The following is a 138,159-nucleotide window of genomic DNA, read 5'->3' as shown; positions in this document are numbered from 1 at the left end:
CTCGTGATCCGCCCGCCTCGGCCTCCTAAAGTGCAGGGATTACAGGCGTGAGCCACCGCGCCCGGCCAAAAAAATTTTTTTTTTGAGACAGAGTCTTGCTGTGTTGCCCAGGCTGGAGTGCAGTGGTGCAATGTTGGCTCACTGCAACCTCTGCCTCCCAGGTTCAAGCAATTCTCCTGCCTCAGCCTCCCAAGTAGCTGGGATTACAGGTGCCCACCACCATGCCCTGTTAATTTTTTTGTATTTTTAGTAGAGACGGGGTTTCACCATGTTGGCCAGGCTGTTTTCGATCTCCTGACCTAAAGTGATCTGCCCACCTTGGCCTCCCAAAGTGCTAGGATTACATGCATGGGCCACCACGCCCAGCCTAAAACAATTTTTTTTTTTTTAATTAGCTGGGTATGGTGGCATGCACCTGTAGTCTCTGCTACTCAGGAGGCTGAGGTAGAAGGATCACTTGAGTCCCAGAAGTCAAGGGTGCAGTGAGCCGTGATCACACCACTGCACTCCAGGCTGTGTGACAGAGCAAGACTTGGAAAAGGCCCCATAAACCCCAAGATCTGGATCCATACTTTGGTTACCCCACCTGTCTCCCTTGAGCCCTAGAGGGAGAGCCCTGACGCTGTGACTGCAAAAACTTGACAGTGGAAAAGGCCACAGCATCCAGAGACACCGGGAGTACTGGCCAGGTCAGAAAAGGCACATCCCACGACTACAGAATCCTTCAGTCTCAGGATAATGGCCATGAGAAGAGAACAGCCCAGAGAGTATATGAGAATCCATAAAGTCTGTAAATTATTTGCTGACAGTGAGCTTGCTACAAATAACAGGTCTGCAATTGCTGAGTTCTGGTGCCCTCACTCCATGAAACCTCAGTTGCTGGAACATTTGTGGATGCGTCTTTAGAACTGGCACAAGCCCTCTTGTTTACCAGACACTTCACTCCATACTGCTTCACTATTTCTATGCCCACTTACTATACTCAGATTACTCTACCCAGCAGGCCCCTAAGGGTTTTACAGTCAGTCTAGAACTTACCTCCATGTTCCAGATTTTGGAGAATATGGCTTCTGAGCTGAAAATGGAAATAGCTCCTTCTGACTAATGCTGGACGTTCTGGAACATTCCCTGGGAACAAAGAACGCAACTTTTTCTGTCCATAAACATACAGAAGATCTCTCACCAACTATTCCCTTCCTCAAGGTGAGCTCTGGACCCACAAAAAAAAGCCTGACATCCAGGCTACAAGTCTTTCCCTGGAGGACTCAGGGGCCAAAACAAATTAGGCCAACCTTGATTAGAGCTATTTTCTGTCATCCTGCCATCCCCACTGAGGCAGAAAAAACTCAAGAGACCACCCCCACAAAAGCCATTCCCTCAACTTATGGTGATAGTGCCTGATTCTATTCTCAACAATCTCTCCAAGTACAGGGATCAGAATCTCAATTTTTTTTTTTTTTTTTTGAGATGGAGTCTTGCTCTGTTGCCCAGGCTGGGGTGCAGTGGTGTGATCTTGGCTCACTGCAAGCTCCGCCTCCCGGGTTCACACCATTCTTCTGCCTTAGCCTCCCAAGTAGCTGGGACTACAGGCATCCGCCACCACACCCGGCTAATTTTGTTTGTATTTTTAGTAGAGACGGGGTTTCACCATGTTAGCCAGGATGGTCTTGATCTCCTGACCTCGTGATCTGCCCGCCTCAGCCTCCCAAAGTACTGGGATTACAGGTGTGAACCACTGGCGCCCAGCCCCAGAACCTCAATATTAAAAGTGACTTGGCAAGGCACAGTGGCTCACAACTATAGTATCAGCACTTTGGAAGGCTGAGGCAAGAGAACTGCTTGAGGCAAGGAGTTCGTGACCAGCCTGGGCAATGTAGCAAGATCCTGTCTCTGTAAAAAATTTTTTAAATTAGCCAGGCATAGTGCCACACAAGTACAATCCTAGCTATTCAAGATGCTGAAACAAGAGGATCACTTGAGTCCAGTAGTTCAAGTCTGCAATGAGCTAGGATCACACCACTGCACTCCAGCCTGGGCAAGAGCGTGAGACCCTGTCTCTAAAAAAACTAGGCCAGGCACAGTGGCTCCCCGCACTTTGGGAGGCCAAAGCAGGAGAATAGCTTGAGGCTCAGAGTTCGAGACCAGCTTGGGCAATGTAGCGAGACCGTGTCTACGAAAAAAAAAAAAAAAAAAAATTAGCCAGGTGTGATGGCACACACCTGTAGTGCCAGCTACTCAGGAGGCTGAAGCAGGAAGATCCCTTGAGATCAGGAGTTCAAGGTTGCGGTGAGCTATGATGGCACCATTGCACTCCAGCCTGGGCAACAGAATAAGACCATCTCAAAAATATTTAAAAAAAAAATTTAAGCGGCTAAAACCATAAAGCCTTTATTGCCACACAGTCCAGAGCAGTATGAGACAGTCCATGCTAGAGCATGACAAATACCACGTATGATGTCAACCATGTCCATGAAAGTGGTAAACCTTCCCAGGAAGCCCCCAGCAGATACCAGCTCAGCTCCTCTGGCCAGAGGTGGGTCATGTCCACAGCTAAACCAGTCAGGGGTAGGGAATGAGGTCTGTTTTGGGCTCTACCATTAATGATTCTCTACTGTTTAGAGCAAGGAGCACAAGGTCTCCTGTCCCACTTGCTGTAGGGACCTTACGGGGTGGACAGAGGAGGATGGCGGTGGATAAACTGACAGTGATGTGACACTCCCAACAGCCACAGGCAATTCAGAGTGCAGTGTGGCTCCTGAAAGCTTCCCACACGCCAGGCACACATGGGAACTCTCCCCGGGGTGGATGTTGGGATGTACAAGGTTTAGCTTCTTTCACATGGCACTCTCATGGCCACTCTCCTCAATCTCCTTTCTGGAAAAAGACTCTTCCTGATGAACATGGTGCTAGCAGCTAATGACTTTCCCATGTGAGCTGTCCCCCTGGGGCCTTTCTGAAGTATGGACTTTCTTGTGCTGAAGGAGGGTGGAACTATGTTTGAAGGCTTTCCCACACTCTGTACATTCATAAGACCTCTCTTCAGTGTGGAACTGCTGGTGCCGATTGCGGTAGGATCTGGTAGTGAAGGTTTTCCCACACAGGCTACATTCATAGGGCCGTTCCCCAGTGTGGACTTTCCAGTGCTGATAGAGGCCTGAACGGGTCACATAGGCTTTCCCACATTGCTTGCATTCAAAAGGCCTTTCTCCAGTGTGAACTCTCTGGTGAAGAATGAAGCTATTACTGTATTTAAAGAACTTCCCACATTTTGTACACTCATAGGGCCTTTCTCCAATGTGCACTTTCCGGTGCCGAATGAGGGTAGACAGAACACTGAAGGTTTTCCCACATTTGCTGCACTCATAAGGCCTTTCTCCAGTGTGAATCCTCTGGTGTAGAACCAGGGCGTCTTTGCGGTTGAAGGTTTTCCCACAGTCACTACACTTAAAAGGTTTTATGCCTGTGTGAACCTTCTGGTGTTTCCTCAACTTGGACGGGTAACAGAAGGCCTTCCCACACTCATTACACACATGGGCTGTTTCTCCAGGTCGAATTTTTCGGGGATTAATGTGAGTTGACTTCTCCTTGGAAGCACTTCTGCCTGCTGGGCATCTGAAGGGTCTGTCTTCAGCATGTGTTATCAGATGGTCAAGGAGGGCGAAGGCCTTTGAGAACACCTTCCCACAGTCACTGCATTTGAACAGCTTCTCTGCCACATGGACTTCTTGCTGTTGCTCACAACTGGAACCAGGTGGGAAGGCTGCCCCATGCTCAGTGTGCCTTCTTGGTTTCCCCTCACCATGAGTGTCCTGGGGCTGGATGACTCTGTAGCTCTTTAGATGCTTAGGACGGGCTCTCTCATCCTCCACTCTACATAGACCATCTGAAAGCAGAGATGAAGCTGTTACTAAGAGTTGAACTAGAGAGAGGAGGTACCTTCATCACCAGTGCATGTCAGACACACCCAAAGGGACTCCATAGAATTGCTGAAAGGCTCAGGCGCGGTGGCTCACGCCTGTAATCCCAGTGCTTTGGGAGGCCAAGCTGGGCAGATCACCTGAGGTCAGGAGTTCAAGACCAGCCTGACCAACATGACGAAACCCCGTCTCCTCTAAAAATACAAAATTAGCCAGGCATGGTGGCGTATGCCTGGAATCCCAGCTACTCAGGAGGCTGAGGCAGGAGCATCACTTGAATCCGGAGGCGGACGTTGCGGTGAGCTGAGATCGCGCCACTGCCCTCCAGCCTAGGCAATAAGAGCAAAACTCCGTCTCAAAAAAAAAAAAAAAAGAATTGCTGAAAGGTTGCTAGGAAAGGTCTGGACTGGGAAAGCCTGGCCCAACTGAACATGGCTCCACCAGACTACAGAATAAGGAAAACCTCAACTGAGGTGAAGGCACAAGATAGGATGCAGTGTAGGGAAGAGAAGTGGGGTCTCCAAGTCACCCCTCTGCAAACGGTTTCAGCAGGGCCTTGGCTGCTGGGGACAGTCAAGCATTATGAGGAGGCATGCATCTAGACCCAGCAAAATGTGATTCCAAAGTAGTAGCTAGTGTTTAAGTAAAAATTAAGGATGGGCTGAAGTTCAAATACCTGTTTAAGGATATGAGCACATCTCAAGACACGCACTAAGTCGCCAATAATAGACAGCTCTGCACAGATACAGAGAAGGGCAATGAGGAGACACAGGCCAGACAGGCAGGAACATGCGGGGCCCGAAAGTCATGGTAGAGATGGCAGACTGCACAGTGTCCAGATAAGACAGGAAAGGTGGAAGAAAATAAGGTATGGTCACTGCCCTCAACACCAAGGTAACAGTGTATGCAGATACTCAGCATTCTGTGAGCCCACTGTTGAAACCAAGGTATTCCCCTCCATGCCACTTACCAAGACCAAAACCTCTCCTGGCTTCTGCTCTGCTGACTGGAGTCACATCCACCCAGCTGGGCACCCACAACTGTTCATCCTTCTCCAGTTGGGAAAACACAGGGGATCTCGAAGGTGCAAGTCCTGCGGGCGACAGGTAGTAAAAGAAACAGGCTGGGCATGGTGGCTCATGCCTGCGATCCTAGCACTCTGGAAAGTGAGGTAGGAGATCGTTAAGCCCAGATGTTCGCAACCAGCCTGGGCAACACAGTAAGACCCCAACTCTACAAAAAATATATTATTTTAATTAGCTAGGCATGATGGCATGCACCACCTGCAGTCCCAGTTACTAGGGAGGCCATAGTGAGAGGATTGCTTGAGCCTAGGAGGTCAAAGCATCAGTGAGTCATGATTACACCATTGCACTCCAGCCTGGGCAACAGAGTGAGACCCTGTCTCAAAAACAAACAAACAGGCCAGGGACTGTGGTTCACGCCTGTAATCCCATCACTCTGGGAGGCCAAGGCGGGTGGATCACGAGGTCAGGAGATCAAGACTATCCTGGCTAACACGATGAAACCCCATCTCTACTAAAAATACAAAACATTAGCCGGGTGTGGTGACAGGCAACTGTAGTCCCAGCTACTCAGAAGGCTGAGGCAGGAGAATGGCATGAACCTGGGAGGCGGAGCTTGCAGTGAGCTGAGATCACACCACTGCACTCCAGCCTGGGGGACAGTGTGAGACTCCGTCTCAAAAACACAAACAAACAAACAAAAGGAAAAAAAAAAAAGCCTTTCTGTGAACCAAAACTGACATAACTGAAGAAACAGACAGTTCAGCAATAGTAAAGATTGTAATTTCCTACCATCAATAATGAATAGAACCACTAAGAAGAAAATGAACGAGGACATAGCAGACTTGAACAACAATGAAAACCAACTAGCCCTAACAGACACCTACAGAGCATGCCATCTAACAACAGCAGGATATACATTGTCACGTGCACATGGAACGGTCTTCAGAACATACCATTTGTTAGGATATAAAATAAGGCTCGGCTGGGTGCAGTGGCTCATGCCTGTAATCCCAGCACTTTGGGAGGCTGAGGCGGGTGGATCATAAGGTCAGAAGATCGAGACAATCCTTGCTAACACAGTGAAACCCTGTCTCTACTAAAAATACAAAAAAAAATTACCCAGGCGTGGTGGCGGGCGCCTGTAGTCCCAGCTACTCGGCAGGCTGAGGCAGGAGAATGATATGAACCCAGGAGGCAGAGTTTGCAGTGAGCCGAGATCGTGCCACTGCACTCCAGCCTGGGCGACAGAGTGAGACTCTGTCTCAAAACAAACAAACAAACAAATAAATAAATAAGTCTCAACAGATTTCAAAGGACTGAAATAACATCAAGTACGTTCTCTGTCCACAAATGAATTAAAACAGAAATCAACAACAGAAAGAAATTTGGGAAACTCACAAATTTAAGGAATTTAAACAAAACATTCCTAAAAATCCAGAGTCAAAGAACAAATAAATCATATGAAAATTACAAAGTACTTTGAGAGGAATGAAAATAAAAACACAACAGGCCGGGCGGTGGCTCACACCTGTAATCCCAGCACTTTGGGAGGCCGAGGCAGGTGGATCATGTAAGGTCGGGAGTTCAAGACCAGCCTGACCAACATGGAGAAACCCCGTCTCCACTAAAAATACAAAATTAGGCCAGGCGCGGTGGCTCACGCCTGTAATCCCAGCACTTTGGTAGGCCGAGGTGGGCAGATCACCTGTGGTCAGGAGTTCGAGACCAGCCTGGCTAACATGGCAAAACCCCGTCTATACAAAAAAAAAAAAAAACAAAAATTAGGCGTAGTGGCACATGCCTGTAATTCCAGCCATTTGGGAGACTAAGGCAGAAGAATCGCTTGAACCTGGGGGGCGGAGGTTGCAGTGAGCCAAGATTGCACCACTGCACTCCAGCCTGGGCGGCATAAGACTCCATCTCAAAAAACAAAAACAAAAACAAAAACAAAAACAAAAATATTAGCCGGGCATGGCAGCACATGCCTGTAATCCCAGCGACTTGGGAGGCTGAGGCAGGAGAATCACTTGAACCCAGGAGGTGGAGATTGCAGTGAGCCAAGATTGCGCCATTGCAGTCCAGCCTGGGCAACAAGACTCCATCTCAAAAAGAAAAAGTAAAAAAAGAAAACAGAAAAAGAAAAAAAAACACAACAAAAAATTATGGGATGCAGAAAATGCCGTGCTTAGTGGGAACATTATAGCTATAAATACCCATATTTTAAAAGATCTCAAACCAATAACCTAACTTTACATCTCAAGGAACAAGAAAAAGAAAAACAGCTAAACCCAAAGATAGCAAAAGGAGGAAAATAATAAATATTAGAGCAGAAACAAATGAAACAGAGATTAAAAAAAGAGAATCAACAAACCAAAATTTGGTTATTTGAAAAAATCAACAAAATTGGCAAACATTTACCTAGAGTGACAAGAAACAGAGAGAAGACTCAATACAACTTCAAACAGGAATGGAAAAATTAAAAAATAATGAAATACTATGTAAAAATGTATGCCAACAAATTAGACAACTTAGATGAAATGGACAAATTCCCGAGTAGACACAAACTATCAAAACTAACTGATTCAAGAAGAAATAAAAAAGTCTAAATAAAAGTGTAACAAAGAGGTTTTTCTTGTTGTTATTAAAAAACCTTCCCCCCAACAGGCACATAACCCCAAGCCCCGATGGCTTCAATGGTGAATACTAACAACACTGAAATAAGAATCAACACCAATACTTAACAAACTCTTCCAGAAAACAGAAGAGAAGGAAACATTCCCAACTCATCCACTGACGCCAAAATTACCCTCATACTCAATACAGAGACATTATAAGAAAACTACACCACTGGTCGGGGATGGTGGCTCACACCTGTCATCTCAGCACTTTGGAGGCCGAGGCGGGTGGATCACCTGAGGTTGGGAGTTCAAGACCACCCTGGCCAATATGGTGAAACCCCCGTCTCTACTAAAAATAAAAAAATTAGCCGGGCATAGTGGTGCATGCCTGTAATCCCAGCTACTCGGGAGGCTGAGGCAGGAGAATCACTTGAACCCAGGAGGTGGAGGTTACAATGAGCCGAGATTGTGCCACTGAACTGCAGCCTGGGTGACAAAGTAAGACTCTGTCTAAAAAAAAACAAAAAACAAAAAACAAAAAAACAAGTATCGGCCGGGCGCGGTGGCTCACGCCTGTAATCCCAGCACTTTGGGAGGCCGAGGCGGGCAGATCACAAGGTCAGGAGATCGAGACCACGGTGAAACCCCGTCTCTACTAAAAATACAAAAAATTAGCCGGGCACGGTTGTGGGCGCCTGTAGTCCCAGCTACTCGGGAGGCTGAGGCAGGAGAATGGCGTGAACCCGGGAGGCGGAGCTTGCAGTGAGCCGAGATCGCACCACTGCACTCCAGCCTGGGCGACAGAGCGAGACTCCGTCTCAAAAAAAAAAAAAAAAAAAAAAAAAAAGAATTAAAAAAAAAAAAACAAGTATTATAAGCCATGACAGGGAATTTATCCCAGTAATGCAAGGTTGAACATTTGAAAATCAGTTACTGTTGGGAGGCCGAGACGGGTAGATCACAAGGTCAAGAGATTGAGACCATCCTTGCCAACATGGTGAAACCCCATCTCTATGAAAAATACAAAAATTAGCTGGGTATGGTGGTGTGCACCTATAGTCCCAGCTACTCGGGAGGCTGAGGCAGGAAAATCACTTGAACCCTGGAGGTGGAGGTTGCAGTGAGCCGAGATCGCACCACTGCACTCCAGCCTGGAGACAGAACAAGACTCTGTCTCAAAAAAAACAAGACAATTATTGTAATACACCACGTTAACAGAAGAAAGGACAAAAATCACACAATTATTTCATTAGACATTGGAAAAGCATTTGACAAAATCTAGGGACCTTTCTTTTCTTGTTTCTTTTTTTTGAGACAGAGTTTGCTCTTCTGCCCAGGCTGGAGTGCAATGGCACAATCTTAGCTCACTGCAACCTCCACCTACCAGGTTCAAGCGATTCTCCTGCCTCAGCTTCCCAAGTAGCTGGGATTACAGGCATGTGCCCCCTTTCACAGCTAATTTTTTATTTTTAGTAGAGATGGGGTTTCACCATGTTGACCACGTTGGTCTTGAACTCCTGACCTCACCTCAGGTAATCCACCCGCCTTGGCCTTCCAAAGTGCTGAAATTACAGGCATGAGCTACTGCACCTGACCGTGACTTTTCTTAGTAAACACATTAAATGAACTAGAAAGAGCAGGGAACTTCCTCACCTGAAATGGGCATCTGCAAAAAACCAACAGCTAACACTATACTTAATAGTGAAAGACTGAACACCCTCAAGATAGGGAACAAGGATGTCTTCTCTCCCCATTTCTACTGAATAAAGTACTGGAGGGTCTAGCTAGGTCAGTGAGGCAAAGGAAGAAGTAAAACTATTTCTATTCATAGATGGCATGATCTTATATATGGAAATAGGAAGGAATCCACTAAAAAACTATTTGAACTAATAAACAGACTTAGTAATGCTACAGGATACAAGATTAGTATACAAAAACCAATTACATTTCTACAACTAGCAACAAACAGTCCAAAGTTAAATTAAAAAAACAATTCCATTTAAAATAGCATCAAGCCAGGTATGGTGGCTCATGCCTGTAATCCCAGCACTTTGGGAGGCCAAGGTGGGCAGATCATGAGGTCAGGAGTTCGAGACCAGCCTGGCCAACATAGTGAAACCCCATCTCTACTAAGAATACAAAAATTAGCCGGGCATGGTGGCACAAGCCTGTAGTCCCAGCTACTCGGGAGGCTCAGGCAGGAGAATCGCTTGAACCCTGAAGGCGGAGGTAGTGGTGAGCCAAGATTGCACCACTGCACTCCAGCCTGGGGAACAGAGCGAGACTCTTGTCGCAAAAAAGGAAAAAAAAAAAAAAGGTAATATTCCTCAAACTGTTCTGATTAAAATTCATGGGTCAAGGCTGGCCCAGGGAGGTCCCTGCAAAATTTATTTTGTAGGAAGTCAAAACCCGGAGCACAGAGAAGCCATGTCTTCAAGAGTCACTGGCCAGGAAGAGGCAGAGCTTGGTGGGATTTGGTGGGCAAACTATGAAACATCTGACCCCCAAAACCTGCTCCACTGGCTCCTGGGGCAAGAGGTGTTGAGACTGCCAACAGCATTGCTCAGAGAAACGCAGAGAAAGAGCACACAGCCGAGTCCCACCACCCACAACACCTACAACAGGGAATCTGGGAAGAAACAGCTCCTGTGGTTTGGCTTCGTTACGGACAGAACTTCGCATGGGGAAAATGCGGGGGTAGTCAGTGTGCTGAGGGACAGTGTGAGAGACTTACCCAGTGAGCTAACGAGTGCAAAGTTCTCCAGCATCACATCCCGGTATAGGCCCTTCTGGGTCACATTAAGGAGCCCCCACTCCTCCCTGGAGAAATATACCGCCACATCCTCAAACATCACCAAGCCCTGCAATGATGGGTCCAACTGAACCTTGGGGTCAATGATGGGCAGAAAAAAACAACCAAAATATGGACAGATGGACATATTCAGGCCCTTGACCTGTATCTCAGGGTCCTATCACATCTCCCCGACATTATCCTTCCCTATGAGACCCAAACCCCTCCTCACTATACTCCCTACACATACCCTTATACCTTCCTTCTCCTATCCCAGAGGAATATCAGAGCTGCTGGTGTTATTGATGTCTCTGGTGTTACTACTGGAAACTGTGTCCAGCCCAAAGCGACAACAGGCTGGTGACCAGACTGATGCCATCTATGTGCAGGGCCAAGCACACAGGTTCCACTCTATCTCCTGCCTGCCAATTCCAGTCCCAGAAATCACCTCTCTCAGACGCAACCAAACCTATGCTCATCCTTCTCCCTTAGGTCCCAAGTACCTGGTCCCAGGGTCCAGTCTGCCTCCTGCTCGACAGGCACAAAAATGGACAGCAGAATGCCTAAAACTCTACACCCTCAGCACAACCTCCCCAGTTTACCCTATAGGCAATCGCCTGGCCTTCCACACGCCGTTCTGCACATGCGGCTCCAGAGTGCCTGGCACAGCAACTACGACCCCATCCTGTCCCAGTCCTGCGGCACATCTCCAATGGCTCCCACTGCCAAGGGCATGCCCCAGCCCTGCATCAAAGACCTCCCCCGAGAACCATACGCAGACCTCCTGCCCTCCTCCAACTGCCCTGGCACACGCCGCCCCCCACTTGGCGGCCCCCCTCATTCCTCGGAGGCACCCTCTGCTCACCTCCGCCTCCCCGGCCATCGGACAGTGCGGGCGGAATCCGTGGCCTGGACCCACGGCCTCAGCCGAAACGCGTCCCAGGGGCTGAAACCCTCGGCCGCCGTGGAATCTTCTCAGGAAGCTCTCCCCGCGCGGTTGAAATGCGTCCGAAGACAGGGAGCCGCTTCCCGGAGCCGCGAGGAAGGAGGACGGTACGGAGGCCCGGAGACCCACGGCGCCCGTCCGCGAGCGACAAGTCTGAGGAAGATGGAGCCACTCGCCGGTGGGGCACGGAGCGTGGAAGGCGCGGCAAGGGTCCTTGCCCTTCACCTCGCCCAGGGGATCGCGAGAAAGTCACTCCGGCCCACGCAGAGCTGCCTGGGGCGCCGGGACAGATTTCCCGCCGAGGACTGCGGACTGCCGGGCAACGCCGGAACTCCCGGAACTCCCGTGGCCTCCGCCTCCCGTAGCTCCGCGCCCCTCACGCCACGACCTCCATTCCCGGCTCTCCTCGCGGCGCGGCTGGGTCGTTGCCAAGGCGATAAGGAGGGCGCCGCTAGCTCCTGAAGCGGGGCGTGAACTACATTTCCCATAAGGCGCCTCGACGTGCGACCGTTCAGACTTGGCCAATGGAGGCCCAGGAAGGGGAAACGTTCGGGCGGGCCCTGCGCGGGGCGGGGCTTTCGGATTCGACTTTGGGCGCTGGCTTGGGGCGGTTTGCGGCAGTGGGATCGTTGGGCCGTGGGCGGTTTCGAGGAGGGTCCGCTGGTTTTATTGATGCCTCTGGTGTTACTACTGGAAACTATGTCCAGCCCAAAGCTACAAGAGGTTGGTGACCAGACTGATGCCATCTATGTGCAGGGCCAACGAGCGAAGGCGCGAGAGTCCGAAAGTTCTGCTTCGATGACCTGTACGCGTCCTGGCCGCAGTGAACGTTGCTGAGCTCCGGTGACCTCACAGTGGAGGGGCGGCCCCGTGGGCCATCGGACCGCGCCGCGCGGGGGCGTTCGCCAGGGCCTCCGCAGAAGCCCGCCTGTGCCCGCAACCGCCCCGAAACCCTCTCCCTGGCACCGTGTCCGCTTTATGGAGCCCGGAGCAAGACTCAGAAAAACGTCCCAGCCAGAAACATGGTACATGCCTGTCATCAGGCAAGTCTTCGAAGAGCGTCTGGGACCGGGGGCCGGGGGACCTCGTTAAGAGGCGGTGTCGGGGGAAGGTCAGCGGTTGTGTTTCAGATGTGTTGGGCTTTCCGCGCCCCACAGTGCGGGCGACGTGTGGGCCACAGGTGTGAATGTCAGGGACACGTCGCCCTGCACATGGCCGAGGCACGGTAGACTCGTAGTCTACCCCATATCAGGCCATGGTGATCTCAGGTATGGGGGCCTGGGACAGGAGGGTGGGTACATGACTGAGTACGTCAGGGCACGGCGTCTGGGACACATCAGGGGAGGACGCTGACAGGAGAGTAAACGGGCTCCTGGGTGTCTTGCGCTGAAGTTAGACGCGTTCATGTTAGAGCATGTGGGCCTGTGTCCCCCCGGACGAACGGAGTTCTTAGGCAAGGTCCAGAGGAACTTCTACCTCAGGGTGATGCAGGAGAACTTCGCACTAGGTGCTGGGTCAGATCACTGGCATCATCACTCTCCCCAGCCAAAACTCTAGTTTTTTTCCTCTGCTCTTTCCATGTTCCCCTTGGAAGTCGCTGTTGGTCGTGGCACTGAGGCCCAGATCATGCCACCTCCTCTAACAAGTGACTGAGTGGACACTCCAGTCTACCCAAGGGCCACGAGTGGCCAAGATCGGGGCTCAGAAGTCTCTGAATCTTTGCAGCAGGTCATGTCCAGCTCGGTCACTTCCTGTAAGATTCCAGGCACTGCATGCACTGATATGGGTGCGTGTGGGGCCACCGGGTCCTGCCTGGGAGCCTTCCCTGGATGTTCATTTTGTGCAGTTCTGTGTTTGTCTTGGAGTAAGGATTATTCTCACTTGCTGGGGCATGGTGTTTTGGCCTCTCCTGGGCTGGACTCCGAAAAACTCATCCTCCATAGGTCTGATGGCTTCTACATTCCCACCAGCAGGTGGACCACATGAACTCAAAACTAGTTGTGGCAGGGGGACCCTGAAGAGATCTACCCCTGGTGAATGCCCCCAGGTGTGGGCTGTTCTCACCTGGTGCCCAGCCTGTGCCCTCGCAGGTCTTGGTGCCTCCTGTCAGCTCCCCAGTTCCAGTTTTCTGGCCATGCCCCCACTCTGTTCCCTTCTCTCAGTGTCTAGCTGTGCAATGTTTGCCTCTCCTTAACATGTCCTCAGCTGACCCCATACATATCCTCAGATAGTCCTTGCAACCCTGTTCCTCAATGACTCCTGTGTATTCTCTCCAGTGGAGACGCAGGTGGGACACCCCCAAGCTCATGGTACCTGCCTGTCATCAGTACCCCTGGACTGCCATGGTGGGTCAGTCTGCCCTAGGCTGGACTGACCAACCTGTTCATTCCCCCACAGGATTGCCCTTTACAGTTCATGAGTTCCCCCAACTGGAGTGCAGACAAGAGCACTGATTGATGGACCAGGTAGACTTGAAACCAGGAATAACACAAAAGTTATCAGAGGCTCAGCCATGGAGATTGCAGGCTGGGGATGGAAGTATCCCTGGAGTTGAGCTGTTCTCACACCTAGTACCTGAGTTATACCCCTGGTGTCTGGGTACCAAGGTCACTAGCCTTGCCACTTTTCTATGTTCCTGATCCCCTACTAAACAGTCCACCTTTTTGCCTACTTCCCCTGACGCGTGTACCCTGTCCCCCACTTGTCCCCTCTTTCTGCCTAATTTGAAGACATTGGTCATCCCATAACCTGTCCTGGGCTAATATATATCCTCGAATTGTTCTTGAAAATCTGTTCCTGGCCGGGCACGGCCCAGCACTTTGGGAGGCTGAAGCAGGTGGATCATGAGGTCAGGAGATCGAGACCATCCTGGCTAACGTGGTGAAACGTCTCTACTAAAAATACAAAAAATTAGCCAGGCATGGTAGCGGGCGCCTGTAGTCCCAGCTACTTGGGAGGCTGAGGCAGAAGAATGGCGTGAACCTGGGAGGCGGAGCTTGCAGTGAGCCGAGATGGCTCCACTGCACTCCAGCCTGGGCAACAGAGTGATACTCCATCTCCAAGAAAGGAAAATCTGTTCTCTGTGAGATGGGCCTGATCTCTCCCATGGGTGGAGCAGAGGAGTAGAGGGTCCAGGGGGCCTGAGTCTCCCATAGGCTGTTTGCCCTGAGTCATAAAGCCAGTGGGAGGCAGTGCTACAGTTTGATTCCAGGAAGTCTCAGGCCCAAGCTCTTACTCTTTTTTTTTTTTTTTTTTTTTTTTTTTTGAGACGGAGTCTCGCTCTGTCGCCCAGGCTGGAGTGCAGTGGCGCAATCTCGGCTCACTGCAAGCTCCGCCTCCCGGGTTCACGCCATTCTCCTGCCTCAGCCTCCCGAGTAGCTGGGACTACAGGCGCCCGCCCCTGCGCCCGGCTAATTTTTTCTATTTTTTTAGTAGAGACGGGGTTTCACCATGGTCTCGATCTCCTGACCTTGTGATCCGCCCACCTTGGCCTCCCAAAGTGCTGGGATTACAGGCGTGAGCCACCACGCCCGGCCCCCCAAGCTCTTGCTCTTAACCAGTTACCTTTCCTGGGCTTAACAACTCATTATGTTTTTCCTGGCACTGCTTCATTGGACCTCACTTTAGTTTCACTTTTTTTTTTGAGATGGAGTCTGGCTCTGTCACCCAGGCTGGAGTGCAGTGGCGCGATCTCACTGCAACCTCCACCTCCCGGGTTCAAGGGATTCTTCTGCTTCAGCCTCACAAGTAGCTGGGACGACAAGCACATGCCACCACACCCGGCTAATTTTTGTATTTTTAGTACAGTCAGGGTTTCACCATTTTGGCCAGGATGGTCTCTATCTCCTGACCTCATGATCCGCCTGCCTCAGCCTCCCAAAGTGCTGGGATTACAGGCGTGAGCTACCACATCTGGCCTATTTGTTAACATTTTAAAATGAATATTAGTACATTATTAACTAAACCCGTATGTATTGTACATTATGTGGGTTTTCACAAATGCATAAACTCATGTATCCACGATTACAATATGGCACAAAATACTTTTACTGCCCAAAAAAAAAATTACTTGTGCTACTATTCATTCCTCCCTTCCTCCCTCCCACTGAACCCCCCCGGCAGTCACTGCTTTACTGTCTCTATAGCTTTACTTTTTCCAGAATGTCATAAACTTGTAATCATACAGTATGTAGCTTTTTCAGTCTGGTTTCTGTCACTTACCAATATGCATTTCAGACTTCTCCATGCCTTTTCATAGCTTGGTAGCCAAGTTTATTTTATTGCTGAATGATATTCTATTGTGCGGATGTAACAGAGATTAGCCATTTATCTATTGAAGGACATCTGGGTTGATTCAAGTTTTGAGCAATTATGAATAAAGCTGCTATAATAATTTGTGTGATTTTTGCATGGATGTAAGTTCTCATTTGTGCAAATACCCAGGAGTGTGACTGCCGTATCATATGGTAAGACTACATTTAACTTTTTGTAAGAAACTGCCAAAGTGGCTATACACCATTTTGCCTTTCTACCAGCAGTAAATGAGAGTTCCCATTGCCTCACAACCTTGCTAGCATATGGTGCTGTCAGTGTTTTGCATTGTAGCCATTCTAATAGGTGTATAGTAGTATCTCATTATTGTTTCAACTTGCAATTCCCTAATGGCTTATGATGTGGAGCATATTTTCATATGCCTATTTGCCATCTATGTATTTTTCTTAGGTGAGGGGTCTATTCAGATCTATTGGTTTTTTTGTTTTTTTGAGACACAGTTTCCTCCTTGTTGCCCAGGCTGGAGTGCAATGGTACAATCTTGGCTCGCTGCAACCTCTGCCTCCCGAGTTCAAGCGATTCTCCTGCCTCAGCCTCCCGAGGAGCTGGGATTACAGGCATGTGCCACCACACCGGCTAATTTTGTATTTTTAGTACAGATGGGGTTTCTCCATGTTGGTCAGGCTGGTCTCGAACTCCTGACCTCAGGTGATCCGCCCACCTCAGCCTCCCAAAGTGGTGGGATTACAGGCGAGAGCCACCACGCCCGGCCTTAAATTGTACACTCTAAATGGGCAAATGATATGGTATGTAAATTATTTTTCAAAAAAGCTGTAATTTTTTGAAAGCACAAGTAGATATCTGGGAGATTCTTTGAAGAAGTCCAATACTTAATGTGAAGTTTTCCACAATGATAAAAATGAAAGCATCTATCCCCCTGGTGGGAGGCCACAGGCCACAGGTAGCTTGTGGCCCCTCTTAGGCACTTCTCCTATCACCCTCTGCTCCTTCTGCAGCGGCTGACAGAACAGAGTAAACCCCAACCTAGGGCGAGACTCCCAGCTTTGCCACGCCAAGCCGGGCCCCAGGGGAGTCAGTGCGAACCCTAGTCTCCCTGGGATGAGAAGACCTCAGCACTAACCAGGTTTGCGGGTGGCTGTGGGGTTAGGGTGGGTCAGCTATGTGATCCAATCAACCTATGTTCGAATTTGAGTGCACTAAAAAAACAAAACAAAACACCTTTTTTTTTTTTTTTTTTTTTTTTTGAGACAGAGTCTCACTCTGTCGCCCAGGCTGGAGTGCAGTGGCCGGATCTCAGCTCACTGCAAGCTCCGCGTCCCGGGTTCCCGCCATTCTCCTGCCTCAGCCTCCCGAGTAGCTGGGACTACAGGCGCCCGCCACCTCGCCCGGCTAGTTTTTTGTATTTTTTTAGTAGAGACAGGGTTTCACCGTGTTAGCCAGGATGCTCTCTATCTCCTGACCTCGTGATCCGCCCGTCTCGGCCTCCCAAAGTGCTGGGATTACAGGCTTGAGCTACCGCGCCCGGCCAAAAAAAGCTTTTTTTTTCCCCACGCCTCAAACGGAGTCTCTCGCTCTGTTGCCCAGGCTGGAGTGCAGTGGCGCCATTTCGGCTCACTGAAGCCTCCGCCTCCCGGGTTCAAGCGATTCTCCTGCCTCAGCCTCCCGAGTAGTTGGGACTACAGGCGCAGGCCACCACGTCCGGCTAAAAAGAAAAAAAAAAATTTTTTTTTTGAGGAGTCTCACTATATAGGATCCTCACGTTATCCTGTTTGGATCTGCGTTAAAATATATTCATAACTATATGATCTGTACTCACAGCCACCGCCCCCCAACAACTTAAGCCCGCGAGACTGTGCCACAGACCCGCCCCGGCGTGGCATGGGGACAAAACACGTGAGGGCGCTCGAGGGGCCTGGCTCTCTCGCTTGCTGCTCACCTAAAACCCCGCAGCCTCCTGTCCCCCATCTTGGGGTCCCGCAACCTCGAGTCTCACAACCTTGGGCGCCACAGCCCCGCTCTGCGCGCCGCAGCCTTTCCTCTCGCCAACGCCATCCGAGTGTTGGTGCTGACTGTTCTCACCGCTAGCTCCCAGAGTTCCCCGCGGCCCCGGCACCTGTCGCATTCTCCGGCGCAACGTGGTCGTCATGGCAACGCCGGCCTCGGGTCCCTGATTGGCCGTCGAGTCTGGCGCGCCTTCCCTGCCTCACCTAACCGGGCTGCGGTGCGGAGGCGACGATGGAGGCGCAGCGCAGGCGGGATGAGTTGTTATGGCGACCAGTGTCCCGCCTCTTCAACCCTACATAGGGCCTCCGATTGGTTCGCGCTTCCCCGAAGGCCTCTCCGCGTTCTGGGCGGGGCCAGCCCGGGGCATGACTAGGGAGAAGGCAGGGTGGTGACTCTAAGGGCGAAGGAGAGAACTGCAGCTGTGATCTTGGGAAGGAGGGAAACCCAAAGATGCCAGCACGTGCGGTTGAGGTGAGAAGGGATCTTGCAGAACGCTTCCAGGACCCAGGTTCGAATGCACGCCCTGCCCAGCTGGTCAGCCTCAGTTTCCCCATCTGTCAGTCTGGACAGTGATCCTCCCAGCGTCCGGCGAAGCCCCCCTCTTGGCCCTTGGTCCCTCGGCCTGATCACAAGAGGGTGTCGCGACGGCCGGGGATGGGTCTGGCGTGGGCAGGGACCTCTCCGACCCTCATTGAGGAAAGAGTGGCGGAACCCGAAAACCGGGCCCTGGGGTCCCTCCTGCAGGGTGGGTAGGAGAGCTGGATGGCAGGATTTGGGAAGGGCTTGGGGAGCAGGGGACCCCTGAGCGTGGCGGGGGAGGCAATGCTACCGGAACCATGACTCGGTTGGCTTAGCCCCCTGGACCTCGTCTGCTCCCTGAGGTTGGTCCTTGCTCCGCACACTGGTGCGGCCTGGTACACAGAAGGCGCTTAGTAAACACTTGTGGATGAGAGAAAAAGAGGATTTATTGTTCTTCATTTACAGAAAAGAGAATCAAATGCTGTCCCGTGCTGGGCCCTCTGGCACCGGGCTTCACAAGCACCCAGGCCTGCCAGGAAGAGCAAGTCTGGGGCCGAAGTGCTAAGGGGCAGGGTGTACATTAGTGATGGAGTGGTCAGAGAGAGGCTAGAAGGGCACAACTCCAGCTCTGAAGAAGAGAAAGAGGAGATTGGCTGAGGCTGGGCAAGGGTGGGAGGCATCCCCCTGGGTGGTTTCAGGCAGCCCCTTTGTTTGAAGGCAGTGGGTAGGCAGGCAGACACCGGGCACTAAGGTAGTAATCAGCAGACCAGATGCTCGACAACCCCTAGGCTCAGTTATCAGCCTCAATTTACTGCAAGAGAGAATGAGGCCCCTGGCTCCAAGCTGATAGAGTGCAGAAGCCACAAAAGCCCCTGGGAGCGAGCTGGTTAAGACAGAGAGTGGGGCCAGCCCCACCCAATACCCTCAGCCCCACCCCTGGCCTCCCCAGGTCCTCCTGTATTTGTGCAGGCTATGCCACTGGCCTCAATGCCAACTCCTGAGCATCCTTTAGGACATAGCTGCCTCCTCTAGACAGCCTTCCTGGACCACCCTCAGGCAGAGAGCATCCTCTCTCCCTCTTCTGTGCAACACCAGGCAAGAGCCCCTTTCTGACCCCCTGCTTGGCCCGTCTGGGTCAGATCTACTATTGCACACCCCCACTTTCCTAGGTTGGGTGGGAGAGGGAAGCAATGAGGAGGATCTCTGAGACCCTATGGTAGGCAGAATAATGGCCTCCAAAGATATCCCAGTCCGAATCCCTGGAACTTGTGAATCTTTTACCTGACACCACAGAATGGACTTTGCAGGTGTGATTAAATTAATGATCATGAGATGGGGAGACTATCTTGGATTATCGGGGTAGGTGCCATGTGCTCATAGTGTCCTTTATAAGTGAAAGAGGGAGGCAGGAGGGTCAGAGAGATTTGAAGATGCTGCACTGCTGGCTTTGAAGGAGCCAGGAGCTAAGGAATGCAGCCCTAGAAGCTGGAAAAACTAATGAAATGGATTATCTCTTAGAGCCTCCAGAAAGAACTAGCCCTCCACTTTAGCCCAGGGAAACTGATTGTGGACTTCTGGACTGCAGAACTGCAAGATAGTAAGTGTGTGTTTAGCCAGGCATGGTGGCCCGTGCCTGTAATCCCAGCACTTTGGGAGGCGAGGTGGGTAGATTACTTGAGACCAGGAGTTCAAGACCAGCCTGGCCAACATGGTGAAACCCCGTCTCTATTACAAATACAAAAAGTCGGGCATGGTGGCAGGCGCCTGTAATATCAGCTAATTGGGAGACTGAGGCAGGGGAATCGTTTGAACCCAGGAGGCAGAGGTTGCAGTGAACCGAGGTTGCGCCACTGCACTCCAGCCTGGGCTACAGAGCGAGACTCTGTCTCAGAAAAAAATTAATTAATTAATTAATTAATTAAGGCTGGCCGCGGTGGCTCAGACCTGTAATCCCAGCACTTTGGGAGGGCGAGGTGGGCAAATCACAAGGTCGGGAGTTTGAGACCAGCCTGACCAACATGGTGAAACACTGTCTCTACTAAAAATACAAAAATTAGCCCAGCATGGTGGCGGGCGCCTCTAATCCCAGCTACTTGGGAGGCTAAGGCAGAAGAATTGCTTGAACCCGGGAGGCAGAGGTTGCAGTGAGCCGAGATCACACTGCACTCCAGCTCAGGCGACAGAGCGAGACTCCGTTTCAAAAATAAATAAATAAATAAACGCATGTCCTAAATAATTAAGTTGGGGGTATTTTGTCACAGCAGCCAGAGAAAATGAATAGACCACCAACTCTGCTGCTGTCTGACCAGGTTTCTTCCCTATGAGGCTGGGCTGTGGCTGCCCAGTGACTCAGTACACTAGTCCCAGCCCCTGTGGGTGACATCGGCATGTGGGTGTGGGCAAGAACTGGTCTGGGAAGACACACTATGGACTCCCTAGTATTCCTCCTCTGGTTCCCACCTGGAAGCAGCAGCTTACACCAGAGCTAGCTCTAGACAGTCCTGGGCCCAGGGTGCATTCCCAGGTTGCCTGGGTCACCTGCAATTCTGACACTCCCTTGTTTGGCACCTACTGTATGCTGGTATACTGATGCTGAGAACACACGTAAACAAATCAAACAGGAGCCTCCAGCTACGTAGAAGTCATATTTCTCTTTGGAACATGCTGGGTGCCCATTCCCAAAACACAGCACTCCATCCCAGAGTGAGGTGAGGCAGGATGCCGGGGTGCAGGGCCTGGGAGGAAACAGAAGCCCCAGGTTCAGTCTGCACAGAGGATAGCTGCCATCTTCCCCCATAACTAACCCAGGAAGGCTTCTGGGAGGAAGAGGACCGGAGCCCATACACCACCTTCCCTGCAGGCTGCTGTCTATCGGGAAGGCTCAGGGTTCACCTTGAGGCACAAGAAGGGAGGCTGAGCAGGACAGATGGAGCCCTGGAGGAAGAACTGCAGTAACTGGCACCAAGATATTAATCGGGGGTGATGGGGACTCTGGTGGCCAGGGAAAGGGACTAGGATGCCTCTGGCTAACCAAGGAGGTCCAGGACTCCCACCCCCACCATTGTCTGCCTCTGTGTGACCCCTGGGGTGACCTTGGCCTCTCTGAGCCATGATGAGCTCAGCTGCACCACAGCATATTGGGAGGAACCTAGAAGCCACGACCCAGGGGGAAGCGGAGGCTCCCAGAGCAGTTTGGGACTTAGGATTGCGGCGGGTGCCAGTCTTTAAGACTCAAGTTCCTCCCCAGCCCTGGCCAGAACACCCTGCTCTTTCAAGTCTGAGCCCCAGCCCCAACCAGGTGTGCAGGATGGCAACTCTACACCCAGGATCAGCATGTAGACAGCTGGAGCCCACCCAGGCCCAGCCTGCAGGCAGTAGAAAACAAACTCCACAGATGGACGGAGAGGTGGGACATCCCCTGCAATGGGCCAGTTGGGGAGGCGCTGTAACCAGGGAATAATAGCCGCAACAGCTCTGCCCTCCAAAGATGGCTGCCACCTGTGGCCAGTCCGAAGGATGAGTGCTTCGGCCTCCGGTGCTGGTAAGGACGCTCCCCCGGCACTCTGTGGTGAGGATGAATGGGGGTACTCCCAGCAGGACCCGTTCAGGGATCCGTGTGGGGCTGCCCCTGGCTGGGCACCTGCATGGATGTCAGTCGGGGGTGTCCACAGCTGGACTCCTACAAGGGATGAGGATCAGGGATGCTTCCACCTGCACCCCCACGGAGTAGGGGTTCCGGAGCAGGAGCAAGCCCTAGCAGGACCCTTATGGAGGTCACGGTCAGGGCACCCTCCGCTGTACAGCCACAAGAATGGGGGTCAGGGGTGTTCCCAGAGGATCCTTGTGGGATAACTGCGGTGTCTGCTCCTTGAGAGGATCCAGCCCCACGATGACAATGCCAACGATGCTTGCCCCAGGCCCCAGCCTGGAGAAACAGGTAAGTGCTGTGTGCCCTGCTAAAGGCCCCAGATAACACGGGGGTGCCAGGCCTGGCGGCAGGACTGCAGTGCTGGCGCCCTTACTGTGGGCCCCACGGCCTCCTCGCACCCCGTGGCCACGGGGCCCAGCCGGGGTCAGCCTCTGTGCCCCACGTGCCGTCCGATCGCCTGTCCAGCGTCCCCTCGTTCTCCGCCGGGTCCTCGGGGCCCGCCTGGGGCTCCAGCGCATCTTCTGCAGTTCCTGGCAGTGTCGTGTCTAGGTCAGGGCCCGTGGGGCGCGGCGTCCAGGCGGGGGTCCAGGGCACCCCCGGCGTGGGCCTCGGCGGGAACCAAGAGAAGCCTGGCGCTGGGGCGAGCGCCACGAGCTGGGGCCGCGCGGGGCCGGAGGAGGTGGCGTGCGGGATGAGGAAGAAGATGTAGACGCCCGAGACCACGAGGCCCGCGGCCACCAGCACGGCCAGCGCCACGGCCGCGTTGAAGACCCAGGCCGGGCTGGCCAGCGACAGGCGGCGCGACAGCGGGCGGCCCAGGCGCAGAGGCGGCGGGGGCGGCGGGGCGCGGGCCTTGCGCGGCCCGGGCGGGGGCGGCGGCGGCCGCAGGTAGAGGAGGCCGCGGCGCCGGTCGAAGCGCACGGAGCCCTGGCGAGAGGGCGGCGCGCGCGCGTCGCGGGGCAGGAGACCGGACTGCGTGGGCAACGCGGGGAGTCCGCGGCGGGGGGCCAGGCGCGTGGGTGCGCGGCACACTGGACAGGCCACCGCGTTGCCGCCGCCCGCCGTGGCCAACGACAGGCGCGCCAGGCACTCGAGACAGAAGACGTGGCCGCAGTCCAGGCGCTTGGGCAGCTTGAACACGCCGTCGAAAGACGACACGCAGATGAGGCACTCCACCGGGGAGGCGGGGGACAGGATGGGGCTGGAGCCTGGGCTGCCGTCCCCCTCCTCCTCCTCCTCCTGGTCCTCCCCTCTGCTTGGGGAGCTGGGACCCGAGCCCTGGGGGGCCCGGGAATGGCGGAGCCAGAACGGCCGAGGGCAGGGCATCGGGACGGACCTGCGAGGAGAGGAGGTCAGGCAGGGAAGAAGGCGATGGAGCATGGAGCGGGTTCTGAGACCACCAGGGAATCCAGGGAAGACTGAAGACTGTACTTTAGAGAGGATCCCCCAGTACAGAGCAGGACCATCCCGAGAAGGGTATAGTTAGGTCCAGGAGCAGGGAAGATGGGGAGGCCCGAGGCAGAGACTGGGGATAGGAATGGACCCACGGGGGACCAGTTCCTGCATTGGAAATGTAGACAAGTTGAACACGGAGATGGTGAGGACTCCAGACAGGGATGGAAAAGACCTAACCCAGAGAGGAGCAGAGATATGCAGCCCTCAGGAGCTCGGCGGAGGGAACCTGGAGGACCATACAACACCCCAGTGGAAGAGACATTGACACCTAGGCTGGGAAAGGAACTCTGCTGAGAGAGGAGCCAAGCACAGGAGCCAGGGGGCACCCACAGAGCAATGACAGACCCCAGCCGGCCTGCGGGACCCTTCCTACCTGTGGACGCCTCCTCCCTCTGGCCAGTGGCGTGTCCCTGCCTGTTCTGACCGTTTCCGGCCTACCTGCAGCTGGGCTCAAAAGTACCCTCCCAGGGGGAGGGTGCTCATCTGGGGCCACCCCTCCAGGTCCCAGGTACCCGCTGGACCCGTTTGACTGCCTGCCCCGCCCCCTGGGCCAGCGCCACGAGGATGAACACCAAGCCTGCTTTGGCCAGATGATGGGGGCTGTGGAAGGGTGGGCTTGGGCCCACCCCACCCCACCCTTCAGAACCTGATGAGTCTTCTACCAGAGTCACCAGCCTGTGGCCCTGGGTGGGTCCCGACCTGTCCCCAGCAGCCTGATGACGCTGCATGGACACTGGCGGAAGGGAACCCGTACAGCCCACGGAAACCGGGCGTACAGGCCTGGGCTGCAGCCACAACCAGTGTGGCCGGGGAGGTAACCAGGAGTGCAACCTAGCCAGGGTGAAACCAGCCCACACTCCAAGAGGGCGGCAAAGCTAGAGATCTGAAATCAAGTGGCCCCAACAGCTGAACTTTCCTGCTCTCCCCAGGGCTACTTCAAGGTGACAAGCCTCTCAGGATGGTCTTGTGACTACCCAGACCTCACAGGCACCCAAGCCACCCACCCACCCAGACCACAGCAACATCTCACACGCCACACCCTCAGAAGTTATGGACAACCCCATCTCATTTCCAGTACCTGCTGGGACACTCCAGGCAGCCTGGCCTGCTTCCGATGCCCCACCTGCTAGCCCTGGGGTGCCACGGTTCTGAGTCAGCAATGCTTCCAGGTCCCCACAGGCAAACGGGTCAGGAAGGTGAGCAGCTCCCAAGGCCACCAGGACTATGCCACCCACACCACCCCCAATGAAGACAGACAACGGCAGAGGTGGGTGGGGCTGCCCCAAAGGGCAGACAGGTTTATTGGACAGCAGCCGGGAAAATCAGCGGTTGGACTTGGCCACACGCTCCAGCTCGTCCTTCTTCTTAATGGCATAGGAGTTGGAGGAGCCCTGCAAGGAGACAGATAGTCAGCTCTGAATTCTGAAGGACCCCCACAAACGCCGAACTTAAGACCCCCCAACCAGAGTGCCCTCACCCACCTTGGCAGCATTGATGAGCTCATCTGCCAGGCACTCAGCAATGGTCTTAATGTTCCTGAAGGCAGCCTCACGAGCGCCTGTGCAGAGCAGCCAGATGGCCTAGAGAGAGAGCAGGGGTCAGGCTAAAAGCACAGACTGCGGTCCTCCCAGCACCGTGGGCCCACCCCCAAGAGATGCTGTCAGCCATGTCACCCATAGGTCCACTGAGACAAGAGGTAAGGGGAGGTGACATCATGCCAGATTTGCAATCAGACAGAGGGTCACAAGAGCAAGTGTCCAGACACACACACACAGGCTAAAGTTGCATCCCCAACGACAGGAGATTGAGACCCGTCTCAACAGCAAACTGCTAGATGGCCAGGCGCGGTGGCTTGCGCCTGTAACACTTTGGGATGCTGAGGCAGGAAGATCACTTTGGCAGGGAGTTTGAGACCAGCCTGAGCAACGTGGTGAAAGCCCACCTCTACAAACAACAAGAAACCCAACGACAACAAAAAATGCGGCCAGGTGTGGTGGCTCATGCCTGTAATCCTACCACTTTGGGAGGCTGAGGGGACAGGATAATTTGAGACCAGCAGTTCAAGAACACCCTGAGCAACACAGACTCGATCTCAATTATTTCTTAAAAAAAAAAAAAAAAAAAAAAAAAGAGGCAATATATTTGCTTTTAACTTGGACCCGACTGACAATGAGCCACTATAAAGGGCATTCTGGGCACAGATGCTAAATGCAACAATGACTGATTTGACTACTCTATTACTGTTAAATTCGTTCCTGGGAGTGACGATGCGAGTAGGTCATCTTTGTTAGGACACCTGCTGTGTTCAGGGGAAACACAATAGGAATATCTGCAACTGATTCTCAAACTATCCAAGAAAAAAAAAGAAAAAAGTACACATACACACACAGTGTAAAAATATACACCCAAAGGAAAGACCTCTGCGAAATGTGGTCCAGAAGAGGACCCAGAGCCTGGATCTGCCCCTATGCAGGGTGGGAATCCAGGAAGGCTTCCTAGAGGAAGTGATGCTGCAGGTAAAACATGTAGGCAGAGACAAGCCTTCCTGCCCCAGGCAAGACCCCACCCACTCCCATGGCTGTGTCCACCCTGCCACGTGCGTAAGCCCCAGGCTCACCTGATTCACACGGCGCAGTGGGGACACGTCCACAGCCTGTCGTCTCACAGTCCCGGCACGTCCAATGCGGGTGGAGTCCTCCCGGGGACCACTATTGATGATGGCGTTCACCAGGACCTGCAGAGGGTTCTAGAGAGAAGGGGGCTATGAGCCTGACATCCAGCCCCATGCATTCCTCCCCCTTCCTCACCCCTAAAACAAGAGTGACCACACCACACAGGGGATACGCCTGGCATACACACTGTGGGGCTTTGGGATGTACTGAGGGCACAGCCTGCCCTCACCAGGCCACAGAGCCCTACCTCGCCTGTGAGCAGGTGTATGATCTCGAAGGCATGCTTGACGATGCGCACAGTCATCAGCTTCTTGCCGTTGTTGCGGCCGTGCATCATCATGGAGTTCGTGAGGCGCTCCACAATGGGACACTGAGCTTTGCGGAAGCGTTTGGCGGCATACCGCCCTGCACTGTGAGGCAGGTACTTGGCATACTTCTCCTTCACTGCTATGTAATCCTGGGGCAGCAGGGAGCAGGAAATGAAGGGAAAATGGTCAGGAGCAGCATGGGTGTTGGCCAGACACCAGAGGAGAAATCGAGTACCCATTTGGGGGTAGTCCAACAGCTGTCTGGGACCCTGGTATGCCTCCCTAGGGGACTTGGATATAAGCCCCATCCACCATGAGGAAAAAAACCCTGAACAGGTGACTTTACCAAGTCGCTAAAAAGTACACTTCCTTTATAATCAAAGAGTGGGAATCTAAGGAGACTAGATTTTGGACCAGATAATTGTTTGGGGGGCTATCCAACACACTATAGGATGTTTAACAGCCATCTGGTATGCCACTGGCAACCCCCCGTCTTTTTTTTTTTTTTTTGAGACGGAGTCTCACACTATTGCCCGGGCTGGTGTGCAGTGGCGCCATCTCAGCTTGCTGCCACCTCTGACTCCGAGATTCAAGCAATTCTCCTGCCTCAACCTCCAGAGTAGCTAGGATTACAGGCGCCTGCCACCATGCCCAGTTAGGTTTTTTTTTGTGTATTTTTAGTAGAGACAGGGTTTCACTACATTGGCCAGGCTGGTCTTGAACTCCTGAATTCGCGATCCACCCGTCTCGGCCTCCCAAAGTGTTGGGATTACAGGCGTGAGCCACTGCTCCTGGCCTGTTCTTTCTTTTTTTTTCCCCCTCGACTGAGTCTTGCTGTTGCCCAGGCTGGAGTGCAGTGGCGCGATCTTGGCTCACTGCAACTTCTGCCTCCTGGGTTCAAGTGATTCTCCTGCCTCAGTCTCCTGAGTAGCTGGGATTACAGGCACATGCCACCAAGCCCAGCTAAATTTTTTGTTCTTTTAATAGAGAAGGGGTTTCACCATTTCGAGCAGGCTGTTCTTGAACTCTTGACCTCAAGCGACCTGCCCGCCTTGGGCTCCCAAAGTGTTGAAATTACAGGCATGAGCCACGGTGCCTGGCACCCTACCGGTCAGTTTTCACACCTAAAAATGTATCCAGACATTGCTAAGTGTCCCCTAAGACAGGGGACCATAAGAGCTACAGTTTTTTGTTTTTCATTTGTTTTTTGAGATGGAGTCTGTCTCCCAGGCTGGAGTGTAGTGGTGCAATATTGGCTTACTGAAACCTCCGCCTCCCAGGTTCAAGCGATTCTCCTGCCTCACCTTCCCAAGTAGCTGGGACTATAGGTGCATGCCACCATGCCAGGCTAATTTTTGTATTTTTAGTAGAGATGGGGTTTCGACACATTGGCCAGGCTGGTCTTGAACTCTTGACCCCTGGTGATCTGCCTGCCTCAGCCTCCCAAACTGATGGGATTACAGGCATGAGCCACCGCACCTGGCTGACAACTTTTCTGTTTTTTTGGGTTTTTTTTTTTTTTTGAGACAGAGTCTCACTCTATCACCCAGGTTGGAGTGCAATGTCGCCATCTCAGCTCACTGCAACCTCCGCCTCCTGGGTTCAAGCAATTCTCCTGCCTCAGCCTCCCAAATTGCTGGGATTACAGACAGGCGTCACCATGCCCGGCCCAGTTTTTTTTGAGATGGAGTTTCATTCTTGTTGGCCAGAATGGAGTGCAATGGCATGATTTCAGCTCACCCCAACCTCCACCTCCCAGGTTCAAGCGATTCACCTGCATCAGCCTTCCAAGTAGCTGGGACAACAAGTGTGCACCACCATGCACGGCTAATTTTTATATTTTTAGTAGAGACAGGGTTTCACCATGTTGACCAGGCTGATCTCAAACTCCTGACCTCAGATGATCTGCCCACCTCGGCCTCCCGAAGTGCTGGGATTACTGCACCTGGCCCAGAACCACAGTTTTAAAACAATCATTTAACAAGCCTTCTTATACTTACATAGCCATCCCCCCATAAAAATCTAGAAAAATGCCAAAAAATTAACCCTGTGTATGTACAGGGGAAGAGAGGAGCTATGTGTATTCAAAGAAGACTGCTGTTGATAGCTCCATTACAAAATGTACCCAAGGCCATTCTATCACTTGCCTCTTAGAATATATACAAACTACCTGTTTCTACAAATACAAGGAATGATGGGAAAAGAACACAAGACACCGAAACTCTCAGTACTATTTCATAGTCTGGCTGCAAGAAAAAAAAACTCACAGTCTGGTGAAGGGCATTCAGGCAGGGCTTTCATTATACAGCAAAAAATTGCACACACCAAATTCCCCAGCAAGGGTTTGGCCCAACAGTGGAGCCTTGCACAGGTGTTTAAAATACAGTGAACTCCTGTTGATGTTTATTTCCCTAGTGGAACAGGCACCTAACAAATGTTTAGTAGATCAAGGAGTTTGAGGCCAGCCTGGCCAACATGGTGAAACCCTGTCTCTACTAAAAATACAAAAATTAGCTGGGTGTGGTGGCATGCACCTGTAGTTCCAGCTACTAGGGAGGCTGAGGCAGGAAAATCACCTGAACCTAGGAGGCAGAGGTTGCAGTGAGCCGAGATCATGCCACTGCACTCCAGCCTGGGTGAGAGAGCAAGACTCCATCTCAAAAAAAAAAAAAAAAAAAAGTAACAGAGACCCAATGTGGCCCACGAAGTCTAAAACACTTACTATCTGGGCCTATAATGAAAATGTTTGTGGGCTGGGTGCGGTGGCTCATGCCTATAACCCCAGTATGTTGGGAGGCTGAGGCAGGAAAGTCACTTGACCTCTGGGAGGCAGAGGTTGCTGTGAGCAGAGATCGCACCACTGCACTCCAGCCTGGGAGACAGAGTGAGACTCTTATCTCACAAATAAATAAATAAGGCCAGGCGTGGCGGCTCATGCCTATAATCCCAGCACTTTGGGAGGCTGAGGCGGGTCGATCACCTGAGGTCAGGAGTTCAAGACCAGCCTGGCTAACAGAAACACCTCTCTAATAAAAATACAAAAATTAGGCCGGGCGCAGTGGCTCATGCCTGTAATCCCAGCACTTTGGGAGGCTGAGGCGGGCAGATCACCTGAGGTCAGGAGTTAAGAGATCAGCCTGACCAGTATGATGAAACCCCGTCTCTACTAAAAATACAAAAATTAGCTGGGCATGGTGGCATGTGCCTGTAATCCCAGCTACTCGGGACAGCAGAATTTTGTATTAAGTTTTGCAACCGGGAAGTGTGAGCTGTCTTACTTTGTTCCTACTCCATACAGTTTTACACATACCCTTTTTCTCCCCTCCCCACCAAGGCAGGAGAATCGCATGAACCCAGGAGGCAGAGGTTGCAGTGAGCCAAGACTGCACCACTGCACTCCAGCCTGGGCAACAAGAGTGAAACTGTCTCAAAAAAACAAAAAGCTGGACATGGTGGCAGGCACCTGTAATCACAGCTACTCGGGAGGCTGAGGCAGGAGAATCACTTGAACCTGGGAGCCGGAGGCTGCAGTGGGCCGAGATTGTGCCACTGCACTCCAGACTGGGAGACAAGAACGAACTTCTGTCTCAATAAATAAATAAATAGGGGCCGGGCGTGGTGGCTCAAGCCTGTAATCCCAGCACTTTGGGAGACCGAGACGGGCGGATCATGAGGTCAGGAGATCGAGACCATCCTGGCTAACACGGTGAAACCCTGTCTCTACTAAAAATACAAGAAAATTAGCCGGGCGAGGTGGCGGGCGCCTGTAGTCCCAGCTACTCGGGAGGCTGAGGCAGGAGAATGGCGTGAACCCGGGGGGGGGGGGGGGGGGGGGGGCGGAGCTTGCAGTGAGCCGAGATGGCGCCACTGCACTCCAGCCTGGGGCACAGAGCAAGACTCCGTCTCAAAAAAAAAAAAATTAAAATAAATAAATAAATAAATAAATAAATAAATAAATGTTTGTGGACCCCCTGAAATAACCCATGAAGGAAAGATCTACAAGATATTCAGAGTGAAAAACAAGGCTGAATTATCCATTAGGTAAGGTGTCTAAGTCCCCTGACATCTTTACAGACAACAAAAAAGTTTTCATTCTTTCTAAAACAAAAGGTAGCAGATTTGGTGGCATGCACCTGTGGTCCCAGCTAGTTGGAGTCTAAGACAGGAGGATCCCCTGAGCCCAGGTGTATCGAGGCTGCAGTGAACTGTGATCATACCACTGCAGTCCAGCCTGGGTGACAAGAGAGCAATCCTATCTCGAAGATAAAACTTTAATGATTAAAAAAAGAAAAAGAGGAGGAAAGTGAATAAAGTACAACCCAAATTATATTCATCTTTATACCAATGTAGTCACAAAATTTAATTTCAAATACTTTCTTTTCATGGAGGAAGGGCTCACAAAAGTGAAAGTTCCTAAGGCCCACAAAATTCTTAATGATGCCTTGGTGGGGAGGGGAGAAAAAGGGTATGTGTAAAACCGTATGGAGTAGGAACAAAGTAGGACAACTCACACTTCCCAATTGCAAAATGGGGGGGAAAAAAAATCTCTTTAAGAGATGGTATTGGATAACCGGATATTCACATGCAGAAGAATGACACTGGATATTATGTATTTTACTACAAAAACAGTAACAAAAATACCATATGTGAGAAGGACAGACATATAGACCAATGGAATACAACTGAGAGTCCATAATGAAACCCATACATCTACAGCCAGCTGATTTTTGACAAGTGGCCAAGGCCATTCAATTGGGGGGGAAAAAAAATCTCTTTAAGAGATGGTATTGGATAACCGGATATTCACATGCAGAAGAATGATACTGGATATTATGTATTTTACTACAAAAACAGTAACAAAAATACCATATGTGAGATGTGATGCTCCTTCTGGTGAAGGAGTCCTCTCCTGACAAAAGTTGTAGTCATCTCTGAACAGGATGTAAGAGCGGATATGGTAGATGTGGTGGTCAAGGAATCCCTTCTTTACCTGTTATGACCTCTATTCTTGACTTAGTGGCACATCAACAAGTTTGATGTGTTCCTTCCTGGAATAATCTCCGCCCCCAGCCGGGAAGGCCAATCACAAGTTCCCCTCACCTGTAGGGAAATGTCATTGATCTGCACATCATCGGTGCTCCACTTCCCAAAGAGCTTGATGTCTGGGGTCTCTGCCACAGCTGGTGCCGCTGTCTCCCACTCGGTCATCCTGGGACAGGGTGATGACAAGAAAAAAACGTCAGAGCCCAGCTAGCATGGAGCAGAGGCGCAGCCATCCCCAACTCTGAGGCTACCCCAGAGCTGATGAACTGGGGAGTCGCAAAGGACCAAGACAGGCTGTGAACGTGTTTTCAAGCACTAGAAAAATTACTCAGCTCTCAGCAAGAAGCATCTGTCTTTCACCTAGAACCCCTGGGCTCAAGACCTGGCAGCCCACCAGTCAACAGCTGCTGCATTGGGACCAAGGTATAACGGCTCAGCAGATGCCAAATGTCCTTACATTGCATCGGCTGTAAATCAAACCACAACCTCGCCATTCACATGGTCTTTGACCCAAGTTAACATTCTGCCTCGGACTGTTTCCTTGGCTGTGAGGTGGGACCGCTATATGACATCAAGGACCACGGTAGGTACTGTGTGGCACAATCAACCCAAAGGTTTCGATTCTTGACCGACAGTATGAAGGTTCTAGGGGCTGCTATTAAGGAGGGAAAGTTACACAGAGCAGAAGAGTGCACTGTGTGCCTAAGAAATAGAAATTTCCTCTCAGAGTACAACTGCATAGTCCAAACCAAGATCCCCAAGCCCCGCTATGGGGAAAAGCTAGAAGCAGCGAAGCACCAGGAAGAAGTCAAGAGTAACTGGTACCGCGCCCGTTTCTTCTCCATTTTTTTTTCCAGAGACAGAAGTAAGACCTAATGAGAAAGGCCTACGTCGCGGCGTACTATCCTGGAAAGACCATGAACCGTCCCTAGGATCCCCGGCCCCGCGGCGGTCTCACCTCAGAACACAGCCTGAGCGTCTCTGTCGCTCACGGAAGACCACGCGCCGCCCTGACACGGACAGGAAGAGGCCGCGCGCAGCGGGCCAACGCTTTTAACTGGGAAGAAAACTTCCGGGTCAGCAGGGGCGACGCTTGCGTAAAAGGCCATCATGTCCCTAAGGACCAATCCGGAGGAAGGATGTAGAGGAACCTTTTGGACTAGAGGGAACGGGTGCAGCCCAAGCGCATGCGCAGTTGCAAAATCGGCCCTAGAAGCGGGTCTGGCGGATGTTGGCTACCCCGTACTTGCCCTGTCTTGTGGGCGCCTGCAGAAGCGCAGAGATTTCCGTGAGGCCAACGCCGCCATGTCTAATAAGTAAAAAAATCCGGCCCGCGCTCGCTTCTTTGTTCAGCTGCTGACCTTAAATCCCACCTGTCGCGGGAGTAGCCAGTTCAGTTCCCTCTGGCTCCTCTCCGCGGCGACAGCCGCCTCACAGGCACGCGCGTGCTGCGGCCCTGGGTTGGCGGAGTGGGGCCCAGTGGTCACCGCCACTCCACAGGTCCGGGTTGCTGCGCGCATGCGCCTGCCCACACGCGGCCCCTCCCCCACCTCCCGACCTGGGAACACCACGCTCGCGAGTCCTGGGTCCCAAGCCTCTGGCGGGGCCTTTTTCCCAGGGGGACCCTTCCTGTCATACCACGCTGGGTTCCCCCACAACCTCCGCGCCCTTCACGCCTGCTATGCAGTAATCGCGCCCGCGAAAGAGGGGAGACCGCCGGCACGAGGGCCCGGGGTTGCGGCGGCTGGAGCAGCGCTACCCGCTCGGGGTGGAGCACGGAGGTAGCCTACAGGCTACGCGCAGTGTCCGGGAGGAGGGGGTCAGTAGGTCGGGGGCCTTTCGTGTTTGTCCTTGCGTCCTCCACGGCCGGGGAGCCCGCGCGAGGGCTTGCAGCTCCCTGCCCTCAGGGCTAACGTCACGAAGCCCTCGTGTCTGCAGACCTGGCTCTCAGGGGTGGGTGCCTCTTGAACGGGCCGACCTCTCCGAGGGCCAGAAACATAGGTTTTTAGCCAAAGACTGAAAGGAGGGATGGAAGACTAAGCCATGAGATGGAGATTCCCGCCAGCAAACAATCCGCTGCCCCCCCTCACTTCTGTCCCTTCCCCCAGCTGCCTGTAAACAGGTAGGCCCTCTGAACAGCTCAGGCCTGGCTGGGCAGACAGCGAACCCTCTCAGAGGGCCTGAGCTATTGCGTGGGATTGAGGACGTGGGTCTTCGACCCGGGGTCCTCATCCGTGCGTGGGGTTGGCACGGTAGTGAGTGCCCCAGCTCACTCTATTCACTTGGCCACCCTGGCAGCCAGTGTGGACAGTATGTCTGCCCATGACTCCTTCATATCCCTCTGCCTGTCCCAGCTTGTTAGACCTAGTCTCATGAGCAGAACTGGGTTTCCGGAGGTAGCGACCACTGTTGACTGTATGTCTGCCTGCAGCACGCATAGACGTGGCCTTCACGAGGCCAGACTCCAGGACCACCTGGGGCCACCCTCTGATGCCCACCTCTGCCTCCAAGGGGGTATCCCTCCAACTCGGGATCCCAAGGGCCCAGCCACTTGACCCAGGTCCCAGGGCTATGCCTGCCCTCTACTCCCACCCCTGAGGCATGCACATAGCAGATGCCCAGCAGCTGTGTTTCTTCACTGCCTGCCTGTAAAGGCTCTTCTTACCCCAATCCAGGGGCATTTCTGTCTGGCTGCTGAGGACTCCCTACAATGGGCCCCTTGGACTATGGTCAGTTACAGCTCAGGAAAGGACACATGCCCTGAAGCTGGCCTGGTCAGGGGGTCAGTCTCTGGTGAGGGGCACAGCCAACTGCCACCACCCAATGGCCTTTACCCCTGCCCTCCATCCTGTGCAGAGTAGCAGCCTCGGGGCTCTCACTGGGGTCTGCGTGGTTGCAGGAGGGGCTAGGTGGGCTCCTCCCTGGTCTTGAGTGAGGGGCATGGGGGAGTGCTGGTTGTAGTTCAGCCCACCCCTCTGAACCTGTTTTCCCCTTCAGTGTGGAAAGGAGAATGCAATCTCAGGCAAGGTCAATGTGAACTCTGTGGCCTGGACACCATGGTCACTTAATAATGGACATCTTTATAGACCTCATGAGAATGACCCACCATGCTGCAGAGGGCAGGTGCCCTCAGGTGTGGGGTGGTGAATACTACAGAGCCAAGACTTATGCACCCGCCTGCCAGGCCCAGGGTGGTCCTGCCTCCCCAGGTCCCCAAGGTGCTAGGGTAAGATGCAGAATATGACCTCATAGGTCTAGGGCTGCTGGTGCTATGTTCTTCGGACTGGATGAGGACCCCAGGGACTCTGCAGAGATCTACCTCACTTCTGGTACATTGTGTCCATCCTGAGTGGCCCCAGACTGGAGTCCTCACTTCTGGGAAGGCACCCTCTGGGCCCTGCTGGGCCACCTGCCCACTCTCCAGGCAGTCACTTTGCCTGTCCACCCTACCAGCTACAGTCCTACTGTCAGCTGATCTTATGTCCTTGTGATGGCTCCTTTTTTTTTGGAGACCGAGTCTTGCTCTGTCACCCAGGCTGGAGTGCAGTGACCCAATCTTGGCTCACTGCAAGCTCTGCCTCCCGGGGTCACGCCATTCTCCTGCCTCAGCCTCTTGAGTAGCTGGGACTGCAGGCGCCCGCCACCACGCCCGGCTAATTTTTTTGTATTTTTAGTAGAGACGGGGTTTCACTGTGTTAGCCAGGATGGTCTCGATCTCCTGACCTCGTGATTCTCCCGCCTCGGCCTCCCAAAGTGCTGGGATTACAGGTGTGAGCCACCGCGCCTGGCCATGATGGCTCCTTAATGCCCTTACTGGCACTTTGGTTGTCTGTTGAAGTCACCAACCTGATTATCAACTCGTTTGGAGTGCGCTGGATTCAGTCCACCCAGTTGCCTGACAGAGCCAAGCCTGGCCCTGCCATATCCCAAACCTGATCTTGTGCCCAAGGTTGATCCTTCACGGGCTACTTTGGCCCAGCCACTGTCTGCTTCCGTGGGATGCCCCCCTATAATGGATTGAACGGCAGCCCCCAAAAAGATAAGTTCATGCCCTAATACCCAGACCCAGTGAATGTGACCTATTGGAAAAAAATCTTTGCAGATGTAAATTAGTCAAGGATCCCAAGACGAGAGCATCCTGGATTAGTGGGGTAGATCCTAAATCCAATGGCAAGTGTCCTTATAAGAGACAGAAGAGGGCCGGGCGCAGTGGATCATGAGGTCAGGAGATCGAGACCATCCTGGCTAACACGGTGAAACCCCATCTCTACTAAAAATACAAATTAGCTGGGCGTGGTGGCGGGCGCTTGTAGTCTCAGCTGCTTGGGAGGCTGAGGCAAGAGAATCACTTGAACCTAGGAGGTGGAGGTTGCAGTGAGCCAAGATTGCACCACTTCACTTCAGCCTGGGTGACAGAATGGGACTCCATCACACACACACACACACACACACCACACACACACACACATTCCATCTCACACACACACACTCCATCACACACACACACTCTCCATCACACACACATACACACACACACATATTCCATCACACACACTCCATCACACACACACACACACACACACACACACACACACACACACACACACACACTTTTAAGGAAATCTGGCCGAGTATTCCAGGATGCTTCAGCCACTGGGGTTTGCTTTCATGGCTCACCAACACCTTCTCCCCTCCTGGGAACTGCCAACTTCCATTTCTCCTCTGTTCTTCCAGATCCTACAACCAGGATTCTGTGGTCGGGAGCCAAGATGCCCTGCTGAAGCCTCCATCCCCTGAGGCTGCTTCGCAGTAAGCTGCCCGGGCCCTCAGAAGAGGCCTGAAATGGAGTAGAGGCCCTTTGCTGAGGACAGCATAGAGCCAAGAGGGGGACCTCTGTGGAGGGATGGCCAGTAGCAGGACAACTCTCCAGGGTGCAGGGTCCCAGGCCTGCAGACATAGAATAAGCCCTAGCCCAGGGACCTGTGGGATTGGTAAAGTTGGACCCCTTGGGTGGGTGCCCCACTGGAGCTTCCTCTCCAGGTCCTTGCCTGATTCAGAGTCTTGTTCCTGAAATCGCTCCTGTGTGACCGTTGTCACAAGATGCTTCTCTGGTGCTGCCCCTGCAAGAACCCTGCAGGGTCACTTAGACAACAGGCTTGTGTAGACGTGAAGAAAGCCGGCCGGGCGCGGTGGCTGAAGCCTATAATACCGGCACTTTGGGAGGCTGAGATGGCCGGATCACGAGGTCAGGAGATCGAGACCATCCTGGCTAACACGGTGAAACCCCGTCTCTACTAAAAAATACAAAAAACTAGCCGGAAGAGGTGGCGGGCGCCTGTAGTCCCAGCTACTCGGGAGGCTGAGGCAGGAGAATGGTGTAAACCCGGGAGGCGGAGCTTGCAGTGAGCTGAGATCCGGCCACTGAGCTCCAGCCTGGGTGACAGAGCGAGACTCTGTCTCAAAAAAAAAAAAAAGAAGAAAGCCTACAGACTGTCACAGACCCCATAGCCAGTCCCCTCCAGACAAGTCCCCCACACCTATGCCTGCCAAATGGTAAGGCCTTTGACTGGTGCTTCAAACTCCACTCCAGGGCTGCCAGTCAACCCATGCCAGCCCTGCAGGGACAAGGCCTTTGTGTGGTGGCCAGGCCTGTGGTACCACCAGATGCTTCACTCCAGAGGGAGGCCCTTTCTGTGCCTGGGAGTGGGAAGTTCTTCCACATGGGCTCAAGACTCCTCCAGTAGCAGTGCACCCACAGGCGTGAGAAATCCTACTTGTGTCAGGCCAGGTGCAGTGGCTCACACCTGTAATCCCAGCACTTTGGGAGGCCGAGGCGGGTGGATCACGAGGTCAGGAATTCAATACCAGCCTGGCCAAGATGGTGAAACCCCATCTCTACTAAAAATACAAAAATTAGCCAGGCGTAGTTGTGGGCACCTATAATCCCAGCTACTCGGGAGGCTGAGGCAGAGAACTGCTTGAACCTGGGAGGCAGAAGTTGCAGTGAGCTGAGATCGCGGCCACTGCACTCCAGCCTGGGCAACAGAGTGAGACTCTGTCTCAAAAAAAAAAAAAAGAAATCTTACTTCTGTCCCAGTTGGGGCCAGTGGCCGAACCTGTCACATATCTGCACTCCTTTACCTGTGACAACTGTCAAGGCTTTCCTGTGCAACTCTCTTCAGCCACCGAGGGACCCACAAGGCGGGCAGCCCTCCAAGTGCCCTTCAGCCTGCTGCTCGCCCTCAATGAGCTTGGTGAGCCCTGAGTTTTGTACTTGGGCAGGGAGCTAGACCTCTTGACAAGGCTTTCCATGTCCAGACACCCAAAGGATGGAGAAAGGGAGTGGGACAGTCCCAGCATCCCTGAAGCAGATGCGGTGGCGGCAGAAAGGTAGGGCAAATTGGGTCGTATATATGTGCTGGACTGGCCAACAAAATTAGATGTCCCTATGGAGGGCAGGAGCCACACAACAGATGGGGGCAAGAGCTGGGTGACAAATGGGTAGGAGGCCTGACCAGTTCATCCTACCTGGGAGGGCCCTAGAGTCTGCAACACCCAAAGGGGCCGCACATGTTAGAATCAACTGGGGGCCAGGCCAGGGCCCTGGTGCACTGGCTCAAGCCTGTAGTCCCGGCAGTTTGGAAGGCTGAAGCACGAGGATCGCTTCAGCCCAGGAGTTCCAGACCAGTCTGGGCAACATACGGTCTATCTCTGAAATAAATAAATAAAAATAAAAAAACGATCCAGGCATAGTGGCTCCCACCTATAGTCCCAGCTATTCGGGAGGGTGAGGCGGGAGGGTCGCTTCAGTACAGGAGTTCGAGACCAGCCTGGGCGGCATAATGGGAAGAAGAAGGCAGGGGGAGGGAGAGAAGAAAGAAAATTAGCCGGGCGTGGTGGCGCGCGTCCGTGTTACCAGCTACTCTGGAGGTTGAGGTGGGAGGATCGCTTGAGCTCAGGAGGTCGAGGCTGCAGTGAACCGTGATGGTGTCACTGCATTCACCTGGGCGACAGAGCGAGACCCTGTCTCAAAAAAGCAAACCAAAAACAACAAAAAAGTAGACTCAACTGAGGACTTTTGACGCGCAGATGCTCGGGCCCACTCCCAGATTCTGATGTTATCGGTCTGACTCGCAATGCGCTCACCAGGACACTTCAGAGCTTCCCAAGTGCTTCACAGCCCAACCTTCCCACCCGAGGGGAGGCTGCGAGCGGCAAGTCGTTTCCGGGTTGGGACCTCTTAGAAATCAGATTGGGAGAAGGAGGCTATCAAGCATTATCATGACCAATCCCCCGCTTTCACGAGGAGGAATGGGCGGGACTCTGCGGCCCTGTCCGGAACGCCGTTTCCTTGGCGACGACGCAGCCGCGTCCTGCCTTTTAGGTGTGGCCGGCCTCTGTTTCTACGACAACGGAAACCCAAGCCTCCCGCTACACCGCTTTCTCCGCAGCGCCAAAGCGGGACAAGACGGGACTACGTTTCCCAGCAGTCCCCGCGCGGATTCTTGCCTGCGCTTGCTGTGGCCTGGGTCCCTCAGTGCCGCGGCGGCCCGGAGGTGGCGGGAGGACGGCTCCGCGCTGCATGCGGGGCGGGGACCAGGGGACCCGTGCGGGCCGCCTCCAGCGAGTAAGTGGCATTCTGCGCGGACCCGCAACCTCGGCCTGCGAGGCGGGGACCTCCCGGCGCATAGCGCGGCCACCACCCCAGTCCCCTCTCCACCTCCGCGGGCGGGGCCCGGGGCAGAGGCTTGACGCCGCGCACTTCCGGTCCTCGCGCTCCGGGTCCGGACCGGCCACAGCAGTCACGACCTTGAGTTCCGGGCGGGACGGGCTGCTGTAGTTCTGGCCCCCGCGTTTCCGTGCTGGGTGTCATTGAAGCCCGCGAGGGGAGGCTCCAGGCCCGGGACGCATCCTGGCGGCCTGCGACTCTCGGAGTCAAGCCCACCTGCTAGCCGAGGCCGACGCCGGCCTCCCTACCACCTCTGCCCCCGCATCCTGGCCTTTGCACTTGCTCTTCCCTTACCTTGTCTCCAGACCGGTTTCATGCCCGCTCCTCACAGAGACCCGAAGAGTCCGCTGCCTCCCTCCCCGGCGCCCTCGCGCTGCTCCCTGTCTGATGTTCTTCACGTCTTTTTCTCTCTTAAATTGTCTCCTTGTTCATTTCTTCTTGTCTGCGGCCCCCTCCTTCACTCACTGTTAGAGCAGGATACAGCACCGTTTGGCCCTGACACTGGATGTCCTGCGAGGGTTGAAACTTGCTAATCCTCGAGGGTGGAGGCACTGTGGGGAGGACAGGCACAGAAGGGAGCTGTGCCTGCACTCAGAGGACATTTCTTCTGCTGTACAATGCGTGGTGCACTGTTCTTCCCATTGCGTGCGCAGTGTAGAATTGGACATAGGGGCTAGAGTCTGTGTCCCCTAGGACTGTCAGTGTGGGTGAGGTTGGTTTTTGGCTCAGAGAGGTGGAGCCACGCTGAGCTGGGCACTAGCCTGTGTCCTCCACACCTCAGAGCCACCAACGTTGACTTCTCTGCATTCTGGGTTTTTTTTTTTTTTTTAATTGTTGTTGTTTTTGTTGTTTTGAGATGGAGTTTTGCTCTTATTGCCCAGGCTGGAGTGCAGTGGCGCGATCTCGGCTCACTGCAGTCTCCGTCTCCCGGGATCAAGCCATTCTTCAGCCTCAGCCTCCTGAGTAGCTGGGATTACAGGCATGCACCACCGTGCCCAGCGGCTTCCCGTCACATTCTCTTGGGCAAATAAGACCTCACTGTGCCGTGTCCAACCTCCATGAGGATGTGGAACCTCAATAGCTTTCCTGTGTGTGCTGTCGCTCTGCAGTTCTGCAGGGTTCAGCCTTGGCCACGTTAACCTCTCAGTCCCCCTAAATTGGTAGCTCTGCATCCTGTTCCCAACACCAGAAGCCCTGAGGACAACTAGAAAGGCTGGGCGAGCACCCAGGTGCAAGCATGCTCACCTGGGGCAGATGGGAGATCACTGTCAGAACAGCCTGGGAGAGCTGTAATGCACCATCAAGGATGGGCTCCTGGGGCCTGGGACCCAGAGCCTTGATTGTGTTTGCTGTGCTCAGCCTCAGATCATGGGTCCATGGCTGGAATGTCACCCACCTACAGGTGGGATAGTTGGACAGTGCATCCTGGGAGCAGATCGAGGAGATGAAGAGACTCGGCCATGGTCCACAGCTCCCACCTGCTGTGTCTGGTGCTGGGAGGCAGGTTCTTGTTGCAGCAGAGGAGCCACCCATGGGAGCAGGGCATCTGGGGACCAATCCAAAGATGCTCTTAGCACATGGCCAGCAGGCGCCCCTCAGCCCCCACCTCTCACGAGTTCAGGGTCCCTTTCTGCCAAGTGGGGACTGCTGGTTCTTCAGGACAACCCAGCTTCCCCAACCCTCTGTTCAGACACTGAGCAGTCCTCTGACTCCCCATCACTAGGGATCAGGAGAGCCCCACACAACACACCCATTCTGTCGAGGGTGCTAGATCAGTCTCTATTAGTTTCTATGCTGCTATAACACACTACCACAAACTGGGCAGTTTAAAACAACAGAAAGTTATTCTCCGAGTCCTGGAAGCCAGAAGTCTGAAATGAAGGTGTCGGCAGGACTGTGCTCTCTGACGGCTCTGGGTGGGGTCTTTCCTTGCCTCTTCTGGCTCCTGGCGGCTCCAGGTGTTCCTTGGAGTGTGGCTGCATCACTCCAATATCAACCTTCATCTTCACATGGCCTCCTCTTCCCCGTGTCAGAACTCCCTTTGCCTCCTTCATAAGGACACCTGTCATTGGAGTTAGGACACACCCAGGTTATTCAGAGTGATCTCATCACAAGATCCTTACTTATGTCTGCAAAGACCTAATAAGGTCACATTCTGAGAGTTCCAGGGTTAGGGCGTTGGACGTATCTTTTGCAGGGTGAGGGACATCTTTCAACCTATTACAGCCTCTTTCAGTGGAAGCTGCCGGTCCTGGGTGACCTCCTGTGCCCATCCATTCTTGGGCCTGTCCATTGATTCCATGGTGACCAATTGTCCCTGTTTGGCCAGGCTGCCCCAGGTATGGTCTTTTACCTGGGAAGTCCTCAGCCCCTACCTCCCTAGAGTTCTAGGAAGTCATGCTGAGTGCTGATCCTTGCCCTGCTCATGCCACCAGCTGTTGTACAGACTGTGACATGAAGCCGGCAGCCTTGGAGCTAATAGCAAGGCAGGTGGCCAGGTCCCTCCATCCCTGACACTTGGGTCCCTGTGACCTGGAGTTATGTCAGAGAGGTCCAGATCCTGACTGTGGGGCTTCTGGGATGGCACATTGTGAAAGCGGGGCCCCTGATCTCCTGCTGCTCAGCATCCATAGTGGCATGCTCCCTCCGCCGTGTAAGGGGCTGGAGTCCACACTGGTACCCCCATCAGAGTTTATGGCTGGGGAGTTCCCGGCCCTGTGTGCGGGGACCTCAGATCCCAGCCTGGCAATGACCCTGGACCGACCCCCTTAGCAGTGGGTCCTGGTGGCTTTCTCAGGAGCTCTTCAGTCAGCCTGGCCTCTCAGAGGCAGACTAGGGAACACTACAAAACCTGCAGTGCTCAGACAGGCTTAAAGAGTGTGGGGAGATGGGCAGGATGGGCCTGCCCCGAATAGCCAGGTCCATGGCCAGCAGATGGACTCCAGAGAGAGAAGCCTACACCTGTGAGAGAGATGCCAGATACTGGGGATGGTGGTTGGGAGCCAGCGGGCAGCCTGGGTGTGGACAGAGCTCCATGGTCAGACAGACCAGAATATGTGTCTCCATGTCCTGCGTCCTGCCCTCAGTCTCCTCCCTCCCAAGTCACAACTTCCCATCTGGTGGCAGCAATGCCCTTGGGCATGTGCCCCTGTAAGGAATTGCCCTGTGCCCTGAATATCATTCCCAGCGAGCATGTTCAGTTTCTAATGAGTTTTCTTTGCTTTCTTTGCTTTCTTTTTTTGAGATGTGGTCTCGCTGTGTTGCCCAGGCTGGCGTGCAGTAGTGCGATCTTAGCTCACTGCAGCCTCGATCTCCCAGGCTCAAGCGATCCTCCCACCTTAGCCTTCTGGTAGCTGGGGCTACAGGCATGCACCACCACACCCAGATAGTTTTTGTTTTTGTTTTTTTTCTTTTTCTTTTTTTTGAGACAGAGCCTTGCTCTGTCGCCCAGGCTGGAGTGCAGTGGCGCGATCTCGGCTCACTGCAAGCTCCGTCTCCCGGATTCAAGTGATTCTCCTGCCTCAGCCTCCCGAGTAGCTGGGATTACAGGCGCGCGCCACCTTGCCTGGCTAATTTTTTGTATTTTTAGTAGAGATGGGGTTTCACCATCTTAGCTAGGCTGCTCTCGATCTCCTGACCTCGGGATCCATGCGCCTTGGCCTCCCAAAGTGTTGGAATTACAGACGTGAGCCACCGCGTCCGGCCATTTTTTTTCTTTTTTTCTTTTTTTTTTAAGACAGAGTCTCGCTCTGTCACCCAGGCTGGAGTGCAGTGGCATAATCTCGGTTCACTGCAAGCTCCGCCTTCCTGGGTTCATGCCATTCTCCTGTCTCAGCCTCCCGAGTAGCTGGGACTACAGGCGCCCACCACCACACCTGGCTAATTTTTTGTATTTTTAATAGAGACGGGGTTTCACCGTGTTAGCCAGGATGGTCTCAAACTCCTGACCTCATGATCCGCCTGCCTCGGCCTTCCAAAGTGCTGGGGTTACAGGTATGAGCCACCGCGCCTGGCCTTTTTTTTTTTTTCCCCAAATAGAGACAGGGTTTCACCATATTGCCCAGGCTGATCTCTAACTCCTGGGCTCAAGCCATCCACCCACCTTGGCTTCACAAAGTGCTGGGATTATAGGCATGAGCCACCACACCCAGCCAAGTTTTCTCTTTGACATGAGTGAATTAACAGACACCTGGCTAAAGAAAATGCTTTTACCCAGAGCTTAAGCCTCTGATGTGGAAACTATGCTCGGTACTCTGGTACGCAGTTGACTTGGCTGTGTGTGAGAAATTACTTTATTTTCACCTAGAGATTTAAAAGAACTTGTTTTTGGCCGGGCGCGGTGGCTCAAGCCTGTAATCCCAGCACTTTGGGAGGCCGAGGCGGGTGGATCACGAGGTCAGGAGATCGAGACCATCCTGGCGAACACGGTGAAACCCCGTCTCTACTAAAAAAATACAAAAAAAAACTAGCCAGGCGAGGTGGCGGGCGCCTGTAATCCCAGTTACTCGGGAGGCTGAGGCAGGAGAATGGCGTAAACCCGGGAGGTGGAGCTTGCAGTGAGCTGAGATCCGGCCACTGCACTCCAGCCTGGGCAACAGCGCGAGACTCCGTCTCAAAAAAAAAAAAAAAAAAAGAACTTGTTTTTCTCTCTTTCTTTTCTTTCTTTCTTTTTTTTTGTTTGAGACGGAGTCTTGCTGTGTCGCCCAGGCTGGAGTGCAGTGGCCCGATTTCGCCTCACTGCAAGCTCCGCCTCCCAGGTTCATGCCATTCTCCTGCCTCAGCCTCCTGGGTAGCTGGGACTACAGGCACAACCAGGCCTGGCTAATTTTTTGTATTTTTTTTAGTAGAGACAGGGTTTCACTGTGTTAGCCAGGATGGTCTCGATCTCCTGACCTCGTGATCCGCCCGCCTCGGCCTTCCAAAGTGCTGGGATTACAGGTGTGAGCCACCGCGCTCGGCCAGGAACTTGTTTTTCTCAATACAAATGTATTGTTTAAAAGAAACCACCTTCGGCCTGGCGCGGTGGCTTGTGCCTGTAATCCCAGCACCTATGGGAAGCCGAGGGGCAGATCACTTGAGGCCAGGAGTTTGAGACCAGCCAGGCCAACATGGTGAAACCTTGTCTCTACTGAAAATACAAAAATTAGCTGGGCGTAGGGGGCGGGCATTTGTAATCCCAGCTACTCGCCAGGCTGAGGCAGGAGAATTGCTTGAACCTGGGAGGCGGAGCTTGCAGTGAGCCGAGAGTGTGTCATTGCACTCCAGTCTGGGCGCAGAATGAGACTCTGTGCCAAAAAAATAAATAAATAATAAAAACAAACAAACCACCTTCATCCCATGCAGTGCTTTCATGTGACCAGGGCTCAAATGACATCCCGGATGTTACAGGGTGGGCAGACGCCTGGCAGGCTGCAGGCAAGAACACTGTGGCATGGGTGCATTCTACTCTTTTTTTTTTTTTTTTTTTTTAAAGATATAAATCAGCTGGGCGCAGTGGCTCACACCTGTAATCTCAGCATTTTGGGCGGCCGAGGCAGGCGGATCACGAGGTCAGAAGTTTGAGACCAGCCTGGCCAATATGGTGAAACCCCCTCTCTACTAAAAATACAAAAATTAGCTGGGCGTGGTGGTGTGCTCCTGTAATCCCAGCTATTCAGGAGGCTGAGGCAGGATAATTGCTTGAACCCGGGAGGCGGAAGTTGCGGTGAGCTGAGACCGTGCCCCTGGTTTCCAGCCTGGGTGACAAAGGGAGACTCCGTCTCAAGAAAACAAAACAAAAAGATATAAATCATGTAACAAATAAATCATTTTACAATTCAGGTTGGGTTTTAGTATATATATATCTAATATATGTATTTACATTCTATATAAATATATACTCTAAATATATATGTAATTATATATATATATATGTGTGTGTATATATATATTTTTTGAGACAGAGTCTCGCTCTGTCACCCAGGCTGGAGTGCGGTGGTGCGATCTCAGCTCATTGCAAGCTCCGCCTCCCAGGTTCACGCCATTCTCCTGCCTCAGCCTCCCGAGTAGCTAGGACTACAGGCACCGCCACCAGGCCCGGCTAATTTTTTGTACTTTTAGTAGAGATGGGGTTTCACCTTGTTAGCCTGGATAGTCTCAATCTCCTGACTTCGTGATCCGCCAGCCTCAGCCTCCCAAAGTGTTGGGATTACAGGCGTGAGCTACCTGCCCGGCCATGTTTTCCTGTGTACATATATATGTGTATATATATATACACACACACATATATGGTTTTTTTTTTTTTTTTTTTTTTTTTTTTTTTTTTTTGTGATGGAGTCCTGCTCAGTCACCCAGACTGGAGTGCAGTGGTGCGATCTCGGCTCACTGCAGCCTCCACTTCCCAGGTTTCAGCGATTCTCTGCCTCAGTCTCCCAAGTAGCTGGGACTACAGGAATGTGCCACCACACCTGGCTAATTTTTATATTTTTGGCAGAGATGGGGTTTTCACATTTTGGCCAGGCTGGTCTCGAACTGGCCTCAAGTAATCTTCCCACCTTGGCCTCCCAAAGTGCAGGGATTACAAGTGTGAGCCACCGCCTGGCCAGGTTTTAGTAGATTGTTTAGGTTTTAATATATTCACTATGTTTTGCAACCATCACCACTATAATTTCCAGAACATTTTAATTACACTAAAACAAAACTCGATATCCATAAAGCAATTACTCCCCATTCTTTTTCCCCTCAGCCCCTGGCGACCACTAATCTCCTTTCTGTCTCTATGGATTTCCCTATTCTGGATATGTCATATAAAAGGAATTATGTAATATGTGGTCTTTTGGGACTCACTTCTACTTCCCATGTTTTCTAAAGTCCATGTTGCAGTATGTGTTAGTACGCATCCCTTTTTATGGCTGAATAATATCCCATTCTATGGATATACCACATTTTATTTGTGCATTTGTCATTTTATATACTTGGCTTGTTTCCCCATTTTGGCTACTGTGAACAGTGCTGTTGTGAACATCTGTCAGCCAGTGTTTGTTGAATGCCTGTGTTCCTTTTTCTTGGGCGGATACCTCGGGGTGGAATTGCTGGGGGTGCGGGTAGCTCCATCTTTACCTTTCTGTGGAACTGAAGGTTTCCACGGCAGCTGCACTGTCTGGATCCCCACCAGCCAGGTCGGAGCGTGTTCTCTGCTTTCCTCTTTTTTGCCAGGTCTTCTGGTCTTCAGGGCAAACACTGAGCGTGGTTAGTGCCAGCTGAGGCCAGTCAGCTCACCTGCAGTTGGGGAGCCCCAAGACAGAGCTTACTGCCAGCAGCTTTGCCAGTCCTGGTGTGTGAGTGGTGCTTTTTGAAATCTGGACCTCCCCGCCACGCCCCAGCTCATTTACTTTATTCCCACAGTGAGTCCATACTCCACATTCTGGAGAGGCTTCCCTTGTCTCGCTGCGGGGGCCTGGGAGAACCCCATCCGGACTCAGGGAGCCCAGCTCCCTCTACTCTGGTGTCTGTTGTGGGTTAGATTCACGTCCACCTGCTGTTGGGACGGTCAGTGCCCATGAGCAGGTGGGGCCCATGGCTGGTTGCCTCCCCATGTGCCCATATCATTCCCCATCCTGTTCTTGGGAAGCTGCATGGTCAAGACCTGAGGGCAGAAGGGACAGAAGGAGAGTAACAAGCTACATCAGCAGCCAGCCAAGCCCTCACCTGGAAGGAGGAGCCTGACTCAGATCCACAAGTGTTTGGGAAGAGGATGTTTGTAACTGAGTGTCCGTTCTCTCTCACACCCTTCCACCTGCGTGGGAGGTGACAGGTCACCCTGTGCACAGTCCAGGCCACAGGGCAAAGCATGCTGGTGTTCAGCACCACCCAGACGTACTCCTACTCAGAGAAGTCCCTTACTTCCAAGCATGCCTCCTGGAGTCGCAAGCTCCAGCTGGCTAATTTGATAGGTGGAGAGACGAAGGCACCAAGTGGCAGAGCCCACAGTGGGGGGAAGGTGATAGATTTTCTCTGAATTAGACCTGACTAGTGCCACTCTTGAAGGAGGAAGATCGAGGAAGGATCAGCGCCTTTGTGAGTCTGCATCTGGCTCCAGAAGTCTCAGGAAAACCCAGACCCTGAGTGGCTTTAAGGTGCAGAGAGGGAGGAGCAGCCTCACCTTTCCTGTCTCACACAGGCCTGGAGGGGACAGGAGGGTTGTGCAGTGATCACATGTGACACGTGAGGCTGAGAAACCTCACATCACACCAGAGTCCCTTTGTCCTTACTGTCACCCTGGTTTATTAGCAAATGCCTGGCCTGGAACCAGTACCTGCTGAACCCTTGCACTGGGCCTTTCTGCTCTCCAGCTCAGGCCAGCAGCCTCCCATAGAGCAGAGCAGGAACCGAGCCTGGCTGCTGTGAAAGCCCTTCATGACCTGCAGAACTTGTCCAACTCTGCATTTTTGTCTTTAACCAGTTCGGTATGTTTAATTTCCACTCAAAAACATTCATCCCCAGAGTGCTGGTCATCAATGCATTTCTGTCATTGTGGTCATGATGTCCAAGAACGAAATAACCCCCCAGGGACAACTGGCAGCAGCTTCCTTTGGAGAACTGCGGCCAGTCGCCCTGAAGTGTCCTTGGCTGAAAAGTCAACATGTAGAGTCTTGGTTAAATGCTTCGTGAGTCCTTTTAGTTCCTGGTCATGTTATTTCAGGCCACCAGGTGGCCCAAGGCAACTGCCTGTTAGAAATTTGCAAAACAGAAAAAGTGACATCAGGTCAAGGACGTCTCACTAAATACTTAGATTTCGGAGACATTTATTTATTTATTTGTTTGTTTGTTTGAGATGGAGTCTCACTCAGCCGCCCAGGCTGGAGTGCAGTGGCGTCATCTTGGCTCACTGCAACCTCTGCCTCCCGAGTTCAAGCGATTCTTCTGCCTCAGCCTCCACACCCGGCCCTCTGAGACATTTAATAAATGGATATCGACTAGGTGTGGTGGCTCACGCCTGTAATCCCAGCATTTGGGGAGGCCAAGATGGGTGGATCACCTGAAGTCAGAGTTTGAGACCAGCCCGGTCAACATGGTAAAACGCCAGCTCTACTAAAAAAAAAAATGCAAAAATTAGCCAGGCTTGGTGGCGGATGCCTATAATCCCAGCTACTCGGGAGGCTTACGCAGGAGAATTGCTTGAACCCAGGAGGTGAAGATTGCAGTGAGCCAAGATTGTGCCACTTCACTCCAGCCTGGGCAACATGAAACCCTGTCTCTAAATAAATAAAAATAAGTAAGTAACAAACAAATAAATAAATCAAGGAATATCTGGCCGGGCACGGTGGCTCATGCCTGTAATCCCAGCACTTTGGGAGGCTGAGGTGGTCAGATAACAAGGTCAGGAGTTCAAGACCAGCCTGGCCAACATGGGGAAACCCTGTATCTACTAAAAATACAAAGATCTAGCCTGACCTGGTGGTGGGCACCTGTAATCCCAGCTACTCAGGAGGCTGAGGCAGGAGAATTGCTTGAACCCAGCAGGCGGAGGTTGCAGTGAGCTGAGATCATGCCACTGCACTGCAGCCTGGGTGACGGAGACTCCGTCTCAAAATAAATAAATAAATAAAAATAAATAAATAAAATAAGGGGATATCTGCTTTCCACAGAAAAAGGAATACAGGACAAAGGAGAAGAATCTGAGCTCCTGTGCTCAATGAAGCGGCGATTTAGAAGGTGCCACAAGTGTGTCCATCTTGTGCTCTGCATGTGACGTTAGCCATCCGGGATTCATAGTCCAAAGGCTGCACTGGACAGATCCATCTTTGTTCTGGAAACAATAAGATCTAGGGAGGGGACAGGAGGATAGTGCGGTTATCACTCGTGTGAGGCTGAGAAACTTCACATCACAACACAGCGAGGAAAATTCCCTTTTTTTTTTTCTGAGACGGTGTCTCGCTCTGTCGCCCAGGCTGGAGTGCAGTGGCACGATCATGGCTCACTGCAAGCTCTGCCTCCCAGGTTCACGCCATTCTCCTGCCTCAGCCTCCCGAGTAGCTGGGACTATAGGCTCCTGCCACCACGCCTGGCTAATTTTTTGAGACGGGGTTTCACTGTGTTAGCCAGGATGGTCTCGATTTCCTGACCTCATGATCCGCCTGCCTTGGCCTCCCAAAGTGCTAGGATTACAGGCGTGAGCCACCGTGCCCAGCCCCTCCCTCCCTCCCTTCCTTCCTTTCTTTCTTCTTTCTCTCTTTCTCTCGTTTTCTTTTTTTTTTTTTTTTTTTTTTTTGACAGAGTTTCGCTTTGGCTGGAGTGCAGTGGTGCAATCTTGGCTCACTGCAACCTCCACCTTCCGGGTTCAAGTGATTCTCTTGCCTCAGCATCCTGAGTAGCTGGGATTACAGGCGTGCACCACCACGCCTGGCTAATTTTGTATTTTTAGTAGAGATGGGGTTTCTCCATGTTGGTCAGGCTGGTGTCAAACTCCTGACCTCAGGAGATCCACCTGCCTCGGCCTCCCAAGGTGCTGGGATTGCAGGCGTGAGCCACTGTGCCCGGCTGTCCTTTGTTTTCACTTGCTCTTCAATTGCTTGCTTAGGAGATGAATATGTATATATGCACGTGTGTGTATCTCGGCAAAGTCCCCTGTCGTAGGCAGGATAAGGGCCCCCTGAAAGATGTGCACGTCCTGGTCCCTAGAACCTGTGAATATGTTACTTCCCAAGGCAAAAGAACTGAGTGTGGTGAGGTTTTGGATCCTGAGATGGGGGGGATTCCTGGATTATATGTGGTTGGCCCAGTGTGATCACAAGAGGCAGAAGGGTCAGAGTCCTGTAAGGAGTATAAGGAGATTTGACGACAAACCCAGAGAGACGAAGATGTCTTACTGCTGGCTTGAAGATGGAAGAAAGAAAAGTAGGTGGCATCTAGAAGCTGGAAATTGTCCTCAAACGTCCTCCCCAAGAGCCTCAGGAAGGAACCCACACTACTGAAACCTTCCCTTAGGACTTCTGACCTCCAGAACTGTGAGATAACACGTTTGCATTGTCTCAAGCCACTATGGGGGTGGCAGTTTGTTAAAGCAGCAGTAGGTAACTAATGTAGCCACAGCAGAATTTTAAAATAGTAATAGCAGGCACTAGGCCTTGCTAATGTCCACACTTGCTGGAATGATCTGGGTTGCCTGTCTCCCTACTCAGCTGTTTACACTTACCGTTATCATACCCATTTTGTAGATGAGGCTGCCAGGCTTGAGAGAACCACCACTACCTGGTTGAAGAGGGGAGGGGCAGCTCAGCATTGGCCTCTGCAGCGCGGATCTCCCGGCCAGGCTCTCAGCTGTCAGGTGAGTTCACCTCACACCTCCCAGGAGACACGGACAATGGCAGTGAATGGAGCCAGGAGGACCCGGAGTGTGGGCTTGCCACTGAGAAGCTGAGGCCAGGAGTAAGTGAGATTCTGGGGAGCTCGCAGCTGAGCAACGGGGGAGTCCCTGTTGCTTGGGGAAGGGGGACCAGGGAGGGCCTTAGCCAGGGGCACAGTGTTTTGGGAGCTATTGTTGGGGAGGAGCAGAGATGCGGGCAGGGAGAGCCTGGGAAGCTGTTCTCTGGGGTCTGGGTGGTGACAGTTTGAAGAGGGGCAGGAGGCCCTGCCTATATCACTCCATGTCCCCTTTCGAATCTGCAGAGAGCTGGGGGCTGCCCAGTAGGTGCCAGCTGTGGGATGGTCGCTCTTTGGCCCAGTTCTCCACTTCTCTTCTCCTGGGAACCGCAAACCTCCATTTCTTCTCTGCTCTTCCAGATCCTACAACCAGAACTCTGTGCCCCAGGATGGAGGCTCTGGCCCAGAAGACTGGGCAGGGAGGAATCTCCACGGCCGATGCCCGGGGTGCCTCTGGGGCCTGGGAGAAGAGGCCCGAGGAACCGAGGCCCCTCGAACAGGACCGAGCTGGGAGCCGCCCCACTCAAAAGGGGGACCTGCGTGGAGGGATGGCGGACGGTAGGACGACTCCCCCAGGTGGGGGCTCCCAGGGCTGCAACCTCAGGGTGAGCCCGGGCTCGGGGATCAGACCCCTCGTGCGGGAGCCGCGCAGCCCCACCTCTTCTCAGGACCCTGAGCTAGTTACCCGCGAGGGGCTGCAGGCCGGGGAGGACCCCTGTGGGAGCCCGGCGCGTGGCAGGGACTGTAGCAGGAACTCCTGCCTGGCGCGGCATCGCGGGGTGCCCGCTGGGGAGACGCCACCCGTGTGTGACCCCTGTCCGGAGCGGCTCCAGAACTGTCCCCGGACTCAACTGTGTGAGGTCCACACGGACTGTTGGCCGTGCCAACTGGGGACGGGCGCTCCGACCTGCCCGAGGACCCCAAAGCCGACCTCCCGCGGGAGGAGCCCCTCGGTGGAGCAGCCCCAGGCTTGCGCGTGCGGAGAGGCCTTTGCGTGGAGGGCCCTGCGGATCCCCCAGGAGCGGCTACAGGCGATGGAGGAGCCCCGTCCGTGTGCCCGGTGCGGGAAGCGCTTCCGCCCCAACCAGCAGCAGCAGACGGGCAAGGGCCCCCCAGTGTGTCCTGAGTGCGGCCAAACCTCGCGACCTCGCCCGGGTGTCCCCAACCCCCCGGCCCAGCGGCTGTACGCTTGCGACGAGTGTGGCAAGGCCTTCACGCGCACCTCCAGCCTGCTGCAGCACCAGCGCATCCACACGGGCGAACGGCCCTACGAGTGTGCCGAGTGCGGCAAGGCCTTCGTGCGCTGCTCCGGCCTGTACCGCCACCAGAAGACGCACTCGGCCGAGCGCCACCGCCGTGGCCCAGTCCTGGCCCGGCGCGCCTTCCGGCTGGGGTGCCCGCCCTGCGGGGACTGTGGCGAGCGGAGTCCCCGACGGGGGTCGGGAGCCGGGGAGAAGCCGTACGAGTGCGCCGACTGCGCCAAGGCCTTCGGGCTGTTCTCGCACCTCGTGGAGCACCGGCGTGTGCACACCGGCGAGAAGCCCTACGCTTGCCCCGAGTGCGGCAAGGCCTTCAACCAGCGCTCGAACCTGAGCCGGCACCAGCGCACGCACAGCAGCGCCAAGCCCTACGCGTGCCCACTGTGCGAAAAGGCCTTCAAGGGCCGCTCGGGCCTGGTGCAACACCAACGCGCGCACACCGGCGAGCGGCCCTACGGCTGCCCCGAGTGCGGCAAGACCTTCCGCGGCTGCTCCGAGCTGCGCCAGCACGAGCGCCTGCACTCGGGCGAGAAGCCCTATATCTGCCGCGACTGCGGCAAAGCCTTCGTGCGCAACTGCAGCCTGGTGCGCCACCTGCGAACGCATACGGGCGAGCGGCCCTACGCGTGCGGGGAGTGCGGCCGCGCCTTCAGCCAACGCTCCAACCTCAACGAGCACCAGAAGCGGCACGCAGGCCGCGCCGCGCCTTGACCACCGGGAGCCGACGCTTCGCCCAAGCGAACCCTGCGTCGAGGAGGGGCCTTTGTCCCCGAAAACCCACTGTTTGTAACCTTGATTAAACTTCACTTTGTACACATGGCGTCCACAGGCTTCCACTAACTCGAGTTTTATTTGACCTTTTCTTTTTTTTTTTTTTTTTTTTTTTTTGAGACGGAGTCTCGCTCTGTCGCCCAGCCCAGGCTGGAGTGCAGTGGCGCGATCTCGGCTCACTGCAAGCTCCGCCTCCCGGGTTCACGCCATTCTCCTGCCTCAGCCTCCCGAGTAGCTGGGACTACAGGCGCCCACAACCGCGCCCGGCTAATTTTTTGTATTTTTAGTAGAGACGGGGTTTCACCGTGGTCTCGATCTCCTGACCTTGTGACCCGCCCGCCTCGGCCTCCCAAAGTGCTGGGATTACAGGCGTGAGCCACCGCGCCCGGCCTTATTTGACCTTTTCTAACAGGGCACACAGCATCTGGTTGCAGGCATACGCAGTAATAATCTCGAGTGGCCGCAGATCCGGCCCAGACGCTGTGTCCACGATCTCTGTCCACACAGAGCCGCGGTGCCTGTTACTTGGCTCTCTGGTATGCGAGGAAACGGGGAAAAGTGACTCTCCAGAGGCACAACCTTAAGACGGTGAAGGCAGGATTCGAACCTAGGGCCTCTCATGCCCCTTAGGCGGCTTCAGGAGCCTTGGGACCTCGGGGTGTTTGCACACGCTCTACCGTAGCCGGCCTGGCACAGCTCATAACCCTCCAGAGGTGAGACCTCAGAGCAGGCTTCTCTGCCTGTCCCGGCCCTGGCGGCTCCGTAGTCGCGGCAGAAAGGGTTCCCTTTGGTGAAGTGCGATGCCCTGGCAAGCTTGCCCTGGTCTGACTGACGGTCGGGGTCGCCCTATTGTCGTCCCCTGCCGGACTCCAGACTGAACTGAATCTCCCCAAGCCTCCGCGGTGTGAGTGGAAGTGGGTGCCTGAGGTGTCAGCACAAAGTCCCCAGCACCGCAGAGGTGAGAGTCCACCGGTATCTAGCACAGCATGCTTTTTCCCAGCTATGTAAGTGGCTGTCCATGGCTATGATTCCAGTTTCTCCCTGCATTTCATCCACGCTGGTTCCAGACAGACCCAAGGCTCCCACTCCAGAGGCCGACTGGAGCAGGCCGACTAGGGACAGATCTGTACAGAGCACCTTGCCCTTTGGCGTGCGGTTTCCTCCTCACACCAGCTGGGAGGGCCGGGAGGATGCTTGCTCCTGGCTCAGCTAGAGCACTGGAGAGGGCAGAGCCCTGGGCCCTCAGGGCCTAGGCCTTGTTGCTTCCAATAGGGTTCCCCAAGTGTGGCCTGGGACCCCCAAACAGAAGAATCCTAAGTGGCCCCTGCAGCCACACTGGGGACCGCCTGGGCTGGTCACTTGACATTTACCACACTCTGTGGCCCTCATGCTACTGTGCAGACGGGCACTGTTTACGCCTCAGACATTGGTGACCCCCCACGGAGTACCTTCTTATTTGCCCTTGCCAAGGTCAGACCAGGGAAAGCGCCTCTGAAGGGTGGATGCTCAGAGCTTCCAGTGGGGCAGCCAAAGGGTAGGGCCTGAAACCAGCCTCAGAGGCCCCTGGGGAATCCACCCAAGAGAAACTCACCTCACAGTGTCCTCTGTCTTCCGCAGCCTCTAAAAGGCCCAGGTCTTGGTTAATCCAGGACTCACCCACCAGGGGCTTAAATTTTTACCCTCTGTTCTGGGAAAAGCATCCTGATGAGGCAGGCCCTGCCCATGGTCCTCCTACCTGGTAATCTCCTTGATGCTCTCCCCAGCCTTCAGGAGAGGGAGAGCAGTGCTCGCCCTGCCCCTAGTCCCCCAGGACACTTCCCGCAGAATTTCCCCAAGCAGCAGCTCTCCTGGTGTTATGTGGCTTTTAAGTGCTGCTCAGTCAGGTGTGGCCAGAAGAAGAGACACAGGACAAGCTCAGGAAAACAAAGTCCATCATGCTTACAGATCCTGGAAACAGGAGGCACGGCCCATGAGGAAGGACACATGAGAAAGTACAGCATCTGTCGGAGGCAGCAGGGGCAGGAGCAAGGGGGAGCTCTAAGCCAGAGCCTTTACTGGGGTTTCCAAGGGAAAAGCAAGGCAGAGCAGAGCTCACAGCACAGGACTGGCTAGCTGGAGTGATTCCTGTGGGCCTTCAGCTGTGGGAGTGTCCCCCAGCTGCTTGGCTCCTGTTCCTGGGATGATTAAGACAGAGGAATATTGTCTCCTGCGGTGTGTGGACCAGATAGAGCCACGGGTGAGGCTCTGGATTGGTTAGTCTGCATATCAAGGGTATGCTCCAGGCCAAGCGTTGTGGCTCAGGCCTGTAATCCCAGTGCCTTGGGAGGCTGAGCTGGGCGGATAGCTTGAGCTCAGGAGTTCGAGACCAGCATGGGCAACGTGGCAAAACCCCGTTTCTACTAAAAATACAAAAATTAGCTGGGCATGGTGGCATGTGCCTGTAATCCCAGCTACTTGGGAGGGTGAGGCACAAGAATCCCTTGCACCTGGGAGGCAGAGGTTGCAATGAGCTGAGATCGCACCACTGCGCTCCAGCCTAGGTGAGAGACCAAGACTTTGTCTCAAAAATAAACAAATAAACATTTATCATTGCACACATTTTCTGTGGGTGGGGAATTTGTGACCAGCTTGGCCTGTGATTCTGGCTCAAGGTCTCTCACGAGGTTGAAGTCAACATGGCAGCCAAGACTGCAATCATCTGAAGGCCCCACTGGGTTTGGAGGATGCACTGCTCCACTGCCTCTCCACAGGACCGCAGACCTGAGTTTCCTCATGGCCAGGCAGCTGAATTCTTCCAGCATGGGTGACCCAAGACTACAGGCATATGCCACCACGCCTGGCTAATTTTTGTATTTTTTGTAGAGACAGGGTTTCACCATATTGGCCAGGATGGTCTCGATCTCTTGATCTCATGATCCGCCCGCCTCAGCCTCCCAAAGTGTTGGGAATACAGGCGTGAGCCACTGCGCCCAGCCCCGCTTTTTTTTTTTCTTGAGACAAGAGTCTAGCTCTGTCACCCAGGCTGGAGTGCGGTGGTGCAATCTCGGCTCACTGCAACCTCTGCCTCCCAGGTTCAAGCAATTCTCCTGCCTCAGCCTCCCAAGTATCTGGGATTACAGGTATGTACCACCACACAGGGCTAATTTTTGTATTTTTAGTAGAGACGGGGTTTCACCATGTTGGTCAGGCTGGTCTCAAACTCCTGACCTCATGATCCGCCCACTTCTGCCTCCCAAATTGCTGGGATTACAGGCCTGAGCCACCCCGCCTGGCCAATAAAAATTTTTTTAAAGCTAAAATTGACTCTCAGGCAAATGAGATAAAATGAACATACGTTAAATATTTTAACTTAATAAGAGAAAGAGTAAGACGTTACCAGTTATTTAATGATGGAGGAAAGGACCAAAAGCCAAGGAATACATCGAATGCAGCTCTAGGTGCTGAAAAAGACAAGGAAAGGTTCTACGTTAGAGCTTCCAGAGAGAGCTCAGCCCTGTCAACATCTTGTTTCAGGTCACTTATATCGATGTCAGACTTCTGGTCCCCAGAACCGCGAGAGAATATATTTCTGCTGTTTTAAGCCACCAAATTTGTGGTAATTTGCTGCATAACCACAGGAAACTAACACACCATCCCTCAGTTCTGCTTTTCTGTATGGACTCCATTCTCTAACAGATTCATCCCTCATGAGGGCAAGAAGGCAGCAGCTGCCCCAGCTGACAGGTGCTCACAGCCTCAGGTTCAAAGCAGATAGAGGCCCTAACAGTTCAGAGAGAAGTCCCATGATGCTAACAGGTCCAAAGTGACCATTGCCAGGGCCAGGGGGATGGACTGCCCCGTGCTGCGGACCTGGGCCATGTACCCACACCTGCCCAAACCACCTGGGCTGGGGTGAGAGCTCCCTAGTACAAATTGGTACAAAAAAAGCTCGTGGAGGCCGGGTGCAGTGGCTCACGCACGTCTGTAATCCTAGCACTTTGGGAGGCCAAGGTGGGAGGATCACTTGAGCCCAGAAGTTCAAGACCAACCTGGGCCATGTTGCAAGATCCCATCTCTAGGATTCATTTATTTTAACTTACAGCATCCGGTCTATGTTGTTTTTTGAGACGGAGTCTTGCTATGTCACCCAGGCTGGAGTGTGCAGTGGCACGATCTCGGCTTACTGCAACTTCTGCCTCCCCGGTTCAAAGGATTCCCCTGCCTCAGTCTCCAGAGTAGCTGGGATTATAGGCGCACGCCAACAACCCGAATTTTTGTATTTTCAGTAGAGACGGGGTTTCACCATATTGGTCAGGCTGGTCTCAAACTCCTGACCTCGTGATCTGCCCGCCTCGGCCTCCCAAAGTGCTGGGATTACAGGAGTGGGCCACCGCGCCCTGCTTATTTATTTTAGCCAACAGCGCCCGCTGTTCCCAGGCGGTCTCCCAAGTACTAACCAGGCCCGACCCTGCTTAGCTTCCGAGATACCGACTCTAGGGGATGCCAGCTTAGTGGGTGTTCCACAGCGCGTGGGTGTGAGATGCAACTCAGTGGCGTGAACTCAGCGAGTTTCCAGGGTGGTAAAGACGGCCTGGGGCGGAGGAGGACGGCCAGGGAGAAGCTACATCGGCCCGACCTGCGTTCACGACCCGGGCCGCCCTGGGCGCCTGTGTAGCTGTTGGATGTGTGCCGCAGCGGCGCGCCGGGTACAGGAAGGGGCGGAGCGCATCCATGGCAACGCAGGACGCCAGAGTAGCTCGGCCTTGGCACCGCCCCATGGGAACCAGAAGGCGCGCGCCCGCAGCCGCGCCACAGTTACGCAGGCGCGGTGGGGAGAACCGCAAGGCTTTGGGGCGCTCCGCCAAATGCAACCGCGCCCCCCAGGAGACCCGGTACCCCCCTCCTACCATTCCCCGTGCCTCCGTGCGGGCCCCTCTCAGGCAGCGCGTAGTGGACGCAGGGGCGGGCTGAGGACGGTGAGTGACGCCAACGGACACCCTCCGGCCAAGCACAGATCTGTCCTCCGGCTCCAACGACTCCCGCCGCGCGGGGCAGGGCGGGGCTCGGCCCAGAGCAGCGCCCTCTGGGACCACAGAGATAGGCCTCCGCGCCCTCCAGAGCGGCCCGGAAGTGGCTCTGCACGGGCCAGAGGCGACCGTGGTCGGGGCGGAAACGGCTCCTGTCTGCCGCTTGCTCGGTGAACGCGAGCCTTATAGCATTCAGTTCCGTAGCATCGTTTCTCCTGCTCGTTTATTCTTTGACTCATTCACTCATCACTCCTCCAGCCTTGTGGCTCGGCCTTCATGTCCTGCCGCGCCATCATTTCTTCCCACATTCATTTATTCGTTCATCAACCCCCACCCGCGCCTCGTAGTTCCGGAGCTCACCAGGCTAGGCCTGCCTCGCCTCCGAGACTGCGGAGCTGCCCGCACAGGCCTCGCGCCACCCGGCCGCAGCCTCTTCCCATTTATCCACCCCGTATTTGTCCACTGTAGGCCTTGGGGTTTGGTGGGGAGACAAATACCCGTGACCGGTCAGACGAATGCCCGTTGTTGGGGGCGTGGGCGCTGGGACTGACGCGGGAGGTGGCTCTGATCATGTCGTGGTGAGGAGGAGGCGTTCAGGTTCAGAAAGGGCACGCGGCGTGGATGTGAGTATGTCGGGGAGGCTGGAGCAGCGAGGCCGACAGGAAGGACCTTCCGTGGCTCACATGGTATCCCACGACGAGGACGGACTCAGGACGGCAGCCCTATTAAATGGGGCTGGGGGCTGGCGAGTCGGGGTCGCACAGCACAGGCCCTGGATGAAGGGGCAGCGGTGCCTGGCTCCACCTTAAGAAACATGGGCCCTTGGGGGCCCGGATTTCTGGGACTTCAATACACAAATATAGTTTTTATTGAAATCGGATGTCATTTTAAAATTTAACCTTTGATTTGAGGTAATTATAAATTCACATGCAGTAACACATAATGCATACCCTATGTACCCTTTACCCAGTTCCCCTAAAGGTGGCATCTTGAAAAACTAGAGGTCAGGTTCGGTGGCTCATGCCTGTAATCCCAGCACTTTGGGAGGTCAAGACGGGTGGATCCCTTGAGCTCAGGAGTTAAAGACCAGCCTGAACAACGTGGTGAAACCCCATGTCTACTGAAAACACAAAAATTAGATGGGAGTGGAGGCTGGTGCCTGTAATCCCAGCTACTCAGGAGGCTCAGGCAGGAGAATCGCTTGTACCCAGGAGGCGGAGGTCGCAGTGAGCCCAGATCGCGCCACTGCACTCCAGCCTGGGCAACAGAGCGAGAGACTGTCTCAAAAAAAGAAAAGAGAAAAACTAGAGTACAATATCACAACCGAGATGCAGAACATTTCCATTACCACAGGATCCCCGTGTTGCCCTTTCAGAGCCGCATACCCTTCCCTCCTACCTCTGCCCCGTTAACCTCTTTTTGTCAACTAGTAATCTGTTCTCATGTCTACCATTTTGTCATTTCATGAATGTTGCATAGACTGGGCGAGGTGTCTGGCGCCTGTAATACTAGCACTTTGGGAGGCCAAGGTGGGTGGATCACCTGAGGTCAAGAGTTCGGGACTGGCTGACAGGCCGGGCGCGGTGGCTCACGCCTGTAATCCCAGCACTTTGGGAGGCCGAGGAGGGCGGATCACGAGGTCAGGAGATCGGGACCATCCTGGCTAACATGGTGAAACCCCGTCTCTACTAAAAATACAAAAAATTAGCAGGGCGTGGTGGCAGGTGCATGTAGTCCCAGCTATTTGGGAGGCTGAGGCAGGAGAATGGTGTGAACCCAGGAGGCAGGGCTTGCAGTGAGCCAAGATGGTGCCACTGCCCTCCAGCCTGGGCGACAGAGCAAGACTCCCTCTCAAAAAAAAAAAAAAAAAAAGTTCGGGACCAGCCTGGCCAACATGGTGAAACCCCGTCTCTACTAAAAAATAAAATATAATAAAATAAAATTAGCCAGGCCTGGTGGCAGGTGCCTGTAATCCCAGCTACTGAGGAGGCTGAGGCAGGAAAATCGCTGGAATCCTGGGGCAGAGGCTGCAGTGAGCCGAGATTGTGCCACTTCACTACAGTCTGGGCGAAAGAGTGAAACTCCATCTCAAAAATAAAAAAAAAAAAATTAGCCAGGTATGGTGGCACGCACTTGATGTCCCAGCTCCTTGGGAGGCTGAGGTGGGAAGATGGCTTGAGCCTGGGAGATGAGATCATACCACCGCACTCCTGCCTGGGTGACAGAGCCAGACCCTGTCTCAAAAAAAAAAAAAAAAAGAAAGAAAAGAAAAGAAAGTATTGCATAAATGGAGTCATACAGTTTTTAAGCTTTTGAGATTGGTTAACTTTTTAAAAAACATAAATACCATAAAATTCATCCTTTAAAGTATATGCTTCAGTGGTTTTTAGTATATTCAGTATTGCACAGTCATCACCACTAATTCCAGAATATTTTCATCACTCCCACAGCTGTATCTCCCATTTCTGTCTTCCCTTTAGATCCTGGCAAACACTAATCTACTTTCTGTCTCTTATAGACTTATCTGTTCTGGACATTTCATATAAATGGAATCACATAATATGAAGTATTTTGTGTCTGAATTTTTTCATTTATACTTAGCATAATATTTTCAAGTTTCATTCACCTTGTAGTGTGTACCTACTTTATTCTCTTTTTATTTTATTGGGACAGAGTCTCGGTTTGTCACCCAGGCTGGAGTGTAGTGGCACGATCTCGGCTCACTGCAACCTCCACCTCCCAGGTTCAAGCAGTTCTCTGCCTCAGCCTCCCGAGCAGCTGGGATTACAGGCACCTGCCACCATGCCTGGCTAATTTTTGTATTTTTGGTAGAGAGGGGGTTTCACCATGTTGGCCACGCTGGTCTTGGGGAACTCCTGACCTCGTGATCTGCCTGCGTCGGCCTTCCAGAGTGCTGGGACTACAGCCGTGAGCCACCGTGCTTGGCCTAACTTACATTTTTAAAACACTTCCTGGAGGGGACAAACAGGACCCATCTGCTGGTCTGACTCCGGGTGTCCTGTTCACAATCTCTGCCTTAGGTGTTCTGTGTGTGGGATGAAGGGAGCCAAGGAGACAGGGCTGGGCAGGGACCCTCAAGAAAAGCAGGGAGAGGGGAATGGATGGTACAAGCAGCCATGGCACCTCATTGTGTCCCTCAGGCACCTGGACACACAGGTGGGCAAAGATGCTGACGCTGGGGGCCAGAAGCGCTGATACCCCCATTCTTCCATTTTTACTCAGTCTCAGGTGGTCCCAAGGAGGGGACCTTCGTGGCCTTGCTGTGCTCACAGGCTCACCTTTGTTTCCAGCTCCAGAGAAAGTACCCTGGGCCATGCAGCTGCCTTCCCCTCCCGGGGAAGGGGCAGGATGGCTGCCCAGACGAGTGGGGCATGAGCCCTGGCCCCCTAGGTCCTCCAGAGTCCACTGGAACTGATGGTGGGTGAGCCCAGCTCGAAGAGCCCTGGCCAGTGCTTCTGGGGGTTCCCCTATGAGGAGGCAGCAGGGCCCCGAGGGGCCCTGGCTCAGCTGCGTGAGCTGTGTTGCCAGTGGCTGATGCCCAAGGCCTGCTCCAAGGAGCAGATGCTGGAGCTCTTGGTGCTGGAGCAGTTATTGGGCACACTGCTCCCGGAGATCCAGGCCTACGCGCAGGAGCAGTGGCCAGGCAGTCCTGAGGAGGCTACCGCCCTGGTGGAGCGGCTGCAGCAGGAATCAAGCAAGGGGAGGAGAGTGGTGCCACAGTACAGCCAGTGCAGGTGTGTAGGCAGCTTTGAGTCCTTCCACGATGCTGGCGCCCCATCCCCTCCTGCTGGGCGGGGCCAGGTGTAGGGATGTGCACGTGGCCCCGTCAGGCAGGCCCAGAGTGCTGGCCCTTCCCGAGTGTCTAGCCCGCCTGCTGAACTTCCTGCTCCAGGCTCCAGAGGGCACTGGGCATCCAGGGCCGTGGAGGAGAAGAGTGGGGATGACAGCCCACCCACCGTCATGTCTCCCAAAGGCCCTCTGTCTGGTGTTCTTTGTATTCTCTAAGGCACTTACCTTTTCTCTTCTGTTTTAGGTCACAGGCGCGAGATGGAGTCCCCAGGAGGGAGGAACCTGCAGATGGCCCCAAAGGAAGGCCAGGGCCTCTGCAGTGTGAAGACTGCCACGAGGCGCCCCTCTGAGGGGGCTGTGTCTGGAGGCTGGGGGTCCTGGGAAGACTCCACGGAGGTCCCAGGGGAGGCAGGGGACGGCGATCGGCAGCAAGCCACACTGGGGGCGGCGGACGAACAGGGGGGCCCCGACAGGGAGCTGGGCCCCGCAGATGGTGGGCGGGACGGGGCTGGGCCCCGGGAGTATGTAGACTGGACGTTGCGCCCTTCGCCTCTCCCAGAGGAGCCCGGCTGCCGGTGCGGGGAGTGCGGCAAGGCGTTCAGCCAGAGCTCCTACTTGCTGCAGCACCGGCGCGTGCACACAGGCGAGAAACCGTACACGTGCCCCGAGTGCGGCAAGGCCTTCGCCTGGAGCTCCAACCTCAGCCAGCATCAACGCATCCACAGCGGCGAGAAGCCCTACGCTTGCGGGGAGTGCGGCAAGGCCTTCCGCGCTCACTCGCAGCTCATCCACCACCAGGAGACACACAGCGGCCTGAAGCCCTTCCGCTGCCCGGACTGCGGCAAGTCCTTCGGTCGAAGCACCACGCTGGTGCAGCACCGACGCACGCACACGGGCGAGAAGCCCTACGAGTGCCCGGACTGCGGCAAGGCCTTCAGCTGGAACTCCAATTTCCTGGAGCACCAGCGCGTGCACACGGGCGCGCGGCCACACGCCTGCCCGGACTGCGGCAAGGCCTTCAGCCAGAGCTCCAACCTGGCTGAGCACCTGAAGATCCACGCGGGCGCGCGGCCACACGCTTGTCCTGACTGCGGCAAGGCCTTCGTGCGCGTGGCGGGGCTGCGGCAGCACCGGCGCACGCACAGCAGCGAGAAGCCCTTCCCCTGCGCCGACTGCGGAAAGGTTTTCCGCGAGAGCTCTCAGCTCCTGCAGCACCAGCGCACGCACACGGACGAGCGGCCCTTCGGGTGCGCAGAGTGCGGCCAGGCTTTCGTCATGGGCTCCTACCTGGCGGAGCACCGGCGCGTGCACACGGGCGAGAAGCCCCACGCGTGCGCCCAATGCGGAAAGGCCTTCAGCCAGCGCTCCAACCTGCTCAGCCACCAGCGCACGCACTCGGGCGCCAAGCCCTTCGCCTGCGCCGACTGCGGTAGGGCCTTTCGCGGCAGCTCGGGCCTGGCGCACCACCGGCTCACGCACACGGGCGAGCGGCCCTTCGCCTGCACAGAATGTGGCAAGGCCTTCCGCGGCAGCTCCGAGCTGCGCCAGCACCAGCGCCTGCACTCTGGCGAGAGGCCGTTCGTCTGCGCCCACTGCAGCAAGGCCTTCGTGCGCAAGTCGGAGCTCGTAAGCCACTGGCGTACGCACACGGGCGAGAGGCCCTACGCTTGCGGCGAGTGCGGGAAGCCCTTCAGCCACCGCTCCAACCTCAACGAGCACCAGAAGCGGCACGGGGGCCGCACTGCGCCCTGACCCGAGGACGCGCCTGAGCGGGAGGTCGCGGACACGCGGCACTGCGGGGTCCCGGGCGTGAGTGCACTGTCTGCTGGCCCAGCCTTTTTCGGGCCACCAGTGCGGGCGCCCTCCTGCTGGGAGTGCAGGGGTGGCATTGGGCGTGGGGAAACCTGGCTGCACAGTCCCTTTGACAATAGTCCCACCGGCCACCCAGACCTGGCTGGGACATGTGGGATGGGCTCTTGACCTCAGGGAAGGTAGTAAGCTCCACTTCGGCGAGAGGTTCGTCCATGCAGAGGTGGGCAAGAACTGGGGTCTCCGACAGGTGTGGTGGTCTCCTCTGAGAACTGTGTGAAATTGCTCCGGCAGGGAACAAGGGCAGGGTGTGAGTCCCCTCTCCTTCCTCCTTCCACCCCAGCGAGAACGGAAGTTGTACGCGGGTTTTCTGTCTCCGGCCAAGGGCTAAGAGGTTTAGAGGCCTGGCTCTGGGGAAGGGTAGCAGGAGGCCTAGGGCCGGGGAGAGGAGCGGAATTCTGTCCACTTCTCCGTCCTGCCTCGGTTCTCTCCACCGTGGTGGCTAGGATTCGTTTTAAAGGATAACTCTGTTCCGCTTGACACACTGCTGGCTTCTTGTGGACGCAGCATCACATCCACAGGCCTCCGGTTGGTGCCACCCGGTTCTTCTCTACTGGGGAGCAAAAAGTCCCTTGCACGTGGACCTGTGCAGCGATTCGAGTCTGTGATGTGGCCCACCTCGAGGTGGGGGTGCAATGCAGACAGGTGGCTTTACCAGATCCTAGGAACTGGGAAGGGGGCTTGGGTCTCTAAAGGCTGAACCATGGTGGTTGCTGGAACTTTGAGGGGGTGCAAGAGAGACAGTATTTTCTCTCTCTCTCTCTCTCTCTTTTTTTTTTTTTTTTTTTTTTTTTTTTTTTTTAAGATGGGGTCTGGCTGTGTTTGCCAGGTTGGTCTTGAACTCCTGGCCTCAAGCACTCCTCCTGCCTTGGCCTCCCACAGTGCTAGAATTACAGGTGTGAACCACCACGCCTGGCTTCAGTTCAGTATTCTTATGTGCCACAAACTCTGGGTTGCATCAGATCCAGTAGCCATGTTGAATCTTCTGGGTCCTAGGGCCCAAGTGGCAGCTTGCCTTGTATCCGGGACCTGCCATATGGACTTCTCTTGTTCTGAGCTCCACAAAAAATTGTAGATGATATGTGGACTGGATAAGCACACTTGAGTGTATACGTTGTGTCCAAAATCCAGAAGCCCACCAACCATTGTTCCCTTTTGCTAGTGGTAGATAGTGCATATTGCAACAACTGGTCTTCTTAGGAGGGGCTGTCCTAACAGGCTGCAGACCACTAGGCACTTTACCAGAAGGTGGACCCTTAGCATGCATTTAACTTGGTTGCCTAAGGTACCTGCCACTTTGTGATCCAAGCAGCTGTTGTCATCCATATAGTGGAATGGCATGATATTCTGTGGGAAGTCAGAATGATCAAGAGCTACGCAGGGATTATGACAGAATGAGAAAATTGTGTCTGGGCGCAGTGGCTCATGCCTGTAATCCCAGCACTTTGGGAGGCCGAGGCAGGTGGACCACCTGAGGTCAGAAGTTCGAGACCAGCCTGGCCAACGTGGTGAAACCCTGTTTCTACTAAAAAATAAAAAAATTAGCTGAGTGTGGTGGTGCATGCCTATAATCCCAGCTACTTGGGAGGCTGAGTTAGGAGAATCGCTTGAATACGTGAGGCAGAAGTTGCAGTGAGCTGAGATCGCACCACTGCACTCCAGCCTGGGTGACAGAGTGAGACTCCATCAGAAAAGAAAAGAAGAGAAAAAAGAAAAGAAAAGAAAAGAGAAGGGAGGGGAAGGGAGGGGTTGCATAACAAGGTTGGGGAGTTAAGAAAAAAAAAAGTTGCAGATTTAGTCCTGAGGCAAGCTGTGAAGGTGTACTTTTGTCCTTGCCAAACAGAAAGAAGATAGTTTTGGTGGTCCTTGCATATTGATGGGAAAAAAGCATTTGCCAAATCAATAGTTGTTGAAAGAGAATCTCAGCCGGGTGCGGTGGCTCACACCTGTAATCCCAGCACTTGAGGAGGCTGGGGCAGGCGGATCACAAGGTCAGGAGATCGAGACCATCCTGGCTAACACAGTGAAACGCCGTCTCTACTAAAAATGCAAAAAATTAGCCGGGCATGGTGTTGCACACCTGTAGTCCCAGCTACTCGGGAGGCTGAGGCAGGAGAATAGCTTGAACCCAGAAGGCGGAGGTTGCAGTGAGCTGAGACTGCACCACTGTACTCCAGCCTGGGCAACAGAGCGAGACTTCGTCTCAAAAAAAAAAAAAAAAAAAAAAAAGAGAATCTTCAACCTTCCAAGTAATCCTGAGCCTTTCTCCCTAGTAGAAGCAATCCTTCCTTCCCTGAGGGTTAAAACATTCTGATCACCTCCTTGTTCCTGCTGCCAATCATGATGAATCCAAGTCTCATCTCTGGCAGGTAGGCCCTGTTATTTGAGCTCTGTCACGTCCATCTTTCATCACCAAAATCAGAGGCCGTTTCAGTGGCAGCAATTCCGAGGGCCATACTGCCCTTCAGAGGACTGCCACTGCAGCAAGTTTCAGGGATATGGGTGCCCCACTGACTAATGTATTTCCCAGTGCTTTTGTAACAAAGATATCCTCCTTGGTATTCTGTGTGTGTACGTGATCTGGCACATGCTGAATGTATACGTTAAACCCACTTCAACGTTTCCTGTATCCCTAAGCTTTTGGATTCCTTTCTCGAAAATTCCTACTCTCCCTGTACCAAGGGAGTTCTAGCAATTCAACCTCATTGAATTTGGGCCACCATTGAGTCCAGGTCTTAGTCAAGCTGTCAGACAAACTCAGTATCTTTCAAGCTGCACAAGCTTACATCTTAAATTGAATCTTTGTAAGTCATCTCCTGTAGATAGACTTGATCCAGTCTACTGTTGTGTCCCATCCTCCTTGATCAATTACCCTTAGATACCGTCACCATCCTTGTTCCCCAGGTTTATGCCAATTACATGAATGAAAACCTTGCAGTTATTTTGAAGCATAGTAGTATCTCTTGGGAGTGCATTTCACGCTTGTCCATTTGCAGCGTGCCAGACTAGTTGGAACTCTGGGGGGGATAAGGGGTGGCTGGAGAGAATGGGGTTCCATTTACGTGATACCCAGTTTACAGACCCAGGTCAGTCCCCAGACACATGGCCCCTCAGTTGCAGGGAAAACAATCTTTTTTAAGGAAGAACCAGTCCTGCGGCAAGAATAGACAGTGTATCTTCCTCAAAGGGTTGCTGCCGTTTCCCTGGGGTGGGGGTGTGGCAGGAAATGTTCAGGTTTCTCAAGAATTCAGAGAGCCGGCCGGGCGCGGTGGCTCAAGCCTGTAATCCCAGCACTTTGGGAGGCCGAGACAGGCGGATCACGACTTCAGGAGTTCGAGACCATCCTGGCTAACACGGTGAAACCCCGTCTCTACTAAAAAATACAAAAAACTAGCCGGGCGAGGTGGTGGGCGCCTGTAGTCCCAGCTACTCGGGAGGCTGAGGCAGGAGAATGGCGTAAAAACCCGGGAGGCGGAGCTTGCAATGAGCTGAGATCCGGTCACTGCACTCCAGCCTGGGCGACACAGCAAGACTCCGTCTCAAAAAAAAAAAAAAAAAAAAAAAAAAAAAAAAAAAAAAAAAAGAATTCAGAGAGCCTGGCCCTGAGCTGAGGCTAATCCCCAAATACACATGCAGTTTGGTGTGACAGGGAGGGGCTTACTGGGCTTCAGCCCTGGCACTGTCCACTTGACCTCAGCAGCTCCAGGCAGAGTGGGGAGAGCTCAGGGTCCCATTCTAGAACAGAATCCAGCACTGAAATGAGGATGAAGTGATTTTAGCATCATTTTATGACTCGTTGTTGATTTAGTTTATTAATTATCCATGATTATTGATCATAATTGTTGCTGAGCATCCTGAGGCCTCAGAAGTTAGCCCTTTGCCCTCACCCCATGGGGGCCCTGCCCTCGCCTTCCGGGAAGGACAAACACGGGAAGAGGTCAGTGTCCGAGCTGCCCCTGCCACCCTCCCTTGGGGCCTCATTGCTTCAGACGCTCACCGCAGACACTCACTGCACCGGAGTGAGCACGACCATCATGTCCATGCTGGTGGCCTTTCTCTTGTTCTGGGGTGAGGCCTCCCGGGGTCTGGGTCCCTGGGGCGGGAAGGGGCTGGAAAGGGAGACTCACCGGGGCTGTCTCCGCAGGTCTCCCCATGGGCCCAGTGACAGAAGCAGCCACATGTGAGTGCAGGACTGAGGTCTGGGAATGGTGGGCCCAGGCCGTGGGTGAGCCCTGTCCCTGTGGCCCTGAGCTGATCCCAGCCACCCCTTGCAGTTTATGAGACCCAGCCCAGCCTGTGGGCAGAGTCCGAATCGCTGCTGAAACCCTCGGCCAATGTGATGCTGACGTGCCAGGCCCGCCTGGGGACCCCAGACTTCCAGCTGTTCAAGAATGGGGTGGCCCAGGAGCCCGTGCACCTTGACTCACCTGCCATCAAGCACCAGTTCCTGCTGACGGGTGACACCCAGGGCCGCTACCGCTGCCGCTCAGGGTTGTTCACAGGATGGACCCAGCTGAGCAAGCTGCTGGAGCTGACGGGGCCAAGTAAGCTGGGGCATGAATTGGGGGCCAGGAGGCAGTGAGTAGGTGGCTGACAGGGGGGCCTCCCGTCCTCCAAGTCACCTGATGTCTCTGAGCCTCAATCTTCCCATCTGTCGAATGGGGTGATATCTGTGCTAACCCCAGAGTGTTGTGAGGAATAAATGGTTGTGTCCCCAGCAGGCCCGGCATGCCATACAGCTCCCACGCACTCCTTTCTCTTGCTGTATGCCTTGTTTCCACCAGTGCCTGGCTGCCTTTTCCCAGCAATGCCCTCTATCCCTGTCTCCCTCACATTTTTTGAGGATGGGGCCCAGGTTCTGCTGGGCTTCCCCTGTCTCCCGTGTTATACAGAACCACTCTTCAACTCCACCCCACCCACAGAGTCCTTGCCTCCTCCCTGGCTCTCAATGACGCCTGTGTCCTGGATCACGCCCGGTCTGAACACGACAGCAGTGTGCCGAGGCGGGCTTCGGGGTGTGACTTTTCTGCTGAAGCGGGAAGGCGACCATGAGTTTCTGGAGATGCCTGAGGCCCAGGAGGGTGTGGAGGCCGCCTTTCCTGTCCACCAGGCTGGCAACTATAGCTGCAGCTACCGGACCCATGTGGCAGGCGCCCTCTCTGAGCCCAGCGCTACCGTGATCATTGAGGAGCTTGGTGACTGTGGGAATCATCTCTGGGAGATGCTGGGGAGGGGGTTACAGGGGGCATGTCCACATTGACCCTGACCTCCATGCTGAATGCCCCTGCCCAGGACCAGGTCCAGGAAGCTGGCCACACAGTTGCCTGGGTCTGATGGTTGCAAAGGAGTTTGGGCAGAGGATGCCCAAAGAATGGAAGGGTGGGCCGGGTACCGTGGCTTATGCCTATAATCCCAGCTCTTTGGGAGGCTGAGGCCGGTGGATCACAAGGTCAAGAGATTGAGACCAGCCTGGCCAACATGGTGAAACCCTGTCTCTACTAAAAATAGAAAAATTAGCCAGGTGTGGTGGCAGGTGCCTGTAGTCCCAGCTATTTGGGAGGCTGAGGCAAGAGAATCCATTGAACCCAGGAGGCGGAAGTTGCAGTGAGCCGAGATGGCGCCACTGCACTCCAGCCTGGGTCACAAGAACGAAACTCCGTTTCAAAAAAAAAGAATGGAAGGGTGTTCCTGGGGCTGCCACCTGGAGGGCAGAGGTCTGGGGACTGGGCAGAGGGCAGCTCCAGGGATGGGGCAGCCCAGTAATGCTGCCTGCATTGCAGCTGCACCACCACCACCTGTGCTGATGCACCATGGAGAGTCCGCCCAGGTCCTGCGCCCTGGTAACAAGGTGACCCTCGCCTGCGTGGCTCCCCTGAGTGGAGTGCACTTCCAGCTGTGGCGCGGGGAGAAAGAGCTGCTGGTACCCAGGAGCAGCACCAGCCCAGACCGCATCTTCTTTCACCTGAACGCGGTGGCCCTGGGGGATGGAGGTCACTACACCTGCCGCTACCGGCTGCATGACAACGAAAACGCCTGGTCCGGGGACAGTGCGCCAGTCGAGCTGATTCTGAGCGATGGTGAGCCGGGGCCAGCAGGGTCAGGGGCTTGGCTGGGTCCCGGGGGAGCAGGAGCAGTACCAGGTGTAGAGCCTGGGGAAGTGCAACACTCTGGGCCAGGGTCCAATCCCAACTTTACCCGCCCACCGCCCCCCCCACCGCCCCACCATTAAAGATCCTGAACTGCCAATGGGACGATGAGCTTGGCAACTTTCAGGCCCCACAAAGAATAACTGGGTGAACAGGTCTGGCCCAGGCCACAGGGGGCACCACCTGGCCGGGGGCCCATCCTGGCTGCCAGGTCTGCGTGGGCACTGAGGGCCTGTCCTGAGGCAGCTTCTCTGCTCGCTTGCCCTGGGCCTGACGGTGTTTAGCAAACTCTGAGCACGGGACAGCAAACCCCATGCCCAGCGGACCACAGGGGCCCCTCAGTAGCGCGGACATTGGGGCGGTGCCCAGAAGACGCTTGGGGAGCAAATCCACTACTGAGCGGCATCGTGCACCAGGCATCAAGCCATGCACAAAACATGTCCCCGTCCCCGCTTCCCGTCTGTGTCTATAGACAAATTACTAAGAAACAGTGAAAGGGTGCGTGCGTGTGAGATATCCAAGAAGGACTGGGCTGGAAAGGTGGGGCGGGGCCGGAGGAGGCGAGGGAGGAAACTGGCCAGATCACTGCGGGCAAAAGACTCAGCCAAAGCAAAGAGCGCGAGGCCAGACCACGCGTTAGGGCCGAGCCATCCGCTCGGCGCCCGGGTCAGCCCGCGTGCTGCTCCGCAGAGACGCTGCCTGCGCCGGAGTTCACTGCGGAGCCTGCGAGTCGGAACCCGGAGCCCGGCACGCGCGTGCGGCTGCGGTGCCTGGCGCCCCTGGAGGGCGCGCGCTTCGCCCTGGTGCGCGAGGACGGGGGCGGGCACCGCGTGCACCGTTTGCAGAGCCCCGCTGGGACCGAGGCACTCTTCGAGCTGCACAACATTTCGGTGGCCGACTCCGCCAACTACAGCTGCGTCTACGTGGACCTGAAGCCGCCTTTTGGGGGCTCCGCGCCCAGCGAGCGCTTGGAGCTGCGTGTGGACGGTGAGCTGGCGGGGCACCAGCGAGGGCGGGCGCGGGTTCAGTGCCCCTCGGGGCCTCCTGCCTTTGCCCGCCTTTCCTTGGGCGTCTGACGGCGGCGCTCTGGGCCTTGGTTCAGCCCCCATCAACTACTCTGGTGGGAAGCAGGCGATCGGTGGTCCAGGGTCCTGGGGACGCCTGGAATTTTGGCTTATTTCCCGCGGGTCACAAGCCCGTAGGTCACGTGTAGCATCGTAGTCAGCAGCAGGGAGGCTGGACCCAGGTTTTCTTGGTCAGATTCGTGCAGCTCTGTGGCTGCTCTGTTTTTCTTACTGGCCATGTCAGTCGTCGTACTGGCCCCCCAGCCCCGGCCCCAGGCCAGCAGGCGCACGGCTGATGTCCCTCTCCCCAGCCCCGCCGTCCCCAGCTCTGTTTGTCCCTCTGATTTCCTCACCGACGTCTCCAGGACTCGGAGCCCAGCGGAGCCTGAGAGCACAGGTCTGACCTCCAGACCTTGAGTTGTGCTGTTTGCTGGGAGCACTGTTTTCTCTTTTCTTTTTTCTCTTTTCTTTTCATTTCCTTTCCTTTCTTTTTTCTTTCTCTTTCTTTTCTTTTCTTTCTCTCTCTCTCTCTCCCCCACTTCCTTCTCTCCCCCCATCTCTCCCTCCCCTCCCCTCCCCTCCCCTCCCCTCCCCTCCCCTCCCCTTCCCTCTTCCTTTTGCTTTTTGGATAACTTACTTTTATTCTTTCAGGCTGGAGAGCAGTGGCGCAATCTCAGCTCACTGCAACCTTCGCCTTCTGGGTTCAAGCAGTTCTCCTGCCTCAGTCTCCTGAGTAGCTGGGATTAGAGGCGCGTGCCACCACGCCCATCTAATTTTTGTATTTTTAGTAGAAATGGAGTTTCGCTATGTTGGCCAGGCTGGTCTTGAACTCCTGATCTCATGATCTGCCCACCTCGGCCTCCCAAAGTGCTGGGATTACAGTTGTGAGTCACCATGCCTGGCCTATTCTTGCAGTTTTACAAGCCACCTTCCACAATTGATGAAAAATGTTTAATTTTGGCCAGGCAAAGTGGCTCACGCCTGTAATCACAGCACTTTGGGAGGCCGAGGTGGGTGCATCATAAGGTCAGGAGTTCAAGACCAGCCTGGCCAACATGGAGAAACCCTGTCTCTACTAAAAATACAAAATCAGCCAGCCGTGGTGGCGCATGCCTGTAATCCCAGCTACTTGGGAGGCTGAGGCAGGAGAATCACTTGAATCCAGGAGGTGGAGGTTGCAGTGAGTCCAGTTAGTGCCACTGCACTCCAGCCTGGGTAAGAAGAGCGAAACTCCATCTCAAAAAAAAAAAGTTTAATCTTTAAATTGTACATCATTATCCTAAACTCCAAATTTTATCACTCTCCTTCAAGTCTGAAGAAAATGATTAATTTACCAAGCTCCACAGACAACACAGTCCCATTGACATAACATTTAGTATAATGTCCTACTCTCCTTTTAGAATTAAGTACAGCCAGTATCAAACTGGCCTGAAATCTGATTGTGTTCCCGGCTCAGAATAACTGTAGTAAATTTGTAAATCCACACTAAGACACAAAATTAAACTAGGATGTGTTTACGTTTCACAGTAAAAATCAACATTACGATTTTATCAAGTTTCAACATTATAGTTAATCCAATCAAGCTTTCAAAATGCCTGATTAGCTGTCAATTAATTGCAAGTAACTTCATGTAGTTAGCCCAGCATTTCAAAATGGATAGGGAATATAACTTTTAAAATGCGAAAGTATATTATACATATTGCACTTTCCTGCTAGGCTGAGCTAGTATCTTCCATGGCAAGATACTCAAACTAATGAATAAAATACATGTTTAAATCAAGTACTTATATGTACTTCATTAATTTCCCTGAAATTATCAACAGCGTTACCAAAATCTTCCATGATTTTGTAAGATTTGATTCCTTACAGTTGATCCTTTTTCTGAGATGGAGTTTCATTCTGTCACCCGGGCTGGAGTGCAGTGGCGGGATCTCGGCTCACTGCAACCTCCGCCTCCCAGGTTCAAGCAATTTTCCTGCCTCTGCCTCCCGAGTAGCTGGGATTACAGGCGCACGCTGCCACGCCCGGCTAACTATTTGTATTTTAGTAGAGATGGGGTTGCACCGTGTTGCCCAGGCTGGTCTCGACCTCCTGAGCTCAGGCAATCCGCCTGCCTCGGTCTCCCAAAGTGCTGGGATTACAGGTGTGAGCCACTGCGCCCGACACCTTAAATACACTTTTAAATTTAAGTTTAACTTACGGAGGGAAAAAACCTCATCTATTGACATAAATGGTATGTCCTTTTTTGGTTCCTCCCTGAAGGAGCACCGTTTTCTCCATCATTTCTTTTTCCCTTCACCCGTCCGAGGGACCGAGGCTGGGGACCCCAGAAACCCCAGAGCAGGCCCGAATCTGGGACTTCCACGGTCCCGGGGGAGGGGTGCGGGGAACACCAGACACCGAGGTGTCAAGCGGATGTCCAGGGTGTGAAGGCAGCGGGCGCAGCTCGGCGGGGCCGGAGGAGCCGTCTGCGCTCAGGAACGAGAGAGAGGGAAGATGAAGCCGGGGCTGAGGCGCAGGTGCGGGCGCGGCCTGGGGTGTGGCCGGGCCCGACCACCCGCCCGCTCCGCCCAGGACCCCCTCCCAGGCCTCAGCTCCGGGCAGCGTGGAGTGGGGCGGTGCTGGCGGGCCGAGACGCCGTCCTGCGCTGCGAGGGCCCCATCCCCGACGTCACCTTCGAGCTGCTGCGCGAGGGCGAGACGAAGGCCGTGGACACGGTCCACACCCCCGAGGCCGCTGCGAACTTCGAGCTGACCTTTGTGGGGCCCCAGCACGCTGGCAGCTACAGGTGCCGCTACCGCTCCTGGGGGCCCAACACCTTCGAGTCGGAGCTCAGCGACCCCGTGGAGCTCCTGGTGGCAGGTGACGTTTCCCTGGGTCCCATCCGCTGGCGTTTGCCTGGGCTGTGCCCACCTCCAGGAGGGCCTCTCCCGGCTCCTCCCTTGGGCACCGTGGTTAGCGCTGGGTCTCCCCAGGGCTCGTGGGGGAATCACGGGCGAGGAAGCGCCCAGCAAAGGCTCTGCAGCTGGAGGCACAGATGGGGGTCTCGGCTGGCAGCCCATCACGCGCTTCCCGGGGGCGGCAGGGAGGTCGGCCTTGATTTCCGCAGGGAGGAGGGTATAGGATTTCCCCTCCTCCTCCACTTCTCTTTTCTCCCGTTGTCTAGAAAGCTGATGCAGCCGCGGGCCAGGGTGCTGCTGGTGTCCTCAGAAGTGCGGGGGATTCTGGACTGGCTCCCACCCGTCCTGTTGCAGCAGAAGGCTGGGCTCCCTGGGGGGCTGGAGGGCGCTCCCTCATTCCTGCTAGGAATTAATAAATGTGAAGAGAGAGTTTGTTTAAAATGTCTTGGACTCCCAGGGCTGAGTGGGCTGGAATCCTGTGTCCTGAAAGTGGATGGGTTCCTTTTCTTTTTTGAGACAGGGTCTCACTCTGTCACCCAGGCTGGAGCCCAGTGGTGCAGTCGGGCTTCCTGCAGCCTGGATCTCCCAGGTTCAAGCGATCCTCCTGCCTCAGCCTCCCAAGTAGCTGGGAGCCTGGGCATGCATCGCCACGTCTAGAAATTATTATTTTTTGTAGAGCTATGTTGCCCAAGCTTGTCTTGAATTCCTGGCCTTAAGTGATCCTCTTGCCTCAGCCTCCTGAGTAGCTAGGACTACAGGCATGAGCCACCTTACCTGGCCAACTCACATTTTTCTTTCTATTATTTATTTTTTGTGGAGATGAGTCTCACTATGTTGCCCAGGTGGTCTTGAACTCTTGGGCTCAAGTAATCCCCCTGCCTCAGCCTCCCAAAGTGTTGGGATTACAGGTGGGAGCCACAGCACCCGGCCAACCAACGCTTCTCAGGGACTCCATCTGTGCTCTTCCAGGACGCTGCCTCTTACTCACTGGGCACCTTGGCCTGGTCCCAGCAGGTATAGGCAGGTTGCTTGAGGTTCCAGACGTACCCACCTCTACCTTGACCACATAAACCTCATCACCAAGAGGAAGTTCAGGGAAGCTGCATTTTGTGGTCTTGTCCTCCCAGTCACAGGGTGGTAGTGCTAGGCTGTTCCCAGCCTCCCACAGCAGAGCTGGACGCTGTGGAAATGGCTGGATTCCTCTGTGTTCTTTCCCATTATCCCTGGGCTCTGAGTCCCCTTTGCGCCATCTGACATCTGATGCCTTCCCAACCACTGCTGAGTTTCTGCCTGGAGCTGGGCCTCAAGGTCCTGGCACACAGAAGATGCGTATCAGTATTATCAACTAATAGTTGATAAATTGTGTTTCTCAACAAATTTGCTAGTGGTCTGGTTTACTGCCTTAGTAATATCTAGTTCCTAATATGCCTATGCATTTTAATGTCTGCACAGTCTGTGATGATGTCACTTCTCTCATGCCTGATGTGTCCTCTCTTTCTCTCTCTTGCTAGTGGTTTATCAATTTTTAAAACCTTTTCTTCTTTATTTGTTTTTGAGACAGAGTTTTGCTCTTGTTGCCCAGGCTGGAGTGCAATGGCGCGATTTTGGCTCACTGCAACCTCCACCTCCTGGGTTCAAGTGATTCTCGTGCCTCAGCCTCCTGAGTAGCTGGGCTTACAGGCACCCACGACCACACCCAGCTAATTTTTGTGTTTTTAGTAGAGATGGGGTTTCACCTTGCTGGTTTGCCAGGCTGGTCTCCAACTCCTGAGCTCAGGTGATCCACCCGCCTCAGCCTCCCAAAGTGCTGGGATACAGGTGTGAGCCACCACGCCCAGCCCCAGCTTAGTTTTTAAAAAGTTGATTTTGGGCCGGGCGCGGTGGCTCAAGCCTGTAATCCCAGCACTTTGGGAGGCTGAGATGGGCGGATCACGAGGTCAGGAGATCGAGACCATCCTGGCTGACACGGTGAAACCCCGTCTCTACTTTAAAAATACAAAAAAACTAGCCGGGCAAGGTGGCCGGCGCCTGTAGTCCCAGCTACTCGGGAGGCTGAGGCAGGAGAATGGCGTGAACCCGGGAGGCGGAGCTTGCAGTGAGCTGAGGTCCGGCCACTGCACTCCAGCCTGGGCGGCAGAGCGAGACTCCGTCTCAAAAAAAAAAAAAAAAAAAAAAAGTTGATTTTAACTATTCTAATAGGTGTGTAGACATATCTAATAGTGGTTTTCCTTTCATTTCCTTAATGGCTGATGATGTTAAGCATTTTTTCCCCATGTGTTTAGTTGCCATCTATATAGCGTCTTTGATGAAATGTCTGTTTATGTATTTTGTGCATTTTACAAAATTGGGTTGTTTTCTTTTTTCTTTTCTTTTCTTTTTTTTGAGATGGAGTCCTGCTGTGTCGCCCAGGCTGGGGTGCAGTGGCATGATCTCAGCTCACCGGAACTTCCACCGCCCAGGTCAAGCAATTCAACCCCTCAGCCTCCCAAGTAGCTGGGATTACAGGCATGTGCCACCACACCGGCTGGTTTTTGTATTTTTAGTGGAGAGGGGGTTTCACCATGTTGGCCAGACTGGTCGTCAACTCCTGACCTCAGGTGATCCACCTGCCTCGGCCTCCCAAAGTGTTGGGATTACAGGCATGAGCTACCGTGCCCGGCCTGTTTGTTTTCTTACTATTGAGTTTTGTTTGTTTGCTTTTGGTTTTGTTTGTTTTTCCTCCCAGACTCTCGCTCTGTTGCCCAGGCTGGAGTGCAGTGGCGTGATGTCGGCTCACTGCAACCTCTGCCTGACAGGTTAGCAATTCTCCTGCCTCAGCCTCTGGAGTAGCTGGCACCCACCAGCATGCCCGGATAATTTCTTTTTATTTTTAGTAGAGATGGGGTTTCATCATGCTGGCCAGTCTGGTCTCGAACTCCTGACCTTGTGATCCACCCACCTCAGCCTCCCAAAGTACTAGCATGAGCCACGGTGCCTGCTCATTTTTTGTATCTTTAGTAGAGATAGGATTTCGCCATGTTGGTCTCAGACTCCTGAGCTCAAGTGATCCGTCCACCTCAGCCTCCCAAAGTGCTAGGATTACAGGTGTGAGCCACCGCACCTGGCCTCCAGCCATATTTTTCTTTCTTTTTCTTTTTTTTTGAGTCGGAGTCTCGCTGTGTCTCCCAGGCTGGAGTGCAGTGGTGTGATCTTGGCTCACTGCAAGCTCTGCTTCCCGCGTTCATGCCATTCTCCCGCCTCAGCCCCCCAAGTAGCTGGGATTACAGGTGCCTGCCACCACGCCCGGCTAGTTTTTTTTTTGTATTTTTAGTAGAGATGGGGTTTCACTGGGTTAGCCAGGTGATCCGCGCACCTCAGCCTCCCAAAGTGCTAGGATTACAGGTGTGAGCAATCACGCCCAGCCGCCTCCATCTATATTTTAAAGATAAAATATTTGTGCAGTCTCTATCATGTAATTCCCAAAGTTCCCGCTTTCCCTATGGCATCATTTCCCTTCTACCGAGAGTTTCCTTTGGCATTTCTTTTCAGGCAGGCCTGCTGGCAAGAAATATATGTCTTAGGTTTGCTTCATTTGAGGATGTTTGTATTTTGCCTTTGTTCTTTAAGTATGTTTGCACTGGATATAGAATTCTGGGTTGAGTGGTTTTTTTTTGTTTGTTTGTTTGTTTTTGAAATGGAGTTTTGCTCTTATTGCCCAGACTGGAGTGCAATGGTGTGATCTCGGCTCACTGAAACCTCTGCCTCTTAGGTTCAAGTGATTCTCCTGCCTCAGCCTCCTGAGTAGCTGGGATTACAGGCATGTGCCACCACGCCCAGCTAATGTTTTGTATTTTTAGTAGACATGGGGTTTCACCATGTTGGCCAGACACTTTGGGACCAGGAACTCAGGTGATCCATCCGCCTCGGCCTCCCAAAGTGCTGGGATTACAGGTGTGAGCCACTATGCCCTGCCTTTTTTTTTTTTTTTTTTTTTTTTGAGACGGAGTCTCGTTCTGTTGCTGAGGCTAGAGTGCAGTCACGCGATTTTGGCTCACTGCAACATCTGCCTCTGGGGTTCAAGCAATTCTCCTGCCTCAGCCTCCTCAGTAGCTGGGATTACAGGTACAGACCGCCACACCCAGCTAATTTTTTGTATTTTTAGTAGAGATGGGGTGTCACCACGCTGGTCAGGCTGGTCTTGAACTCCTGACCTCGTGATCCACCTGCCTTGGCCTCCCAAAGTGCTGGGATTACAGGCATGAGCCACCGTGCCCAGCCAAGTTTTTGTATTTTTAGTAGAGAAGGGGTTACACACCGTGTTAACCAGGATGATCTCAATCTCCTGACCTCGTGATCTGCCTGTCTTGGCCTTCCGAAGTGGTGGGATTACATGTGTGATCCACCGCGCCCGGCCCAGGCTGGCTAATTTTCATATTTTTTGTAGAGACGGTTTCACTATGTTGCACAGGCTTGCCTCGCACTCCAGAATGTAAGTGATCGGCCCATCTCACCCTCCCAAAGTGCTGGGATTACAGGTGTGAGCCACTGCACCTGTCTTCTTCAAATATTTTTTCTATCATCATAAAGAATGTGTTAGCCGGGCGCGGTGGCTCAAGCCTGTAATCCCAGCACTTTGGGAGGCTGAGACGGGCGGATCACGAGGTCAGGAGATCGAGACCATCCTGGCTAACATGGTGAAACCCCGTCTCTACTAAAAAATACAAAAAACTAGCGGGGGGAGGTGGCGGGCGCCTGTAGTCCCAGCTACTTGGGAGGCTAAGGCAGGAGAATGGCGTAAACCCGGGAGGCGGAGCTTGCAATGAGCTGAGATCCGGCCACTGCACTCCAGCCTGGGCGACAGAGCAAGACTTCGTCTCAAAAAAAAAAAAAAAAAAAAGAATGTGTTAGCACTTCCAAGTACACTTAAGATTTTGTCAGTTTCTTACTGTGATTCTGTTCTACAAGGCTCATATTATGTGCGCGGTTTTGAACTATTACATCTTCCTAATAGATTGTTTCTTTTATAAAAATATAGTGACCAGCCAGGCGTGGTGGCTCACGCCTGTAATCCTAGCACTTTGGGAGGCCAAGGCGGGCGGATCACGAGGTCAGGAGATCGAGACCATCCTGGCTAACACAGTGAAACCCCGTCTCCACTAAAAATTAGCCAGGTGTGGCGGTGGATGCCTGTAGTCGCAGCTAGTCAGGAGGCTGAGGCAGGAGAATGGCGTGAACCCGGGAGGCGGAGGTTGCAGTGAGCCAAGATTGCGCCACTGCACTCCAGCGTGGGTGACCAAGCGAGACTCCACCTCAAAAGAAAACCCAAAAAACATAGTGACCCTATGATTCTTAAAACACTTTTGTACGTTAATGTCTGTTTTGTGCGATTAATGCAGCTCCTTCAGCTTTCTTCAGTTTCATGCCTACTTTGTATATCCTTTTCTATCCCTTTGCCCTCAACTTCCCGTATCCTTGTTTTAGGTGTATCTTTTCTAAAGAACATATGGCTGGTCCAAAAAGAAATTCAATCTGTTAGAATTTGTCTTTACACTTGGTTTGTTGAGTTCAGTCATGTTTATTGAAATTGCTGACATATTTGGATGTGTTGTCAAATCCCAGTGCTTCCAGTTCCTGGCAGTGTGACTTTGGTTAATCAGTTACATTCTCTAAGCCACTTCCTCCTCTGTAAAACAGGGATGGTTGTGTGAGGATGGAGATGTATATAAATTATTTGGTAGACTGGGCAGCACACACAGGCTCTCAGTAGATTCCCTCTTTTCTCCCTCATCTCCTCCCCTTTTAGACAGACATGGACAGACACGTCTCACGACCAAATGGGTGAAGATGCTCAGAGCATCAAGGGGATAGAGATCCAGTTCTTGTGACAGAGACTGAGCAAGTAGGGGGCAAAGAGAGATGTTGATGATTGCTGCGAGTCAGAGCCGGTGTGCAGGGCCAGGCTTTGGGTCGGTCTCTATACAAGGTGGGTCCTGTTCCTGGTTTACAGATGAGGAGGTCCCAAGAGTAGCTGAAGGGACGAGTCGGCCCATGCCTTTTCTGTTCCCTCCAGCCTGCTGGAAGCCTGTGCAATCATTTCACTGGGAACGTGCATCTCTGCTCTCTGAGTTTTCCCCTAAGCCTGTCACCCCTCAGTCTCTCAACCTCTGCTACAACCTCTGTGGCCATCTCTGCCTGTGTCTGGGACTCCCTCAGAGGTGATTCCCCAAGGTCTCTGTCTCCCTGAGTCTTACCTTCATGTTATGAGCCTTTCTCATCAGTCTTTGTGGCTCCATTTACTCTTGACATAGAGGGAATGGGCCCCAAATACAGGGAGATACATAGGGACAGATGGTGACAGTGACTAGCGCACAACACGCCAGGTCAAATGGTTCCCATAAGATGAGACCATCAGAGAAACAGAGGCATGAAGAACGACACCCTAACGGTAATAAACAGAAGCTGCAACATCCAGTGATAGACATGGACCCTAAAAATGGGACAGGGACGCAGCATTGTGAGAGGAGACCAGAGAACACATGGACAGAATGCTGGCAAAGACTAAGTCCATGACACCAGGGGACCTGGGGCCCTGGAAAAAGACAATACAGTCACATTTTATTGAGGCCACTGCATGCCAGGCTTATCTAGGTGCTGGCCCCAGGAAAATCAGATTGTTCTTGCTCTCCAGGGTTCAAGCTGCTGGGGAGACATCCATGTAAACATACATAAGGACAATGTGGGGCAGAGAGAGCATGGTGACTGCCTCCTGGGGGCACCAGTAACATTCATGTAAGAGACATCAGTCAGGGCCTACTGAGTCTTGTTTGTTGTAGATACTGAGAGCAAGACATGGCCCCTGCTCTCAGGAGCTCATAGTATCATTGGAAAACACAGTACAAGCTCTGCAAGGAGCAAGTAAGTAAAACAATGTGGTAAGAGTTGTAAGAGAGGTATCTAGGAGGTGCTCTGGAAGCAGAGAGGGCAAGCTGAAGTCGGTTCCCGGAGAGCAGGGAGGCTTCTTTGGGGGACATTTGAAACATTTTAGATGACAAAGGAGAGGAGGGTTCCAGGCACAGGTACAAAGGCACATAGGTGGGAAAATGTATGGCTCCTTCGGGAACCACAGTAGTTCTGTGTGGCTGGTGTATGGAAGGTGGAGTCATGGTATGAGATGAGGCCATTTTCACATCACTGCACGCACAGAAAAATGACAATATTCATACATGCATATGAGGATAACTGGAGAGGTTGCTCGGGGCCCAGAGCGGCCTGCATCTTGGCATACTTACACCCTGTTCAGGAAGCTGTGCTATAGAAGGAGATGGGTCGGAGAGCTTTCCACCTTGGAGTGACACAATCAGATTTGAGTAATAGCAAGAGTCCCATGGAGAGTGATACAGGGGCAGAGAATAAGGGCAGGAAGGGGTCAGGAAGGAGACCCTGGCTATAATCCAGGCAAGAGGCAATGAGGGCTCACATAAGGTAGCAGGAGTGGAAAAGGAGGTGCATTAGAGATAAGCTTCAGGTTAAACCAATAGTGCTGGTGACTGGTGGGATGTGGAAGGAAAAGGAGAGAGAGGAACATGTTGGAGAGGTGTCAAGCAGCACCACTGATTACGATAGGAAACCATGAGAGAGGCAGGGTGGAAAAGGCATCTCACAAGTCAGCCTTGGAGTTAGGCACAGAATAGGCTGGAGTGGAAATAGTAGGTGCCAAGGCACAGAGGTGGGCATGGCAGGTGTCCCTTCTGGGCTAAGCAGCAGAAAAGCAGGCAAGAAGAGCCACATGAGAACGAGCTACACAGTCTGCCTGCCCGGAGCATGCTGGGATGCTGAGTTCTGAGAGACATGTACCTTCATTTGCCCTGGCCCTGAGAACCAATCCAAATCCTCAGCTCAGCTGCCTTCTCTCTGGGACAGCCCTGAGTGGGAAACAGAGGGTAGCAGTTCAGGGCCCTTCTGGAAGCTTCTCCAGCTGGCCTGAATCACCTTGGCTCATCAGGGTTCCTCAAATGCAGAGTTGTTTCTAGACAGCCCGAGTCTGCCCTCAGGCACCTATCATTTTGGCAGCTCATCAATCACCCACCCTGTTTGTGGCTCTTTAGGAACTCAGGGTTTCTCTTAGATGTTGAGCCTCCAAGAAGGCGCTGTGCTGTGCCCCGAGGGTCGATTTCCGGTCACTGCAGTACTGTGATGTGGATCCGCAAGTGAACCATCAGGGCTGAGCTGCGGCTGAAGGCCTTCCCACAGTCACTGCACTTATAAGGCTTCTCTCCTGTGTGGATCCTCTGGTGCTCGATGAGGGAGGAGCTCTGTGCAAAGGCCTTCGGACACACCTTACACTGATAGGGCTTCTCTCCAGAATGGATTCTCAGATGTCGGATCAGGGCCGAGCAGTCGCTGAAGGCCCTGCCGCACGCGTCACACTTGTAGGGCTTCTCCCCGGTATGGACGCGCTGGTGCTGAGTCAGGTGCGTGCTCTGGCTGAAGGCCTTCCCGCACTCGTCACACTCGTAGGGCCGCTCCCCCGTGTGCACCCGCTGGTGCTGGGTGAGGTGAGTGCTGCGGCTGAAGGTTTTACCACATTCCCCACATTCGTAGGGTTTCTCTCCAGTATGAATCCTTTGGTGCTGAGTCAGGTGGGTGACTCGGCTGAAGGCCTTCCCACATTCCTTACACTCATGGGGCTTCACCCCCGTGTGGACAACCTGGTGCTGGGCGAGGTGAGTGCTCCGGCTGAAGGCTTTCCCACACTCGCTGCAGGGGTATGCTGTCTTCCGAGAATGGGTCTTCTGGTGTGCCTCGAGCGCCGAAGCACTCTGGAACATCTTCCTACACTCGCGACACCTGGAGGACCTCTTCCCTGAGCACGTGTATGGAGGCTCTGTCCCATAAGCATCCACCAGATCAACTTTGTCTTCTGAAGGAGCCTTCTCTTGGGAGGTGAGGTTTGGCCACGCACTAGAACTGTTCCTCGAGGCACCAGATTCACGGCCACGCTGGTCTGTGGGGGCATCCTTGTAAGGCCCTGAAGTTTTCTTGAAATGGATCTGTTGGGCGATAGACTTTGTCCAGATCTCCCCTGATAGCCCAGACCTTCTCTCTGAGCTGCCCTCAGGTTCACAGGCCTTGTTAAAGGCGGGTCCAAGGGAAACACCTCCCATGAGGGTCTCAGTGACCACATTTGATGGCTCTGACTCTCCCGGGTCACTCTGCTTGCAGCTTGCGTCTGTGGGCTCAGCTCCTGGATCCCATCCTGAAACAATCCGAACCACAGCGTCACTCCTCCTACCACACCAAGCCTCCCTGACTCTGCCGAGGGCCCCGGTCACCCTTTGTAAGGGGAGATGTGGCTCGTTCCTAACATCTGGCCCCAGTTCCAAGGGGAAGTTTCTCATTTGGTGGCTTGGATGACAGAGGGTGCAGGGCTGTCCTCCCATACCATCCAACACTACATCATGGGTTCTCATTTCTCCTCCTCCCACCAAACTCTCTGTCTTTCAAGGCTCCCAAGTTTGGCTCAAGAGTCAGAGGAGAAACCCTGATGTGGAACTGATCTGAAAGACAGAGAGAGAGAGGGTCTGTCCTTGTCAGGACCCTGAGCAGATGCACCGCTGCAGGCTCTGATCTCTGTGAGGTTGCAGTTCTGTCCCTCACACTCAACACCTTGCCTGTAGGCCTGGATGTGTCCAAAGGTGCTCAGTGAACTCTGGCTGAATGAGGGAATCAATCCAGATGCCCATGATGGTGAAAATTTCTGCAAGTAGAACCCCAGGGAGAATATGGCTGCTGGGGGTGAGTAGGTGAGGTACCCCCCTGGCCTCTCAAGCCCTACGTTATAAAGTACTGTGAAGGCAGAGTGTGGCGGAGGTGCTCTTGGAGATCAGAGTGTGCATGAGGTAGAGGAATGCTCACACTGACCTGCCCTGGATGGGTGCAAAGGACACATAATCTGGCACATCTACTGGATGAATTCCAGGGAGGAGACAGAGACAGGTGGAATACCCACTGCTCAAGTCCGCAGTGGGGTTCAGCAGTGCAGAAACTGGACTCAAACCCCAGCTCCACCACCTTAAGCAGTCCTGCCCTCATCTGGGACTCAGTCTCCCCATCTGTAAGCCATGGACGCTGTGCCGCTGGCCTCCCAGGGCCACTAACCATTATCAGGCTCTTGTCATGTGCTGGGCCCCAAGTCCAGTGGGTGACTTCCATTGTCTCATTTCAGCTTTGACCTGCTCTCAGAAGGAGGTACTGCTGTGATTCTGTTGCAGATGGGGAAACTGAAATCCAGCTGAGGGAAGGTGTTGAGTAACTGGTACAGGATCACAGCTAGTGGCCCAGTTGGGATTTCAGCTCCAGAATCTTCTCCAGGTCCACAGGCAGCCTCTCCTGCTCCCCCAGCCATTCGCTTAGCCCTGCCTCCCACTTTCTTCCTCTACTCCAGAAACATCACACCACCTGCTTTTACCAGAATGCATCAGTGCGAATCACACTGCCGGGCCTCTGACCCCACCATTCCCTCTGCATTTTGCCCTTTCTCTGAGCTTTGGCCAACCCTGTGGGAAGATGGGGCCACTCCCTCTTTCCTCTCCCTGTCTCTGTGACATCTGCTTGGGCATAGAGCAACCTCTGTTCCAGAGAGGCCTGTTTCTCCCGGAGCTGAACAAATTATCCTAACAGTTGCAGTTATCATGTATTTAATCTGTGCCAGGCACCGTTTCAGGTCTGCATGGGTATTGCCTTGTATCTCTCAACACCACTAAGGTGGGCGTTTAATCCCCATTTACCCATGAGTAAACTGAGGCACAAGGGAGTCACATGGCGAGGAAGAGAAGCAGTGGTTGGATCTACTGAGCCTTGATGATTCAGCTGTATCCAGACCCCACATTCCTCCTGCGCACTGCACGTTTCCTCCCAGTGTGTGGTACACCCACTTCCTATCTGCTGCCAATAGGCCAGGCCAACCCCATCTCAGACGAGCCACCCCTCCCTGCTCTGGACTGTCCCAAGGCTGGGTCTTCCCTGCATCCCACTGGACTTCCCTGGGTTGGGATGTTTGTGTGGGTCTCTCTGAGTAACAGTGTCCAGCTGAGCCTGGGGCAGGTTTGACTCACCCAAATCCTGGAGGCCAGCACAGGGTGGGCACAGAGAAGGTGCACAGGGACATCTGGTATTTCCGTCTCCCCCAACAGCCACCCTAGGCACCCGGCCCTTCGTCTGGTTTCCTCTGAGAAACAGCCAGTTGCTCACTGACAGGCCCTGGGATTTGGTTGGCCAAACACAAACATAAGATCCCAACCAGGCCAGTGGGGGCTCAGACCAGGAACCGCTTACTGTTATTACCCTGGGATTTCTACATTGGTAAGATGTAAGCCTGGGGTTCCTGGCTATCTTTGTCCCCTTTGGAAAGAGAACCTAAAATAAGAAGGAAGCTAACACAGAAAAAACCAACCGAGAAACAGAACAAGAGAAGAAGAGAGTTCTGATGCTGTCAACAGATTTTCTGGATATAGCCGTATCTGCTGCCTCCTTACCCTTCTTTGCTTCAGCCCATTTCAGGTCGTTTTTGGTCACCTGCAACCAAAACACACCTGTCTACAACAGTGTGTGAGAGTTAGGGTAAAGTACAAATGTGAGAATGAGTGCATGAGTAACCCCAAACCAGAGCCCTGTGCTCCCATGTTCCTGTCCAGCGTGTACCCCCAGTGTGCCATGAATCTGCCCACAGCGCCCCTTTACCTCTCTTGTCCAGCACCTGAGTCAGATCCTCCACCAGCACAGCGGCTTCCTCTCCACTCTTGGGACTCTGGGCTCCCACCCAGGCTTGGATCTCTGGGGGCAGCGCACCCAGGAACTGCTCCAGCACCAGCAGCTCCAGTATCTGCTCCTTGGAGCGCGCCTCGGGCTGCAGCCACTGACAGCACAGCTCTCGGAGGTGGGCCAGGGCCTCGTGTGGACCAGATGCCTCCTCATAGCGGAAGTGCCGGAAGCGCAGGCGTGCAGCCTCAGGGTGAGCAATGTGGTCGTGGCTGGATTCTAGGCCCTGGGAGAGGCTGGCTTCCTCTCCCTCCTCCACCTTCACTTGAAGGAAGCTGTCCTCTTCCCATGGCACTGGGCTCAGGGAGTGCTTGGGGATGGCCATTGGGTAGCAGTGCTCAGCGAGACACAGGATGCTGGAGCCTTGGAACTGGGCCTGCAGGAACGTCAGAGCTTCAGCATCACATGGAACCTGGGCCCTGCCTCATGCCTACATATCAGGGAAAACACAGGCTTGGGGCCTGTGAGACGCGAAAGACTCTCACAAAGACATAGACAATCATAATAATTAGGGAGCTGAGCACCGTTCCAAGCTACTACGGCTTGCATGTAGATTCATTTAAAACTCACAACACGCTCAGCAGGTGAGACTTTCTAGCTATTTTATGGATGTAAAAACAGACACACAGGAGGAAAAGATTTGCCCAAAGTCCCTCAGCTAGTGAAGGGTTAACAGAGAGCTAAGCGACTATCCTGGCTAACATGGTGAAACCCCGTCTCTACTAAAAATACAAAAAACTAGCCGGGCGTGGTGGCGGGTGCCTGTAGTCTCAGCTACTTGGGAGGCTGAGGCGTGAGAATGGCGTGAACCCGGGAGGCGGAGCTTGCAGTGAGCCGAGATCACGCCACTGCACTCCAGCCTGGGAGACACAGCGAGACTCCGTCTCAAAAAAAAAAAAAAAAAAAAAGGCCGGGCGCGGTGGCTCAAGCCTGTAATCCCAGCACTTTGGGAGGCCGAGACGGGTGGATCACGAGGTCAGGAGATCGAGACCATCCTGGCTAACACGGTGAAACCCCATCTCTACTAAAAAATACAAAAAACTAGCCGGGCGAGGTCGCGGGCGCCTGTAGTCCCAGCTACTCGGGAGGCTGAGGCAGGAGAATGGCGTAAACCCGGGAGGTGGAGCTTGCAGTGAGCTGAGATCCGGCCACTGCACCCCAGCCTGGGCGACAGAGCAAGACTCCGTCCCCCCAAAAAAAAAACAAAAAAAAAAAAACAAAAAACAAACAAACAAAAAAACAGCTAAGCTACAAACCCAGGCAAACCTATAGCCAGCCTGTTTAAGGCGTGCTCCTCCCCCACAGAGCCAAGTCTTTCTCCCTCTGTCTCACATTCCCCAGGTAGCCACATGGTCATTCTCACTTTATTTGCTAATTATTTTGTAGTGTTTGAGATTGATACATAATTGACTTTCAGCCTTTCCTCTTTTCTAATGCACACATTTAAGGCTATACATTTCTCTCTAAACACAGCTTTAGCTATACACCACAAGTTTGATATGTTGTATCTTCATTACCATTTAGTTAAAAATATTTTCTTTTTTTTTTTTTTTCTTTTTTTTTTTTTTTTTTGAGACGGAGTCTCGCTGTGCCGCCCGGGCTGGAGTGCAGTGGCCGGATCTCTGCTCACTGCAAGCTCCGCCTCCCGGGTTCCCGCCATTCTCCTGCCTCAGCCTCCCGAGTAGCTGGGACTACAGGCGCCGCCACCTCGCCCGGCTAGTTTTTTGTATTTTTTAGTAGAGACGGGGTTTCACCGTGTTAGCCAGGATGGTCTCGATCTCCTGACCTCGTGATCCACCCGTCTCGGCCTCCCAAAGTGCTGGGATTACAGGCTTGAGCCACCGCGCCCGGCCACCCATTAATTATTTATTTATTTTTTGAGATGGAGTCTTGCTCTGTCGCCCAGGCTGGAGTGCAGTGGCGTGATCTTGGCTCACAGAAAGCTCTGCCTCCTGTGTTTATGCCATTCTCCTGCCTCAGCCTCCCTAGTAGCTGGGACTACAGGTGCCTGCCACCGCACCCGGTTAATTTTTTGTATTTTTAGTAGAGATGGGGTTTCACTGTGGTCTCGATCTCCTGACCTCGTGATCCGCCTGCCTTGGCCTCCCTAAGTGCTGGGATGGGATTACAGGCGTGAGCCACTGCACCTGGCCCATTAATTATTTTTTATTTTTTTTTTTTTTTTTTTTTTTTTTTTTGAGACGGAGTCTCACGCTGTTGCCCAGGCTGGAGTGCAGTGGCGCGATCTCGGCTCACTGCAAGCTCCGCCTCCCGGGTTCCCGCCATTCTCCTGCCTCAGCCTCCTGAGCAGCTGGGACTACAGGCGCCCGCCACCGCGCCCGGCTAATTTTTTGTATTTTTAGTAGAGACGGGGTTTCACTGTGGTCTCGATCTCCTGACCTTGTGATCCGCCCGCCTCGGCCTCCCAAAGTGCTGGGATTACAGGCTTGAGCCACCGCGCCCGGCCTATTTTTTAAAATTTATTTTATTGAGATGGAGTCTCCCTCTGTCGCCCAGGCTGGAGTGCAGTGGCACTATCTCGACTCACTGCAACTCTGCCTCCCGGGTTCAAGCAATCCTCCTGCCTCAGCCTCCCAAGTAGCTGGAACTACAGGTGTGAGCCACCACATGAGGCTAATTTTTGTATTTTTAGTGGAGATAGGGTTTCGCCATGCTGGCCAGGCTGTTCTTGAACTCCTCACCTCAAGTGATCTGCCTGCCTCAGCCCCCCAGAGTGCTGGGATTACAAGCGTGAGTCACCGCGCCCGGTCCCATTGGTCATTTAAAACTCTCCTGCTTCATTGCCAAACAACTGGGGGTTTTCTAGTTGTCTTTTTATTATTGATGTCTAGATTAAGTCTGCTGTGGTCAGAAAACATGCTACGATGGTTTCAATCATTTAAAATTTGCTGAAACTTGGTTTGGGACCCAGTGTATGGTTAATTTTGGTTAATGTTACATGAATACTTGAAAATAATGCAAAGCCTTCTTAGCTATGACACCAAAAGCATAAGTAACAAAAGAAAAAATAAACTGGACTTCATCAAAATTAAAAGCTTTTGTGATTTGAAGGACCACATCAAGAAAGTGAAAAAGCAGCCCACAGAGTGGGAGAAAATATTTGCAAAACATGTATCTGATAAGCGACCTGTATCTAAAACAACTCCATAGTAAAAAGATGAATAATACTGGGCTGAGCGCGGTGGCTCAAGCCTGTAATCCCAGCACTTTGGGAGGCCGAGACGGGCGGATCACGAGGTCAGGAGATCGAGACCATCCTGGCTAACACGGTGAAACCCCGTCTCTACTAAAAAATACAAAAAACTAGCCGGGCGAGGTGGCGGGCGCCTGTAGTCCCAGCTACTCGGGAGGCTGAGGCAGGAGAATGGCGTGAACCTGGGAGGCGGAGCTTGCAGTGAGCTGAGATCCGGCCACTGCACTCCAGCCTGGGCGACAGAGCGAGACTCCGTCTCAAAAAAAAAAAAAAAAAAAAGATGAATAATACCATTTAAAAATGAGCAGAGGATGTGACAGACATTTCTCCAAGGAAGATACACAAATGGGCAATAAATACATGAAAAGATGCTTAACATCACTAACAACCAGGGAATTGCAAATGAAAACCACAATGAGATAGCACTTCACACCTGCTGGGATGCCTAGAAGCAGATAACATGTGTAGGCAAGGATATGGAGAAACTGTAATCCTCATATGCTGCTGCCGGGAATGTAAGATGGGATAACCACTGTGGGAAACACAGTCTGGGAGTTCCTCAAAAGCTTAAACAGAGTTACCCCATGACCTAGCAATTCTACTCCTACGTGTATACCCAAGAGAAATGAGAACACGTCCTCACAAAACGTTATACGCAAATGTTCATAACAGCATTACTCATAACAGCAAAAAAGAAACAATCCAAATGTCCATCACCTGATGAATGGATAAAATGCTGCATATACATACAATGGAACATTATTCACCATAAATAGAAACGAAGTACTGATTAATGATACACCATGGACGAACCTTGAAAACATGATGCTAAGTAAAAGAAGCCAGACACGGCAGGGTGCGGTTGCTCACACCTGTGATCCCAGCACTTTGGGAGGCCGAGGTGGGTGGATTGCCTGAGGTCAGGAGTTCAAGACCAGCCTGGCCAACACAGTGAAACCCCATCTCTACGAAAAAATACAAAAATCAGCTGGGTGTGGTGGCAGGCACCTATAATCCCAACTACTTGGGAGGCTGAGGCAGGAGAATCGCTTGAACCTGGGAGGCGGAAGTTGCAGTAAGCCGAGAGTGTGCCACTGCACTCCAGCCTGGGTGACAAAGCTAGACTCTGTCTAAAAAAAAAAAAAAAAAAAAAAAAAAAAAAAAAAAAAAAGGAAAGCATATTAGTGTTTGCCAGAGGCTGAAAAGAGACACAGATGGGAGTGGTTGCTAATGGGTTCGGGGATTTCTTTTGGGGATGATAAAAATGTTCCAGAGGCCAGGCGCGGTGGCTCATGCCTGTAATCCCAGCACTTTGGGAGACTGAGGCGAGTGGATCATGAGGTCAGGAGTTCAAGACCAGCCTGACCAACATGGAGAAACCCTACCTCTACTAAAAATACAAAATCAGCTGGGCGTGGTGGTGCACGCCTGTAATCCCAGCTACTTGGGAAGCTGAGGCAGAAGAATCCCTTGAACCTGGGAGGCGGGGGTTGCAGTGAGCCGAGATTGTGCCATTGCACTCCAGCCTGGGCAACAAGAGTGCAACTCCATCTCAAAAAATAAAATAAAAATAAAACTTAAAACAAAAAAATGTTGGCCAGGCACAGTGGCTCACGCCTGTAATCCCAGCACTTTGGGAGGCCAAGCCAGGCCGATCACGAGGTCAAGAGATCGAGACCATCCTGGCCAACATGGTGAAATCCCGTCTCTACTAAAAATACAAAACAATTAGCTGGGCATGGTGGCGCATGCCTGTAGTCCCAGCTACTTGGGAGGCTGAGGCAGGTGGATCACAAGGTCAGAAATTCAAGACCAGCCTGGCCAGCGTGACGAAACCCCATCTCTACTAAAAATACAAAAACTAGCCAGGCGTGGCGGCGGGCACCTGTAATCCCAGCTACTTAGGAGGCTGAGGCAGGACAATTGCTTGAACCCGGGAGGTGGAGGTTGTAGTGAGCAGAGATTGTGCCACTGCACTCCAGCCTGGCCGACAGAGTGAGACTCTGTCTCAAAAAAAAAAAAAAAAAAGTGCATTTGATCATTGTTGGGTGTTCTCTCCCTTATTTAAGTCAGGCCTCTATACAAGAGACACCTTATCAGTAAGTCTCTGTGCTTCCACACTGCTTTATTTGCTCTTCACCACCTGATGTATGACACACTTATGTGATTACTTGTTTATTATTTACTTGCCCCTGTTGGAGTGTCAGCACATCAAGGGCAGGGGTTTTCATTTAGGTCATTGCTTTATCCCCGGTGTCTACAGAATTGCTGGGGACATACATCAATAATAAGTTTTGTTCAACACACCTCTATTAGGTGCCTACTCTGTGCCCAGCACTGTATTAGGAATGCAAATACGGGGAAGACATGGGTCCTGGGTTCAACGACCTCAATGGAAGGACAGTGACCAACACATGATACGATAATCATTATGATGGATATGGGCATAGTATGCTACAGGAATAAAAGAAAATGGGAACAGACAGACAATGGGAACCTATTGGCTATCAGGCCACACTAGCCTTTTACATCTGTTATCCTGTTCAAGCCTTAGCACTGCCCTGTACGTCAGTATTACCACTCCCACTTTCAAAGTTGGAGAAACTCAGCTGCTAGAGTCATCTGGTCAGTAGGCACAAAGCTAGGGTTTGAGCTCAGGCAACTGTGAGCATTGAATGCTGGTCAGGGCCAGCAAAAAACTACTTTCTTGTTTTTTTTGTTTTTTTTTTTTTTGAGACGGAGTCTCGCTGTGTCGCCCAGGCTGGAGTGCAGTGGTGCGATATCTGCTCACTGCAAGCTCCACCTCCAGGGTTCACTCCATTCTCTTGCCTCAGTCTCCAGAGTAGCTGAGACTACAGGCACCCACCACCACGCCCGGCTAATTTTTGTATTTTTAGTAGAGACGGGGTTTCATCGTGTTACCCAGGATGGTCTCGATCTCCTGACCTCGTGATCTGCCCACCGTGGCCTCCCAAAGGGCTGGGAGTACAGGCGTGAGCCACTGCGCCTGGCCAAAAAACTACTTTCATGTACTATTGGTGAGGGCGATCAATTAGAATATCTTTGGCAAACAATTTGGCAGTATGTTGTAAGAGTTTTAAAATGGCCAGGCTCTCTGTCTCAATATTAATTCTACTTCTCAGAATCTAGCCCCATTTCTAGATGGGGGTGCTACCGACATTCAGAGGGGGATAATACTTTCTGTTTGAAATTTTTTAAATTTTATTATTATTATTATTATTTTTGTAGAGACAAGGCCTCACTATGTTGCCCAGGCTGGTCTCGAACTCCTGGGCTCCAGGGATCCTCAAGTGATCCTCACCTCAACCTCCCAAAGTGTTGGGATTACAGCGTGAGCCACCATGCCTTGCCAAAAAGTTCATGTTCTTAATGATATGAGAAAATGCTTATGCGATAGTGTTAAGTAAAAGAGTCAGAATGGGCCAGGCACAGTGGCTTATGCCTGTAATCCCAGCACTTTGGAAGGCTGAGGCAGGTGGATCATGAAGTCAGGAGTTCGAGACCAGCCTGGCTAACATGGAGAAACCCTGTTTCTACCAAAAATACCAAAATTGGCTGGGCATGGTGGCGGATGCCTATAATCTCAGCTACTCAGGAGGCTGAGACAGGAGAATCGCTTGAACCTGGGAGGTAGAGGTTGCAGTGAACCGAGATTGTGCCATTGTACTCCAGCCTGGGCGACAGAGCAAGACTTCATCTCAAAAAAAAAGAGTCAGAATGAAAAACTGCATAGAGAATTGAGACCTGTCTTTGCTATACCACTCCCACCTCCCCCAAAAAAGGCATTAAAAACACTGGAAAGTATTAAGTTGTCCTATATGTGGTAGGTTCCTCCCAGGTTGTGGGGCTATGAAGTCACCCTCATTTTTTTACTTTAAAAAAAAGTGTGTGTGTATGTGTGTGTATACATATATATATATATATAATTATATAATTCACATACCATAAAATTTCCCCTTTTAGTGGTTTTAATATATTCACAAAGTTGTGCAGCTATCACCAAAATCTAATTCCAGACAATTTTCATCATCATGAAACTTATTAGAAGTCACTCCCCATTTCCCTTCCTCCCAGCCCCTGCCAACTACTAATATACTTCTGTGGTTATTGATTTGTCTATTCTTGGCATTTCATATCAATAGGATCATAAAATATATATATATATATATTTTTTTATTTTTATTTTTTTTTTTTTTGAGACGGAGTCTCGCTGTGTCACCCAGGCTGGAGTGCAGTGGCACGATCTCGGCTCACTGCAAGCTCCGCCTCCCGGGTTTACGCCATTCTCCTGCCTCAGCCTCCGAGTAGCTGGGACTACAGGCGCCCGCCACCACGCCCGGCTAGTTTTTTGTATTTTTAGTAGAGACGGGGTTTCACCATGTTAGCCAGGATGGTCTCGATCTCCTGACTTCGTGATCCACCCGCCTCGGCTTCCCAAAGTACTGGGATTACAGGCTTGAGCCACCGCGCCCGGCCAAAATATATTATATTTTGTGTCTCGCTTCTTTCACTGAGTATGTATGTATTTTAGGTTCTTTTTTTGTTTTGAGACAGAGTTTCACTCTGTTGCCCAGGCTACAGTGCAGTGGCACAGTCTCGGCTCACTTTGAGCTCTGCCTCCCGGGTTCACACCATTCTCCTGCCTCAGCCTCTAGAGTAGCTGGGACTACAGGCGCCTGCCACCATGACCAGCTGTATTTTAGGTTCATTAAAAAACATTTTAATGGGCTAGGCGCGGTGGCTCACACCTATAATCTCAGCATTTTGGAAGACCAAGGGGGCCGGATTACTTGAAGCCAGGAGTTCAAGACCAGCCTGGCCAACACAGCAAAACCCCATTTCTACTAAAAATGCAAAAATAGTCGGGCATTGTGGCAGGTGCCTGTAGTCCCAGTTACTCGGGAGGCTAAGGCATGAGAATTGCTTGAACCTGGGAGGTGGAGGTTGCAGTGAGCTGAGATCATGCCACTTCACTCCAGTCTGGGTGACAGAGTAAGACTGTCTCAAAAAAAAAAAAAAAAAAAAAAAAGAAGAAGAAGAAGAAGAAAAGAAAAAGAAAAAGAAAGTGTTAATGAACCTGAAAATGTTCATTAAAATTACTGTCATCCCCCCTCTGCCAATGATTCCCTACATTCATGGGTAACCATGCTCCGCCTTTCCTAGTCATTCCATTTGCTTAATGCCTGTGTATGGTGCACCTGCTATAGTGCAAGTCCTGTGTACTGTGGCTCCAGGACAGCCCAGCCTCTCTGAGGAAACAGTACAGAGCTAGCGAAGAGTTACCCAGGGCACTCTGGGAAGAGGACTTAGACTAGTACCAGGTATCTGGGATGACACCTGAAGAAAGTGGCAGCTAAGATGAGGCATGTTATCAGTACTTCATTCCTTTCCATAACTAAATAATATTTCATTGTATACGTATACTACATTTTGTTAATCCATTCATCAGTTGATGGACATTTGGTTGTTTCTACTTTTTGGCTATTATGAAAATTGCTGCTATCAATAGTAGCATACAAGTTTCTGTATTGGCAAATGTTTTCAATTCTCCTAGGTATACACCTAGGAGTGGAATTCCTGGATACAATAACTCTATGCTTAACTTTTTTTTTTGGTTTTTTGTTTGAGATGGAGTCTTGCTCTGTTGCCCAGGCTGCAGTGCAATAGTGTGATCTCGGCTCACTGCAAGCTCTGCCTCCCGGGTTCACGCCATTCTCCTGCCTCAGCCTCCCGAGTAGCTGGGACTACAGGCGGCTGCCACCATGCCCAGCTATTTTTTTTTTGTATTTTTAGTAGAGATGGGGTTTCACCGTGTTGGCCAGGATGGTCTCAATCTCCTGACCTCATGTACCACCTGCCTCAGCCTCCCAAAGTGCTGGGATTACAGGCATGAGCCACTGCGCCTGGCCGAGTCCAGCCTATGCTTAACTTTTTAAGAAACTGCCAGGCTCTTTTGCAAATTGGCCGTACCATTTTGCATTCCCACCAGCTGTGGATGAAGGTTCCAATTTCTCTATATCCTTACCAAGGTATTATATACTATGGTAGTTCCCCTTATCTGCAGGGGATGTGTTCCAAGACCCTCCAGTGGATGCCTGAAACCATGGATAGTACTCTGGCTCCAGGACAGCCCAGCCTCTCTGAGGAAACAGTACAGAGCTAGCGAAGAGTTACCCAGGGCACTCTGGGAAGAGGACTTAGACTTATATTTTTTCTTATACATATATACCCATGATAAAGTTCATAAGTTAGCCATAGTAAGAAATTAACAATGACTCATAAAATAGAACAATTATAACAATATACTGTAATAAAAGCTATATGAATGTGGTCTTTCTCTCTCAAAATATTGTACTATACTCACCAAAACTGAACACAAGGGGTGACTACTGTATTACTTTTCTCGACATTCTCTACTTCCCACAGTGAACTTGTTTTCTCTTATAGTCAGGAAGAATACCCTAAATTAAGTGTAACCTCTCCTAGGAGACCTCAACACTTTGCTTTGGCCACACACTACTCCTTACTCAAAGACTTAGCCTCTCTGTCTCCCATCCACGACTCCCACAGTTTTAAGTATTTGCAGTTCTTCTGTTTCCTTTCCTTCAATGTCAGCCAGGACACTCAGTGTGCTTGGAGTCTCTGCTCAAGGAAGTCACCCTGGACAGAGATGCAGGAGGCCTGAGAAAGAGCAAAGGCCTTGGGCACAGGAAGAAGAGAACGTTACTGTAAAACAAGACCCCAATCCTTAAACCTTTTGGTGACAGCTGGTGACCTCTGGCAACCTCTGGCAAAGCTGTGTTTAAGCCCCTTCACTGCACTGTAAAGTTCTCTTGGGTCTCTCATAGCCTTCCTAAACCCCTTGTTGCCCCTGCTGTTCTTGAGTTCTGAAATCCCTCTCTGACTGATTCCTCTGGGCTCTCTAGGCCTCATCTCAGCTGCCACTTTCTTCAGGTGTCATCCCAGATACCTGGTACTAGTCTAAGTCCTCTTCCCAGAGTGCCCTGGGTAACTCTTCGCTAGCTCTGTACTGTTTCCTCAGAGAGGCTGGGCTGTCCTGGAGCCACAGTACACAGGACTTGCCCTATAGCAGGTTCACAATAAACAGGCATTAAGCAAATGGAATGACCAGGAAAGGCTAAGCATGGTCACCCACGAATGCAGGGAATCATCTGGGGAAGGGGAGGGGAAGGAGGAGCATGGGTGTCAGGGATGACAATACATGCAGCAACAGCTTCCAAATTCTCTTTTGCACCCCTGGAACACCTGTTCTGGAGAAATCCCTCATGACAGTCTCTGAAATACATGTATGTGAAACTTCCTCAGCCTCATCAGCCAACCTCAACTCCTATCAGGCTGAGGTTCCCCATCCACAGCTGCTTTACCAACCAAGGAGGGTGGTTCTTTTCATTTCTCACACATGGCTTATACCCAGCCTGATAATGGTACCTACCTCAGAGGGTTGCTATGAGATTATGTGAGGCGATTTATTACAAGTGTCCAGCACAGGCCTGGTGCACAGTAAACATGCAGTAGATGTATGGATTCCATAGGCCCCTGCTACACATAAGCACACACTGGGCGACATATCCGTAAACCCAGCTGAATGACCAATAGTCGCCCAATTTCAGCTGCAGACATGGCAAAGCATAAATCCTCTCTCATATGCTTGGTAAACTGTTTGTGGATAGCCCAAGTTTTAGTCTCCCTGATAAAAATCTCAGTCAATCATATATTAACACATATTATCTCAGGTACGGTCTGTCAGCCATAGCCTTCAAAATACCCAGACACAGGAAATATCGCAATGTCACCTATAATCAGTCAAATAAACACAGGCCTGGCCAGGCATGGTGGCTCAGCCTGTAATCCCAGAGCTTTGGGAGGCCTAGGCGGGTGGATCACCTGAGGTCAGGAGTTCCGGAGCAGCCTGACCAAGATGGTGAAACCCCGTCTCTACCAAAAATACAAAAATTAGCCAAGTGTGGTGGCGGGCGCCTGTAATCCCAGCTACTCCGGAGGCTGAGGCAGGATAATCGCTTGAACCCGGGAGGCGGACGTTGCAGTGAGCCGAGATTGCACCGCTGCACTCCAGCCTGCGCGACAGAGCGAGACTCTGTCTCAAAAACAAACACAAACACAGGCCCTCGCAGCATTTCCATCACACAGTATTATTCTGATCACAGTCATTCATAATCTTAGTCCCTATCTCAAGGACACATAAAGAATATCAGTCACACTTGAAATCACACCGTCACACACTCACCCTCTCACTTACAGTATCTCACAACCCATCTACAAAGTCTCAAAGGGCAACCATCTCTGTCAGTCACACACTCCGTGGTTAGTGTTACACTCAACCTATCAGAATCACACACTCCAACCCGTCAGATACACACACAGGAGGTGTCAGACACAGAACTGCCTATCAGACACAATAACGGGTCCGTCCCACACCCTCCCAGGCCACTGGTTCTACATTTTATCTGTTGTCTGTCCGCCTGCTCCACACTTCGCCCGCCCCACACCGGTCAATCAGTCCATCCGACACTCTCTCAGTCGGTACGTCCGGCACTCAGTGTGTCAGTCCGCACCACATCCAGTCCGTGAGTGCGTCTACACTGGGTCCGTCGGTCCGTGCACACCCGGTCCGTCCTCACCGGGTCCGTCAGTCCGTCACATCCTCTGCGCGTGTGTCCGGCACTCGCAGTCCGTCTATTCACGGCCCCTAGTCAGCCTCTCACTCTATCCGCTGGGAGGTACCCCGCATCTTGCTCTGGCCACCCCAGACGTTCGCGGCTTCTGGACCTGCTGTACTCCCCTTTGACCTGGACCAGGGCGGAGAACACCCCCGAAACCCACCTCACCAGCACAGCCGGCGGACCCTTCCGGAGGTGCCCGCAGAGACAAGCCAGCTTGCGCGCCCGCCACCCCGGACCACAGCTCCCAGCACGCCCCACGGGCCCACGCCCGCCAGGACTACAATTCCCGGCGTCCTCCGGAAGCTCAAGCGTACCCAGGCGCGGCGCCTGCTGGGAATTATAGTTGTCATTGGTCAGCACGCGGGCCACGGGATCCCAGCCCCGCCTTTGTGGGACTGAGGTGGCGCTGAGTGGGAGAGCAGCAGGGGATGCGCGAAAGGCGGGACGTGGAGGTGAGAGAAGTGTGAAGGCTGAGGGTGACAGTACCTGTGCGAGGCTGAGGGTGAGGGTGAGGGCGGCTGTGTGAGGGCTGAGTGTGAAGGTGCCTGTGTGAGGCTGAGGGTGGCTGTCTGAGGGTGAGGATGGCTGTATGAGGTCTGAAGGTGCCTGTGTGGGGCTGAGGGTGCCTGTGTGAGGGCTGAGGCTGAGGGTGCCTGTGTGAGGCTGAGAGTGCCTGTGTGAGGGCTGAGGGTGGCTGGGTGAGGGCTGAGGGTGGCTGTGTGAGGGCTGAGGGTGGTTGTGTGAGAGCTAAGGGTGAGGGTGCCTCTGTGAGGGTGAGGGTGAGGGCAGCTGTGTGAGGGCTGAGTGTGAAGGTGCCTGTGTGAGGCTGAGGGTGGCTGTCTGAGGGTGAGGATGGCTGTATGAGGTCTGAAGGTGCCTGTGTGGGGCTGAGGGTGCCTGTGTGAGGGCTGAGGCTGAGGGTGCCTGTGTGAGGCTGAGAGTGCCTGTGTGAGGGCTGAGGGTGGCTGGGTGAGGGCTGAGGGTGGCTGTGTGAGGGCTGAGGGTGGTTGTGTGAGAGCTAAGGGTGAGGGTGCCTGTGTGAGGGTGAGGGTGAGGGCAGCTGTGTGAGGGCTGAGTGTGAAGGTGCCTGTGTGAGGCTGAGGGTGGCTGTCTGAGGGTGAGGATGGCTGTATGAGGTCTGAAGGTGCCTGTGTAAGGGCTGAGGGTGCCTGTGTGAGGCTGAGGGTGCCTGTGTGAGGCTGAGAATGCCTGTATGAGGGCTGAGGGTGCCTGTGTGAGGGCTGAGGGTGTCTGTGTGAGGGCTGAGGGTGTCTGTGTGAGGGCTGAGGGTGGTTGTGTGAGGATGAGGGTGCCTGTGTGAGGGCTGAGGGTGGTTGTGTGAGAGTGAGGGTGCCTGTGTGAGGGCTGAGGGTGGCTGTGTGAGGTTGAGGGTGCCTGTGTGAGGGCTGAGGATGGCTGTGTGAGGGCTGAGGGTGCCTATGTGAAGGCTGAGGGTGCCTGTGTGAGGGCTGAGGGTGAGGGTGACTGTGTGAAGGTTGAGGGTGAGGATGCCTTTGTGAGGGCTGAGGGTTAGGGTGGCTGTGTGAGGGCTGAGGGTGAGGGTGCCTGTGTGAGTGTGAGGGAGCCATGCCACTTGCACACCCTCCTTCTGCTCCTGACTCCCAGGAAGGGCAAGGGGGTCACTGGCCTTGGGGTTCCACAGAAAGAGGATTCCTGATTTGATGCTTAAGACCTGTGCCTCAGACGCCTGCCTCTATAACAGAAAGCCGTCCACACAGAGACCCCACCTCATCTGGGTACCTCCTCTGGACCTAGACTGGGTCTTCATAGGCAGCCACAGCCACCTGTGCTGCTGCCCCCACATTGCCTCTGGCTTTGGGCTTCTCAAGGACTTGCTGTGTGATGCTGAGTTCCTTAACATGGGGACAATGTGTTGGAATGTGGCAGTGTTCAGGCCCTGGTAGCCAAATAAGGGGACCCACTTCCACCAAATGACAGCAGCAGCTCCCCTTTCCTGAGCACCTCCTGCAGGTCAGGCCAGCCAGCAAACACCTTTGGTGGTACTCTCAACCAATCAAAGGGGAGGTATTATCATTACTGTCTTTTACAGGTTGGGAAACTGGGGCACAGAGAAATTAAACCAAAGGTTGTTTGGTAAAGTGACTGGCAGGCGGAGATGTGAAACTTTGTGCTTTCAAAATTACATATACATGTTTTACAGAAGTACAAGTGCTCAGCTTAGTGAATTTGGTAAATGCACAGCCCTGTGTAACTAGCATTCAAATTAAACTCTAGAATGTTCTGTGAGGATGGAAAAGTTCTGGAGTTGTGCTGTCTAATATGGCACCATCAGCCCCATGTAGCTCCTGAGTACTAGAAACATAGCTAGTCTGACTGGGAAATGGAACTTGTAATTTTATTTGAATTTAATCATACCTACCATATTGGACGGCGCAGGGCTAGGACATTTCAGCACCTTAGACAGCTCCCCTGTAGTAAGTAGCCCTTCCGGAAAAGGTGTCCCAGCCTAATTTTTTTTTAATTTTAATTTTTTTTTTTTTAAATTTTGAGACGGAGTTTCCCTCTGTCGTCCAGGCTGGGGTGGAATGGTTCTATCTCGGCTTATTAGAGGCTCTGTCACCCGGATTCAAGCGCTTCTCCTGCCTCAGCCTCCCGAGTAGCTTGGGATTATAGGCACCTGCCACCATGCCGGGATAATTTTTGTGTTTTTAGTAAGGACACAGTTTCGCCATGTTGGCCAGGCTGTTCTCGAATTCCTGAGCTCAGGTGATCTACTCTCTTCGGCCCCCCAAAGTGCTAGGATTACAGGCATGAGCCACCATGCCCAGCCCAGCCTCTTCTTGAACTTCATGCAAAATTATGTGCCCTGTTATAGTCTGAGGCCTCAGCTCCATGCTATCAGGTTTCAAGGACAGCAGCCACAGGATACCTATATGAGGACTATGTGAGAACAAAGTGAGATGTCAAGTGGGTGAGTGCTCTAAAGAGAGAAAAATTGATCATTCCAGCTGTACTGAATTCAGATCCTAACAGAGACTCCCAGGAAGGAAGGGCAGATGTGGGGTCTTTTGTTCCTTCCCACAGAGGCAAGAGTACTGAACAGACTCTTTGGGCCCTGATTTGCCCAGTACCTACACCTTCCTCCCCATCTTATTCCTAAGCTGAGAATGGCAAGTATGATGGTAGTCTGTCAGATCTAGGATCAAATCTTCACCACTCTCTGCTGTGATTCTGTGCTGCTCACATCCCTTGGGGTCTGTTTCCTATGTATAAAATGAAACCTCTTGTGAAAAGCTTTTTGCTCATTGATTAATTTAAGGAATGAATTACACTTAATGAAGTTTTGGATTTTATTAATAAAATGTATGGACATGTGTTTTTCTCTTGTTAGATAGGTACCTTTGTAACATCTTTGGTTTTCCCTCTGAGCCTACAAAGCTGACAACATTTGCTGCTTGGTTTTTTGTTTGGTTTTTGAGAGTTTCGCTCTTGTTGCCCAGGCTGGCGTGCAATGGCGCAATCTCGGCTCACCACAGTATCTACCTCCTGGGATCAAGTGATTCACCTGCCTCAGCCTCCTGAGTAGCTGGGATTACAGGCATGCACCACCACGCCCAGCTAGTTTTGTGTTTTTAGTAGAGACAGGGTTTCACCATGTTGGCCAGGCTGGTCTCATACTCCTGACCTCAGGTGATCCACCTGCCTTGGCCTCCCAAAGTGCTGGGATTACAGGCATGAGCCACTGCACCCAGCCTGCTGCTTGTGTTTTACAGAAGAGTTTGCCAACCATACTCTGATGGCCTGGGCAGTGATGGAGGGTTTAAAGTGAGGGGTGGCCTCACCAGTCAGGGGTAAAAGACCCTCTCTACCCAATGCTGAGTGGAGAGTGATGAAGGGGGCAATGGGAAGCAGGAGAACTGTGAGGAGGTAGTGGCTTAGAGCAGGCTGAGGAAGGCAGGGCAGTGGAATGAAGGAAGCAGAAGCAGGGTGTGTTTTAGAGGGATATCTGGTTTCTGAAAATATCTAGCCCTATACCTGCCCCCTATACCACTGTGACTGCCACCCCACCATCTACCTCACCTGGCACCTCAGGCTCCATCACCTCACCCACTGCTCTGTCTCCACATTGCTTGGCCTCAGCAGCTACAGGGTAGGGGGCACCTGAGGTCTCAGTCCTGGGCAGAGGTCCCAGGTTGCTAGTGACTCTTGCAGAGACAGGTTTGTTTCCAGGGCCACTGCCACCTTCTCTTTGATCCTACACACCAGTGCAGCTCTAGGCTCCTGGCTTTGACTTCAGGGGCCCAGGCCTGGGATTCTGGAAATGAAGCACGGCTAATGAGCACAGGCAGCAAGGAGAGGGTGTGGTCATGGCCATACACACAGGCGCTCCTGGGACAGAGAGATACACCCAGGCCAGGCTCTTCACAAGCCTAGGTCCCACCCATGGCATCCCCTTCCCAAATTAAAAATATACATCCACACAAACACCTGTACATGAATGTTCACAGCAGTAGCATTTATAATATCAGAAGAGTTGGCAACAACCCCAACGTCTAGAATGAGTAAACAAACTGTTTTGAGACGGAGTCTTGCTCTGTCACCCAGGCTGGAGTGCAGTGGCACAATCTCAGCTCACTGCAACCTCTGCCTCCTGGGTTCACGCCATTCTCCTGCCTCAGCCTCCCGAGTAGCTGGGACTGTAGGCACTCGCCACTACGCCCGGCTAATTTTTTGTATTCTTTTTTTTTTTTTTTTTTGAGACGGAGTCTCACTCTGTCGTCCAGGCTGGAGTGCAGTGGCGCAATCTCGGCTCACTGCAAGCTCCGCCTCCCGGGTTCACGCCATTCTCCTGCCTCAGCCTCCCAAGTAGCTGGGACTACAGGCGCCCACAACTGCGCCCGGCTAATTTTTTTTTGTATTTTTAGTAGAGACGGGGTTTCACCGTGGTCTCGATCTCCTGACCTTGTGATCCGCCCGCCTCGGCCTCCCAAAGTGCTGGGATTACAGGCGTGAGCCACCGCGCCCGGCCTATTTTTTTGTATTCTTTAGTAGAGACAGGGTTTCACTGTGTTAGGCAGGATGGTCTCGATCTCCTGACCTCATAATCCGCCCACCTCGGCCTCCTAAGGTGCTGGGATTACAGGCGTGAGCCACCGCGCCCGGCCTACAATGGAGTATTATTCAGCCATAAAGAAGAATGAAAAACTGATACATGCTACAACATGGATGAACTCTGAAAACATGTTCAGTGGTAAAATGCCAGACACAGGAAACCACATATTGTATAACTTCATTTATATGAAGTATCCAGAAGAGGCAAATCTAGACACATAACGTGGATTAGTGGTTGCCAGAGGCTGGAGGAAGAGCAAATAGGCAGTGATGATAACAAGTATAAGGGATACTCACAAACCTGAGGTCACACCTGCACAGACAGGTGGCATCAACACATGCAGGACTGTCATGGTTGCTTCTGGACCGAACGAAGGAGGATGAATGCAGAAATGAGACAAAGACAAAAGGATCTGTTTGAAAGAAGGGGTCAGGGGGCTCCTTGATTCTAGGGAACAAGGGCCCTGAGCTTTTACAGCCCTTCATATTTATTAGGTAGAGTGAATAGGGAGGAAGGGGTAACTGTCAGTCAGCTATTTAACACAGGCCCACATGATTGCTTTCTTTGTTCAACAGGTTCTAGATGTTCCTGTAGATAACCTCAAGGAGCATGGGACCTGGGACATGACTGCCCCCAGCATTCCTTCTGGTGGCAGACACAGTTTGTCAGTTTGCCAGCATCTTGCTTTCATGAGAACAGTTTGCTGTTTGCTCATAGAGCCTCCAGTAGTATATTGAGTTGGTCACGACCCTCATTCCTTCGGCCTCCAACATCTCCCCCTTTTTGTTTTTGCATTAATTGAATAAAGGTAATTTCAGGCTGTGCAGCTTTCAATTGCTGGTTGGTGGTTCACCTGATCCTATAGACTATAAGCAAAAAAACAGAGACATAACAACATTATTCTTCTAAAAGAGACATTGAGGTTATGTTTAAGTAGGTCCAGGGGTTGAGGCTATCTAAGTCCTGCTGGAATTCTGTTTAAGCTTCTAAAAGAGGGCTGTTATTTTTAAGTTTGCTTATTCAAGTTAAGAATTTTACTCTGTAAGTTACTGATATCAAAAGTAATATTGGATGTAAAAGCTCCCTGCAAATGAGCTTTTACAAGGTTCCATGGATATTTACTTTGGTTCTATTCCAAATTGATCACACAAATATGAATATGATTGAAATGACAGTGCAATTGCTTCTGCAATTGCAAACTTTGTACCTGCTTTCCCAGCCACAGAACAGTAGTCTTTAACACTGCTACCTTTGTTTGTAATTCGGTATTAATTTTATTTTGAAGCATCCATGCCTGGTTGGCTGTACGTGTCCAATTTTCTACATATTGGGCTGTTTGAATAGAACTATGTAGTGCTACTGAGGACACCACAACTGAGGTTATTCGTGTGACTGAGATTACAGTAAAAATTACTATGTTTAAGGCTTTATGTGCACAATGAGTGAGCTGGGTAAGGAGTTTTACAAAATGTAAAGCAGGGGTGGCAGCCCAAGGTTTGGACAAATTGACAGGGATCCATAACCCAGGGATACGACCCAGAATTATTAGAGTGGGGATGTTGTGTGTTTGTATTGTGCTATGATTGAGGCAGTGATACAGTTGACAAGAGTCACAAGTCAATTGGGTGATGTTTACTTGGAGTTGCTCCTTCTTAGATGCTAGAAAAACATAGGAATTAAAAATACAAACCAGCCAGGCGTGGTGGCTCACGCCTGTAATCCCAGCACTTTGGGAGGCCAAGGCAGGTGGATCACCAGGTCAGGAGTTCAAGAGCAGCCTGGCCAAGATGGTGAAATTCCATTTCTACTAAAAATACAAAAAACAAAAAATAGCCTGGTGTGGTGGGCGCCTATAATCCCAGCTACTCGGGAGGCTGAGGCAGAGAACTGCTTGAACCCGGGAGGCAGAGGTTGCAGTGACCTGAGATCGCACCACTGCACTCTAGCCTGGGTGACACAGCAAGACTCCATCTCAAATAACCACAACAACAACAAAAAAACCCCACAAACCATAAATTGGTAATATTTTTTACAAAGGTGATATTAAAACTGTGTTGAGTAATATTACTATTATTGGATAATGTTCTAACCCAGATGCTGTTATTCATAAATGGGAGTGTTGCCTTCCATATTGATTCCTGAATTGGGCCTCTTTTTCCTAGATGACGCCACTAAGGTAAGGCTGGGCTAAAGCCTGTCCTGTGCCAAGCAAGTTGTGCAGTCAACTGGGGGATTGAATCCCAGTGTGATGTGGCGAAGAGGTGTTGAAGGTCCGCCACCAGTGCCAGTGAAGTTTGTGCCAAGAGATCTGATTTTCATCTTTCCCATCTAAATGGCCAAGGGAACCCCAGTCAATGTTTCCCATTCACACAGAGTTGTCTGGCCAAGGGGCCAAGACACTGGGTCCAAGGAGGGGGGTGAGAAATATCAAAGGGAGCCCATTCCGTATAATCAATACAATTTGAGTGATGGGGCCAGAAGTGATTGGTGAACACACCAGTAACATTAATGGAGCTGAGGCCTAATGAATACATAATTTTTCCGTGGTGATTTAACCATGCCTAAGATTGGACTGCAAGACAGCTGCAGTTGAGTGACATATCCGTGGTGATACATAAAGGGAGTCCTTCCAATGGGGTGGTGTAATTGATGCTATTGTTCTGTGTCAGGGGGAGTTAGGGGTCCTGGTGCCCATGCTCCCTGATCATGATATATTTCAGGAGGAGTGTCACTCCAGAGTACCAATCGCACTGCTGGTGGGTTAGGAACATATGTCCAATATGTTTTTGCCTCTACACAGGGGAAACATACCGCACAGGACACTACAGCTAGCATGGCCAAGAACATGGAGTCAGGGGTTTTTGCCTGACCCTGGCGCTCCAGCAGTTTCTCAGCTTCCTGTGTGGTTTTCTTGATCTGTCCCCATGTTATGGGGTTGGCTGTCATTGTGACTCCGGTCGGCCCTCGTTCTGTCTTCGCATTCAGATTCCGCTGGCTCATGGCTCGTACTGGAGGGAACAGGCCCATGGTTGAATACCATGGATCCCTCTGGTCTCCCATTCCATGGTCACACACACCTGGAGGGCACCCACACGGTTTGTCCATCTCCTGTAAAACACAAGCATACCCTCGTCCCCACGTCAGCAAATCCACCGGACCTTTCCATTGTCCCTCTTCCAGGGATTTCCATAACACTTTTGGATAAACTTGCCTCTTTTCCTCTAGCACTTGCCAGTGTCGTTTTGCTGGAGTCTTGCCCTCCATACCAGGAGTCAAACAATTTAAAGTAAACAAGGCAGCCGGGCGCGGTGGCTCATGCCTGTAATCCCAGCACTTTGGGAGGCCAAGGCGGGTGGATCACGAGGTCAGGAGATCAAGACCACGGTGAAACCCTGCTGCTACTAAAAATACAAAAATTAGCCGGGCGCGGTGGCGGGTACCTGTAGTCCCAGCTACTCCGGAGGCTGAGGTAGGAGAATGCCGTAAACCCGGGAGGCGGAGCTTGCAGTGAGCTGAGATCCGGCCACTGCACTCCAGCCTGGGCGACAGAGCGAGACTCCGTCTCAAAAAAAACAAAAAAAACAAAAAAAAACAATAGTAGTAAACAAGGCTAAATGTAATTTTGTTTGAGGTGGTAATTGGTCTCCTATTCTCCCTTTTTGTTTTTTCAGCATACGTTGTAGTGTTTGGTGTGCCCGCTCAATAATGCCTTGCCCTCAGGAATTGTATGGAATTCCTGTTTTATGATTGATTGCCCACAATTGTAAAAAATTTGGAAAGCATGACTAACATAAGCAGGTCCACTGTCAGTTTTAAATTGTTTAGGGACCTGTATATGGGCGAATGATGACAGACAATATCGTCAGACATGACCAGCTGTTTCCCCAGTTTGGCATGTGGCATGTAATATATGGGAGTAAGCGTCTATAGTTACATGAACATAGCGGAGTTTGCCAAAGGCTGCTCTCTCTCTATATGTAGCATTCATCTGCCAGATTTCATCTGGAGCCAAGCCTCATGGGTTGCATCCTTCCACGGGTGCAACACCAGGGATATGCTGGCAAGTGGGGCAGGCTTGTACAACAGCTCGAACCTGGCTGCGAGGCAGATGACACATAACGAGTAAGGGCAGAGGTGTTTTGATGCAGTAAAGCATGGGAAGCTTGGGCTTATTGAAATACAGAACTGATGAATTTATCTGCTCTATCATTACCTAGAGATAGTAGCTCAGGAAATTGCGCGTGAGATCAGATACAAGAAATATGAAAAGGGGCAGCATGAGAGCAAACAGCTTTTTGGAGTCTCAGAAATAGGTTAAGCAGTTCTGGTTTTAAGGTGCTCTTGATAGTGGCAGTTTTAATGCAACTAGCTACATTTACAACATAGGCTGAATTACAGACAATAGGAAATAAAGGTTGAGCTTTAAAACTTGAATAACTGCCATTAATTCGGAGTGCTGAACTGAAACTCTAAGGGTCTTTATTATTTGAGTATGTTTAAGTCCATAAATGGCTGTGCAGGTTTTGGAAGAGCCATCGGTAAAATAGGTCTGTCCACCTGAAATGGGTTTGTGATGAGTAATCACAGGGGGAATAAAAGGGTGAATTTTATAAAATTGCAAAATTTTGTCTGATGGATAATGGTTATCTATTATTTCTACAAAATCAGGGAAAGTGATCTGCCATGCAGTCGACACCTCCAGGCCTCAGCCTGTTGTTGGGAATCCAAGGTAACAATAATTTTATCAGGATCATATCCTGTAAGCATTTTTGATCTATGCCTGCCTATTGTTATAAATTGTGTGACTAAAGAAAGATAAAGATTTTACTGTTTGGATTAAAAAAACCATTCTATTACCATTATAATGTTGTCTATGAATTGACCTAAAAGTCCTGCTGGAGAATGGGGGGTAGCAAGAAAAAACAAAAGCAAAGTCTTTTGTGGTTGTAGCCGGGAGGCATGTCGTTGCTGAAACATCTGTTCTACAAGCTGTAATTCAGCTTCTGCCTCCTTAGTAAGTTGCTGAGGGGAATCTAATGAAGAATCTCCTTGGAGGGTTTGATAAAGATGAGTGAGTTGATAAGGAGCAATACCTAGCATTGGGCACAGCCAATTAATATCCCCTAATAACTGTTGAAAGTTATTCAGAGTTTGTAATTTGTTCTTACAAAGAGCTACTTTCTAAGGCTAAATACTTTTTTCATTAACAATAGTACCTAAGTACTGGTATGGGGAGGTTGTTTGCACCTTTTCAGGAGCTATTTTGAGATTCCATTGAGTTAAAGCCCATTTTATTTCTCTGAATAACTGGTGTAATACTTGATCTGTAGGAGCGACCAAAAAAAACATTATCCATATAATGAATGACGTAGGTGGTGGGAAACATATTCTGAGGCTCCTTCAATGCTTTTCCTACAAAATGCTGACATAACATAGGACTGTTGAGCATGCCCTGGGGTAATAAAACTTTTCATTGATCATGAGAGACAGGCTCTCTCTGATTAACAGAAGGCACAGAGAAGGCGAATTGAGGCTTGTCCTTCTTGTGTAATGGTATAGTAAAAAAACAGTCTTTAAGATCTATTACTACAAGAGACTAATCTTTTGGAATGGCTGCTGGGGATGGCAGACCTTGCCGTAATGCACCCACTGGTTTAATTTGTGCATTAACTCTCAAATTATGCAGCAGTTGCCATTTTCCTGACTTTTTTGGGGTCACAAATACTGGTGAATTCCAAGCACTAACTGATTCTTTTGTACAGCCTGCATCCAACTGCTTTCTTACCAGCTGATGGAGTTGAGTCAGTTTCTCCTGTGATAGGGGCCATTGATCCACCCACACAGGTTTATCAGTCAGCCACTCTAGCGGCAAGGCAGTGGGTGGAGGAGAAGTATCAATGACCCCTATCAGAAATTCTGATGCCCTAGCCCTGTCCTATCCGTTTGCCCAGTTACCGATATTGGATTGGGGTTTCCCTGTAGGAACTTTCCCAAGCCTTTCCCACTCTGATATCACATTTCCTTCAATATTTTAAATCCTGGATTATCAAACTTTTCATTTGTGAGTCTCATATCCCATGCTGTAAGTAAATCTCAGCCCCAGAGATTTGCAACATAAGGTTGAAAAGTACATGGCTGTCCATCTGGACCTAGACAAAGTAAAATTTCAGCACTCTGTTGAACACTTTGAGCTGTTCCTACTCCCACTAAGGATGTAGAGGTTAATTGCAGGGGCCAAGATGGGGGTCAACTGTTTTTGGATATTACTGAAACATCTGCTCCCGTGTCCACACGTCCATAGCACTTCTTTCCTTTAATTTGCACTGCACAGGTGGGTCAATTAGAAGCTATGGGTTGGGATAGGTAAATTTCATGTGTAGTTGTACTCCCAAATTCTTGATTTCCTGTTTTCTCCTTTTGTGAAGAAGGGTGTAATTTGCAGAGAATAATAATAATAAGCCATAGCTGAGCAATATATTCCCCAGGTTTAAAAACCCAAAGATGGCCGGGCGCGGTGGCTCAAGCCTGTAATCCCAGCACTTTGGGAGGCCGAGACGGGCGGATCACGAGGTCAGGAGATCGAGACCATCCTGGCTAACACAATGAAACCCCGTCTCTACTAAAAATACAAAAAAATTAGCCGGGCGAGGTGGCGGGCGCCTGTAGTCCCAGCTACTCGGGAGGCTGAGGCAGGAGAATGGCGTAAACCCGGGAGGCGGAGCTTGCAGTGAGCCGAGATCCGGCCACTGCACTCCAGCCTGGGCGACAGAGCCAGACTCCGTCTCAAAAAAAAAAAAAAATAAAAATAAAAATAAAAATAAAAATAAAAACCCAAAGATGGGCCGGGCGCGGTGGCTCAAGCCTGTAATCCCAGCACTTTGGGAGGCTGAGATGGGCGGATCACGAGGTCAGGAGATCGAGACCATCCTGGCTAACACGGTGAAACCCCGTCTCTACTAAAAAAAAATACAAAAAACTAGCCAGGTGACGTGGCGGGCGCCTGTAGTCCCAGCTACTCGGGAGGCTGAGGCAGGAGAATGGTGTAAACCCGGGAGGTGGAGCTTGCAGTGAGCTGAGATCCGGCCACTGCACTCCAGCCTGGGTGACAGAGCCAGAGTCGGTCTCAAAAAAACAAAAAAAACAAAAAAAACAAAAAAAAAAAACCCAAAGATGTTGTGACATTACAATTACTTGAATTTCTCTTTCATAATCAGAGTCAACAATCCCAGGGACCACAGTAATGCCCTGTAAGTTAAGATGGCTTTGGCCTAAAATTAATCCTTTATATCCTGTTAGCAAAGGTCCCCAAATGTTGGTGGGAATTTTGGTGGGTTTCTCTCCTCCAACTAACGTGACCCTTTCTCTGACTGGGCCATCTAATCCTGCACTCCCGGGTGTTCCAGAGGAGAGGGAGTCAATGTTCCTCCAGGAACCCACCCCTGTAGCCGGGTTGTGGCCTGGATGGGGAATGCCCTCATTGTTTGAGGGGCTGGGCCCAGGCCCCATTTTCATTTCCTGACAGCCGGGTGCCATTCTGATGAAATTTTTAGCAATATTGATTAGCCCAATGATTTCCTTTATTATGGCAAGGGCAGAGTCCCGGTGTTTGTGTGTGTGTGTGTGTGTTTGGGGAGGGGGCAGGTACTGCATTATAAGATCCCTTCCGCCTAGAGGTCTGATGGCATTCTTTTTTGAAATGTCCAATTTTTCCAGTTATAACATTTTCCCACTTTAGGGCTCAACCCTTGGCCCTTTTCAGATTTGTTCACTACTAAATTAGCCATTGCTTGAGCTAACATTGTTGAACGATGGAGTTCAGTTCCCACACCTCACAGGCTTTGAGAAAATTTCCCAAGCTCTCTGTACATCTCACAGGTGCTAATGCACATTTACAATCTGCATTTGCATTTTCAAAAGCTAGGGTCAAAGTAAGCATTTTCGCAGCAGCAGTATGAGGAATTTGACGCTGCACTGCCTGTTGTAACCATGCAATAAACTGTGCATAGAGCTCTTGTGATTTTTGCATGATATGCGGAAAAGATTATACTGGGGCCCCTTTCTCAGGAATGGTGGCCCAGGCATGCTTAGCAGCCAAGGCACACTGATGGTAAGCGGCATCTGGAAGTGCAATTGTTGCACCAGGTCTGAATAAGAGTCACTACCCAACAGCATTTCCTCTGTAATGTTCCCATGTCCAGCGGCAAGATTCTGTCTAGCCTGGTCTGCACACATTTCTTGCCAATTTAAATTCCATGTCAGATATGCACTAGCGGACAAACAAGCGCAAGCTAAATGCTTTATATCCAAGGGTGGGAAGCACACAGCGCTGAATACAGATTCTAACAATCCTAAAGTAAATGGGCTCTGTATTCCATTAGTAACCACACTAGCTTTTAATTAGTTCAATAATTTAAATTTTACTGGAGTGTGTTTATGAATAAACTGCTATGGATTATTTGGATCAGGCCTTAAGGTGATAGGAAAAGCGCAAAGTCCTCGTGGCTCGCCAGCTATGGCTGCAGCACACAGAATTTTTTGTATTGGGATCTCTATTTCTGCTACTGGGGGCAGTACAGGCCAGTTCTCATCCTCCCTCTCCTGTTTATCATTTTCAATAGGCGCTGTTGGTGAGACAAAAGATTCTTTCCATTTTTGAGATTCAGAACATAGCTCCTGCTGTCCAGCAGAATAAGAAGGGGACAATGGCAGGCGAACAGTACAGACCAAACCCCAAGCAGAGAAAACAGAAGGATCCACTTTAAGAGCTTTCTGATAAGCTCGTTTCAATCCTTCTCCTACTTGGTCTCAATTTTCCACAGCCAGGGTACCTGTCTGCAGAAACCATGGGTTATGTGTAATAACCTCCTGTAAAAGCTTAATGTTTGAGAACTAACCTGAGCACCAGATTAAGTAAAACTTTAAGCAGCTGCACATAATGTTGCTCCTCAAAAGACAAATTCTGCCCCATGTTACCCTGATTCAGAAACTCCTCAGGGAACTGACCTTATATTCTCCACCTGCAGACTCTTCCTTCCAGGGGTTCCTAGTTCCTCTAATCAGTTTCACTTTCTCTGCTCTGGCAGACCTTCCTCGTTCAGGTCCCTGGTCGGGCACTACTTGTCAGGGTTGCCTCTGGACCAAATGGAGGACGAAGGCAGAAATGAAGACAAAGACAAAAGGATCTGTTTGAAAGAAGGGGTCAGGGGGCTCCTTGATTCTAGGGAACAAGGGCCCTGAGCTTTTACAGCCCTTCATATTTATTAGGTAGAGTGAATAGGGAGGAAGCGGTAACTGTCGGTCAGCTATTTGATTTAACACAGGCCCACATAATTGCTTTCTTTGTTCAACAGGTTCCAGATGTTCCTGTAGATAACCTCAAGGAGCACGGGATGTGGGGCATGACTGCCCCCCAGCATTCTTTCTGGGGGCAGACGCATTTGTCAGTTTGCCGACATCCTGCTTTCATGAGAACGGTCTGCGGTTTGCTCATAGAGCCTCCAGTGGACCCTCATTCCTTCGGCCTGCAGCACAGGACCCTCCCCTCCCAGGGGCGCATAAGCGGTGACACCTGGCCAGACACGGGAGGTAGCGCCCTCACGCACCGCGCGCGCCTCTGCCCGCACCCACCGGGGGTCGCGTTTCCCTCACGGGTCCCACCCGCCCACTCGTTCACTCCCACCGCCAGCATTCTCAGGCCAGGGCGCCTGTCCATCCCTCACAATCACCCTCGCCGCTCCTCCACACACCACTCACCACTGAGGCAGCCTCCTCAGAGAAGGCCCCGCGATAGTCCGCACGCCCGGCCTTGTCTTACACACGGCCGCCAGCACTTCCGTTACGCACTTCCGTCCAGTGGCCAGCGGCCGCCCAGGACTTCACCTCCCAGAAGGCCCTTCGCTTTCCTGCCTGGAAACGGGCATGCACGGGATACAAGGCCTTTTGGGAAATGGAGTTCCCAGCGCTGCGGGGCCGGAAGGGGAGCGCGGGAGCTGCAGATGGTCAGAACCTGTCGGTTCTGCGCAGGCAGCGCACCTAAAGGGAAGTATATTGACATCCATGGTTTTATATGTTCTTTGAAATATACAGCATATGTACTTTTTTCTTGCTCTACGCGCACACATGTACACGCATAGATATAAAAGTATATCGTTTGGAGATATTTTCCCCCCCGAACCTTGTATATCCTTAAGCAGATGTCCCTTAAGAACAGGTACGTTTGGCCGGGCGAGGTGGCTCAAGCCTGTAATCCCAGCACTTTGGGAGGCCGAGACGGGCGGATCACGAGGTCAGGAGATCGAGACCATCCTGGCTAACACAGTGAAACCCCGTCTCTACTAAAAATACAAAAACTTAGCCGGGCGAGGTGGCAGGCGCCTGTAGTCCCAGCTACTTGGGAGGCTGAGGCAGGAGAATGGCGTGAACCCGGGAGGCGGAGCTTGCAGTGAGCTGAGATCCGGCCACTGCACTCCAGCCTGGGTGACAGAGCGAGACTCTGTCTCAAAGAAAAAAAAAAAAAAAAAAAGAACAGGTACGTTCTTCCACTCACCCAAATAATGACATTGAAGCCTGTACCCAATCCCCAGTCCGCATGCTAAATTCTCCAGTTGTCTCAATGTCTTATGTAGTTTTCATCTTTTATTCAAGCACAAACTAAACACGCATTACACTCTACTGTCTGTATCATTTCAAGTTGCTTTCAATCTAGAATGGATCCTGTTGTTTCTTTATAATGATCTTGGCAGTTTTCATGTATCCAAGCGAGTTTTCCAAAATGGCCTCCAATTTAGGCTTGTCCGTATAGAGTATAAAACAATCATCATCTAATTTTACACACTTGTTTTATTCCACTGACCCTGCACATTTCTCCACTGAACAATTTTTGAAAACTTTTTGAAACATGGCATTACACCGTATGAATGCCATTTATTTATCCCCTACCTCCAGGCATTTAGCTAGAAATTGAGCAACAGGTGTATGCAGTCCCCGTACTTTCGTATGTTCAGGAGACTCCCTAATAATAGGCAGGCCCTGCATGATGCAAATCGCCTTAATCGAGGGAGGTGCCCCGGTACAGTGTGGGACATGATAATTCCATCTACACACAAAAGGCCTGTATGACCTAGTGGAGGAGGTTCCCAATGTGCAAACTGACTCGGGTTACCCCTCCCTATTCCTACCACGGTCAGATCATCACAAGGGTCTTTAAACATTCTATCAGCTATTTCCAGGCACGGTGGTTCACGCCTGTAATCCCAGCACTTTGGGAAGCCGAGGCGGGCGGATCACGAGGTCATGAGATCGAGACCATCCTGGCTAACACGGTGAAACCCCATCTCTACTAAAAATACAAAAAATTAGCCGGGCATGGTGGTGGGCGCCTGTAGTACCAGCTACTTGGGAGGCTGAGGCAGGAGAATGGCGTGAACCCTGGAGGTGGAGCTGGCAGTGAGCCGAGATCATGCCAATGCACTCCAGCCTGGGTGACGGAGTGAGACTCCGTCTCAAAAAAATAAATAAATAAAAATAAAAACAAATAAAAATTATTTTTTTTTTTGCGACAGAGTGAGACTGTCATAAAAAAAAAAAAAAAAATTCTATCAGTTATTGGCCTGGCGCGGTGGCTCACGCCTGTCATCCCAACCCTTTGGGAGGCCACAGTGGGAGAACCACTTAAGCTCAGCAATTCAAGACCAGCCTGGGCAACATAGTGAGTCCCTGTTGCTATAAATGAAATGAAAAAAATTAAATAAAATTTTAAAAAAACATATTTACATCTAAATAGCTATACATGACTAGTGGCTACCATGTTGTACAGTGCATTCTGGAAGATGTCCATGTTGATTTCCTTTCAAGAGACCTACGGGAGACTGCTTTTTCAGACTGGATGGAGATTTCTTTCCAGTTACCCATTGCAGAAACAACCTGAATACCTTGGAGGACATGCAAATAACACTGGAAATGGACTTGGCTGTTGCCTACAACTTGTATGTAGGGGGCTCTCATAATTGGGGCTCACTGATACAGGAAATTTTAAAAAGTAACTTGGAAATGTATGTGTGCGCTACAGCCACCTTCCAGGGACCTTTATCTTACATCTTTGGTATTGTCGAGTTAAAGCTGTTTTACACTCAACTGTTTCTGTCAACTGAACACACAAACACACATACACGAGTATATATAGAACAAGTATGAATATGACCAAGACACACAGTCTCTGCTCATGTGAAGATTGTGTGGGGGACGCAGACAGTAAACAATGAAAGAAATTATCAAACTTACTTTAATTTGAAAGAGTTAAGATTTTTGTTTAAATTTATTTTTTGAACTGGTAATAATTTTACATGTTTCAAAAATTCCAAAAATATAGAAGGATAAAGAATGAAAATTATTCCTCATCACTCTCCTCCCAATTCTCCTGGCCAACCACTATGCTTGACAGTTTTACCCTTTCAGAGATTGTGTGTACATATAAACAAATGTTTCTTATTTATTTATTTATTTATTTATGAATGAGACGGAGTTTCGCTCTTGTTGCCCAAGCTGGAATGCAATGGCACAATATTGGCTCACTGCAACCTCCACCTCCCAGGTTCAAGCGATTCTCCTGCCTCAGCCTACTGAGTAGCTGGGATTACAAGTGTGCACCACCACACCTGGCTTTTGTATTTTTAGTAGAGATGGGGTTTCACCATGTTGGTCAGGCTGGTCTTGAACTCCTGACCTCAGGTGATCCACCTGCCTCAGCCTCCCAAAGTGCTGGGATTACAGGCATGAGCCACCCCGCCCAGCCTGTTTCTTCTTTAAATAAATGGAAACATACTCTACAGTTTGACATCTTTTTTTTTTTTTTTTTTTGAGACGGAGTCTCGCTGTGTCTCCCAGGCTGGAGTGCAGTGGCGTGATCTCGGCTCACTGCAAGCTCCGCCTCCCGGGTTCACGCCATTCTCCCGCCTCAGCCTCCCAAGTAGCTGAGACTACAGGCGCCCGCCACCACGCCCGGCTAGTTTTTTGTATTTTTAGTAGAGACGGGGTTTCACCATGTTAGCCAGGATAGTCTCGATCTCCTGACCTCGTGATCCACCCGCCTCGGCCTCCCAAAGTGCTGGGATTACAGGCTTGAGCCACCGCGCCCGGCCCAGTTTGACATCTTGCTTTTATCTACTTAACTATCTTGGAGCTCTTTCTCACATTAGCATAGTTTGAGGATCCCTAATTCAAAAATCTGAAATCTGAAACACTTCTGGTCCCGAGCAGTTTGGATAAGGGATACTCAACTTGTATATAAAGAGTTTTCATTTTTAAGGCTATGATCTCCATTCCACCGTAAATGACTTAGCCAGTTCCCCATGGTGGACACGGAGGGTTGGTTCCAAATTCTGACTTTTAAAATTAATAGCATAATGAAAACCATGTACAAACAGTCTGCACACATACAAATGCATGTGTAGGATTCATTACCAGCAGGTTTGCTTAGACAAAGGGTTTATGTATTTGTAATTTACATAGTGGCTGATAAACTGCCCTCCACAGAAGTTGTATCAATTCACATTCCCACTGGAAATGTATAAGAACCCCTCCAATGCCCCCTCTGAGAAAACTCCAGGCTGGTAAAATACTGGGTGGAGAGCACATTATTACAATCCTCCTGAAAGTTAATTTAAAAAGCTACATGAAATTCATAGAGAAAATAATCAAAATATAGTAAGCATATGTTACAAGAGAACTAGAAGGGATTCCAAATTTCTAAACACAAGATAACTATACACATATATATTCCTCTGTGTGTATGTAAAATTTAGTGTACACTATATGTATGTGTAGACACACATGTATATTTTAAGAAAAATTGCAACGAAAATTAGTAAAATCCTAATGGTAAGGACCATCTATGGATGGCTAAAGTATAAGGAATTTTATACAAGTTTTCATATATATATATTTTTACTTTTATGCATTTTCCAAGTTTTGCTACAAAGAACTCACATTACTTTTACAAACAGAAAAAAACATGTCTTTTCCCTAGTTAACAGTAATTTCCACAGAGGAGTTTCTTCTCTGTTTCAAAATATCTACAAGGAAATCAGTAGGAATATCATGTTTAGAAAATGTGAACTTAAATGAGAAACAGAAAATATGCAAAGATCTGAAACACTTCTGGTCCCAAGCATTTCGATAAGGAATATTCAAGCTGTATATAAAGAGTCTTCATTTTTAAGAATATGATCACTATTCCACCATAAATGACTTAGCCAGTTCCCCATGGTGGACAAGGAGGTTGTTTCTAAATTTTTACTTTTAAAATCAATAGCATAATGAAAACCATGTAGCCTGCACACATATAAATATATATGTAGGATTCATTCCCAGCAGGTTTGGTGAGACAAAGGGTTTATGTATTTGTAATTTAGAGACTGATAAACTGCCCTCCACAGAAGATGTATAAGAACTCTCCCACACCCGCTTTGAGAACTCAAGGCTCGCTGAGTTCCGGTTGATTGCTTAATCCCAGCTTACCACTCAGTGAGGCTGCTATAACCTCAGCCAACCCCATGCCCTCTCAGAGAAGTATCAACTGTGACCCCTTCAGGACTGGCCGTTTTGGGGGCCAAGGTGGAGGGAATGAGGCAATCACAGGCCTGACTTCCACAGCTGTCTAGAACCATGCTGTCACTGTTGGTCCCACTGCTTCAGAGGGGAGGGGCTTTCCTGTCTGGATTCCCAAGCCTGTGCCCCAAACTGCTGGTGGAGCAGAAAGGAGGAATGATCACGAATAGGGTTTTGGTCCCAGACTGTTTGGTTCACATTCTGGCTGGGCTGCTTGGTAGCACGTTGCTTCTCCTCTTAGGGCCGTCCTGCACTGTTGGTGGTGGTGGGGATGAAATGAAGTAAGCAAATCTGAAATGTTTACATGGCAAAATCAACAGGACCTCTAACTCCACGGAGTGGGGAAGGGGAGAGGTCAAGAAGACTGATGACTGATTTTCTGGCTTCCATGAAGGGTTGGTGAGTGGAAACAGCCTCCAGGAAAGGGATCAGGGAAGCAGAGACTAGTCTGGGTGGAAAATGAGTTTTGTTTGGGGTAGGCTGGGTTTGGGGAGCTTTCGGCACACCTCGGGGAGCTGCCCAGCAGCACACAGCAGGTGTCTGGGTCTGAAGCCCAAATCTCAGAAGCACCAGACTGATTTGGGAGTGAGCAGCACAAAGCTAGGGATGTGGATGACACCTGGGGAGGGCGTTGAGCACCAGGTGGACCCTGGGACAAGACCCCAGGGACCCCAACGTTTAGGAGGGGTGACGGGAGGTTGAGAAGTCCCTGAGGAGTTGGAAGGAACCCCACAATCCAAGGAGATGGAGCTTTGCAAAGAGGTTAGCAGGCTTCACAGTCCTGGGGATGAAGAGAGACGACACCAGAGGTGGTGCCCTGGACAGTGGTTGCAGTGGGTTCTGTGAAGCAGTAGGGGCGGACAGCGGGTCTGAGGTGTGAGCTGCCACCAAGGGAATGGGGAGCACAAGCAATTCTCCCAAGAGCTTGAAGGAGAAAAGCAGCAGATACGGCTAGCTGCCTCCATCATCCACTTCCCAAGACTTCTCTCCTACCTGTCTCCACCACAGAGGTTAGCAAGGTAAATACGAGGTTTCTAAGCCCCGCTGTTACTAGGGGTGGCCCCCTGACCCATCCGTGGCCAGTGAGACTTAGGGGGCCATGTGCTGCAGGCTTCTGGGAATGTTTTTCCTTTAAACATCATCAGAGATAAGTGTTGGCCTGCCCATTCCCTTCTTTCAGTCTTCACTGTGGATGCAAGGGCTGGAGCCATAGTAGTCTCCCCGTGATCACGATGGAAAGGTTGAGAGAACTGCAGAAAACATTGGCTATTACACAGCTGAGCCATTGAAAAGACAGCCTTTGAACAAAGCCTAATCTGTTTAAGCCATGGTCAGCTGGGTGCTGACATCAAATTCTAACTCCACGACTTCCTAGCTTGGGCTGGTTACTTTTATTCTAGTTACTACTAACTTTTGTCCTGTGCCTAATTTTGACTATCTGTAAAATGGTACTAACTCACAGAACAATTATTGTGGCAGTGTCTGAGGACGCAGCATTTAGCTATGCGAATGGAAGGTTATCTAAGGAGACAGAAGTGGCGCAGGTCAAGGTAGGAGGCCAGAGTTGCTGTGAAAAGTGAGCGCTGACACGGGCAATGTTTTGAGGACAACCCCAAAAAGGTAAGTGCAGAGAAACGAACCTGGGCCATCCACAGTGTCCTGTTGAACCTCTAAAGATGAACCACAAAGCTGGCTCTGGCATCCTGGAAGCTAGCTCTGCTTTGATTGAATAGCTGAGTTGTCACACTCCCAGCATCCAAAAAGCAAGAATGGACATGGGAAGTTCTGATGCTAATGAGTTCCAATGCTCAAACATTCCAACACGGTTATTCAAATTGCTGTTTGGCAGGGTGCAGTGGCTCACATCTGTAATCCTAGCACTCTGGATGGCCAAGGTGGGAGGATCGCTTGAGCCCAGGAGTTTGAAACTGGCCTAGGCAATGTAGGAAAACCCCATCTCTACAAACAAGAAATTTGCTGTGTGTGGTGGTGCAGGCCTGTAGTACCAGCTACAGGGGCGGCTGAGGCAGGAGAATCGCTTGAACCTGGGAGGTTGCAGTGAACCGCATGACACAGCAAGTCTCTATTTAAAAAAAAAAAAAAGAAAAATTCCAACCAAATGCACTGTGTGGATCTTGTTTAGATTATGATTACCGTGGCCGGGCGCGGTGGCTCAAGCCTGTAATCCCAGCACTTTGGGAGGCCGAGACGGGTGGATCACGAGGTCAGGAGATCGAGACCATCCTGGCTAACACGGTGAAACCCCATCTCTACTAAAAAAAATACAAAAAAAAAAAACTAGCCGGGCGAGGTGGCGGGCGCCTGTAGTCCCAGCTACTCGGGAGGCTGAGGCAGGAGAATGGCGTAAACCCGGGAGGTGGAGCTTGCAGTGAGCTGAGATCCGGCCACTGCACCCCAGCCTGGGCGACAGAGCAAAACTCCGTCTCAAAAAAAAAAAAAAAAAAAAAAAAAAAAAGATTATGATTACCGTGAAACAAATAGAAAACAAAACAAAATTTATGAGGCAACCCAGAACATTTGAACACTAGATATTTGATATATGTTTAATGTGATAATGACAATATAGTTCTAGTTGAGATTTAACAAAATTAATTTTTCCTGTTTCATCACAGAAAGTCAGTGAAAGTAGGCCAGGCGTGGTGGCTCACGCCTGTAATCCCAGCATTTTGGGAGACTGAGGCGGGCAGATCACTTGAGGTCACAAGTTTGAGACCAGCATGGCCAACATGGTAAAACTCCATCTCTACTAAAAATACAACAATTAGCCAGGCGTGGTAGTGCGCACCTGTAATCCCAGCTACTCAGAGGGCTGAAGCAAAAGAACTGCTTGAACCCGGGAGGTGGAGGTTGCAGTGAGCCAAGATTGTGCCACTGCACTCTAGACTGGGCGACAAAGCAACACTCCATCTCAAAAAGAAAAAGAGGGCCAAGTGCGGTGGTTCACACCTGTAATCCCAGCACTTTGGGAGGCCAAAGTGGGCAGATCATGAGGTCAGGAGATCAAGACCATCCTGGCTAACACGGTGAAACCCCGCCTCTACTAAGAATACAAAAAATTAGCCAGGCGTGGTAGTGGGCGCCTGTAGTCCAACTACTCAGGAGGCTGAGGCAAGAGAATGCCGTGAACCCGCAAGGTAGAGGCTGCAGTGAGCCAAGATCGCGCCACTGCACTCCAGCCTGGGCAACAGAGTGAGACTCCATCTCAAAAAAAAAAAAAAAAAGAAATTAAGTGAAATTCTTTTTTATTTACTGCAATGCCCAGTGGAGAAGAATATGAACATCCTCAGGGCTACTGCCCTGCTTTGAACTCAGGCTCGGCAGTTTTACCCGCCATGGCTTTCACACTATCAGGGCACAGCAAAAATGCAAAATGACAGCTTAGTATGATTGTGAAATGGTTTTGTCCCAGTGGAGGAACATCGTTATATATATATCCAGGGCAGGAGAGTGTGGGGGAGGTAGGTGGGTGTACCAGCAAAAACATACTACTCATGTTTGAAAATGTCCACAATAAATCCTTAAAGGTTATTCAGAAAAATAAGCGGCTGGGCACAGTGGCTCATGCCTATAATCCCAACACTTTGGGACGCTAAGGTTCGAGACCAACCTCGGCAACACAGTGAGACCCTGTCTCTGCAAAAAATAAAAAAAAAATTAGGAATGGTGGCGCATGCCTGTGGTCTCAGCTACTTGGGAGGCTGGGGTGGGAGGATCACTTGAGCCCAGGAGGTCAAGGTTGCAAGTGACCAGTGATTATACCACTGACTCCAGCCTGGGCAAAAGAGTGAGACCCTGTCTCAAAAAAAAAAATACTAATAATAACAATAATGGATTATCTTCCTTATTTCACATCAGTTATGAATGCTGCAAAACAGTAAAGGATGTACTAAAAATACATCATGTATAAACTAGCTAATGACACCATTTGTTAAAATTAAGCTTATATGATTTCTAGTCCAGCCCTGATCAATCAATTTGAAGTTTTTTGGTTTTTTTTGAGACAGAGTCTTGCTCTGTCACCCAGGCTGGAGTGCAGTGGTGCGATCTCGGCTCACTGAAACCTCTGCCTCCTGGGTTCAAGCGAGTCTTGTGCCTCAGCCTCCCCCAGGTAGCTAGAATTACAGGCACGCGCCACCACACTTGGCTAACCTTTGTATTTTTAGTAGAGATAGGGTTTCACCACGGGTCCAAGCTAGTCTCAAACTCCTGACCTCAAGTGATCTGCCCTCCTCAGCCTCCCAGAGTGCTGGGATTACAAGCGTGAGCCACCACACCCAGCTTGAAGTTTTAAAAATGTCAGCTGCATTTCTGGGCTGGGTTTATACCCAGGTGGCTTCTCTACCTTGGCACTACTGACATTTGGAGCTAGAGAATCCTTTGTTGAGGAGCCGTCCCGGGCACAATAGGATGTTGAGCAGCATCCCTGGCTTCTACCCACTACATGACAGTGGCACCCTTCCTCCAGGCACAGCAACCAAAAATGTCTCTAGATGTCACCAAATGTGCCCTGGAGGCAAGAGCACCACCAGTTAAGAACCTCTGGCTCAGCTGGGCGTGGTAGCTCATGCCTGTAATCCCAGCACTTTGGGAGGCCGAGGTGGGCGAATCATGAGGTCAGGAGTTTGCGACCAGCCTGGCCAACATGGTGAAACCCCATCTCTACTAAAAATACAAAAATTAGCTGGCTGTGGTGGCGGGTGCCTGTAATCCCAGCTACTCAGGGGACTAAGGCGGGAGAATTGCTTTAACCTGGGAGGCGGAGGTTGTGGTGAGTCAAGATTGCGCCACTGCACTCCAGCCTGGGTGACAGAGCAAGACTCCATCTCAAAGAAAAAAACAAAAAAAAAAGAACCTCTGGCTCAGAGCAACACCAGATGTTTTTCAAGAGGAGCTGTGACACTCCCCTGCAGGGAATGCTGTGAAATTTCATGGGGGCTAGTCATGTAAGTGGGTTGGGGGTGTGGCTGAAATGTGGGCAGGAGCCATGCATGCTGCAAAGATGGTGAGGAACAGAACTGCCCCCAGTGGACCACATCAACAGATGTGGAATAAGCAGTTTTCAGGGTATGAACTGAGAACCTAACTTGACTTCACACATAAGCACAAGCTAATTGCTGCATGCCTGGAATTTACCCAGAATTTCCCAGAAATGCAATAATAGCACATTGTGTTGTTAAAAACGTTTCCAGGAGTTGGTTACTACTTTGGAAGGTCACGTTCCACGTGGGAAGGCCCCTCACAGTATTGCCATGGTCAACATCATACCCTCTACCAGTCCACAAGCAACAGGCTATTGTCCTAGGTCTTCTGGCAAAATTGGGCCCACAGTGACAAGGAGAAATAGTGCACCAAGTCAGTACACGTTACTCTACAATTTACTCTACCATAAATTACTTTCATTTTAATGATCCTTTACAAAATGGGGTTGCATACTGATTTCTTGACATTACACAGGTGGGTAGGTTATATTACCTGTGAACTCACTGTGCTGTAATGGAAGGAATGTCACAAAAGATGTCGCCAAAGAGGGCACTGAGTTTGACAGATTTGGACCAACCAACCTTGGGTGCTTGGGAAGTGTCATTTCCTCAGAAAGTCAGAAGTCACCAATGACATTTCTACCCCCAGCCCCTCTTTTCATGAGTACGCTATGTGGACTTACCACATTTTTGTACCTGTGGTTAAAAGTCATCAGCAAAGTTTCTCTCCTATGTGGATTCTCTGATGTCAAATAACATGGAAGCGCCCACAGCAGGCTCTTCCACTCCAATAACGTGCACGGGGTTTTTCTCTTGCATGATTTTTTGGATGTCGAACAAAGCCAGGGCTCTGCTTTCCGGCTGCCCTGCCTTTGCTCCGCCTGCAGAGCTCTTTCTGGAGTTCGAGTGTTCATGCTGAACTAGGCGTGAGTTCCTGCTCGAGGACTGTTCACGCCGCCGGTTTCGCCCATGAGGCTGCTCCTCTCTGGTGTGAGTTATCTGGTGCCGGATGAGGTGAGAGCTCTGAATGAAACACTTCCCACACTGATTACATTTGAAGGGCCTGTCGCTCTGGTGAGTCCTCTCATCTTGACTCAAAGGTGGGTCACAGCCCAGGGCTTCTGTCCATTCATGCTTCGTGAGAGCTGGCGTCTGCTCAAAGATCAGCCTCTGGCGGCACTCAAAAGGCTTCTCCCCTGCGTGCTTCCGCTGGTGCTGGGCCAGGGAAGAGCTGTGCCTGAAGCCCTTCCCGCAGTGGTTACACTCGTAGGGCCTCTCCTCGGTGTGAGTTCTCAGGTGCAGGAAAAGGCAAGTGGTCCGAGAGAAGGATTTCCCGCACACGCTGCAGGTGTACGGCTTCTCCCCAGTGTGTGTTCTCTTGTGCCGACCCAGGGAGGAGTTCTGGTTGAAGGCCCGCCCACAGTCCTGACACTCATAGGGCTTCTCCCCAGTGTGAATCCTCCGGTGGACGGTAAGGTGTGTACTATGGCAGAAAGACTTCCCACATTCGGCGCACTTGTAGGGCTTGTCTCCAGTGTGGATACGCTCGTGCTGAACGAGGGAGGAGTTCTGGCTGAAGGCTTTCCCGCACTCCTTGCACATATAAGGTCTTTCTCCCGTATGAATCCTCTTGTGCACAGTGAGGTGTGCGTTATGGTTAAACGACTTCCCACAGTCGGTACATTTGTAGGGTTTGTCCTGCGCCTGGTTTTTTGTGAGCTCCGTAACTGGAATGGCCTGACTGGAAGCTCTGTGACAGTCACTGTTTTCACCGGGCTGTTTTCCTGGGGAGCCTGTCTGCTGATTGACTAAGCTGGAGTTGTGTTCTGAGTCTGTAACCTGTGAGTCGTCAGTATAGAAATACTCTCCTCTAGAGATCTCCGGGAATGGATGTGGGCTTGAACTCAGGACGCAGTTTTCCCCGAGTCTGAGAGTTTTGTAGCCTTGATCTTGAACTGGTGCTTCCTTGAGGCCAAATTCCAACTGCTTCAAGTTACTCTGCTCCTTGAGTGCCAGACCCTGGCTCTGACACTCCCCGTCTTTCCCTAACGTGGTGGGATAAGGAGCACCTGTCGGGAATCCTTCCCTTCCTGTGACACGGGATGGCTCCTCTTCAGGAAGGCCCTCTTCCTTGCGTGATGCTTGGCTTTCAGATGGAGGCTCCCAGCCTGAAAGAAAACCCAGAGATCTCTGAGCTGTTGGGAGAAAACAAAGGAAGGGGGACAGGCCTCCAACACCGTAGGCCTGATATTGAACTGGGGTCCTAACCAGCTGCCCTGGCAAGTCCCCGATTCTCTTCTTACTTTAACATCAAATACGGCTTTGCTCATTCAACAAACATTTATTGGGCACCTGCTGTGGGTCATGCACTGGCAATGAAGTGAAGGTATGAGTTCCCTGTTCACTGCTGTAACTTAAAACACACTTATTGGCCGGGCGCGGTGGCTCAAGCCTGTAATCCCAGCACTTTGGGAGGCCGAGACGGGCGGATCACGAGGTCAGGAGATCGAGACCATCCTGGCTAACATGGTGAAACCCCGTCTCTACTAAAAAATACAAAAAAAAAACTAGCCGGGCGAGGTGGCGGGCGCCTGTAGTCCCAGCTACTCGGGAGGCTGAGGCAGGAGAATGGCGTGAACCCGGGAGGCGGAGCTTGCAGTGAGCCGAGATCCAGCCACTGCACTCCAGCCCGGGCGGCAGAGCGAGACTCCGTCTCAAAAAAAAAAAAAAAAAAAAAAACAACACACACTTATTATCTCATAGTTCTGGGATGCAGAAGTCCTACAATCAAGGTGTTGGCAGGGCTGGTTTCTCCACAGGAGGTTCTGGGGAAAATCCTTGCATCTTCCCATTCCTAGAGGCCGTCTGCATTCCTGGCCCTTTCCGTCACCTCTGGAGCCGAGTACAGCATCTTCAGATCTCTCTCACTCACCTCTGCTTCTGTTGTCACATCTCCTTTTCTGATTCTGACCCTCTTGCTCACCCAGTATCCGAGATAACCAGTTCTGGGGATTAGGACAGGGACTCTGTTATAAGCCAGGCTCCCCTGCTTTCCCCAAGCCCTCTCAAGCCCTCTCATCTGCTCTCGTCCTGACCAAAATACACGTCATGTGTTCATTCATTCCGGGTCCACCTCACCACACTAGAATGTTCACAGCCAGTGCCTAGAAATGACAAGTAGTAGAAGCTCAAAAATATCTGTCTCAGTGAATGCTGAAGGAACGTTTCAAGGGAATGAATGAACGAGAGCTTGACAACAGGAGAGATGCTGGAGCAGCTGAAGCTGGCCAGGTGCCAGGCTTCCTGCTCAGTCACCTCTGGCCCCCAAATATGACTCTCTGGCTAGGTCCGGTGGCTCATGCCTGTAATCCTAGCACTTTGGGAGGCCGAGGCGGGAGGATCACTTGAGGTCAGGAGTTCAAAACCAGCCTGGCCAACCCTGTCTCTACTAAAAATACAAAAATTATTTGGGCATGGTGGTGCACACCTGTAGTCCCAGCCACTCAGGAACCTAAGGCACGAGAATCGCTTGAACCCAGGAGGCGAAGTTTGCAGTGAGCCAAGACCACACCACTGCACTCCCGCCTGGGCGACCAAGCGAGACTCTGTCTCAAAAAAAAAAAAAAAAAAAAAATTGACTCTCTACAGAGCACCCAGAGGTTACTTCTAAAATATAAGTCACTTCACACAAAAATTTATACACTATGTTCACAGCAGCACTGTTAATTAACAGGCAAAAATGGAAACAACCCAAATGCCCCTCAACAAATGGATAAGCAAAACATGGTCTATCCACACAATGGGACATTATTCAGCCACAAAAAAGAACAAAGTAGTGACATATGCTACAACGTGGATAAGCTGGAAAACATTCTGCTGAGTGAAAGAAGCCAGATACAAAGGTCACGAATTAGAAGATTCCATTCATATGGAATGTCTAGAACAGGAAAATCCGCAGAGACAGAAGGTAGGTTACTGGTTGGCAGGGGATGGGAAAGACAGAGAGTGACTTCTAATGGGTGACTTTTGGGTGACTGCTATGGACTGAATGTCAATAGCAAAATTCCTGTGTTGAAACCCTAATCCCCAATGTGAGGGTATTTGGAGATGAGGCCTTTGGGGGGTGATTAGGTCATGAGGGTGGGGCCTTTAAGAATGAGATTAGTGACCTTATAAGAAGAAATACCACAGGGCTTGCTTCCTCTCTCTGCCATATGAGGGCACAGAGAGAAGGTGGCCTTCTGCAATCGAGGAAGGGGCCCTTACTAGGGCCTGAATCAGCTGGCACTGTGCTCTTAGAATTCCAGCCTACGGAACTGTGAGAAATAAATGTCTGCTGTATAGGACACCCAGGCGGTGGTATTTTGTCATGGTACCCCAAGCTAAGATGGTGATGACATGTTCTGGAATTAGATAGTATAGATGCACACAATCTGAGAATATACTCAAAACCACTGAATGGTACACTTTAATAGGTGAACTTACGGTATGTGAATTGTATCTCGATAAAGCTATTATGCAAAACCAAACAGACCCACCCTCTTCCCCACTGCAAGCCAGTCCTGGTCACTCCTCTATTCACTCTGCAGTCACTTCTGAGGGTGGATATGACCCTGTGCCCTTCTCCACCATGCCCTGGCTGGCCTTACCTCCTGACTCTTGCCCCAAGCCCACTCTGCTCCACATGGTTCCTCACATCCCTCCAATGCATCCCCCATACTCCCTCCTGGGGCCCTTGGCACCTGCTGCTCCCTCTGCCAAGAACCCTCATCCCCAGACATCTGCCCACCTTGCTCCCTGTGCCCCAGCTTGAGTCACTTTCTCAGAGCGGCCTCCCTGCCAGTCCTGGGGCATGAGTGCCCCACCTCGCCCTCCCCAGGTGCCTTTTCCTTTACAGCCTCATCACGGCCTGGCACTGGCATCCATCTCTCAGACTTCCATCTCCCAGATGCTGAGTGAGGGCTCAGCCTTTCCTGTCATTCTTTGCTGCATCCACAGCACAAACAGCAGCACATGGCAGGTCCTCAGGAACATCCACGGCACAGGCTCGTGAGCCAGGAGACTGGCTGAGAGACAACATGGACGAAACACGGAGACTGAACACAACACTGTGACCCTGGCCAAGACTAACGCTGCCTGCTGGGAGAGTGCGGAAGAGCATCCGGAGGAGGCGGACTTGAGAACACTAGTGGGGTGAACTGGCCTGGCCAGGAACAGCAAAGAGCGCTGAGATTGAGACAGGCTCCAACTCCAGCCTGACTCCCGGCTGCCCAGAACGACTCACTGAGCCTGGCACTTGGGAAGCCACGGAGTCTCTGGAGAGAGGGTGAGCAGCTGATGAAGAGAGGAAATGGGAGAAGAGCTGGGACTGCAGTCAGCCAGGAGGTGACCTGCAGCAGGGGAAGCTGAGCAACCACAAGAGGGAACCAGTAAGGAATGATGCCAGATGAGTGACAGGGGCCAAGGAGGGGCTTCAGATCGCTCAGCCATCCCTGAGCCCACAAACCCCTGTGAGTGCACTGGGAGTGGGAGCTGCCTGGACAGGGATTCTTTACCATTATTTTATTTTATTTTATTTTATTTTTTATTTTATTTTTTTTTTTTTGAGACGGAGTCTCGCTGTGTCTCCCAGGCTGGAGTGCAGTGGCGTGATCTCGGCTCACTGCAAGCTCCGCCTCCCGGGTTCACGCCATTCTCCCGCCTCAGCCTCCCAAGTAGCTGAGACTACAGGCGCCCGCCACCTCGCCCGGCTAGTTTTTTGTATTTTTAGTAGAGACGGGGTTTCACCATGTTAGCCAGGATAATCTCGATCTCCTGACCTCGTGATCCACCCGCCTCGGCCTCCCAAAGTGCTGGGATTACAGGCTTGAGCCACCGCGCCCGGCCCATTATTTTATTTTTGAGGCAAGGTCTTGCTCTGTTGCCCAGACTGAAGTGCAGCGGCATGATCTCAGCTCACTGCAACCTCTACCTCCTGGGCTCAGCCTCCTGAACAGCTGAGACCACAGGCATGCAACACCACACCCAGCTAATTTTTTCGCATTTTTTGTAGAGATGTGGTTTTGCCAGGTTGCCCAGGCTGGTCTTGAACTCTTGGACTCAAGCGAACCACCTGCCTTGGCCTCCCAAAATTCTGGCATTACAGGCGTAAGCCACCATGCCCGGCCTCTTTTCCTTTATTTTTTTAATGCTCTGTTGCTCAGCCTGGAGTGCAGTGGTGCCATCGTAGCTCACTGTAGCCTTGAACTCCTGGGCTTAAGTGATCCTCCCCACTCAGCCTCATAAGTAGTTACGTCTACAGGCACACACCACCATGCCAGATAATTTAAAAATTTTTTTGTAGAGACGGGGTCTTCTTCTATTGACTAGGCTTCTCTTCCTTAAAAATAATTTAAAAATTTACACTCTCTTTAATCATGTGGTATGCTGAATAATGGCCCCTCAAAGATGTCCCCATCCCAATCCCTGGAACCTTATGTGGCAAAAGGAATATTGTAGCTGTGATTAAGAATCTTGAAATGGGCCAGGCGCGGTGGATCATGCCTGTAGTCCCAGCACTTTGGGAGGCCAAAGTAGGTGGATTGCTGGAGCCCAGGAGTTCGAGCCCAGCCTGGGCAACATGGTAAAACCCCATCTCTACTTAGAATACAAAAATTACCAGGACATGGTAGTGCACACCTGTAATCCCAGCTACTCGGGAGGGTGAGCTGGGAAGATCACTTGAACTACGGAGGTCAAGGCTACAGTGAACCATGATTACGCCACTGCACTCCAGCCTAGGTGACAGAGGGAGACCCTGTCTTAAAAACAAAACAAAACACAAAACACAAAGAATCTGGACATGCAAGAATGAAATAGAGAAGATGAAGAGCAGGTTCACACATTAGAAACGATCCCACAGAAAGGACAAGCTGAGAAGGATGGTGAGAGAGGGAATGACCTGGAACCTAGAAAGGAAGATGAAGCTGAGAGGGAGGAAGGGGTGGGATTCTCAGCACTGGAGCAGAGGTGATGACCTCTGAGCTTAGAAGATGGGGAGCTCAGGTGAGAAGGCTATGGAGCACTGTGCAGAAAAGATTTAACAGGGCAGGCCTGAGACCAGCATTCTTAGGAGAAGCCTGTTCACAAGGTTAGCCCTTGGCTGCAACTGAGAATTTGGATTTGGGGATGGTTCCCACCACCCTAACTGATGAGAGTGCACACACTATGTGGTTTATTCTAAACACTGGCTTTCTCCTGGTAGCCTGGAACCTTGGTCTGTGCTAGGCAGAGAGTGTCTATGTGACAGCCTCAGTCAAAACTCCTAGCACTGAGTCTCTGACGAGATTCCCTGGTAGAGTTAATGTCTCATGAGGTGTCACACCCGAGTGCTGGGGAGCCTGGCACATCCTGAGTGACTCCACAGTGAGGGGACCCTGGAGGCTCATGCCTGGCTTCCTCTGACTTATCCCCATGCGCCTTTCCCCTTTGTTGGTCTCACTATACTGAGAGCTGTCAGCGTGACTTGATGCTGAGTCCTGTGTACTCCTAGTGAATGGGGTGGTCTTCAGGACCACCAACCACCACTCCTTCCATGAAGTGCGTCTCCAGTGACCTGCCGGGCTGCTCCCATTAGCTGCTCCCACAGAGGGGGTTCTCACCTGGATGGCAGCCCTGGATGGTTCCTCTCTCGGCCACCCATAGCTCGGTCCCTTGCTCCAGCTGGGAGATGACTTCAGGCTTCGGAAGCTCAGGACCTGGAAATGGGGAAAAACACAGGAGGCGAGGGGCTGCTCGGGACAGAAACAAGCCCGGGCTCCAGACCAGACTCCCGACTGAGAGGACATGTGGGCGCCTCACAACACGGCGAAGTCGGTGAAGCTCTGCATTGTGATGGAAAAGGGCAGACCTCCCTCTTCATGCACTTCCCACAGGGAGTGAGGACCCAAGGTCAGGTCCTCACACCAGAGGCCCCAGGACTTATAACCCGGGGAGAATCAGCTGTCGCACCTCGCGAAGCCGGTCTTACCTATGGAGAGCAGGTGCCCAAAGGTCTCCAGCATCACGTCACGGTAGAGGATCCTCTGGGTAGGGTCCAGCTGCCCCCATTCCTCCTGGGTAAAGTCCACAGCCACATCCCGGAAGGTCACTGGTTCCTGAAACATCACACACATTCTCAATCAGCTGGACTATCTCCATCAGTGCTTTCTGGCAGAGGAAGAATGGAAAAGGAGAAAACAGGCAGGCCCGTGTCACGAGAGACTGCACGTTATGAATGATGGGAGTCAGGTTTCACTGGGCACCTATTAGGCCACTACACATAGGTGTGGGCTGTACAGTGAGGACATGCGAGAGGACTCACCAAATCAACGCCAAGCAGAGCTGACCTACATCGTCAGGACAGATGAGGGTACCAGCAGAACGTGGCCTAAACCACCAATTTGCAGGTTTTAAGTAAAACAGATACTGTTTTAGGATAGTGTGTTACACAGCAGCTAACTAATACACTCACTAACACTTAGATACAAAGTGAAATTGGCTGGGCGTGGTGGCACATGCGTAATCCCGGCTACTTGGGAAGGTGAGGCAGGAGAATCACTTGAGTCCAGGAGGCAGAGCTTGCAGTGAGCCAAGACTGCACCACTGCACTCTAGCTGAGGCAACAGAGCGAGACTCCACCTCAAAAAAAAAACATCCAAAGGGAGGTTCACCATCCTTCCTGAAAAGAGAAGGACATGAGGCTGGGGTCAGAAATTCACCTGCTTTCAGGGCAAAGCAGGCTCACATGACAGAAGTGGGCCAGTTTCAGAACCCACACTCACCTGTGAGTGGTGGGACTGGAGGTGAGAGGCAGCATGGACCTTGTCTGAAGGAGCAGCCAGGACTCAGAACTGACTGAGTATGGGAAAATACAGGCCCCTTTGTCAGAACTGCTCATCTCTAAAGAGAAGCTGAAAATTAGGTCAGATTTTTATGTGAAAAATTATTTTTCTTTTTGAGGTAGAGTCTCGCTCTGTCACGCAGGCTGGAGTGCAGTGGTGCCACACCTCCGCTTACTGCAACCTCTGCCTCCCGGGTTCAAGTGATTCTCCTGCCCCAGCCTCCCTAATAGCTGGGACTACAGGAGCGCATCACCACGCCCAGCTAATTTTTGTGTTTTTAGTAAAGATGAGGTTTTACTATGTTGGCCAGGGTGGTCTCAAACCCCTAGCCTCAAGTGATCCATCTGCCTCAGCCTCCCAAAGTGCTGGGATTACAGGCGTGAGCTGCTGCACGTGGCCTTTATGTGAAGAATTCTGACTTTTATAAGTTGATGCAACATTACCTAAAATGTGTCCCATAAACAAAGCCCTTCTGCAGCCATGCTTGAAAGCCAGATATTTCTGGATCAGAGTCTTGGCTCAGTCACTTTGTCCTCAAGAAGCATCTTTGCTTCCCAGTTTCCATATCAACAAAGCATCACCCCTTGGGGGCTGTATAATGATTAAGTGGTTTACAAACACTTCCTACGGGACATCTGGATAGCCACATGGAAAAGAGTAAAGATAGTCCCTGTCTCAGCATATTTTCTGTTGCTGTAACCAATTATCACAGACTGGATAATTTATTTTTTTTTTGTTTTATTTTTTTTTCCTCGAGATGGAGTCTTACTCTGTCAATCAGGCTGGAGTGCAGTGGCACAATCTTGGCTCACTGCAACCTCTGCCTCCTGGATTCAGTTCATTCTCCTGGCTCAGCCTCCTGAGTAGCTGGGACTACAGGCACATACCACCAAATCCAGCTAATTTTTGTACTTTTTAGTAGAGACAGGGTTTCTCCATGTTGGTTGGCCAGGCTGGTCTCGAACTCATGACCTCAAGTGATCCTCCCACCTTCTCCTCCTAAAGATGAGGTAATTTATAAAGAAAGTTTTGGGTTCTCTCTCTCTTTCAATAACTTAGATAAAGGAAGTTGATTTCTGGGCTGGGCGTGGTGGCTCACGCCTGTAATCCCAGCACTTTGGGAGGCCAAGGCAGGCAGATCACGAGGTCAGGAAATCAAGACCATCCTGGCTAATACGATGAAACCCTGTTTCTACTAAAAATACAAAAAATTAGCCAGGTGTGGTGGCGGGCGCCTGTAGTACCAGCTACATGGGAGGCTGAGGCAGGAGAATGGCGTGAACCCAGGAGGTAGAGCGTGCAGTGAGCCAAGATCGCATCACTGCACACCAGTCTGGGCGACAGAGTGAGACTCTGACTCAAAAAAAAAAAAAAAAAAAAAAAAGTTTACTTCTTACAGTTCTGAAGGCTAGGAAGTCTAATATCATGGTACTGGCATCCAGTGAGGGCCTTCTTGTTGTGTCATAAGATGGCGGAGGGCATCACATGGTGAGAGGGTAAGACTGTGCCAGCTCAGGTCTCTCTCTCCTTCTAAAGCCACTAGTCCCATCAAGGGAGTCCCATCCTGATAACCTTTTCTAATCCTAAATTTCTCCCAAAGGTCACCACCTTCAAATACTATCAACACATGAAATTTGGGGGACACATTCAAACCAACACAGACTTCTACCTTATACTATATATAAAAATTAACTCAAAACAAATCAGGCTGGCTGGGCAGAGCGGCTCATGACTATAATCCCAGCACTTTGTGAGGCTGAGCCAGGCAGATCACTTGAGTCCAGGAGATCAAGACCGGCCTGGGCAACATGGTAAAACCCTGCCTCTACAAAAAAAAAAAAAAAAAAAAAAAAAAGAATAGAAAAAAATTAGCCAGGCTGCCTGTAGTCCCAGCTACTTGGGAGGCTGATGTAGGAGGAGTGCTTGAGTCTGGGAGGTAGAGGTTGCAGCCAGCCAAGATCATGCCACTGCACTCCAGCCTAAGCAACCAGAGTGACATCCTGTCCCAAACAAACAAACAAACAAAAAGAGAAATAAAATAAAATAAAATAAAATAAAATAAAATAAAATAAAATAAAAACAAAGCCATAAATGTAAGAGGTTGGGCACGGGGGCTCATGCCTGTAATCCCAGCACTTTGGGAGGCTGAGGCGGGCGGATTGCTGGAGCTCAGGAGTTCGCGACTAGCCTGGGTAACATGGTGAAACCCCATCTCTACTAAAATATGAAAAAGTAGCTGGGCGTGGCAGCGTGCGCCTGTAGTCCCAGCTACTCAGGAGGCTGAGGCAGGAGAATTGCTTGAACCCAGGAGGCAGAGGTTGCAGTGAGCTGAGATCGTGCCATTGCACTCCAGCCTGGGCGACACAGCGAGACTCTGTCTCAAAAATAAATAAATAAATAAAAATAAAATAAAATAAAAAGTAAGAGTTAAACTATAAAACTCTTAGAGGAAAACAGAGATAAATCTTTGTTACCTTGGATTTGGCAAGGGATTCTCAGATATGAAACAAAAAGCATAAGCAACAATATGTAATCAAAACAAAAACTTTTGTAGTTCAAAGGACATTAGCAAGAAAGTGAAAAGACAACTCACAGAATGGGAGATAATAATTGGAAATCACATTTCTGATAAGAGACTTGTATCTAGAGTATGTGATGAATACATACAACTCCGTAATAAAAAGAAAACCCAGTTAAAACAGGCAAAGAATCTGTAAAGTTATTTGAAGAATATATAAAAGAAGATACACAAATGGCAAATAAGTACATGAAAAGATGGTCAACATCATTAGTCATCAGGGAAATGAAAAATCAAAACCACAAACCATCAGTGTTGCTGCTAGGTTAAAAAACAAAACAAAACAAAACCACACACACCAAATACTTCAATTTTTTTATTTTTTGAGACAGGGCCTCACTCTGTTGACCAGGCTGCAGTGCAGTAGGTGCAATCTTGGTTCACTGCGACCTCCATCTCCCAGGTTCACGTGATTCTCCCACCTCAGCTTCCCAAGTAACTGGGATTACAGGCATGTGCCACCAAACCCAGGTAATTTTTGTACTTTTAGTAGAGATGGGGTTGCACCATGTTGGCCAGGTTGGTCTTGAACTCCTAACCTGAAGTGATCCATCTGCTGCGGCCTCTCAAAGTGCTGGGATTACAGGCATGAGCCACTGCACCAGGCCCCAAATACTTCAATTTTAAAAGGACATTTCCTTTTAAGAAAAACGTGAGGCCGGGCGCGGTGGCTCAAGCCTGTAATCCCAGCACTTTGGGAGGCCGAGACGGGCGGATCGCGAGGTCAGGAGATCGAGACCATCCTGGCTAACACGGTGAAACCCCGTCTCTACTGAAAAATACGAAAAACTAGCCGGGCGAGGTGGCGGGCGCCTGTAGTCCCAGCTACTCGGGAGGCTGAGGCAGGAGAATGGCGTGAACCCGGGAGGCGGAGCTTGCAGTGAGCTGAGATCCAGTCACTGCACTCCAGCCTGGGCGGCAGAGCGAGACTCCGTCTCAAAAAAAAAAGAAAAACGTGAGTAGATTAAAAAACACGAAAGAAATGTTAGTACAGGTAGCAGGTGGCTCTGATAGGAAACATACAGAAAGATGCCTTTGGTTGGGAACTGAGGTCTCTGCTCCCGTCTCTGTGTCTTCACTTTCCTCCACTCAGAATGTCCACCAATTTTGGCCGGGCGCGGTGGCTCAAGCCTGTAATCCCAGCACTTTGGGAGGCCGAGGCGGGTGGATCACGAGGTCAGGAGATCGAGACTATCCTGGCTAACATGGTGAAACCCTGTCTCTACTAAAAAAAATACAAAAAACTAGCCGGGCGAGGTGGCGGGCACCTGTAGTCCCAGCTACTTGGGAGGCTGAGGCGGGAGAAAGGCGTGAACCCGGGAGACGGAGCTTGCAGTGAGCTGAGATCCGGCCACTGCACTCCAGCCTGGGCGACAGAGTGAGACTCCGTCTCAAAAAAAAAACAGACAAACAAGAATGTCCACCAATTTTGATACGTGCTTCCCATGCCTCCTGCCCCCACCTCCCATCATCACCCATTCTGCAAGAGTCACTGGTGACAGCCTAGACACCAGGTCCACTGAGTACTGGTCTGTCCAAGCCATGAGAGTTCTCCGTAGTATCATGCAAGTCCTTCATGCCTCCTCTTGGCCTCCTTCTTGGAATTCTAGCAGAAGCCCACTCCTTGCTGTCTCATGATGTTCTTTTTTTTTTTTTTTTTTTTTTTTGAGACGGAGTCTCACGCTGTTGCCCAGGCTGGAGTGCAGTGGCGCGATCTCGGCTCACTGCAAGCTCCGCCTCCCGGGTTCCCGCCATTCTCCTGCCTCAGCCTCCTGAGTAGCTGGGACTACAGGCGCCCGCCACCGCGCCCGGCTAATTTTTTGTATTTTTAGTAGAGACGGGGTTTCACTGTGGTCTCGATCTCCTGACCTTGTGATCCGCCCGCCTCAGCCTCCCAAAGTGCTGGGATTACAGGCTTGAGCCACCGCGCCCGGCCTCATGATGTTCTTTCTGCCCCACATCAGATCCCTCTTGTCTTGCACTTCTGGAGCCTGAAGGGGTGGGGCTGTGCTCAGATGTTTCTCCTTTACACATTCTTCTGCTGCCCAGGCCACCCCAGTATCAGCCAACACCTGGCCACTGGGCCCTAACCACTCCTCTCTTTTCCCCACTGCCTCAGTTGAGCTGTCAGTATCTCCCTTTCCACCAGCCCCTAATGCATGAGTGGGTTTTTTTCAACCCTATGCCAGTCCTGCTTAAAACACGTGAGTGGCTCCTTCTCATCACTGGATACTGAATGGCTCCTCTCAGCCTAGTATGGTAGACTGAGATATATAATGGCCTCCAAGGATATCCAGGTCCTAGTTCCTAGAACCTGTGAATATTACTATATATGGTAAAAGGAACTGTGCAGATGTGATTAGGATTTTCAAACAGAAAAATTATCCTGGATTATCCAGGTGGGCCCTAATTGCAACCACAAGTGTCTTTTTGAGAGGTAGACAGAGGGAGCTGTGACTATAGAAGACATAAAGCAATATGATCACTGAAGCAATATGCTACACTGCTGGCTTTGAAGACGGGCAAAGGGCCATGAGGCAAGGAATAGAAGGTCTGTAGCTCTCACAGAGCCTTGGTAGGGAGGGTAACTCTGCTCATACTTTGATTCCAGCCCAGAAAACCAATTTCAGACTTCTGACCTCCAGAACCATAAGGACAAATGTTGTTCTGAGCCACAAAATTTCTAGTGAATTGTTACAGCAGATACAGATAACCAGATAAAACACTGGACCTTGGAGCTCTCCATTCTGGTCCTTGTCTCCTGTGATGGACAATCTCCAAGATGCTCCCCCACCACCTCTGCCAATGACCTCCAGCCCTGGTGTGGTCCCCTCCAACACTGAACAAGGTTGACTTTGTAACCAGTAAGACACTGTGGAAGTGACAGGAGTGTGAATTCTGAATTCAGGTCATGGAAGGTGTTACAGTTTCTACCTTGCCCTCTCCTGGATCGCTTGTTCTGTGGGAAGCCAGATGCCATGTTGAAAGGATCCCCAGCAGTTCCAAAGAGAGGCCTACATGGAGAACGACTGAGGTCTCCCATCAACAGACATGTGAGTGAGCCATCTTGGAGGTGGATCCTCCAGCCTCAATTAAGTCTCAGGTGACCACAGCTATGCTGACATCTTCACTGTAATTTCATGGGCCTGGACCAGAACCACCAGCTAGGTCATTCCAGTACTCCTAATTGTCGGAACCTGTGAGATCTTTATTGTTGTTCCAGGTCACAAAGTTTTGAGTTACACAGCAACAGGTGACTAATACACTTTCTCTCAAGCCTTTCTTACTGCTCATTCCGTGTCCCCCATCCACAGCAAGAACAAACTAAAATGTGGTAGCATTTTATGCAAATTTGAAGTAACACACATCTGAAAACCTGCAACCTAAGATTATCAAGTCTCACTTTGTGTACCAAATCTGAAATAATGCAAATCCCCATGAACAAACCAACGACAAAAAAAAAAAAAAAAAAAAGTACATAATTTCAAAGTTGCAGAGCTTGAGGAAGTATAATTATTGTTGTTTCCTGCCAGGCGAGGCAGCACTTTATGGAGAACACAGGCAGCAGCCACTTTGTCTAGAAAGTGGAGCTCTCCTGGCCAGATGGCCCTGCAAGCACTGGCCGCCCTGCACTGCAGCTCTCCCACAGTCTCGCAGGGGACGACCCTGGTAGTCACTCTCATCAAACTCAGTGCGTGGTGACCCATCGTTGCCCCCAAGAGGTCTTGCCCAAGCCCCAGGGCAGGGGCTCCGCGGTGCTGGGGTCCCGGTGGGTGTCGGCTGACTCCACGCGTTAAAGCATCTCTATTCGATGATTCGTGCCATCTGGGCACCCGGCCAACGCTAAAGTTACTGTTATCCGTCAACACGAGGACAGACCTTCCTGGAACGGGTAAGGGTGTCGAGGGGCGGAGCCGAACGCGGGAGCTGGGCCTGCCGGATTCTCTCGGGAATGACCGACCCCAGCCCTGGGGAGGACACGGCCGCGTGGAGCATGCGCATTCGGGGGCCTGGCGCCTGGTTGGAACCCCGGTCCCCCCTCTGACCCGCCAGGCTGGTCACCACGCCCCGACCCGCGCCTCAGTTTCCCCACGTGTCAAGGGCTTAACAGCGGTGCCGCCCTCATCGCGCCGCGAGGTGAAAGGGTCAGTCTCAGCGGCAGACGCTTGCCCAGAGCCCGCGGCCGTCGTTATTGTTGTTATTGTTACCTGAAGCCGGGTCGCCGGCGGCCCCACAGACATCACCCCCGCTGCCCCTTCGTCCTCAGGGTCCATGATGGATCGCCCAGTGAAGGACAGCGCCTGAGGTGATCCCCAGACCAGAGAGGCACTCCAGCCAAAGGGGACCACCCGACTCGGCGAACGCCGGACAATGGCGGCCGCACCGGCGACGCGGCGACTACAACTCCCAGTAGGTTGTGCGGCGAGCCACAGCTCTCGGCCAATGGGGGCCTCTGCCGGCCTGGCCTTCGACCAATGGAAGCATTATGGCCGATGGCCAATGGGAGCCTCCACCCGCTGGCGTCTGGCCAATGGGAGCGCTCAGTTGGGGCTGGTGGGGGCGGTGTTGCTCCGGGCTGCGATACCCGCTAGGGTGCGGGCAACCAGAGGCCTCAGTCATGGGTAGGGAGCACGGGCGGACCCCGAGGGATGGCGGATTGTGGGGCTGGGGATCGTTCGCTGGGGGCCGTGCACGTCTCCGCGGGCCGGGCCTGCTCTTCCCGGGAGCTTGCGCGGGAGGAGGCCCGTGGCTGTTCCGCTTTACCCTCTGCTCCGCGGTGCCTAAAACGCACACGCATCAGTCAGGACGACTTAGGGGTTTGTTCATAAAAAAGATTTTGGGGGTAGCGGCTGGAAGTGGGGAGTCTCGGAGCGCGGGTCCTGTTACAGGAAAGGGATCCGATTCAGACCCCAAGGGAGAGGGTTCTGGGATCTCGCGCAAGAAAGAATTCAGGGCGAGTCCGCAGTGCAAAGTAAAATCAAGTGTGAAAGTTGTGAAAGAAGAGCTACTCCATAGACAGTAGGACGTTCCTGAAAGTAAGAGGAGGAATGCATGCACCCTAGGCACAATGCTTGCGTATATATAGGCTAA

At 51.7% G+C, this 138,159-nt stretch overlaps 9 protein-coding genes and 1 long non-coding RNA gene across 27 annotated transcripts; 3 read left to right on the top strand and 7 right to left on the bottom strand.

Annotated features, from left to right (window-relative positions):
- Positions 1–2,374: 2,374 nt before the first annotated feature.
- Positions 2,375–14,210, bottom strand: LOC105488048 (zinc finger protein 584). 2 transcript variants are annotated; one of them, XM_011751712.3, is made up of 4 exons: positions 11,220–14,210; positions 10,298–10,448; positions 4,888–5,010; positions 2,375–3,883 (listed from the first exon to the last, which is right to left on the bottom strand). In XM_011751712.3, exons 1-4 carry the CDS (start codon positions 11,235–11,237, stop codon positions 2,907–2,909), a joined length of 1,269 nt encoding a protein of 422 aa, XP_011750014.2. In that variant the 5' UTR covers positions 11,238–14,210; the 3' UTR covers positions 2,375–2,906. The 2 variants fall into 2 exon arrangements, with proteins under 2 accessions (XP_011750014.2, XP_011750016.2); XM_011751714.3 differs by having other exon boundaries at positions 10,298–10,424.
- A 7,917-nt stretch (positions 14,211–22,127) lies between these two features.
- Positions 22,128–23,788, bottom strand: LOC105488191 (ring finger protein 225). Its single transcript, XM_024794841.2, has one exon. The coding sequence runs from the start codon at positions 23,143–23,145 to the stop codon at positions 22,135–22,137; it is 1,011 nt and encodes a 336-aa protein (XP_024650609.1). The 5' UTR covers positions 23,146–23,788; the 3' UTR covers positions 22,128–22,134.
- A 700-nt stretch (positions 23,789–24,488) lies between these two features.
- Positions 24,489–38,775, bottom strand: LOC105488049 (ribosomal protein S5). Of its 3 annotated transcripts, none has more exons than XM_071088133.1 (6): positions 38,753–38,775; positions 31,301–31,409; positions 26,140–26,349; positions 25,838–25,966; positions 24,702–24,800; positions 24,489–24,611 (listed from the first exon to the last, which is right to left on the bottom strand). In XM_071088133.1, the coding sequence occupies exons 2-6, from the start codon at positions 31,406–31,408 to the stop codon at positions 24,543–24,545; spliced, it is 615 nt and encodes a 204-aa protein (XP_070944234.1). In that variant the 5' UTR covers position 31,409; positions 38,753–38,775; the 3' UTR covers positions 24,489–24,542. The 3 variants fall into 3 exon arrangements, with proteins under 3 accessions (XP_070944234.1, XP_011750017.1, XP_070944232.1); XM_011751715.2 differs by lacking the exon at positions 38,753–38,775 and adding an exon at positions 32,202–32,318; XM_071088131.1 differs by lacking the exon at positions 38,753–38,775 and adding an exon at positions 32,042–32,062.
- LOC105488051 (zinc finger protein 837) lies at positions 38,733–52,448 on the top strand. Of its 5 annotated transcripts, none has more exons than XM_011751726.2 (3): positions 38,733–38,870; positions 50,168–50,277; positions 50,733–52,448. In XM_011751726.2, exon 3 carries the CDS (start codon positions 50,762–50,764, stop codon positions 52,340–52,342), a length of 1,581 nt encoding a protein of 526 aa, XP_011750028.2. In that variant the 5' UTR covers positions 38,733–38,870; positions 50,168–50,277; positions 50,733–50,761; the 3' UTR covers positions 52,343–52,448. The 5 variants fall into 5 exon arrangements, with proteins under 5 accessions (XP_011750028.2, XP_011750026.2, XP_011750022.2 ...); XM_011751724.2 differs by having other exon boundaries at positions 50,168–50,378; XM_071088129.1 differs by lacking the exon at positions 38,733–38,870 and adding an exon at positions 46,210–46,288.
- Positions 40,558–57,245, bottom strand: LOC105488052 (uncharacterized). Of its 4 annotated transcripts, XR_011618007.1 has the most exons (5): positions 56,839–57,245; positions 55,779–55,842; positions 47,266–48,775; positions 46,071–46,488; positions 40,558–41,034 (listed from the first exon to the last, which is right to left on the bottom strand). It is a non-coding gene; the product is annotated as an uncharacterized lncRNA (long non-coding RNA). The 4 variants fall into 4 exon arrangements; XR_011618005.1 differs by having other exon boundaries at positions 46,071–48,775; positions 56,839–57,244; XR_011618006.1 differs by having other exon boundaries at positions 46,071–48,041; positions 56,839–57,237.
- Positions 57,216–66,645, top strand: LOC105488050 (zinc finger protein 497). Of its 2 annotated transcripts, none has more exons than XM_071088130.1 (2): positions 57,216–57,357; positions 61,463–66,645. In XM_071088130.1, the coding sequence occupies exon 2, from the start codon at positions 61,477–61,479 to the stop codon at positions 62,968–62,970; it is 1,494 nt and encodes a 497-aa protein (XP_070944231.1). In that variant the 5' UTR covers positions 57,216–57,357; positions 61,463–61,476; the 3' UTR covers positions 62,971–66,645. The 2 variants fall into 2 exon arrangements, with proteins under 2 accessions (XP_070944231.1, XP_011750018.2); XM_011751716.3 differs by lacking the exon at positions 57,216–57,357 and adding an exon at positions 61,097–61,163.
- Positions 66,646–66,887: 242 nt separating this feature from the next.
- LOC105488053 (alpha-1-B glycoprotein) lies at positions 66,888–73,626 on the top strand. Its single transcript, XM_011751727.3, has 8 exons — positions 66,888–67,155; positions 67,232–67,267; positions 67,362–67,631; positions 68,010–68,282; positions 68,868–69,164; positions 69,924–70,220; positions 72,872–73,159; positions 73,464–73,626. The coding sequence occupies exons 1-8, from the start codon at positions 66,978–66,980 to the stop codon at positions 73,469–73,471; spliced, it is 1,647 nt and encodes a 548-aa protein (XP_011750029.2). The 5' UTR covers positions 66,888–66,977; the 3' UTR covers positions 73,472–73,626.
- A 5,599-nt stretch (positions 73,627–79,225) lies between these two features.
- Positions 79,226–97,217, bottom strand: LOC105488054 (zinc finger and SCAN domain containing 22). 4 transcript variants are annotated; one of them, XM_011751730.3, is made up of 3 exons: positions 97,091–97,217; positions 84,916–85,369; positions 79,226–82,432 (listed from the first exon to the last, which is right to left on the bottom strand). In XM_011751730.3, the coding sequence occupies exons 2-3, from the start codon at positions 85,316–85,318 to the stop codon at positions 81,354–81,356; spliced, it is 1,482 nt and encodes a 493-aa protein (XP_011750032.2). In that variant the 5' UTR covers positions 85,319–85,369; positions 97,091–97,217; the 3' UTR covers positions 79,226–81,353. The 4 variants fall into 4 exon arrangements, with proteins under 4 accessions (XP_011750032.2, XP_011750034.2, XP_011750033.2 ...); XM_011751732.3 differs by having other exon boundaries at positions 97,096–97,165; XM_011751731.3 differs by lacking the exon at positions 97,091–97,217 and adding an exon at positions 95,682–96,948.
- Positions 97,218–102,436: 5,219 nt separating this feature from the next.
- Positions 102,437–111,908, bottom strand: LOC105488055 (endogenous retrovirus group K3 member 1). Of its 4 annotated transcripts, none has more exons than XM_071088122.1 (4): positions 111,779–111,908; positions 111,029–111,157; positions 104,837–105,133; positions 102,437–102,891 (listed from the first exon to the last, which is right to left on the bottom strand). In XM_071088122.1, exons 3-4 carry the CDS (start codon positions 105,128–105,130, stop codon positions 102,856–102,858), a joined length of 330 nt encoding a protein of 109 aa, XP_070944223.1. In that variant the 5' UTR covers positions 105,131–105,133; positions 111,029–111,157; positions 111,779–111,908; the 3' UTR covers positions 102,437–102,855. The 4 variants fall into 4 exon arrangements, with proteins under 4 accessions (XP_070944223.1, XP_070944224.1, XP_070944225.1 ...); XM_071088123.1 differs by having other exon boundaries at positions 111,029–111,207; positions 111,779–111,878; XM_071088124.1 differs by lacking the exon at positions 111,029–111,157 and having other exon boundaries at positions 111,779–111,889.
- Positions 111,909–114,287: 2,379 nt separating this feature from the next.
- Positions 114,288–137,474, bottom strand: LOC105488058 (zinc finger protein 8). The gene is made up of 4 exons (XM_011751738.3): positions 137,277–137,474; positions 129,638–129,764; positions 129,270–129,365; positions 114,288–123,797 (listed from the first exon to the last, which is right to left on the bottom strand). Exons 1-4 carry the CDS (start codon positions 137,340–137,342, stop codon positions 122,359–122,361), a joined length of 1,728 nt encoding a protein of 575 aa, XP_011750040.2. The 5' UTR covers positions 137,343–137,474; the 3' UTR covers positions 114,288–122,358.
- Between the last annotated feature and the right edge of the window lie 685 nt (positions 137,475–138,159).

This window comes from Macaca nemestrina, chromosome 20, assembly GCF_043159975.1.
Source record: "Macaca nemestrina isolate mMacNem1 chromosome 20, mMacNem.hap1, whole genome shotgun sequence".
Classification (NCBI taxonomy): Eukaryota; Metazoa; Chordata; class Mammalia; order Primates; family Cercopithecidae; genus Macaca; species Macaca nemestrina.
This window is presented reverse-complemented; position numbering and strand designations above follow the sequence as displayed.

Coding starts and splice junctions, on each gene's coding strand:
- LOC105488048 (XM_011751712.3), bottom strand. Junction 5,011..10,297: donor TGCACTCGTTAGCTCACTGG/GTAAGTCTCTCA, acceptor TGTCGCCCGCAG/GACTTGCACCTTCGAGATCC. Junction 3,884..4,887: donor CAGGAGAGGTTTTGGTCTTG/GTAAGTGGCATG, acceptor CTCTGCTTTCAG/ATGGTCTATGTAGAGTGGAG.
- LOC105488050 (XM_071088130.1), top strand. CDS start 61,477: ATGGAGTCCCCAGGAGGGAGGAACCTGCAGATGGCCCCAAAGGAAGGC.
- LOC105488055 (XM_011751733.2), bottom strand. CDS start 105,289: ATGGAGGGCAAGACTCCAGCAAAACGACACTGGCAAGTGCTAGAGGAA. Junction 102,892..104,836: donor TAGCTGTAGTGTCCTGTGCG/GTATGTTTCCCC, acceptor TTTTGCTTATAG/TCTATAGGATCAGGTGAACC.
- LOC105488053 (XM_011751727.3), top strand. CDS start 66,978: ATGGGGGCCCTGCCCTCGCCTTCCGGGAAGGACAAACACGGGAAGAGG. Junction 69,165..69,923: donor CGAGCTGATTCTGAGCGATG/GTGAGCCGGGGC, acceptor GCTGCTCCGCAG/AGACGCTGCCTGCGCCGGAG. Junction 70,221..72,871: donor CTTGGAGCTGCGTGTGGACG/GTGAGCTGGCGG, acceptor CGCTCCGCCCAG/GACCCCCTCCCAGGCCTCAG.
- LOC105488051 (XM_011751720.2), top strand. CDS start 50,507: ATGCGGGCAGGGAGAGCCTGGGAAGCTGTTCTCTGGGGTCTGGGTGGT.
- LOC105488054 (XM_011751730.3), bottom strand. CDS start 85,318: ATGGCCATCCCCAAGCACTCCCTGAGCCCAGTGCCATGGGAAGAGGAC. Junction 82,433..84,915: donor TCAGGTGCTGGACAAGAGAG/GTAAAGGGGCGC, acceptor GGATTGTTTCAG/GATGGGATCCAGGAGCTGAG.
- LOC105488049 (XM_071088133.1), bottom strand. CDS start 31,408: ATGACCGAGTGGGAGACAGCGGCACCAGCTGTGGCAGAGACCCCAGAC. Junction 26,350..31,300: donor TCAATGACATTTCCCTACAG/GTGAGGGGAACT, acceptor CTGCTGCCCCAG/GATTACATAGCAGTGAAGGA. Junction 25,967..26,139: donor TACACCTGCTCACAGGCGAG/GTAGGGCTCTGT, acceptor CCTTCTCTCTAG/AACCCTCTGCAGGTCCTGGT.
- LOC105488191 (XM_024794841.2), bottom strand. CDS start 23,145: ATGCTCCATCGCCTTCTTCCCTGCCTGACCTCCTCTCCTCGCAGGTCC.
- LOC105488058 (XM_011751738.3), bottom strand. CDS start 137,342: ATGGACCCTGAGGACGAAGGGGCAGCGGGGGTGATGTCTGTGGGGCCG. Junction 129,765..137,276: donor CGCCGGCGACCCGGCTTCAG/GTAACAATAACA, acceptor GTGATGTTTCAG/GAACCAGTGACCTTCCGGGA. Junction 129,366..129,637: donor TGGGCACCTGCTCTCCATAG/GTAAGACCGGCT, acceptor CCCCATTTCCAG/GTCCTGAGCTTCCGAAGCCT.